The following is a 144,179-nucleotide window of genomic DNA, read 5'->3' on the forward strand; positions in this document are numbered from 1 at the left end:
GGAGGACTTCAGGCAAGATAAGAGTCAAGGAAAGGTTAACAAAAAGTTGCAATTTACCTGGTTTGGTTTTTTTTTTCTTTTCTTTTCTTTCAGAATGCAATGTTTCAGGAATTTTTCTTGCAATCTTAAAATCACTAATTGCCAAACTTCTTAATCATTGTTTTCAAAATATAGAGAATCTAAGATGTTATTTTAATTTTAATTAGCTAATTTTTTTGTGCCCAAGCTTGATCAGAGCTGAAGTCCACAGAAAAGAGTTAGGCTTTTTAGGAAAATTTCCCAGCATTCTAACTACTAATTTCTTCTTGCTGGTTGCATTTTAAATCTTTCCAGGTAACAAAATCTAGCTCATAGAACAAAAATGATACAGACATTCTGCACAGAGATGTAGACACAGACAAAATGACAAGAAAAAGAACTGTCCCATCTTTGCCAAAAGTCATAAAATTTTGCCAAAAGCTATCCTATAGCTGGTGTCTCAGAGAAGGTAAAAGGGCAACAAGGTTAATTTTGCTGAAAATTCCAAGAATTTCCCAATCTTTGCCTCTCTAGTTGTTGAGGTCTGGAACTGAATGTTGAGGTGTAGACCACATGTGTTGAGGTCTACATTTGGGATACCTAAATGAAATTAGGGTTTAGTTAGGTCTAGTGGCGGGTTTGGGGTACAGGGAGTCAAGCAAAGCTCCCCTGCAACCCCCTTGGATTCGGCGCAAGCATACGGCGGTATATGAGGTCTAGTAGCGTCGCAGATTCCCAATAAAAGCATTTATTGGCTCAGAGAACTAGATTAATAAAAGAGGTTTATTACTGAGTTTAGAAGTAGGAGATAGGTGAAGGTAGAGATAAGGAGGGCACTGGACAGAGGGTCCAGTGGACAGAGGGTCCTCACATGGCGACCATGTTTGGAATCTCTGCAAAGAGGGGTTCCCAGTGTGGTCCTTTTAAGTCAGAGACTTAGCTCGAGGGGCTTTGGGGTGTAGCCCCAGAGTTGGCTCAGATCCAGGTGGGGCTGGGACAGGTCCAGACCTTCTATTGGAATTCAAAGGGACCAGGATTTGTGAGTCAAAGGGTAATTTACATTAGCTAGGGGAGTTGGGAATCAAAGATTGGAATCTTTCCCCGCATCATAGTCAAGGGAAACTTGCTGAGCATGTAGCTCATGACTACACGGGTAAGCCTTCTCCCAATGGCTTGAGTATCCCACTATAGAATTGTAAGAGAAAAAATTGGGGGCCTTACCTTGACAAGGAGGGAATCAAGACAGGAGAAACCAGATTCTCCCTGTACCAGGCCATCAAATATTGAGGTTGGGAAGGGGACCCTAAAAGTTTGTGGTCACAGATCAACATCACAAGGTGTCTTAAAAGAATTTGCAAACTTGAATCTTATTTCCTGGTCAAGGACCAAAATATGTTGTAATTGTAATGCCCTTTACAAGTGGACTAAATTCCAAGATTATTCAGCAGAGAAACAGAAGCAAGGAGACACATTTAAACAGCTAATGACATGCTAATTCTATGGCCCAGAGGAGTAGTCTCTGGAATTTGGTTCTCAATGACCAGGTTATCAATTAGCAATGAATTGAGGAGTAGTCTATTCAGAATTAGGTTGTCAGAACAATAACATTCCTAGGTTGGGTGTGGGGGAGGACAAAGCCAGAGGACTTTGGAATCAGAAGCCCTAAAATCACCACTATATTTCTCTTGAAGCTATACTCCTTCATTGCCACTAATGTATCTTCACAATTTCTGTAAGATTGTGTTAAATACTAAAGATTCTCTTCAGTTCTAATCATTCAATATGTAATGCCTGAGAAACTGAGGCAAGATAAAGATTAGAGAATTTTTAATATTTTATTTGAAAGGGAGAGATTTACTGGGACCAAATGGATCCATGGTTTGGTCCCAAGGCTGAATGAGACTATAGTCTCCAAGAATCCAGCATCCAGCCAGCATCCAGCAGCCAATGTGAGTTCTCCATAACATATTTATACACAGTAGCTAAACAAAGGGAGGGGGTGGAGTCCAGCTCTGGTGATTGGGAATCTCTAGGCTGGAAACATCAATTTGGTTCTGACAGGTTGGGGAATAGGACTATAAATTCTAACAAACTGGGAGTTAAGAAAATGTCTGACTAGAGACAGAATGTCTGGATTCCCCCTTTTTGAGTTTACACATTAACAATTTATAACCTCTGAGTTATACCAGTCTTAATGCACCGGAGTGGGGTGGGGTGGGCTTGCAAGTAAGGAGACTGAGGCAGCACAATTAAGGAAACTGAGGCATGATCAATTAGGGAAACCGAGGCAGAATAATTAGGGAAACTGAGTCAGAACAATTAGAAGAGAACTGTGGCACAACAAACATGGGTTGTAATTATTGGCTTTCGAAGGAGCTGAAGTTTGGTTGCCTGTAAAGACCAACCATAATAAATAAATTCAAGATAAGGTCTTGATAAGTAATGACAATCTTTCCAAAGGTAGTTGATTCTGACTGAGGATGGAATCAATAGTCCATGATAAAACTATACAAGATGTTATTGGTAAGACATTCAGGATAATGTAGCAAAACAAATATTCATAAAATACCAACTAAGAAAAAATCAATCTCTTTTTGACTACATACTCTTGGATCCAATAATATTGGTCTTGTTGTTTCTTAAACAAGACACTTCATCACAAGACTCTGGATATTTTCTCTGACTATTTTCCCTACCAAAAATGTTCTTCCTTATCTCTGCTTCTTAGCTTCCTTCAAGTCCCAGATAAATCCTGTCTTCTATAGAAAGGTTTCCCCAATGCCTCTTAATTCTTTTTTTAAAAATTATTATTATTATAACTTTTTATTGACAGAACTTCATGGGTAATTTTTTTACATTATCCCTTGCACTCACTTCTGTTCCAACTTTTCCCTTCCCTCCCTCCACCCCCTCCCCTAAATGGCAGGTAGTCTTATACATTTTAAATATATTCTAGTATATGCTAGATACAATATATGTGTACAAAACCGTACAGTTCTCTTGTTGACAAGAAGAATTAATGCCTCTTAATTCTAATGACTTCTCTCTGTTGAGTATATCTTGTGTATAACTTTTTTGTGCATAAATATCTGTTATTTCCTCTCATTAGATTGTGAGTTCCTAGAATACCAATATACTTTGCCCTTCTTTGTATCTCCAGGGTTTAGAACAGTGTCTGGCAAATAATAAATTCTTAATAAGTCTTGTTCATGAACTTCCTTTTTCTTTCTGTAGTACAGGTATTTGAGTACCACATACTTACTCATTTGGAAAGCATTTGCCAGCTAATGAAGGAATTAAAAGAATAGAAGAGTTCTTATTTCAATGATATCAGTCAATAATGCTAATTTAGATTCTACTTGCTACTTGTATGACCTTCAGCAAATTTCTTAATCTCTCTGGGCCTCAACTTCTTCATCTGTAAAAACAAAGGCCCACATTTGATTATCTACACTTGCACTTCTAACATTCTATTATCCTATGTATGGCTTCCTTGCCTAAGGATCCATGGGTCATTACTAAACAAAGGCTTCATTTTCAGTTCCTAATGTTATCTCAAGTAAGCATACTTAACAAATAGTTCTCTTGCTTCTTTTTTATAAGTCCAGGCTCTCTTATCTGTTATTATTCCAATGTTGGCAACATATTGGCAGGTATAGGGGAATTCACAGTTCTTGAAATAAAGATGAAATAGCATGAACTCTTATGACATATGGAAAGCAGAAGGCTAGCTGTAGGAAGAAAGACCAGTGGCAGAGGAGTGTAGGATAACAACAAGTTTCATTGATTCTGCCTCCAGCATATCTCCTGACTCACCACTACCATCCTAGAACAAGCCTTTATCATCTCTGATCTAAGTTACTATTGTAAAATCTTCCTAACTAGTCTCCCCATTGCTGGGTTCTTTCTTCTCTAATCCATCCTTCATATTACCTTTGAACTTAATCTTTAAATCCAGATCTGTTCAAGCCACTTCCTTCCTCAGGAAACTTTAGTGGCTCTCTAGTGTTTTTAGAATAAAATCCAAACTCTTCTAATATTTAAGGCTCTTTATAATCTAGCTTTAATCTATTTTCCATATTTATTTTATATTTCTCTCCCTCATCAATCAATCAGTAAGTCAATATTTATTAAGTATCTTCTATCTAAGTACCTTCAATATTTATTAAATACCAGGTACTGGATTAGGCATTGAGTATACAAAGAATGAAAAAGCTTCTTTCTAGAAACTAGTAAAACTAGAATTCTTGCTGTTTTCCATACTTGGCATTCCCTCTCCCACTATCAGATCTTCATACAGACTGTATCTCCCATGCCTTTCCTGAAGTGCTCTCCTCTTTGGGATCCTTAACTCTCTTCAAGGAATAGCCCAGATCTTATCTACTATTAGCATTTATATATCATTTTAAGATTTACAAAACACTTTTAAAATATTATATTATTTTCTCTTCATAACAAACCTTGGAGACAGAGGCTATTATTATCCCCATTTTATAGATAAGGAAACTAAAAATAGTGACTGACCCAGGAGGCTAGATTTGCAACCAGGTCTTCCTAACTCTAGATTTAGCACTATTTCCATTGTGCCATCTAACTTCCTCACAAGTCTTTTTTTTTAATTCTAGGGGAATCAAATTGTTAGCATTCCTTCCTCCTTCCCTTCCAAATTGTTTTGTATTTATTTACTAAATATTTCATATCTACTAGTGTGTGTGTTATATTCCCCTACGAATGTATGCTTTTTTTTTTTTTTTTTTTTTTTTTTTTTTTTTTTTTTTTTTTTTTGCTGAGACAACTGAGGTTAAATGACTTGCCCAGGGTCACACAGCTAGGAAGTGTTAAGTGTCTGAAATTGAATTTGAACTCAGGTCCTCCTGACTTCAGGGCCGGTCCTCTATCCACTGTGCCACCTAGCTGCCCATAGTCTAAGCTTTTTCATGTCAAGAATGCTTTTGTATCCCTAACACCTAACCTTAAAAATTATAGATAATAAATGCTTATGGAGTTCAATTTATTTGAAACTTTTGACTAGTTTGTTGGATGGACACCTTCTTTGTTGAATCGTATTAGAATATTGCCAACAAACTCCAAATCTAAGGCAGGGCAAAGGAAGCAAAGTGTGCTGTGGTCTCCAACTGGCTAAGAGGGAAACCTGATCTGAGGCCAGATGTTTGCTGTAAACTGTTTCCCCTTTCCAATCCCCACCCTCACCCCCCAGATTGTTCTACTGACCTTGAAAACAGCTTTCCATTTTGATTCAATCTCTTGTCCTTGATAACACAGTCTACCTGTCCCATTCAACTTCCTTTGTTAAAAAATGTAGAAAGATAATTAATACAACTGGGTAACAATTGGTAGGGGAAAAAAAAACAATCTTGACAGGCTACAAGATTAGAATCAATTTTAAGAGAAAGTTTTATAGGGATAAATGTAAAGTCTTAATTCTTGGCTTCAAAAATCAACTTCACATTTCAGGGGGTCATTGTCAGGTGACAGTTTAGAAAAAACCTCGGGAATTTAGTGGATTGCAAGATCAATATGATTCAACTGTGTGATTTCAAAGCCAAAAAAGCTAATGGGATCTGAAATACTGAATGAATAAATGAAAAGCATTTATTGAGTACTTTACAAATACAAATGGATACAAATACAAAAAGTATGACAGTCCTGGTCCTTTTCTGAAGAAGCATACACTATAATAAGGGAAAATAAAACTTATAGAAGAGTAGGTGTCCAGGAAAGGGAATTTTGATTTTTTTTTGTACAGATAAGGATAGTGAGTAGATTCTCAAGGCAATCAACTGATCTATCCTTTCCAGAAGCAATTTTCTCAAAACAAAAGGTAGAAGGAGGGGCAGGAAATAAGGGTGATATATACTCAGGGACAGGTAGATGGCGAGATGCTTTGAGTGGATAGAATATGAAGGTAAATTTATATCTACAAAATGGCAGAATAGTGGTTCAAGTTCTGGATGGCACAGTTTTAAGAATTATGTATACACTACACCCAGCGAAAGAACTCTGGGAGATGACTAAGAACCATTACATTGGATCCCCAATCCCTATATTTTTTCTCACCTGCATTTTTTGATTTCCTTCACAGGCTAATTTTACAATATTTCAGAGTCCGATTCTTTTTGTACAGCAAAATAACGGTTTGGACAGGTATACTTATTTTGTATTTAATTTATACTTTAATATATTTAACATGTATTGGTCATCCTGCCATCTAGGGGAGGGAGTGGAGGGAAGGAGGGGAAAAATTGGAACAAAAGGTTGGCAATTGTTAATGCTGTAAAATTACCCATACATATAACTTGTAAATAAAAAGCTATTAAAAATTTAAAAAGTAAAATAATTAGAATCCCCCAAAAATATTAGGATTATGTATACAGATTCTCCCAGTTGTTAGTGCCTCCTCCCAAAATACCTTGTATGTGTCCTGTATTTGTTTATCTTGAACATGCTATATTCCTCAAATAAATTAATAATAGCTAGTATTTATGTTGAACTTTAAGATTTGCAAAGGTTAAGGACATTTGGGAAGCCATTTATTAAGTGTCTACTATTTAACAGGCACTGTGCTAAGTGCTTTAAAAATATGATCTCTTTTGATCTTCACAACAACCCTGAGAGGTAGGTGCTATTATTATTCCCATTTTACAGTTGAGAACAATGAGGTAGGTAGAGATTAAATGAACAGGATCGCATAGCTAGTAAGTGTCTGATGGAGAACTTAAGCTTACCTGACTCTAGATCTTGACTGACTTTTTTGAAGAAAGATACTGTTTCATTGTCTTATTTCTATCTTCAGCCCCTCAAACAATGCTTGGGCAGAGTAAGAGCTTAATAAGTTTGTTGATTGATGGGAAAGGGGAAGGAAAAGGAAGATTGGGAGGAGAGCATCTTCTGGAGTAATTGTTTTAGAAGAGTCTTTGGGGATTCCATATTATCATCATAGCCATCTTCTCTCTCCGGTTGCATCTCCTTTGGTCCATTGCTCAGACTTCAATGAAAGAAAAGATCAAGGAGGAAAGAAGTAGGATATTCATTCTGATTGAAATATAATAGATTGGAGTCAGGGCTAAGCTCCTTACTATACTCCTATGGGCAAATCACTTCATTTCCCTGAGGCTCAATTTCCTCATATGTAAGATGGGAATAATAATTCTTCTGCTACCTGACCCATATATTCCCCTCTTCCCTCTCTAGGATTCTTATCCTAACTGTACACAGTTGATTTGCTCTGCAAATTTGTATTGATTGTCCTTTCTTAGTTTCTTTGTGTATAAAACAGAGCTACTAGATAGCTGGTGACATAGTGGCTGAAACAATAGATTTAGAGTCAGGAAGACCGGAGTTCAAATCCAAGCCTCAGATACATACTAGCTGTGTGACCTGGGTCAAACCACTGAACTTCTGTTTGCTTCAGTTTCCAAGAATAGAATGGGACTAAGAATAGTCCCAGGATTGTTATTTGGAGTAAATAAGATAATGATTGTAAGTGCCTGTCACATAATAAGCACTTAATAAGTAAGCGTCTCCCAATCTTCTTCTCCTCCACCCCCATTACTCATTCACCTCACGTTGTGAAGAATGATTCATAAAAACAATTGTAAAGAATTCTGTTAATGACACATGAGGAGCACTAAAGAAAAGCAATATCTTTATAATGAATGCTCCTAAGTCAATAAACATTTATTAACTGCCTATTATAGGATACAAAAATTATATACACCAATGAACAAATAGGGTACCTAGATTTTGTAAGTCTATAAGACCCTTAATTGAATTGTGGATGTCTAATGAATCCACAGTTTGTGACCTGAGGACCTCAAGTCATAGAAGACCCTAAAACACTTATACAAAGCACTATCTGAGCACCCAGACCTTATATATGGCTCGCCAGGACTAATTTTTTTCTGTTTTTTTTTTTAACCTAAAAGAACATTCTTAGGTACTGAATCAAATCACAAATGGCCAAAAGGAAACTCATGCAGGGGATAGGGATGAAGCAAGTGAGCTGGAAGATATCTTTTCCCTGACTAACCTGCTCATCCTTTACTGAAGGATTCTTATTATTGAAGTGAAAAGCAATCAAACTCTTCCTCCCATTCTTTGCCTCTCTTCCCTACTCTAAAACCCATAGTGGGCTTCAGATAAATAGAATAGTTGCTTGCTGGGTGATCATGGACAAATCACTTAATTTTCCTAGCTGCAGTTTCTTATTTCATAAAATGGGGATACTGTTGCCATTTCTTTCACAGTGTTGTAGTCAGAATTAAGCAGCAAAATTCATGTGAAAATAAGATATTGCACCTAAGTCTATTTCTTCATCTGCAAAATGGGAATAGTTTGAAGTTATATAAATAGGAGTTATTATTTTCAAAGTATAAAGTGCTTTACAAATACAAGTTTTTTTTTTTAATCTTGTCTTAAACAACAGTAATACTTGCATTTTGCCCTAAATCATTTAACTACTTCATTATTTCAACATGTTGTTATATTGCCGAGGAGAGCCCCAAAACACACACACACACACACACACACACACACACACACACACACACACTCTCTCTCTCTCTCTCAGTTTGGGGGGGGAACGCTAAACTCTCCTCTGAAAGACCTGCCCCAGGGAATCAAGATTAAGTGCTTTCATTCTATTATCTGGGTGGGACTAGTTGAATCCAGGACCACTCCTAACCCTATTCTGATTCCAGCTCAAACTACTCTCCGCCCCAGTCCACCCAAATCTTCTCATCCTAAACTACATTTGTCCTCTCACAAACTCTTTATGAAAGATCTACTCAATTGACTAGAGACTTCCCACTATGACTTTCAGCATCAAATGTATACCAGTAAAGATACATGTGTACCTGTTATCTCCCCCATCTCACTAAATAACCACCTACTTTCTTTTCTTGTTATATATCTCTTACATGATTTCTTTTATGTCACATCCTTTGTGTAAGCCATTGATGTTATAACAGATGGCAGTCTATCCCATCATAGACTGCCCGTTATTCTTTGGATCATCAATTAATTTGATTCTTTGGAGAGTATGGTGTCCATGATTTGTAGCTATACAGGGTACTTGAGAAAAAAATGTTAGTGCTAAAAAGATGGAAAGTTGGTTTGTCAACATACCTGCAATTTCCAAAATATTTCCATGTGTCTCCTAAAGAATTTCCATGTTGAAACACCTGTCGCCAAAAAGTTATGACATTAACTCTACCCCTTACATCGGTCTGAAGCAACAGGTCAGCATTCTCTCCACCATTGGGAGTCATGTCTCCTTCAGTGTACACACAGTCATGTGAATGGGAATGCCTTTCTTTCCATCCCTCAGCTTGGGTGGGAACAAGATTACATATATGAATCTGAATTATTATTAATGCCTATGTTTATTTTTTTTCTCTTTTAAAACTAGAAATCTAGTACTACAATGCCTTATTTCAAGCTGCCCATAGCATCTAGTATTATACTTTGAACTTTAGAGCTACTTAATACTATTTGCTCAATGAAATAAACTTGGAAATAACAGTGCCTTATAGAATACTATAATACAACAAACATATAATACCTTATAAAATAAAAAATGAGACACAAACACTGAGTAATAAATCATTTCTGTAAAATAAACCAGCAGATTTAATTTAATTCTGTGTAGTTGAGGGATGTAATGATTAAGGAAACAGAATTCTTCACAGTAATTTGGAAGAAATATGGGCATGCAAATTGCCTTATTTCATTTTATGACGGCAATGGCCATTGTTTATGCTACTTCTGACAGTAGAATGACTCAGAACATTTAACTTTGAACAGAGCAGTCCAGCTGGTTTCCCTACTTTTCTTTAGTAATCTGTCAGGTAAATGCTGGATTTCATATCATACACAGGTATTTCATTGTTCTTTTTTCATGTTTTTAATTCTGTTTTTAAAAACGATTCTTACTGTAAGGAAACATACAAATGTCATACCTCTTAAAGATCACACTTCAGTGACTTTCAAAGATATGGTGATTATTAGTGGGAGGAAGTGTACCATTTCAAGAATCAAACCCACAATGAAAAAGGATTAGTTAAACCAAAGCAAAACGTTAAAATAAATAAGAAGAGTTGTCAAGCTACTGTTACAAAATATTCTAATGAATCTTCAGAAAATAAGAAAATATTTCTAGAGGGATTTGGGTAGCAGGAAGGTTTTATTTACTATTTACTGTAAATAAATTTTATTGATGAAACATGCTTTTTCATTTAACACTCTACAAACCATTATCAGAAGTCCAAGTGAGCCTGAAAACTTCCATTCTCTACCCCCAAAATAATTTGGATATATATATTTTTTAACTTTCTCCAAGTCTTGTCTCAATTGAGGTAATAATAAACTGTGATAAATATACTAAAATTGTTCTGGAATGAAAATCCAGAATGGAAATGGTATACTGCTATATCATCTTTTGCCAGGTCGCACATCAAGAAAGATGTGTTAAAAAAGAGTTGTTCTTATCCAAGAAATCAAGATAAAGTTTAGAAACTAGCTTGATTTAAAAATCTATAGTGAATTTTTGTCATATATAATCAAAGCTATAAGCTAGAGTGGCTCCAAGGATAGTATTGGACTTTGTAGCCCAGAAGACTAATTAAAATTCCACCTCAGCTACTGAGTCATACTGGGTGTCACTTTATTTCCTATTTTCATGAATTTCCTTATCGGTAAAATGGCATCTACATCTCAAGTGTGTTGTGAGGATAAAGTAAGATATTTGTGAAGTACTTTGCAAGCCTTTCTCTCTTGGAAGGACATTCTATTCTACTATCATAGATAATGATACATATTTATATATTAGTAACATGTAACACAGTAACATAGATGTCACATATATATTATTATTAAAGATACATTTGAACGTTCTGGTCATGTATACTTATTGTGTATCTAATTTATATTTTAATATATTTAACATCTACTGGTCATCCTGCCATCTAGGGGAGGAGTGGGGGGGTAAGAGGTGAAAAATTGGAACAAGAGGTTTGGCAATTGTTAATGCTGTAAAGTTACCCATGTATATATCCTGTAAATAAAAGGCTATTAAATTAAAAAAAAAAAAAAAGATATATTTGGAAAAAACTCTTGTCAAAGGTGCACTTAATTTACATGATAAAAACATGGTTTCGAGAAAAATTAAAAATTGGTCCAGATCTCCTAAATCCAAAACTCAAATTTAGCAGCAAAAGGCTACCCTGCATATCGGATTTTGGGTTTTTTTTAAAGATGCAAAGTGTATTGTATATGCAAATTAATTTAAATATTTCACTCAAGCCTAGTTAACCCGTCCACCCCAGAGTGCCGAGAAAGCAGGCGCCACGAGGCCCCGCCCATTTCTGACAGCGTATGCGTCTTTCAGCGGCGCGTGCGTACAGGCGGCGGCGGCGGCGGAGGAGGAGGAGCCGGAGCCAGAGCCGGAGCGGGAGTCTCGCCCTGGTTGGCCGCCGGAGCCCAAACGTTCTGCGGTTATTACGTCGCTTTTGTGCTCCGCCCCCTACTTGGCCTTCCTTCTCTTTGCTCCGTCTGCTTCGCGGCCCGCTCCCGGCTCCGGACCCCGCCCTCCCGGCTTTTCTCCTGAAAGCCTCTTCCCCGCCCCCAGCCCAGTGCTGCTCAGCTGGGGCGGTGACGCGGCCGCCTCCGCCACCTTCCATTCTCTGAATCCTGCGACTAGTTCCCTTTCCCCTCCCCCTCACGCTCTTGCCCCTCCCCCTCCTCCCCGCAGCTCCTGCCTGCGCCAGGCGGACGGACAAGGGCACTCGAAACCTGGGCTGCGGACCCCGCGGAGGTGGCGGCGGGCGGACGGGCAGGCAGGCGGGCAGCCTGGACCAGCCGACATCTGGCCCGAGGGCGCCGCGCCTGCTCTTTGCTTCGTTGCTCCAGGGTGAGTTGTCTCTGCCGGGAAGGGAAATCCGAGATGACGGGGACCGGGGGGAGGGGAGCTTTGTGTCCCTTAACCGCCCCAGGAGCAGCCGGAGGCGGCTTCGTCTCCTCCTCGCCTTCCTTGCTTGTCAGGGGGGTAGTCTCCTGGGCTGCTGCCTGCACGGCCGAGGAAGGCCTGTCCCCCGGGCGCCGGATGCATAGTTCCCCCGAGAAAGGGAGGCAGGTGGGTGGGAGAACTTGGTTCTGGGCTCCTCCTCGGGCTCTGTCTCAGCTGTCACTAGGTGGGATGGGTGGGGGGACGCGCAGCCCGAGGCTGCGGAGCTGCGGGGCCGGGAGCTTCGGAATGGACTCGGAGACGCGGTTCTCTCGGAGGGAGCAGGAGAGCCGGGGCATAGGAGGAAGAGGCGTCCGGGGCAAAATGTCACACACACACACACACACACACACACACACACACACACACACACAGATGTGAGCAAGACCTGGGAACCAAAGCACTGTACAAAACCGAGGACTACAACGCTGGAGGGGGGAGACAAAAAAGAGTTCTGAAATCAAGCTTCTATTAAGCGTCTGTTGTGTGCCAGGTTCCAGCTCCGGAGATAGCGAGAAAGGCACAACAAAATACCAAAAAGCGGTTCTATTACAGATCTCGCTATCTAATATAGAGTCTGAGGTTTGAACTAAACTAGCCATTCGGGCTTCTCAGACTCCTCCAAGTCGAATGCGAGAAACCGAAAGCTGCTGCTTGCTTTCTGTGTAAGAAGTTGTTGGAGAAGCCTTTTCGTCTCCTTTAGCACCACGCTTACCTATTCCCCCCATCTCCGTTGACCTGATTAATGCGTTTTAGATCCTGCTTCAGTTTTAGTCTATGGTTGCAAGCAGTTTGATTTAACTGTACAGAGGATTTCCTGAGGAAGCCTTGTAATGGTAGGAGGAAACTGTCAATATCTCACTTATGTTTCAGTCTTGCAAACTTTTTTATTATCTTAGTGTCTCGATAAAATCACTTCCTGTTTTTTGAGACTCTGAAGGGGGGGGGGGAAACATAATCTTGTTTTTTTTGGAATTCGAGATATGAATGGGTACAGTTGGACTATCCTTCACAGGGTGGCTGCCATGTCTGAAACAGGAAGAAAAACTTGTGAAGAGAGGAATATCAAGTGGAAATATGTTACGGAATTAGAAGTTGGGGACAAGATTAATAGAAAGTGCAAGGATTTCAGGGAAGCCGGTTTAAAGGTCCTTTTGGAAAATTTGATGTGATTTTGTTTAGTCTTGAGCTATATCTGAGTTTAAGAACCAATGCCTAAGGTTAAAAGCCTTTGGTTCTTCTACTTGAGGGTAATTGTCTTTATACATTTAATAATCCTTTATTTTCCCTTCTCTGCATATTCGGATCCAAAAAGATTTTAAAGTACCCTGAGACTTTTAGGACACCTTGTATATGTGTATATGGAAAACTTCCATCTAATACATAATGCATAAATGCTCATCTATCTGTTCTAGAAATTCCATTTCCCACCACAGGCCACGGTCTGGTTGAGAAAATTTCAAATGAACTTTTGGATCTCTGTTATAGAGTTCCAAAGTGTTGCAGAACTGAAGAATTACTTTTATCACTCAAGTAAAAGAGGCTTTAGGTCTAACATGAAGCTTTTTCAGATTTCCTAGTTCCTCCTCTTGTATCCTCTTATATATCTTTAGTATGTTTCTTTATGTGTACTTTGCATTTTGTCTCACCATATACAATGTAAATTTCTTGATGATGGGGAACTCTTTCACTTCTGTGTATGTCCCAGTGTTCAGCCTATTAATAAGGACTTGATAAGTGTTTGATAGGAATTGAAAAAATTGCCCCCTAGCACCATCTGCAACTTTTTAGTAATACTTCTGATACTTTGCTTTGCTGCTTGCAATTAGGCAGAGAACTCAATAAACAGCTTTCAAGTGACTCATAAAAACAAATAATCCTTAAACAATTTATCTAGTTTGTAAGTTTTCATATTGGGCACAATTGTTCAAAAAAGCCCAGTTACCATCTGGACTTCACAGTTGAGGTCTTGGCTTCTCAGTGCCTTATTTGGAGTTGATGAATAGTGAGAAAGAGCTGGATGGAATGAAGTTCATATTGAGGAGAAAAGGAGGAATAAAATTATTCAGCATGCAGGCCAACCATACTAAAGTTTTAATGCCTTCTTTCTATTTCCTGGTGGCTTCTTAGGCTAATACATTTTCTGGCAGAAATATCTCCCTTTTATAGCAGTTTTTAGGGCTTCTTGTGATGCCCCCTAGCACCATCTGCAACTTTTTAGTAATACTTCTGATACTTTGCTTTGCTGCTTGCAATTAGGCAGAGAACTCAATAAACAGCTTTCAAGTGACTCATAAAAACAAATAATCCTTAAACAATTTATCTAGTTTGTAAGTTTTCATATTGGGCACAATTGTTCAAAAAAGCCCAGTTACCATCTGGACTTCACAGTTGAGGTCTTGGCTTCTCAGTGCCTTATTTGGAGTTGATGAATAGTGAGAAAGAGCTGGATGGAATGAAGTTCATATTGAGGAGAAAAGGAGGAATAAAATTATTCAGCATGCAGGCCAACCATACTAAAGTTTTAATGCCTTCTTTCTATTTCCTGGTGGCTTCTTAGGCTAATACATTTTCTGGCAGAAATATCTCCCTTTTATAGCAGTTTTTAGGGCTTCTTGTGATGCACAGCTTTTTTTTTTGGAGTTCAGGATGATGTTTCTAGGAAAGAATTTCATTCAGGGTTCCTTAGAGTTAAGGATAATCTTTTCTGGTTCTAGGTGCCTTGTCATTCTACCTGTCTTTCACATTCACTCTCTCAAGAAAACAAAATAAAACACTTTTTGGCTGCTTCCTTGAAACTTCTTCCCTTCTCCTGGCCACTTGCTTCTCAGGACTATAAGACTATCTGGTCCATCAATCTGCAGATCACATCTTCTTGTCAACTCACAGAAGAACATTGTTTTCTTTAAATACTGTTCACATGTTAGTTTCCTCATTCTGGTGACAGAATTGGAAAAGAAGGAAGGTAGTCTCAGAAACTAAATTACTTGGGGCAATGAAGAAGGCCCAAAGAAAGACAGTTTCATTTTCCTCTCCAGTTCTTCCACAAGCACAGGAGAATCCACTGAACAGCTGCTGACTGGATAGTCATACCTCACTTGTAGCCTTAAATATCTGCAGGTTTATTAGTATCCAGTGAAATCATTTTCCTTGGCTTATTTGCATTTTTTTTTTTTTTTTTGAGATTCTCATTAGCCCCAGACTTGCAATTAGTTTTTTTTTTTTTTAACTATTATTACTAAAGCTTTTTATTTACAAAACATATGCTTGGTTAATTTTTCAACATTGACTCTTGGCAAAACTTTCTGTTCCAAATTTTTCCCTTCCCTACCCCCTCCCCTAGATGGCAGGTAGTCTAATACATGTTAAATATGTTAAAATATATGTTTTTAATCTTTTTTGGGGGGGGAACTGGGGCATTTGGGGTTAAGTGACTTGCCCAAGGTCACACAGTTAGGAAGTGTTAAGTGTCTGAGACCATATTTGAACTTAGGTCTTCCTGGCTTCAAGGCTGGTGCTCTATTCACTGTGCCACCTAGCTGCCTCTAAAATGTATGTTAAATCCAACATATGTATACATATTCATACAGTTATCTTACTGCACAAGAAAAATTGGATTTAGAAAGAAAAAAAACTTGAGCAGAAAAACAAAATGCAAGTAAACATCAACAGAAAGCATGAAAATGCTGTGTTGGGGTCCACACTCAATTCCCATAGGCCTCTCTCTGTGTGTATATGGCTTTTTTCATCATTGAACAATTGGAACTGGTTTGAATCCTCTCATTGTGGAAGAGAGCCATGTCCATCAGACTTGATTATCGTATAGTCTTATTGTTGCCATGTATAATGATCTCCTGGTTCTGCTCATTTCACTTAGCATCAGTTCATGTAAGTCTCTCCAGGCCTTTCTGAAATCATCTTGTTGGTTGTTTCTTACAGAACAATAATATTCCATAACATTCATATACCATAATTTATCAGCTATTCTCCAATTGATGGGCATCCATTCAGTTTCCAGCTTCTACCCAACTACAAAAAGGGCTGCCACGAACATTGTTTGCAATTAGATTTTAAGATTTTTATTATTTTTATTGTCAAAGGAAATTGTTTATTAGTAATAGTGATATTAGTATTGGATGTATCTTTCTGCTGGTATAGCTATAATTTTAATTATTGAACAGCATAGTATAAACAGAGAGGCAACTTAGAAAAAGAAAAGCAGTGCCTTGGATGCAGGAGGCTGGGGAGAGAGATGGTATGGCATCCTGCCTTATGACCTCAAGTGAATCATTTGCTCTTACAGTGTTCTAGGCAGTTCCCTAAGATTCTTAATTTCAGAAGAGTTGCTGATATAAATTGATAGATAATTTCCATATTTAAATATATCCACTCAAGGCATCACAGATTTGGACCCACTTCACGGGTCCAAAAAAAAAAAAAAAGATCATGCAGTGTTCTATCATTAGGAAGTAGGTAATAGAGAGGTGATGTTAGGGAAGAAAAAATTGTTCTTTTTTACTTTGAAAGGCCTTGTCAATATTAGTCTGATAATCTACACATTTTAGTACTATTTATAGGAACCAAAGTTCATTCACTCACAGTCAGGATGAAGACAGATATATACATAATAGTGGGAAATCTTTTTCTGCTAGTGTCCCATGGGATGTTGGCCAGTAAGTTCACTCTGTTCCACTTCAGTAGTGGTCCTGAGCATGATTCTAGCATCAAATGGAGAGGGTGGGGGAGGAGAGGTTGCTACTCTATGACATTTGTTGTACTTCATTGAGTTTGTGGTGACCCACCAGCTTATTTCATATAGATCTCAAAGCTTTTGCTTCCAGAAATTAAGACTCCCATTACTACCACTCTGGCCATGGTTCAAGCCAGCAATCCATTGTTTCACTAGTTGGTTTCTGACTCATCCAGCATCTGTGTGTATGGCATGCATATGTGGGATGGGGAGGGTGGGGATGGAGGAGTGTGTAAACTATAATTTTAATCTGAAAAATTTGAGGATTCAGAGAAAATAGTATCATTTGAAAATCTTGGGTTTTAGGAAACTTGGTACCATCACATATCTTCATTATAATTAATTCTGTTTTGTTTTTCCTTCCTAATTTGATAGAACTGCAAATTTATTTTTCCTAAGAGTTAAAAGTCTATATAGTTTAGTAGCCCTTACTGGGAGAGGATGGAATGTGTCTTAAAATCACCAAGCCATTGGTAGCTCTGTCACCAAAACTAGACTTTGCTCTACTTGAATCGCTGTTGTAATACATGCCATATTGGGTACAAGGCTGCAGCATATGAGCTAGAGAAAGGTTTATTTCAGCTTCAAGGAAGTACTGCAAGAATAGCTAGAACTGTCAGATCTGACATTTGGAAGCTACCTATTATCTGCTGTTTTGTTATAATAGGTTTTCCTCCATCCTTCAAAGAACACAAACTAAATATGAAAGTATCAGACAGTAGTCAGCCAAGATCTCATTCTACATTCAGTAAATGGGATGGTACTGAACAAAATTTTCTCAGACAGAAACAGATATATCCTATGTTGTTAGATACTAAAATCCTTCAGCAATAGAATTTTAAACTCTTTTCATTTTGTAATTTGGGCAGAACTTTGTTATTTGATGTGTGAGATGGGTAATCACCTTGCAGCTTGTGAGGTACGTAATAGGCTCTCAATATGTTTGCAGTCGTCAAAAATGCTGATTGGCAACCCCTACAGTAAAAGAGGATCTGCTGTGGTACAAAAATGAGTCAAGAATTTTTTCCCCTATCATCCAGCTCATGAAAACTGGACCTAAGAGTCTTAGGTCAAAAAAAGCGTGTTTTTACTACTGTGAATTTATCAAATTCAACTTATTTATCTAGTCGGTGGCAGATGAAGGACCCAGATATCTCCTGACTCCTATGTAATCTAGTATGTTTCCTTTCCATCTTATATATCTTGTCATTACTATACCTCTGTCTAAGTACTGTTACCTGATTTTTTGTTAAATATTTAACATGGAAACTCAAATATGAATATTAATAATGTCATTTATAAAGAAACATTTAGCATGAATTAAAGCCTACTTAATAAAAAACTCCCTATGTTCAGGAGAGTAAATTAAACTTTACAATCTCTTGAAGAATTTTCTTTATAAAAGTCAGTGGATGTGTTTTGTGCTTAGTTATATTAGAGTGTTCTTCTACCAGATGGAACTCAAAATGAGGGATTAAGTCAAAGTTTCACCAGTTCTGAATTGGGAATATTAATTTGTACCCTTAAAAGCCCTTATAAAAAAGTAACTGGCTAACATATGCCACATATTACAGGTGAAGCCTCCTTTAACCCTAGTTTACAAAGGTTATTTTAACCATCTAAAATAGCAGATGATGATATATTACTCATCTTAGTTCCTATGATGACTCTATCTTTGAGAGATTTGTTCCCATCTGGGAGATTAGAGGCCTCACTCTGCCACCAACTCATTTATGACTTTGAGTAAATTAATAAACTCCTCTGGGCTTCATTTTCTTTACCTATAAAATAAAAGTTCTGGCTTAGATGATCTCTAAAATACTTTCCAACTCTAATATTCTATTCTAAATAACTGCGGCACTGAACAGTGAGCATTTTTTCACTATTCCTCTCTATTTATCTTTGATATAATTTGAACTCATATCCACAGCATGGCCATTGACAGCAAATAGTAATTCTTTCCTTTTCTGGAATATAGATTATATTTATATATAAATACATAGAATATATTTATTTAGGTATAACTTAGGTATAATAGGTATATATTAGGCATAATATATTTAGGTATAATATATATTTATAGGTATATTTAATGGCTCTGAGAATGAAATACAGTGTTTTTCTATGCTGTCGTTTAGAGAGCATACCCCTTGACTGAGCAAATTAGACTGGCAACTTTAAATTACTTTTCATGTTCTATATCCTGCAGTTTGTTCCCATCAATTCTTATGGGAAGTCCTTCTAGTTACTGAGGCAAAGAGGAGGAAAATTATGATAATCCTCATTTCTGAGTTATGTTGCTTGCTATTTGGGAGTTTAAGAGGATCTGAGTTAGAATCATCAAATCATCAGTTGAGTTTTAAAACATGTTGTCCAACCCACTCGTTTTTATGAGGAGAAGAAATTCCACCTTCAAATCCCACCAATCCCTCAAATCTAGGAGCAAAGCAAAAAGTCTTATCTGTTCATTTGGTGCTATGGCTCATAGCCTAAAAAAATCTAAGTATTCAGAAAGATATAACTTACTACTGTATTTGAAGAATCTTTTCTTTCTCTCTCTGGTATATAGCATTGTTTCTAATTACATGTAAAGATAGTTTAAAACATTCTTTTTTTTTTTTTTTAATAAGATTGAGTTTCAAGTTTTTTTCTTCTCCCTCTCATCACCCCTCTCCAAGATTGTAAGCTGATATAGGTTATGTATGTGTGGTCATGTAAACATATTTCCACATTAGTCATGTTGTAAAACAAGAACCAGAATAAAAGAGAAAAGCCACATAATCAAAAATGTGAAAATAGCATACTTTAATCTGCATTTAAACTCCATAGTTCTTTCTCTGAATGTAGATCTTGTTTTACTTTCAAACAAGATAGAAGACAGAATTTACTACCGGAGTCTTGACATTTGATGTGTCATATAGAATCATAGACTATTAGCATAGAAAGTAATCTTAGAAATCACATATTCCCCCCATTTTTAACTTTCCGAAAGCATTAATGAGAGATAGCACTGTATAATGATTGTAGAGATGAACTTGGATACTGAAAGACCTGGGTTCCAAGTCCACATAAATTGTACTATCCATTAGTAAATCATTTGATCTCTCTGTGTGTTCCAGGCAATTCTCTAAAACTGTAAATTAACATAACTCTTCTAACATGCTCTCTACTACCTTTTCCAGCCTTCTCATAAAGTACTTCCTTCTTTATATTCTGATCCGTTGATACTGGCTTTCTTGCTCTTTGAACACCTCACTCTGTCTTTTCACTAGCTAGATCCTCTTTGCTGGAATCTCTTTTTTCATCCTCTTCCTTGCTTCTCAGTTTCCTTCAGATCTCAATCAACTGAGAGCTGTCTTCATCAGTGTTAATGCCTTTCCTCTGAGATTACTTCCATTTTTCATTTGTTTGCATGTACATTTTAATGAATGGACTGTTCACCTAATTCTATATCTCCAGCACTTAGCATAGTGTCAGGCACAGAGTATATGCTTAATAAATAATTGTTGACTGAATGAAATATGCTTTGGTGAAGAGAATTTCCATGAGTAAATTCCCTTTACTGAATAAACCACAGTCTTAGATGCCTTCTTAATGTCTTTCAACCCCTCAAATTCCTCTGATGCTAATAGTAATTAGCATTAGTAATACTTAATAGATGCTAACAAATTTTTGTTCTCAAGGTCACACACTTAGTGACAGAAGCTAAGTCTTAACGATTCCTAATTCACTAGACCACGGTGCCTTTGTAAGAATTTTACTGTTGGAAAATATGATTATACCAAAACAAAGACTTCATATTCTGCTCTACATGTCAATGTGGATGCCAAAAGTGAAAGTACAAAATGAGCCATACTAAAAGAACAGGTAGGTCTTCAGGAAGCAAACCTCCGAAGAATTGATTTTTGTTTAGGTTGAGTCATTTTTGTGTTGTTTTCTTTCTTACTATATATATATGAGATGCTTCTGAGTTAAGGTCCCTATAGTACATGATTTACTTCCATCCTTAATCTGTTGCTGTGCTACCAATAAATTTAATCATTAGTGCTTTATGGAAGGCTTTATAGGTGTGTGTGTGTGACATTTCAAGGCATAGGAATTGAATCCTCTTATTTTTATTCTTATTCTATTTTTATAGAATTTTATAGATTTCATATTTATAGAATTTTATAGATATTTTTATAGATTTCAAATTTCAAAGGTTTATTTTGTATTTTGGAAAATATAGTTGCTAATAAGAAGGGTGATGAAGAACTTTATATGTATCTCTAACCAGACTCCAGGACATAGCTTTCATGTTCAATTGTTAAATATCTGTACACTATTTTTTAACCAGGGAGGAAGGAGGTGCAGATAAGTTAAATGAATTGTCCAAGATGATATAGAGACTGGGGTTGAACTCAGACCCTCTGATTCCCTGTCTTCACAAGCTAAGAGTTCACATTATATAATGTGGTATAATGAAAACAATCCTTAATTTGGAGGCAAAGAACCCAGATTTAAATTCAGACAGGACATTACATAAACATGTGACTGTCTCTCATTGGACCTAATTTTGCTCATCTGTAAACTGAACTAGATGACTTAAAAAATCCCTTCTAGTTCTGAATCAAGAAGAGAAAGGATAGTGGAAAAGACAAGAGAAGAAAGATGGACTAATTCAACAAATTCAACAAAATTGCAAATATCTGAGAACCCAAACCATAATTTCTTTTCAGGAGATGCTACTGTTTCAGTTGACATGTTATTGACATTTTTATAGTATTAATGTGTTACACATTGTCCATTCAGCTGCTAACAACATCTTTATGTTTTATCTGCATCAAGGGAGAAGCTCAGCTCCTTCAAGTTTGTTTTATACACTATTTTACATACGTGGAATCCTAAGACCAGGCAATCAGTATTTTGTAACAGTGATTTACCTATTCTCTCTCTCTCTCTCTCTCTTTTGCTGAGACAATTGGGGTTAAGTGACTTGCCCAGGGTCACACAACTAGGAAGTGTTAAGATCAGGGTCTAAGATCAGATTTGAACTCAGGTCCTCCTGACTTCAGGGCTGGTGCTCTATCCACTATACCAGCTAACTGCCCCTACCCATTCTCTTTTTCTCACTTTTAAGTCCCCCTTCAAAAATCATAGTCTTTGAGAGAATATAATCCTGTTGGGCTGTGATGCCACAAAGTATTGGGAAATGTATACCTTAAGGATAAATAATCCATGAGGAAAATGAGAAGAGTAGGAATAGAGAAATAATATAAGAATATGGCTTTAAATCTCTACTTCCCAATGGCAAATCAACACTTTTTGTCACTGTAACTTTGACCCATAAAAGCTCATTTTATATTTTGAAAAATATGGTTATAGTTTAGTTATTTTTTCCTGACTCTGTATCTCCAAGAGGATTGGAAAAACAGTCCTGGTTTGTGTGATGGTTGTTGTAGTGAAATAATACTCTAAAAATTTAGCTAGCCGTTACCAGGTAGGGAAAATATGAAATATGAAAATTGTCCTAAGGCATCTCTCTTGCTCTTGCTGTGAGCAAGTGGAATAAATGATCTGAAAAGAATTAGAAAAATCTTTTTAATCTTTTTAATCTCACTCTGAAGATGGACAAATTAGTAATGTTACCTGCCCCTGATATGTCCTTTTATGATAAATGCTTTAAAAACAGTTTTTCTATTTTGGATGCCTGGGATTTGGATGCCTTGGATCCAAGATTGAAAGAATCCCCCTTTCCAAGCTCCAATTTTGGAAGACATGTGGATTTTATTATCCTGTCTCTGAAATTAATGTAGCATTGTCTCTGCCAGTCATCTGACACTTGTTCTATTCTACTTGGTTTTGTCAATTATCTGCTTATGTATATGCATATGTTTAGTTATGATGGAATTGCTGTGGCCATATATTTTCAGCTAGATTGTTACTTATGTGCCCTGGTTTCCCTTTCCTTCAGCCTAGTTCCATCCATATAGTTGGCACTTAATTAATGTTATTAATAAATCTCTTAATATTGATGTTTGGGAATGAACCTGGCATGGCATGTTTATGGGAATAAAAAAGGCCTTGTTGGAATACAGCATTTCTGTTGGACAAGTAATGGGAAGTGAAATTGGATAAGCAAAGCCAAACCATATTGCAAAAAATCTTAAGTGGTAGGCTGACATTTAAACTTTATTTTTAAGACATTGGGAAGTCAAGGGAGATTGAGTATGGGAAGTTGTTGGAATTTTTACAAAGTGTTAAGACATTGGAGTTGATTTAATCTTAGAATTATTTTGGGCCAGAACTTGAACTAGGTACTAAGTACAACTGATAGAAACAATGCTTGTTTTCACACCTTTAGAGAGCTCATAAGTATCTAAGTACTCAATGGAGTTCTCACATGTAGGGCTTAGTCCGAATTCACACCTCCCTTGAAGTTCTTAGAGCCAGAGAGCACTCTGGAAGATAACCCAGAATCCCTCTCCCTCAAGAAGGTGGAGTTAACCTTTGGGAGATCACGTAAATATAGGGAGCTTTTGAAGCTTGAACTTACTTCTTCTGGTGGAACTGACTGGAAGTACAGAGAGATTCATTGCATCTTCCAACTTGGTGCTGGCTGGAGGCTGAAGAAAGCAGAGGCAGAAGCCAAGGACAAAGCTGCAAGATCTCTTAGAGCCAGGCAGAGAGATAGGCCTCAACTAACTGGGCTAATTTGGAGGGAGAAATAAACGTTTGCATTTTTACCAGCTGGCTGCGATTTTGGAGTAATTATTTATTACTGAAACTAAGGCTGCCTCCAGAAAACCTCCACAGGAAGTGACATAGTAAAATTTGTTTTTGCAGTTTTTAGATTAGACTGGAGGGAAATGAAACTAATTAGTCCTGGAATGAAATTGGTATTATGATTATTGGCTTAGATTTCACAGTCAATATGTCTAAATTTGTAGAAAGGAAGTGCCTTAGACAGATCAAAAGTATATAATCCTGTTATATATATGTAATCCAGTATATAATCTGACTAATGTCAGAGAGACAGATTTAACTCAGTTCTGTAAATACTTATTAAGCTCTAATTCTGTTATGCTAGTAAAATAGAAAGATTAGCATAGGTTTGAGAATAACACTGGTGGATATGCCCAGGTAGTGTCTCTGTATTTTTAGTATTTTGTGTATCATTTTAAATGTAAAATATACTTCTTTTTAAGACATCAAGGTAATTTCTTTAGTAAAATAATAAATAATAAATGTTCTTCTTAAAGAAAAATAGAAAATAAGTAGGGAGAAATGGCATACTGATGGGTACCAAAACTATACCTAACTACAAAAACTATTCTCCCAACATTAAAATTACATTCTCTCTTTGTCAGTTTCCCTTGCAAGGTGAAGACCTTGTTCAGTGTGATCATGACAGGAGGATGTGGACAGTATTGTTAAGTTCTCTTCCCTTTTCCTCTTCCCCCCCCCCCCCCTTCTCTTTTCTCTCTCCTCTCCCACTCCCCACCCTTGCCTCCATGCTTTTCTTTTGCAGGAAAGCACTATGAATACAGGTGAATGAAGGATTAATTTTTCATTTGGATTTAGTTTTTGTTTTATGTGTATATTACTGTTCATTTTTCCAGATTTCATTACAATAACAAGTCACAGAACTTGTGATAGGCTTATTTAAAACCAATAGCTTATTTATATTTATTATATCATTGCTTCAGAGTTAATCTTGTCAAATTTGTTGGAATTAATGTCAAATTAATTGGAATCAGAAACAGAGGAGACAATCTACCTTTTTCAATCTCAGCCATATGTTGTCTCCTCTACCTCTATTTGACCAAATCCCACAATACCATTGGCAATGGGTCTCTCAGGATTTATTTGTGAATAGCACAATGGCTTCTTCCTTTAAGTGTTCTTAGTATCTGTCAGACATATCTTCTAGATGATTTTAAAAGTTACCAAAAAAACCTTTTAAACATTTAAAGAACCACCTCAGTGAGAACTTGAGACTCAGAGTGGATCAGAGTACTTTGGGGTCATTCTTTTGTGATATAGGTACATATATCCTTTAGCACCATTGTGCTGGATACCCATGTATTCAATGTATCATTTGATACATTGAATTTTCAATTAAAAGCCTTTCAATTAAAAGTTTCTGTTAAAACTGGTTTTCTGGATTTATTTTTGGCTTAAATTATAGAAATATAAATTATGTTTAAATTATAGGAAAGAAGATCATGGAAATATTTTTCTGAAAAAAAGTGAAAAAATAGGAAAGAATAGTGGATTGGACATCTTGGTACCCGAGCACTGCCACTAATAAGTCTTTTCCTGTTTATTTCATTTGCAAAATGAAATAAATGAAATTAATGAATAGCAATAGTGAATCTAATACTCTAAATCTAATCTAATCTAAAATAATCTAAGCTAAGCTAAACTAAGCTAAATCTAATCTAATCTAAGCAATAAAGAATCTAATACTCTAAAAGAATCATAAATCATTAAAATTCAGTCTACAGTGCGGGACAATGAAGTCCCTTCATTGTATTAAACTTTCTAGGAAGTGCTATATAGCACTTGTTAGCAAGTTATTATAGCAAGGTTGTTTGACTTCTAAGGTAATATATCAGCTTAAATTAAAAGTGCTAACTTTGAGAATCTGGGGGGTAGAATAATTAAATATTCCATTAAATTATTAAAGCAATTAAAATAAAGTTAAAATTCTTGGTTTATTTAAGACCTAATCAACTTTTCAGAAGAGAGAAGGCCTTGAGTATTTCTTTTTCTGGAAAAGTAACTTTGACCATTTTTGTGTTTTTTAAAATAGATATTACTGAGTGGAACCCATTTTCTGTTTCTTATCAGCTTAGAACCAGATGGTGTTTCTGGTAAAACTAGCTAACACATGTTCATACAAAATTAATTTTGTATGAGCAAAATTTTGGGTTTTAATTGAATTTAATTGAAGTTTTCAACTGAGGTCAGTGGACACTTCATGCCTGTTAGAGTCTCGGGTCTCTCTTTATATAATTTCCTCTATTGCAGATGTCTTTCAGACATCTTGAATTAGATATTTCTCAGTCTCAAACTCAGTGTATCCAACATCATCTTCAGATCCTTATCACATCTTGCCTTGACTCTTTAAAAATATATGTGTGTATGTGAGGTGTGTATAAAAATACACAATATGTGTATTTTTACAATACAATATGTGTGTATGTGAGGTGTTATATATATTGCCAAGAAAACTGCAGATGAAATTATGAAATCATGACTGAACAACATTTATTTATACGTATTATATGTACTATTTTTACCTTTTGTTGTATCTACAGTGTTCAGCACATCATAAATGATGAATAAATTTTTTCAGCATGCCTACTGAGAAAAGTAGAAGAGGAAGAGAAAAGTATTTGATACAAATTATTATGACAGTAATTCCATTTTCAAAAAGCGAAGAGACTTTGGGCTTATTTTTGGGTCCCATTTCCTTAAAAGATGTTCTAAAAGTTCATCTAAAAGATGTTCCTAAAAGTTCCTTAACTCTTCCCCATATTTAGCTTGTAACAAATACTACCCAGCAGGAAGCCTTTTAATCTACAGGTAATTTTAGATTGACCTTCACTTTATTGGAAGGAGAAGTTGCCTTCCATTAGAATAAACTATTGAACTCTCTTTAAAATACTGCAAATTCAAATTCCCTCTTTGACAAAGAGGGACTGTTATATTGTATATATTGTATTATATTGTATATATTGAAGCCTGCTGCTTCAGAGGTTGTGCTAGGACATTTCACTGTGACCTTTGATTGCTTCCACAATCCCATTTGCAATTTCCTTAATTTAAATACACCTTTTCTAGAAAGGGTAGGCATTCAGCATTAGTTTGTAGCCAAGGATAAAGGTTCAGTTAGAGTCAGGATAATGAAATTAACCTGTCCTTCACTTTTTTAGGTGTTCACTTTTAGGTGTCCTGAAATCCTAATTGATTTTGCCCCACCTAATTGTGGGATTATTTTAAAGCCTAACAAATCGAGCTGTTGATTCTGTGATTCCCTTAGGTAGTGATAGGGAGCAAATGGAGGAAGATTTTAACTTGCTTGTCAAAAAGTTGGAATAGTGCGTGACATTTTCTGTTGTTTGCTATATTAAAAAACCATAAATAAAATAATAATAATAAAAACATAATAAAAATGGGGTGAGGTGTCCCCATCTAATAACACTGACATGCTACCATATGTTCTGTAAGAACATATGTCTTACTTGTAATAAAATGAAATTCACATCCAGGGGAAACAGATGTTTTCACATTTTCATTGTGGTTTACATTTTTGTAGCACTTTAAAGTTTATGTGGCACTTTCCTCACCTATCTCTCTCTAGTAGATATGATATTATGCCCTATTTACGTGTAGATATGAAAAGCTTTAAGGAGGTTAGTGTGAAAGAAAAAAATTTCATTCCACATTTTAGAAAAATATGCAGAGACAATTTATTAATTATAATTGTAAACGTTCTGTTTTTAGAAAGGGAAAAATTACAAAGGGACAGAATATATAGATATAAGTCATTTCTCCCTATAATTTGAGGCCAGAGACAAAATTTATAGTTTAGGTTTAATGGTTTAGGTTCAGCAAACAGAAAATTAATCATAACTTTTGGTGAATCATGATTTACTAAAATCATTCTTTAATTACTCTCTCCAAGAATAATTCTTTAAGCCTAGTCAAAAGATAATTCTTCTTTTAAAAAGATGTCTTCTTTTAAATTCTGAACAAAACATATAAAAAGATAAAAAGATAAAAGAAAAAAAGATAGTGAATATGAAGTTGAATCTTCATTTGATACAACTTTACTTTTTAAAAAGAATGTAAAATGTATTCGACATTACTACGTTTATATATGCTTCCTTCTGAACCTTTGTTCCCTTCAAAGTTTTTTAAAAAATGTCACTGCCCTTCCTTTTTTTGTTTCACTATTGCTAACTTAGCCCAATAGCTTCAATTAAAAGTTGAAAGAAGCCTTAAGTAAGCATCATTAAGCAAAAAAGAATCTTTATAGTGGCATGAATGTCATTTGGTACACCTTGTTTCCTTTGCCTCTCAGGATATGGTTACTAACATTCTTCATTTATCTTCCGGAGACATAAATGACAAAGAAAAAATGACTTAAAGAAAAAATGTTCTGAATTCTTATGTCGTTGCCTTGAATAAATTGTTTTCCACTTTCGTTAAAATTAGTTTGAACTATTGAGGAGTCTCTGAAATAATTGCTTTTATCATCTTACAAATGGTACGTTTTATTCACATGTCATATTTTGTTCAGCTCTTTAACCCTTCTTGTTCAGATAAAGAACATGCATGTTCTCCTTCCCCTTCTTCCTGCATTTTTCCTGTCTTTTTCCTTCAGGGAATGAAAAAACATTTTAGTTATGAAAAACGGCTAAATTCTGCTTCCTTCTTCCGCCTTTCGTCACGAATGTACTTTTATTTTCTCTTTTCTCTGCTCAGAATGGAACCAATTCACTTTTTCTCTTTTTATTCCCTCACTACTCTTTAAAGACAGTGTGATTCTGAAGGTTACAATATTAGCACTACATCATTATATTCTTATTATATTCTTTGGAGTTGTTGTATGTTTGTATTTCAGAGTTCCTGTTTAACTTTAACTTTGAACTTTTCATGATGACTTTCATGATGACAAGTCTGATTTAAGGCTTTGTGTCAAGACCATGGTCCAAGACCATGAATTCATGGAATTTTGGGTTTGATTTCACTCTGCGTCACTTAGGTTTCTGTACTGACATCTAAACTCCCTAAGGAAGTTGGACTCTTGGATTTTTGAAGTTCAGAGCACTTTTTCGGGCTTTCTATGGGATCTTTTTATTGAATGCTAGGCACCCCAGGCCCCTAGATGCCTGTCTGCCCCTTCCAAAATCACTCATTATTGACACAACCTCTCTCATATTCAGAATACTCATACTCAGGCCTTGTTTGCCTTTTAAGGTGTCGGCTTTGCTGGTTGCTAGCTTCTTTCATTAACTTATATATAACACTTTCTGCACTTCTGGAATAGAAGTAATCACTACTGTAGCTTTTCAGCAAATTTCTTAATAGCTTAATTTTTTTTAAAAAAAGAGATATGTGTGTATATATATATATACATATATACACATATCTCTTTTATATATATATATATTTTTATATATATGTATATATATACATATATATTTGTATATATATATAAATCTAAGACATTGAACATACAGCCTTTCAATTCATTAATATTGCATTTATTTGCATTTCTAACCAAAGACCTAGGATTATTTGATAAAGAAGGATCAGAATTAGATTAGTAATAGTGACCAGTAGGACCCAAGAATTCAGAGGGCAGTGACAGACTAGATTATATTGGTCTGAGAATATTGTTGTGAGATCTACTTGTTCTTTCAGCTAAACAAACCCAAGTTCTCAAAACTATACACAAGGACTGATGTTTCAGTAAATACCAGAATTCATATCCAAACATAAATACTCTTAAAAGTGGCAATGTTCAGAGGTTTCAGACTTATTCAGTGATGTAAAAGCATTTTTGGAACTAACTTCAGAACCAGTTGTTTGTTTTATTGTTTAAGATATATTTTTGTTGTTGTTGTTTTTCCCCAGGATCAACAAAATTTCCCCGATATGTCTCCTCGGTTTCATCCATTTTATTCAACTTGACTCCAGGTGATTTTTTTGGCTCTGTCATAAATCCATCAATGTGGGAAGCATTATACATAATATACATTATACATAAGCACATATATAACACAGTAATGTAACAAATAACATGAATAAAACATGAAGAATTTACACATGTCCATAAGTCCTAGAAATAGTCCAGTGTTCATGTGCCAGGAATCCAATAATTCCTGTAAGCTTTGATGTAAACAATTTTTTCATAACATGAATCAACATACAGATATGCTTTTGTAAACTTTAAAAACCTCCAGAAAAAGCAAAGTTTTGAGCATTATTATTTATTATTTACAAATATAAAATATTTATTAAAATATATAAATATTTATTAAAAATTTTATTATTTATAAATATAAAAGATTTTGAAAGAGAAAACACTCATTTGGATATACATGTATGGTAAATAATTAGTGTAATTAATATGTAATCACATCACATGTTTTTTGGGGAAACTGAAAATTTTGGGATCCCCAGGTGTAAGTGAGGCAGAAAATGAGAAGAAAAAGGCTAACAGCCTCTTCTCTTCTCTTATACCCGATTCAGTTCAAGAAAAATAGACCTCAAGAAGCAGAATTCTTAGGCTTACTCTCTTCAGCTTCCCTATAGTGATTCATATTCATATATACAAATGCTTTGCAAATCCTAAAGTGACATTGAGGACAAATAGGACATGATGACTGCAAAGCTAGTCAATGTTGCCCTTTTCTCTTGCAAGAAAGTGAGGATTTCGGGAAATCATAACTACAGCAATATGGAAATAGCTTGGAAGTGGGTGTGGGAGAGAGAGGAAAGAGCTTCTAAAGCTACCAGAAATCTTGAGGGCAAAAAAGTAGGGAAAATGGAAGCCAAAACCTAGACACTTGCAAGAAATCCTAATTGAAAACTACCCAGATCTATTAGAACCCATGGACAAAATATTTCTTGACCACCTCATCATTTGAAAGACAGCCCAAAGTTAAAATTCCCAGGAATTTTAGCCAAAATATAGCCAAAATTCTGAACTTCCCAAATCCAAAAAGGAGAGAAGAAAAAAAGGAAAAAAAAAACTTACAGCCAAGAAAAACTTAGCTTGAAAAGGGGATAGAAGGGATAGAAGCTCTTTAGTGAATAGAGGACTTTAATAGAGCTTAGTAGATGCTTTAGAATACAGACAGAATTCAAGAGAAACCTAGAAAAGTAAATATATTTGAGCAATTGAATTGTTTATATTTTTAAATTTTTATAGTGGGATGAGGCAAATGTCGCTTCAGAGTCCTGTGTTTCAGTCATAGAGGGAGGTAAAGACAAACAGGATTTGGAGGATAATTGTATTATTTTTATGGCCTTAAGATACAGAAGAAAAAGGGAAAGAAGAGAAAATACTTTAGGGATATACTTTACTTTATACTTTACTATTATACTTTAGTATAATACTTTCATAATACTGGTGCTCAAGAACAAGATGGGCAAATAAGATAGAAAGAGTTAGGGTACCTCATTATCTGAACCCATATATAGAGAGTTTGGGGGGTGTGTGTGTAGAGGGAGAAGCAAAGTAACAATTTGAACCCAGGTCTTATCTGATCACAAGTAAATAAAAATGTTATCTGCTACAAAGGTAGCACACAGTGTAGCCAAAAGCAGTTGAAAAAAAACTACAATATTATTGAGAAAACAACAATATTATCTAAATTTTATTGCATTTTTATTTACTGTGTTATCTATTTCTCAGTTCTAGTTTTCTAAATCAATACGTGGCTACTAATTAGTGGCTATTTGAGTTTGATAGATTACTGCATTCTCAAATTACTGTATGATTTAAATTTAAAATGGAAAAACAAATCACTGGAGTTGAAGGAGATATTTGGTCATCTCAGATATGGTGACAAAGTTTGTAATGAGGAAACTGTTGAGATGCCAGAATTCTGTCCATTTACACTCCTGTGTAAAATTGGGACACAGCAGCACTCCTGTGCTGTTGGGAGCAGTAACTTGTCATATATAGTCTAGGATAGCTTTTTTATTTTTGTTTTTTTTCTTGAAACATAAGGAAGCTGTCCTTGACACCTTGGTTTAAGGGCAAAGGCCAGAATTGTTGACTTGACTATATATATCTGTCTCTTCTCTTCCAAAAACTTTGGAGTTCTTAAAAACTATTAAACTAAAAAACTCTTCCCTCCAAACCAATCCTGTCTGTATTAGTTTTGTTTGTTTTTTTTTCAACCCAATACAATCAAAATTATCTATTTGGTGTTCAGTAATGAGTTCCAGTCATTTTTTGATCACAAACTCCCTCCCTCTCCACAGATTTGAGAGGTAAACTATCCTGCGTTCTTTTAATTTCCTTATAGTATCATTCTTTATGTCTAAATCATGAAACCATTTTGACCTTATCTTGGTATATGGTGTTAAGTGTGGGTCAGTACTTAGTTTTAGCCATATTAGTTAACAATTTTCCCAGCAGTTTTTGTCAAATAATGAGTTCTTCTCCCCAAAGCTGGGGTCTTTGGAATTGTCAAACACTAGATTGCTTCAGTCATCGACTATTTCTGTGCCTTTGCCCATAACTGGTCTCCATAGTTGTGATGCTCAAATGCTTTTGTGTTTGTATTTCTATGTTACCTCAGTGCCTAACGTATAGCAGGCCCTTCATAAATGCTTTGTGATTGCTTACTAACTGGTTGGGGATAGTTGTGTTTTGGGGAGGGGAGATGGAAAGGAGGAACTGTTTTGGCATTTCTAATATTTAAGTCAACAAACATTTGTTAAATACTTTCCTTGTTTTAGAAACTCTGCTTAAGCCTAGGAATAATGATACAAACAAAATTAAAAAAAAAAAAAAAAATAGTCCCTGCCTTCAAGGAACTTACATCCTAAAGTGAGAAGAAGGAAGCTGAAGGGGAGGCAGGGTGACATTGTGGAGAAATCCAGAGAGTCAGGAGTGAGCTGGGAGAGCAGTGAAAGAGTGAACATAGCTAGCTTGATCATCTCCTTAAAATAAAGCTTCTGGAAATATTTTATTTCTCTTCTATAGAAAATAGTGTTGTGAAGACTAATGATACCTTTTTTCAACACTTCACACTCCTGATAGTGAAAGGGGCAAGCTATGAATCTCAAGTAGTGCTCACAATTAAGGGATAGAGTCTGTTATGAGTATGGTCCACTATTATCTAATATCAACTGAGCTGTACACATACCTAAATGATTCTCTATCCCACTGAGCACAGCAGCCTTTTCAAATTTTTTTCTTACTTTCTACTTCCCTTGGAGTACTTTGCTTCAAACTTAATTGAAAAAATTAAAGCCATTCTTTTTATTTCCTAACATCATTCACCTCATCTCCTGTACCATCGAATCTATCTTATCCCATCTTTTCTAGTATATTGCCCCGCTTTCATTCCCCTCCCTACTTATCTTTCCTTGTTTACTGGTTTTCTCTGTTATATATAAACAATTTAAGTCTTTCTCCATCCTTTAAAAAAAAAAAAAAAAAAGTCCTCACTGAAGTCCTTATTATGATCCAGACATTGTACTAAATGTTAGGAATAAAAATACAAGAAGAAAGGTAGTCCCTGTTCTCAATGACTTACATTCTGAAAGGGAAACTAAAGAAATGGAGGGAGGGATATGAAGATACTTGGATAGGGATATTGTAGAGAGTCCAGAAAGTGCAGCCTGGAAAAGCATAAGGACATAGTGTTGGTCAGGAAAGGGACCCCAAAAAGTTAGGGTCACAGATCAGTGTCAGGTTTCTCAAAAGAATTTACAGGCTTAAACCTTTTCCAAGTCACGGGGCAAAGTTTATTGTAATTGTAACGCCATTGAAGCAGACTAAATTCCAAGAAAATTTAGCAAAGAAACAAAAGGAGACACATGTATCTAGTACATAACATTTTATGGCCGAGAGGTAGGACCAAAGATTGGTCTCTGGAATTTGGTTTTCACTGATCAACAGATTATCTCTTGGTCAGCAATGTACTGTGGAGTGGTCTATTCACTATCCTGAGGCCAAAAAACTTTAGAATAGATTGGGTGTGAGAGTTCCCAGGCAAACTCTAAAGCCAGAGGACTTAAAATCACTGATTTATTGTTAAAACAGAAGCCCCATGAAGTCAGGGGACCTCAAAATTATTGTTGTCTGCCCTAGAAGATATATTACATCAATTGTAGCCAATTAGAGAAAATGAGAGAGTCCACAAGGGCAGAGGATTCTTCAGTGTGAGAGGTTTAAGGATTACGAGAACTTCTAGAGTGAACAATTACTATGGCATAGTAGAGAAAGATCGTGAGAATCAATACTTCCTGCAGAGAAATGAAGACTTCCAGTCCCAGAGAATCAAAATCATTATATTGGAGTTAAGTTACAGTGTATCTGACTGGCTTGGTCAGACTGATCTGAGCTTGGAATGTTCAACTTTTCCATCTTAGTGTCCCTTATGCATCTCAAACTTAACATGTCCAAAATAGAACTCATTACCATTAAATTTGGCTCTTTTGAACTTTGCCAATACTGTCAAGGGCATTCCTATCCTTCCAATTAATGAAGTACCAGGTTCTTGGAGAATGGTATGGAATGAAAAAAAATTCAGAAAAGGCATTAGAAGCCTCCGCGCCCCGCCCCCCCCCTTTATTTTTTTATCAAAGGCACACAGACTAATCAAAATGATCTGTGAGTGCAGGGTGGCATTTAAAGGTCACAGAGAAAGAGGAAATAAGGACAGGTATAGAGAGTTATAGAGGGTCCTAGTTGAGAATGAACTTGTATGTACATTATATCTATGTCAACAATTGAATGCTGCTAACATAGGAGGTAAGATATGCTAATATAGCATAATGAGTATGCTCTAGGGATAGAAGGGTTCCTTATTTGTAGAATCTATTGATTTGATGGCTTGAACAAGCGTTAGTCATGGGACAAGATAACAATCCCAACAATATGGTCTTCCTTTGTATGTGATAAGGTTGACAGTGGTTAGAGTTCACACCACTCCTGAGAACTCTTTATCATCCAGGCTGTCAACTTTAGTGTCATTCTCAACTCTTTAAATATAAGGTTTTATGGTTAGGATTGGGAGGCATTTATATCCTAAATTTTATCTAATTAATTGCTAAATCTTGGCATTTCTGTCTAGACCATATTGTTGGGACTGTTATCTTGTCCTGATGGGGTGAGGAGAGGCATGGGGTTAATTGGGAGAGGCACCCAACATGCTGATGATTCCCAAGAGAGAAGGGAGAAGTGGTTGAGCAGAAGAATTATAAACTGAGTCAGGACAATTTAGGGAAACTGAGTCAGGACAATAAAAGAGAACTGTGGCATAACAGTCTTTCTCTTTATCTGAATCATGATGATTAGGAGGGAGGGGTGATGTTAATGGATTGAGCAAAACAATTAGGAACTGGGGTAGAACAATTCAGGGAAACTTAGGACAATAAAAGGGAACTGTGGCACAGTAGTTTAATAATGGCAGCTTATAGCAATAACTAATATTTACATATATACTTTTTTTTGTTTTACAAAGTGCTTTGTCATTTGATTTTCACAATACTGTCAAACAGGTGGTGGGATTCCCATTTATGAATGAGGAAAATCAACTAGAATGAGAATCACAGAACTGATATTTGAGAAAACACTTTATCTTATGTCTTCCTCATTCCATAATCAAAACTATGGCTCACACACTGCTTAGGTGCCTACCTTTTTTTTTTTTTGGAGGTATTATTGGGAGAGTGGAGTAAATAAAGGCAAACTATTAGAAATTTTAATAGACTGTTTTTTAACGTCTATATCTCCTCCTCTCTTCCCTAAGGCTAAGCTATAAATGCTGATCAATTTTAGCTCTATGATAGTGATAGTGTTTAATAAGACCAAAGATTTGAGCACCAGATAATGTTATCTAGGAGAGAAATTTCAAGTTCCAAATGATGCGTTTAGGTTTTTCACCAATTGTGAAGTGGGTTGGGGTCCCTTTAAGAAACTGTATTTCCTATTGATCTGTGATTCCTTTCAGATTCCCAGCCCCTCCTGGCTGAGGCATATCCTCTCCAGACTTCCAGTAGGAGATCTGGGCTTGTCCCAGCCCACACCAAGACACCCAATATAATAAGCTTCCATCAACTAAAGTCTTTGCAGATGGATCTTAGCAGCTCTCTTTACTGCCAGGACCTTCTGTTCACTGAGAACTGTGTTCTCAGTGCAAACCTCCATTTTCCATAGATCTGCCACTATAGAAGTCAGTCTCTTGGTAAACTGATTTCTACTTGGATTTTGCAACTAACATTTGGGAATGAGTGAATTCTTTCACTCTTTAAAATCTATGGCCGATTTAAAGGGGACTCTTAATCTTATAGCCACTAACCTCCAGACCACCAGGAATCTAGACCACTATAATAGCATCAATTATAGGCACCAAATGTTAGGGTTTGGTTATACAAAAAATTCATAATGGTCATTCTCTTTGGCAAAAAGTAGATTTGTTTAAGAGAAGAGGTTATAGACAAAATGAAGTGATATGTAATAAATATCAGGAGTGGTAAATATGAAATAGAATTTGGAGAGCATATAGTTAGCAAGGAAGGGGCTTTTAACAATTAATGAGGGAAAGGAAGGACAATTGGAACAATGTTGAAGCCATATTCGCACTCAACTAACACTAAGCAATTCCTAGGCCTAATCAATGGTCTGGTAAATACAATATCAATCTTACCTGTTTTGAGGTCCTCAGAAGTCCTCTGGCTGCTATCTCATAGGGACACAGTTTGAGCACAACAGAGCACCTGAGAGTTTTGGTAGACAGGCTTAGACTTTATTCACGTGGTTTATACCTCACCTCATTCTATAACCTCCTGCACTCTTAGTATTTCTCCCCAAGCCAAGCTCCAGATGGAAAAAGAAGTGGACTCCTTCCTGCTCCGAGCTTATATGAGATTTATGAGGTCACAGGCACAAGCCAATCGATGATAATTACATCCCGATCTCAGAGTGAGATTTTATGATTCCCGCTGTGGCTGGAGGTCCCACCCACAAAGGAAGTCCCTAAGTACTCAACTCTAATCACATGGGGAACTTAAATCTCAATTGCGCTTGCCTGTCTAATGGATCCTTACAGAACTCAGTTAACCAGGAGAAGGAACACTCCATGAGCTGACAGGCTAAATCTAGAAAGGAGTTTAGTACCCTAAAACATGATGGGGGATGAGATGAGAGATATCCTATGGCATGGGAGAAGGAGAAAGGGAAAGACACTGAGGCAGAGTGCCTTGGAGTTCAGCCAAGAATGAGTGAGCCATGTATAGATTTATAGGAGAAATTTAACTCCAGGGGTTTGATGTAACATGAATTTGGGACCAGATATAGTAAAGTGAGGCTGCTCACAACCTCCATAAAGAGTGGGATTATGAGGCTAAATTGTTCCTTATCTGTGGCCTTCCCTGCCTGCCACATCAAGTAATTTCATCAGTACTCTAGTATTGATGCAACTCTGCAACTGCGCCGAGTTACGTGGGACCTCATCATCAAGGAGTTCACAATCTAATAAGTTCCACATTTAAACAGTTTATTGCACTTATTTAGATAATCTTAGAAAGTACTAAAATTAAGGAAGATTGGGAAAGGTAGAATTTTGGCTGAACCTTAAAAAAACCAAGAAACCCAAGGGTTCAGAGGAAATAGACATTCTTCCCTCTAGAAAATAGCGGAGGAGGGAGAGGGTGTGTCTGATAACACTCTTCCTTGCTTAGCACTAAAGGGCAGTCACAATTTATAAAGCAGGCATCAAGTCCTAAAATTCAGCAAGAAGCTTTTAGAACTCAACTTGCTGTGGAGATTGTTTCTCCTAGTGTAATGCCAGAGAAACTAAGCAAGACATTAGAGACTAATTCAGTAGTTTATTAAATGGAGAGAGATGCTGGGACCAGATGGATCTTGGTCCAGGGCTGGCCGAGACTATAATCTCAAAGAATTCATCCCCGAAGTACTCGGAGGGCAAGCCTTTTTTGGGATAAGAAGAACAATGACACAATGGGGGAGGTCCCTGGGTGGGGATAACCTAGAGCCCCTAGGATGACACAGTGGAGGGAGGTTACTGATATTCTAATGACATCTAAAATGGATAAACCTTTATCCTGTCAGACATTAAGAAGGAATGTCTATAACCTAAAGATATAAAACCTTTATCTGATCAACCATTTAAGAGGGAATGATTATAACCTGGGCTTTGGGGGCAGAGCAACTGAGGTAGACCTTTATCTCATCAAACATTAAGAGTGAAAGGTTATAACCTGAGGCAGAATAACTAACTAGGACAATTGGAGAAACTGGGTCACCACATTAAAAGGGAACTCTGGTACAACACTTGAAGATCAGGTTGATGCAGTTAGTGGCAGTGCAGAGAGTTGTGAGAACGCCTCTTTGGTTGGTGCAGAGGTTCAACGTGAATTCACGAACCAGAAAAGTTAGCAAAAAGAAAGTTTATTGTTTGTGTATCTAAGTTATATTTTAATATATTTAACATCTACTGGTCATCCTGCCATTTAGGGGAGGGGGTGGAGGGGTAAGAGGTGAAAAATTGGAACAAGAGGTTTTGGCAATTGTTAATGCTGTAAAGTTACCCATGTATATATCCTGTAAATAAAAGGCTATTAAATTAAAAAAAAAAAAAAAAGTTTATTGTTGGATGAGAAGTCAGTTTTTGCTTAGGAGGCTGACTTCCTCAGTGGCAAGGTCCTGACAAAGAAGTCCTGGCAGAAAGATAAGCAAGAGATGTAGAGAAATCCTGGCAGAGAGATAAAGTGGGGTTAATGGTGAGAAGATAATGTCTTCTTAGTGGGCTATTTTCTTTTATATCTGTAATAATAATCTTCAAGTACTCACAGTGCCTCAGACATTTCTGCAATAGGATCAGGCCTATGATTTCATCAGTCTAAAAGAAACTTCACTGCAGATGAGGAACTGCAACTCTATAATTTAAAGTTTTAGTGAGAGGTTAAAGTGACTTGTCCAGGGTCAGAGAGCTAATATATGGACCCAGGTCTGATGCCAAGAACAGCTCTCTGTGCTGAAAGTTTGCCATGTACATAGAGGACACTTAATATGTGAATTCATAGGAGCTCAGGATATAATCTAGAATTGAAAAGGACCCTTATATTTATAGATGAAAGAATTGGGGTCCCAAGTTATTCAATGACTTGCCCAAAATCAAAAAGGGAGTATGTAGGAGAGCTTAATTTATAACTTTAAATATAGGGCTCTTTACATATAAGACATGTCAGATTTTTAGCTGACTTTTGTCTCCATAAGCTGGGTGGTCCTGAGATGGGTTCCATCACCTAATCTCTCTTCTTTTGATCAAGGCAAAACAATAAAGTTGAGTGGGATCTGAAACCAGATTGTGCTGGTTTCAGATCCCAATCATCAAACTGAACCATTCTAACTTCCAGTCTACTTGCCCCATATTATCTCTAAAGATAACCACCAGTATACAGTTCTTAAAATCTCAGACCTGAATGTCAGACACAACTATCCCATCCCAGTTTCCCTAGGCTCCATGACCAAGAAGCACAACTCCAAGTCTTGACTATATGCCTCAAAGATTCAGCACAGCTAGGATCCCAGCCCTATTAAAACTGACCTTGATGGGAGAACCCTGAAACTCCTTAATTTTTGGGGTGAGCCCTGAAACTCTCCTGCCAGGGACCACCTTGGGGCAGTTAAGTGATTTCATTAAGATTGAGTTCAGGACCACTCCTACTTAGCCCAAACTTTAGTGGTTTCATTTAGCTGGAGATCTGGACCAGATATCTCTATTGAGCTGAAAATTGTCTCAGGACCACTCCCAGTAAGTAGTCTCATTCAACTCCAAATCTAGGCCTGGGGGGCAGTGACAACATTGCCTTCAATTGAAGCTTCAGTTCCAGATTTCCTATTTAAAGGGCAATTTGGGGGCTCATTTCTTGGCAGAGGCCTAAAGTAGGAATCATGCTATTGCAGAAATGTCTGAGGCATTGTGAGTACTTGAGGATTATTATTACAGATATAAAAGAAAATAGGGGCAAAATGAATGTCCTGTTGGTCAGAAGTTATTGAATGATTAAGTGTTGGAGTAGTAATTAGAAAGAGCAGCACACCTTAATGCCTACCTTGTTTTCTTACTCTGATTAAAAATTAACCTGGAGAAAGAGAATTCCATTTGACCATTGGTTTGTATTTTTCTCCTCAAGTCATAATCTTATGACACAGTTTGAGTGGACTTTATACACAAAGGTGTATCATGCCCACTCCTTTGAGTGGTGGTTAAACATATGAAATGACTTTTGGATTTTAGGATTATACATAGATTTAGAGCTGGAAAGAGACCTAAATATGGTGTTATCTAATTCTCTTATTTTATAGATGCAGAAACTGATTTTCCTGAGGTCACAAATAATCCACGAGCTTTGCATTTAGTAGGTTCTTAAATCCTCACCAAATTAACAAATGATCTATGCCTCAGTAATCATACTGTCTGCATGAGGAGATATATGTTAGAGGTAGTTCCTTAATGAGTACCATGCATACTTGGATATATTTTTTTGTTGTTTTTTTTTTAATTTTCAAAACATGCATAGGTAGTTTTCAACATTCACCCTTGCAAAACCTTGTGTTCCAAATTTTTTTCTCCCTTCCTTGGACAGCAAGTAATCCAGTATATGTTAAACATGTGAAATTCTTCTATACATATTTCCACATTCTGCACAAAAAAAATCAGATCACAAAGGAGAAAAAAATGAGAAGGGAAGCAAAAAGTAAGCAAACAACAACAAAAAAGATGAAAATACTATGTTGTGATTCACACTCGTTCCCCACAATCCTCTCTCTGATGGGTGCAGATGACTCCATCACAAGACTATTGGAACTGGCCTGAATCAGCTCACTGCTAAAAAGAATCACATTCATCAGAATTGAGCACTGCATAATCTTGTTGCTGTGTACAATGTTCTCTTGGTTCTACTCACTTCAGTTCATATGAGTCTCTCCTTTCTGAAATCATCTTGCTGGTTAATTCTTATAGAACAATAATATTCCATAACATTCATATATCATAACTTACTCGGCTGTTCTCCAACTGATGGGTATCCACTTAGTTTTTAGTTCCTTGACATTACAAACCTTTTTGCACATGTGGGTCCTTTCCCCATTTTTATGATCTCTTTGAAATACAGGCCCAGTAAAGATACTGCTAGATCAAAGGTTATGCAGGGTTTGCTAGTCCTTTGGCCATAATCCATATTGCTTTCCACATTGGTTGAATCACAACAACTTTGATATATCTATGAAGGATATTTCACTTCCTTGGGCTGAATATTATATTCTCTTTTAAATTGCATTTTAAAGAGGTAAATATCAAATGGACATTTCCATTATACAAAGTAGAACAGAAAAGGATTATATGTGAAACTCTGGATCTCTAAATATCTATAATTTCATCATATGACTATTAAAGTTATCTGAAATTTTTTTTTTTTTTTTTTTTTTTTTTTTTTTTGGTGTGTGTGTGTGTGTACATTTTCTTCTTGGATATCCATCCATGGATGGGATATAGAGTATATATAAAGGTGAACTCACATCAATTTACCATATTCTCTCTGGTAATGTTCTTAAATCTATATTTTTAATTGATGTATTTTTTTTAAATGTCACCATCATTTCTCCTAGTATACTCTCTTCTTCTGGAGAACTATATAACATAGTATAAGAGGTATTTTTAAATACAAAATAAAAAGGGGGTGGGAAGAAAATAAAGAAAAACTTATTAATATATTGAAAAGTCTGAAAATATATACATTGTAACTACACATGAACCTCACACCTCTGCAGAATAGTAAGTTGAAGTGGGGGTAGGAGGTCACTTCTTAATGCTCCTCTCCCTCTTTCTCTCTCTGCCATGCTTGCCTTATGGTCATTTTTAGAAAAGTTATCTTCTCTCTTTCTATCCCAACAAGTTTTAGCTAAAAGTAGGGAAGTTTTGAATTTTGTTGTCTTAATTTTGTTTTAAATTGTCTAGGTTCCCAGTCACAGGTTGAATATCTAAAAACCAAGATATATAAAAATGGCACCAAGCTGAACAAAATTCAGGAAGTGAAAATTCAGAAAATGAAATGAAAATTCAGAAAGATAGTAAAAAATATAGATTAGCTTGCTATTTTTGACCTAAAAGATAATATTTTTCCCACACAGCTATGGAATGCCTTCAAATTAAAATCTATATCCTAGAATGAGAAATTATGTTGTTGGATTTTTTTTTTTTTTTTTTTTTTTTTTAGGTTTAGGTTGTCCCTTAGCACAAACTCTTCACTGTTCTCCCTTCTGTCCATTTTACTTTTGATGCATTATACTTCCCTATAATCCCCTGCAGTGCTGGGCACATAAAAGGCACTCCATAAATGTTTTGATTAAATTTTAATACCTCCTCAATAAAAAAGAAAAAGTGTCCCTGAGAACAGAGTAAACAAAGTGATTCTTCCTTTAGGGAACACTAAGGTATTTTTTAAGCCAAAGCAGTGTTGTTTTCTAAACTTTATTCAGAAACTATTTATCATTATCTCGGCATCCAACCTTGTTTCTGCTAGTGAGAGAGATATTTATAAGACTTGTTCCAGGGACAACCAAGACAATTAACTGCCAGTACTGTCCTAGGTTTTGGAGATACAAAGAAGATGTAAAATAATCCCTATCCTGAAGGAACCCACATTTTACATGATGAATCTTCATGTAGAAGGTGGGACTTGAGCTCAATCTTTTTTTTTTTTTTTTTTAATTTTCTCCAATTGTTTTTGAATTCTTCAATCATGTCCAAGTCTTCATGATCCTATAGATTGCATGGTCCATGAGGTTTTCATGGCAAAGATACAGAAGTAGCTTGCTGTAGAGGGCAGGAACTCTGAAAAGATATATTTAAGGCTCAATATGATTGATTTAATCCTACAACAAGATGTTAACTCAGTGGAATTGAGATAATGATTCTCTCGTTTACATATACTTAGTATAGTTCTACAAGTTGACACCTATTCTTAAAGATTGACACCTATGATGATGTACCTATAATACAGTATATAAGTGCTAAGAGATCTAGGAGAGACAGATTCTGAGATAGAGAAGACAGAGGGAAGACAGAGCACTGGAGCTCAGAAGCTCAGACGCTCAGACTCAAAGACAATGTCCCTTGTGGTGGCTGTCCTGTTTCCTTCACTTCTCCACTAAGACCAAGGCCCATCTGAAGGACCCCCAGAAAGCTAGCTCAGCTCCAGGAGAAGGAGACAGATTGTGAAGGTGATAATAAAGACTTTGGACTTGTATGGTGATTATTCTGCTGAAACCAAGGCCCATTCAGAGGACCTACAGAGAGCTAACCAGAACATTACAGCTTGCCATTTTCTTTTCCAGTAGATTAAGGCAAACAGGTTAAGTGACTAGCCCAGGATTATACAGCTAGTATGTGTCTAAGGCTAAATTTGAATTCAGGTTTTCTAATTCCAAATCTAGCCTTTATTTATTGATTCATCTAGCTGCCGTTTTCTAAATTATGTGTAAACTAAAAGTTTTAACATTTGTTTTTAAATTTTTGAATTCCAGATCCTCTCTCTTCTTCCTTCCCCTCCTCCTCCTTGAGCAGCTAGCAATTTAATATAAATTATACTTTTGCAATCATGCAAAACATTTCCATATTAGTCATGCTGCAAAAGAAAACACAGATCAAGAAAAAAAAAATTAAAAATTCTGGTTCAATCTGTATTCAGATTCCATAAATTCTCTGTGGAGAAATAGAATTTTTCATCATGAGTCCTTCAGAATTATCTCAAATTTTTGTATTGCTGAGAATAGCTATAGCTATGTTATTCACAGTTGATCATCTTAAAATATTGTTATTGTGTATGGTTTTCTACTTTTTTCATTTTGCATCAGTTTATGTAAGTAATTCCAGGTTTTTCTGAAAGCATCCTGTTCATCATTTCTTATAGCAAAATTATAGTCCATTATAATCATATGTCACAACTTAAGTTGTTGAATTTGGTCTTGAAGAAGAGTATGGATCTTGAAAGATGGAAAGAGAAGGAATATATTCCAAGAAGGAGAAATACAAATGTAGGAAAGGAAGAAGTGTGTGATAAGGCTGAAAAGGGAAGTTGGAGAAAGGTTTATAAAGATCTTTAAAAGCTAGGAATCTATAGTTTTTCCTAAAGGTGATTAGGGTTTTGAATGGGGAGAGAAGTGGCCAGACTTTCACTTTTGATACATACCTTTGGTGAGTGTAACAAAAGATGGATTCAAGTATCTCCTTGATACAAGGAAAATTGGAAAAAATCTTGGAGATTATCTGTTGGAATCCTTACAAACTGTTAAGTCATTAGAATTGATAGACAATAATTATCTAATTTAGCATGGTTCAGTATGATTGATCTGATCCTACAAGCAGATGTTATGGACCAGAACTTGAAACAAGGTGATAACTCAGTGGAATTGATAGAAGCAATGCCTGTTGCGTTGGGCTTGCATCCTACATAATTTATGATACTCTGAAAGCCACAAGTTTTGTCCAGGTTCTAAACATGTTCTAGCTATGGATTTCCAATCATTCGGGTTTAAGATTTCATAAGACAAATTATCTAGTAACATCTTAATATAAGATGATGTAGCCCCATAAAGAGTGCAACCCTTTTTCAAATCTTTAATTTTTTCCAAATTAAAATTCCCTTTTTGACCTGAAGAGTCAAGCTCTTCGATCACAGGGTATGCATTTTTTGCCGTAATTAATGCCTTTTCTTTTCCCTTATTCTAACACGTATAAAATTTCTTAAAGCCAGTTATATTAAATTATATGTATTAAGTATATCTTTGGAAATTGAGTCAGGTCCATTTTTATTGTAGAATTGACAAAGATCCTCTCCTACTAATTTCCACTCCTAGATCCAATTCTTTTTCCATAGAGAAACAAGGACATATGTGCTTTACAGTTGCTAAAAGTTCAGTGATCTGCAAAATTATAATCAAACCTTGGCTTTTCATAAACAATGAAATGACAATGCTCTCTAAACATTTTCCTTGAACAGAAACAGAAGGCTGTTTTCTAAACATCAGTCCCATTTTAGCTGAAATTCTACTTTAACTCTTTTAACAAAATTTCTTTGTTGTACTCGCTCTAATTTCTGGGTTGAGGAGACTTTTCCACTGTATCAGGATCAGAGGCTTTTCCACCGAGATCAGAGTCCTATCAGTCCCACATTCAGGGCCCCAAAATTTGATGTTCTCTTCTTTAAAATATAATGGTTCTTTCTGGGAGCAGGTTTCTTGGGGAGGTTTTCTGAAGGCAGCCTTAGTTTCAGTTCAGAGTAATAATCACTCCAAATACAGCTAGTTGAAACCAAATATTTATTTCTTATCTCTTTCCTTGGGCCCGGTTAGCTTTCTTAGAGGCCTATTTCTCTGCTTGGTTCCAAGAGCTCTTGCAGCTTGTTCTTTGCCTCTGCTTTCTTCAGCCTCCAGCCAGCACAAAGGTGGAAGATGGAATGAATCTGACTTCACCTCGGAGAGTGGAATTGTGGGCTTCTGTATCTCTCAGAGTGCTCTTTGACCCTGAGAGCTTCTTGCTTATATGCTATTCACTGTGTACACACCAATCATTATATCACTGGGAAACCATTATTTGTTGTATGATTAAATCAATGCTAAACTAGATTTAAACATTGTCTCCTCAATTCCACTTAGTACTTGTTTCAAGTTCTGGCCCATAACATCTGCTTGTAGGATCAGATCAATCATACTGAACCATGCGAAATTAGATAATTATTGTCTATCAATTCTAATGACTTAACAGTTTGTAAGGATTCCAATATCATTTTATCAACACATTTGCAATTATGGGTGTGCCACAAGAAATAAAAACAGATAATGGACCTGCATATACTTCTAGACATTTTGAACACGTGCACAGTATAAGATTTTATATACCACTGGCATACCCTTTAATCCTCAAGGTCAGGCAATCATGGAAAGAAGAAACAGAGACATTAACACACTCCTCCAAAAACAAAAGAAACGGGGAGCCATGGGAAACCCTAGAGAACTTTTAAATTTAGTTCTCTATACCATTAATTTTTAAATTTTTGATAAAGATGCACTGGCTCCAGCAGACAGGTTTTATAACCCACCAGAAGGGCAGTGTCCAGTGCGAGCAGCTCTACTATCTTTAGATAATCTCCAGGTAATGTGGAGAGATCCAGAAAGTGATGAATGGAAGGGACCAGATAGGTTAACTCTAGTCCTTTGCCAGACAATAGCTGCAGACACTCCTAGGGAAATAATTGCAACATAGAACTTGAGTTTTAAAGGCAATGAAAATATATAAGAAATGCACAGGGAGCTCTTTACCCTACTATGGTATTGTGGACAAGATCAATGAAGCACTTTGTAGCATATCAGCTGCTCTATAAACTTTACTTCTCATAGAAATGTTGCATATCTCCTTTTAATTTTTTTTTTCCTTTGCCCCATCACAATAGTATGATTCTGAAAATGTCCAGGATCCCAAACTGAAGGCTTAGAGGAGTTATAATTTCACCAAGGTCACATAGATAAATACAATATTCAAATCTTTTAAAATTCAGTGTTCTTCCTACTCTACAGAGCCACAGATATCCTACTCACTTTACATGTGAGGAAACCACAACCCTGAAAGGTGTGATTTATTTTAGACCATTTAGATTTGGGGTTGGAACACATCTTTTAATCTGAATTTGGGATTCTTTTCTGCATTTCTGTAGCTAATGTTTCAAAAGTCTGGGTAATATTTTTAATTTTTTAAAAAATATTTTTAATAGACAAATTTCATTCAACCACTTAATGGTTCTTTTTTCTCCCTGTTGTTTTTTTTTTTTTTTCTTTTTTCTTTTCACTACCCCTTAATTTCCTTTCATTCTCTCCAGAGCTTCCCCAGTTTATGGGTGAGGGAGAGAGGAAAAGGTAATGACTATGGATAAACCCAAATAAATATACATGTGAGTTTTTTGTTGTTATATAGGTGCTATTTTTGGAAAGCATTTGAGGAATACTCCATAGGGAGGGTCTTATTCAAGTGCGCTGATAGATTAGGAAAGTGAGGCCTCTAAAAGTCATTTCGCTCAGATGTAAAGACACTAGAGTGGGATTTCCTGAATATGGTAGTTACATTTCTCAAACAAAGAAAATAAATCTGTTCTTCCTTCTTCCAGTCATATTGTTAACATTTCAGGAAAAATACTTTTTAAGCATTCCTATTGTCTGGGTTATGCATGTAATAACAATAATATTTATAATAATGCTTGAAGATTTACAAAGTGCATTATGTAGATTTTTATTTGAGTTTCTTTTTTTATAATTCTACAAGTCAGCACAAAATGCCCACCAATTCACTTGGAAGGTTGTTAGTGTAGTTCTTTGGACACCTAGAGGCCACTTCTGGGAAGTTCAAAAAAAGTTAGTCCAGAGTGTTCATCATACACCACCTTAGTTATTGTGACGTTGACATCCTTAGTTATGACTTTGATAAGTTTGATAATACTTGTCAGAAAATACCCATTTTTCTGAATGAGGAAACTTTAAGCCCTGAGATGCTAAGTGTTTTGCCCATGGCTAGTAATGACAAGTAGGACTGGAACCTAGATCTTCCATTCTCTAACATATCATCTTCACTTTGCCAAGGTTGTCCTCAGAGATTTCCTATTTTAAGAGGTCAAGTGATTCGTTCAAATACACATAGCCAGAATTAGCGGCAGAGTCCGTATTAGAGCCAGAAAGAATCACGACATGTAGGTGAAGGCTTTGTGAAGTTTAAAGCTCTTGTTCAATTGTATTCTATTTTGTGACTTTATGGACCATAGTGTACCAGGCTCTTCTATCCTCCACTATATCCCAAAGTTTATATAAGCTTATTTTCATTGCTTCCATGACACTCTCTATTCATTTCATCATGTGCCATCTTTTCCTTTTATCTTCAATCTTTTCCAACATCGGGATCTTTTTCAGTGCGTCCCATCTTCTCCTTATGTAGCCAAGTTATTTAGGCTTCAGTTTCTAAGAGACTCTCAAAAGTCTTCTCCAGCAACACAATTCAAAAGTGCTGGTTCTGTAGCACTCAGCTTTTCTTTTAATTCTATTCACACAGCCATACGTTGTCACTGGAAATACTGTAGTTTTGATTATATGGACCTTTGTCAGCAAGGTGATGTCTCAAAACCATTAAAGCTTAAATAGCTACTAAGCTTTTTAAAAACTCAAAATCTTAAAATTGCACGAAGACTTTTGAGATCCCCTATATATAGTTACTACATCCTCACTTGAATATATTTATTTGTATCCCTGCCTTACAGGCCTTGGCATTGAGGGAACCTTCTTCCCTATTCAAAAGAAAAGAAGTAATATGATTACCCTCTGTTCAGTTACAATACTAACTCACAACTGAAGCAAAACTTTAGTTCTAATCTGCCTATAACCTATACCCCCTATAGTGTCTGAGGGCATCCATTTGGGAAATATTTAATGGTGAATAAATCTTTGCCTTGTGGAGAAAATGAGATTCTTGTAGTTGGTTTTAGAAAACTATAGCCCTGAAGACTTCCAAAGCACAATGCTGAAGTTCTAATTATGAGTTACTTTGAGACTGATACTGTCCTTTACCTTAAAGCAAAACTTTGGCTAATCTGGAAGTTAAAAAAACAGAAACATAAAAAAATAGCAGGTTAACCTTAACTTCATAACAACAATAGGCATATCTTCATATGGTCTTTTGCAGTTTACAAGGGTCTTTTCTCAATAGCCTTGGTGATTAAGGAAGGGAGGGAGGAGAAAATATAAATCATAGATTTAGATCTGGAGGAGACCTGATAGATAATCTAGTCCAACCTCTCCTTCCCTCATATAAAAAGTGTTGTTATTATCAATTTGACAAACATGAACATATTTTGTCCTTAGACAAAACAGAAAAAAAGGAATACATGTTTATGCATATATTATATATACATATACATATATATGACAACATGAATCTTTTTATGTACATGGGTCTTTATATTGTATCTTGATTATTAAAGTATATATTAAATTTAAAATGATAGATCCAACACTACCAGGCTTGCCTTTCTTTATGCTATTGGGAACTTCCCTTTGCTTTCTTCTATGCATTTCTTAAATATATTGATATTTTTTTTCTAATTTTTTTGGTATTATTATTACTGTGCCCCTATCCCCTCTTTTCCTCCTAAAAAACCCTCCAAATATAGTCATATGTATTGGCTATTTAAAAAAAATGTGTATTTCATTCTGCAACTTTAGTTCATCTATCAAGAGGTAGAAAGCATGATCAGTTATCAGTTTTCTATAGTTATAATTGGTTTTTCATTGATTATATATCTTTCTTAGTTATTTTCTTCTACAGTGTTGTATTTATAAACTTTTCTGGTTTTTACTTCACTCTGAATAAGTTCCTACAAATCTTCCCAGGTTTGTTAGAATCTATCTCTTTTGTTATTTCTTAGAGTTCGGTAATTTTCTATTACATTCATATGCTACAAATTATTTCCCAATTGATGGGTACCCATTTTATTTCTAGTTCTTTGATACAGCAAAAAATGCTTCTATGAATATTTTTGTGATATGGATTCTTTCCCTTTTTCTATAGGGCACAAGCCTAGTAGGAGTATCATTGTGTCAAAGGGTATACATTCATTTTAGTGACTTCTTTGTGTGCAGTTCCAGAAAGATTGACTCCACAAATAAGGCACTGTCTTCCAACAATTGTCATTTTTCTTTAACCTAATGGATGTGAGACGAAACCTCAAAGCTGTTTTAATTTTAATTTTTCTTATTATTAGTGATTTGGAGCATTTTTGTTAATTTGTTAATAGTTTGCCTTCTTTTAAAAAACACACGTCTGTTCAAATGGCTTTTGTTCTTATCAATTTTCTTTTCAATGTATCAGTTTTCTCTATCTTGCATATCAGATCTTTATCCAAGAGAAATATGCTGCAGAGATTTCTCTTTCCTCTCTCTCTCTCCCCTCAGCTGTTTTCCTTCTAATTCTTTAACTACATTGACTTGTTTGTGAAAATCCTTTTCAATTTTATATAGTTGATATCTCATCTGATTTTCCTTATTCCTTTTTTGGTCAACAAAACTTCCTTTATACGTAGTTGCAAAAGATGTTTAATCCTTTTTCTCTTCCTCTAATTTGTTCCTAGGGCCTTTAAAAGCTAGATCTTTTAGCTATTTGAAGTGGATTGTAGTATATGATATCAGGTATTGGTCTAAGCCTAATTTCTTCAGCAGTTTTTATTGAGTAGGGAGCACTTATGAAATGGTTAGAATTCTTGGGTTTATTGATTGAACACTGCTATATGTCCTGTTTCTTCTGGGATTTCTTTGCCTAATCTGTTCCAGTGATCTCTGTTTTGTTTTGTTTTAAGAAGTACCAAATAGTTATGATTGGTTTTGATGCTTATTGCTTTTAGTATAACTTAAGATCTGATACTGCTATATATCAGTTTCAAATCAGGTCTGATTTAGTATTCCCAGCACAGTATCTAGTCTTTGTATTTCAGTGACTGGCTGTGTTGGGAGCCCATAGAACTGGGTTTGAATTAAAAGAGGAAATATATACGTCCTGTATGAGGACTTTACTATTGTAAATTGTCTGAATCATATAATTTTTTTACATTATATACTTGAGTAAACAAAAACATAATATTTGACCTCAGTTTCCTTATTTGTAAAATGAGGGTTAGAGATTAGACCAAATGGCTCCTTAGATCTTTGCTAACTCTAAAGCTATGATTCTCAACAGAAAAGCTGCACAACACACTTATTGATTTGCTAGACCCTAGAGTCCTCTTGAGCACTAAATTTAGTTTTGGACTGTTTCCCTATATGAGTAAACCCCCCAGATTTCTAAAAGTTGTTTTAAATTCTGTTTAAAAAGCACTGAATTAATAAAAAATAAAAATTGCTAATGGGATTCTATTAAGGTTTTTTGAAAAAGGGAGCTTTGGAGGGTATTTGGGATAAGAAGATAACAGTGGAGAATTTACCTCCACCCACCCACCCCCACACTCACAGAAGGGCACCCATTCACTATCTTTTCACCTTCTTTTTGTGTAATAACTTCCTCTGTTTGTGAGCACCATGACTATTTTGCTCAAAGTGAATTGCTGGGTTGTTGTTTTTTAGAAAGGTGTCTCAAAACGTGATTGGCTATAATATCCTGGGTTGCAGGTGTGTGTGATGAACTCGTTCATTGTTTCATTTTTGAAATTCACAGATGCAGTCAGAACTGTGAGTGATTAGGCTTGTTCAAGCATCTCAGGGATACATTTCTTTTCAAGACAGTATTTCTAGAGTTGCTTTTATTCCCATTAAATTTGTTCCTATTTTCTTCCCTAAGTCGAACTCATACAGTGTGCATGTGACAAAGGAAAAACTTGACTCACTGATTCAGACATCAGTCTTCTTGTCGTCAGCTGCTTCTTCCCTTCTTCGCCCAGAGCCTCCATGACTTGTGGGGCAAAATTGGATCTTTTCTTAAAGCTCAACTCTGCTTGAGAGATTTCAAGGTGAGATAATTCCTGCCTCCCTATCCTCTTTCAAAAATCTGTCTATGTGTGCTGGAGGCTTTTTGCTGCCATCCTCTCAAGCCAAAGAGAAGCTAGATATTACTTTCCTCAACTGAAAGGAGTGAATCTAGTTGGTAGGATTCCTTCATTAATCAAGTTAATAAAGAGCTTCTCTTTGGTCCTTTCCTGAAGTTTTTTATGCATTTTTTTGTAGGTGGATTTGTACCTGGCTGGCAGGTTTATTTCCCCTTTTTCTTTCAAACTTGGACGGATAAAAGATGTGCTATGGCAGGATAACACCAAAGAGCAGCTCAGCCTCACCATTTACCTCCTTAGGACATGGATTGTTTCTTCCATTCATAATTATTAGCACTTTCTTTGGAAATGGAATTGCTTCAGGTAAGTACCTCTCTTTTGATTGTTTCCTGTATCCTGAGAAGATATAATGTCAAAATATTAGATGGTTGCAGATGAGTAGAAGACTCATCACCCCCTAAGAACAATAGATTATCAGAGCGTGTTCTTTTTACAGTGTCCTGGGAATATGGTTTTTGGAAGGTCTTTTTTTTTTTTTTTTTTTTTTTTTTTTTTTTTTTTTTATCATAACATGGCATTTTAGATTTAGGTTTGGAAAAGATTTTAAAGGTTTTTTAGTCAGCCCCCTTGTCATGGCAAAGAGGAAGTTTCTCAGTGATTCTCAAATCATGTTGTCCAGGTGTCCCCAAGATCTTTTTAGGCATTTGACTTTTGAGATCAAAGCTATTTTCATAACAATACTAAAATATTTAAATTTCTAACATAGTAAATCTCACTAGATATATAACCTATATCAACAGAAACTCTTTAGAGAATCAAAAGCTTCCTGAGACCAAAATGTTTGAGAACTATCCATTCTTGTCCTTTGACCATGAATGTGTAAGCAGAGAAGATTAATAGAAAGCCAGACTGTATGGGAAATTGAAGGAATCCTGATATTGTCCCTCCTCCTTGTCTCCCTTACTGTTGGATATGCTGCAACTCATGCCTTTTTCTTGTTTTCCCTCACTTTCTACCTTAATAGACAGTTCTTGTCTCAGATTTGCTATTAATTATCTCTGTGACTTTGGACAAATATCTTTATTGCTTTGAGCTTCAGTTTCTTAAATTATAAAGTTAAAAATTTGTATTGAATAATTTAAGTATGAACCATTCTGATATGCCCAGGGACACAAACAGAAAAGGCTAGACAGTCCCTGCTTTCAAGGTTCTCATACTCTAATTGGAAGAGACAGTACATAAAAGACTTAACTGTAGGATTTATGGGAAAGCCCAGAGGTCCTAACGGTACTTAGGCCTTGTGGCCCTGAGGTTCTTAGATGATGTCAGCAGGTAAGATTGCCAGGGATTTTAGAAACTAGAAATGGGGCAGAATAATGAAAGTATGAGTGAGGAATATAGATCTCAGACAACAATTTTTGAGTATCAGGCACCTATACACACGCATTTTCTTATGAGTGAAATAAAAGTTCTTTCCATATATGAAAAAAAAGATGTGCTTATTGAGAATAAGTAGAGGAGGAGAAGGCCCAGTGCCTTCTCATTGGGCTCATTTGGGCTGCTTAATAATGTCCTGGAACATCTCTTATCCCACGTTCACATCACACATCGTCAGATTTTAGTCCAGAGTTGTCAGAGAGTTCTTGCCTCTCAGCATTTCTTCCTTCATTGGCCAACATTTGTCTCGCCTCTCTGAGCCACCTATTTTCTCCATATTTGTATGTGATCCAAATATGAAGAATACCTAATATATTTGTTTCTAGAAGAGTTGACTACACTGTGTTCCATGTTTCTGTGATACTATGGAATATTTTAGGGTGTGGAAGGAAATTTGACCTTACTAACCTTATGAAAAGCAAATTATTTGGTAAACAAAGCACAGAATCTTCATAAGGAGTGGAACAGTGTTTTGGAAACATATTTCAATACAAAAATTTTTAATTTTGGATCTAAAATTAGTGCTACAGTTTAGAACTAGTCCTCTGAGTTTTAAGATTTATGAAATCCTAAATTTTTAGAACTTGAAGGCCTAGCAGTCATGTAGTCAAACCTTATTTTACAGATAAGAAAACTAAAACTCAAAGGGTTGTTGGAATCTTTACAAAGTGTTAAACCATTGGAGTTGATTTCACCCAGGTAAATGCTTTCAGTCAGAATTAGAACTCGGATACCCCTCCCAGCTGCCGGATAGATATCTCCAAAGCTTAGATCTGACTGTCACTCTCCTGCCCAGGAATTTTCAGTGCCTACCTCCCACTTTCCTCTTGCCTATAGGATAAAATAATCTTCCTGTTTGGTAAATCCCTTCATTATCTGGCTCCAGGCAGATACCTTTCTAGGCTCATTATGCACTTCTGTCCCTCACACACTCTGCTCTGGCTAAACTATATTCTCTCTGTCTCACTTTTGAGCTTTTACAGATTATCTTCTATATGTGGAATGTGCTTTTTGTGACTTTTGCCCCTTAGGATCTTTAAAGTGCAGTCTCTTTCTAGAAGCTTTTACTCTAGTTGTTAGTACCTTATTTCCAATCGTTGTGTTTATTTTTTATATATATCCCATATTTACTTATCTGTAAATATCTATTCTCCCTACCCAATAGAATGTAAGATTCTTGAGGACAAAGATTTGGGTTACTTGTTTACTTGCATCTCTCTCACCTAACCCAGTACCTGACATATAGTAGGCACATAATAGATGCTTGTTGATTGATTGAATTTTCCCTCTAGACCAAATTGCCTTTTTTTGTTGTTGTTCAAAATAAGTTTTATTGCTCGTTTTAATCATCTCATTTCCAGATATACTAATATAACCAGGTAACCTTTCCCATGTAACAAAGAAAAATAATTGCTCAAAATCAACCAACGGTGAATGATCTCATCTGACAGTGTATGCAGCATTCAGCATCCTTAATCCCCACTTCTCTGCCACTTCTCTCCTGAGCCAAGATGGCCTTTATTATTCAGTGCCTGGCTTAATTTTGGGTTTTTTTTGGTTATTGTAGTTTTAATCAGAAGTTCTCTATATCAGTGAAATCGCAAGCGTAGTAAAATAAGCTTAAATCATTGCCGTACTCTTTTTTTTTTCTAACCACAGTATGGGAGACTTGTCTGGGCATGTTATCAGCATTACTGAGCATTACCAGCACTGGGCAGTCTTCTCCCTCTGCTCAACTGCCAGGCTTTGGCTGTGACTCATCTCATCTTTGCCCTGGCTATCCCTTCCAGTCTTGACTTCACCCCACCCTTTTCTCACTGTTCACAGCTTCTTTACTTTCTTCCTAAAGTCTGAAAGACTCAGAGCTCTAAACCAATGAGGAAGGGAGGGAGACTGAGAAGGGGGAGATGAGGGGAGAGAAAAAAGAAAAACTTCAAATTTTACCTTCCTCAGTTCTTAGCTTACCTCCATTCCCCACCTCCCCTCTCCCCTTTTCCCTTTCTCTTTCCTCTCTGTCTTCATTCTCTGTTTCTCTCTGTGTCTCTCATCCTCTTTTTATCTCTCCCACCTTCTCTCTCTTCCCTCCCTCCCCATTTCCCTCTCTCCTCCCTGTCCTTCCCATAATACAAATATAAGCACATACACACACAGAGATAGATATCTAGACAATATGGTAGAACAGAATGTCTGTGAATCGAGGAATTTCACTGCTTCTCAGAACCATTGTTTTGCAGCCAGTCTTCTTTCCCTTATCCAACACCCAACATCTTATACACCCAGAAGGAGATTATTCTAGGGGACAGGAGAGAATTAATTCCTTAGCCTAAATCTAGGAGAGACACCTGTAATGACATGTCTTCCATGAGGGTCATGGCCAAGAGTTTCAGAGAAACTGAGATCCAGATGTGCAAATTTTTTTTTAATACTTTTTTTATTTACAAGTTATATGCATGAGCAATTTTACAGCATTAACAATTGCCAAACCTTTTGTTCCAATTTTTCCTCTCCTTCCCCTCATCTCCTCCCTCAGATGGCAGGTTGACCAATACATGTTAAATATGTTAAAGTATAAATTAAATACAATATAAATATACATGTCCAAAGAGTTATTTTGCTGTACAAAGAGAATCAGACTTTGAAATAGTATACTATTAGCCTGTGAAGGAAATAAAAAATGCAGGCGGACAAAAATATAGGAATTGGGAATTCTGTGTAATGGTTCATAGTCATCTCCCAGAGTTCTTTCCCTGGGTGTAGCTGTTTCAATTCATTACTGCTCCATTGGAACTGATTTAGTTCATCTCATTGTTGAAGAGAGCCACATCCATCAGAATTGATCATCATATAGTATTGTTGTTGAAGTATATAATGATCTTCTGGTCCTGCTCATTTCACTCAGCATTAGTTCATGTAAGTCTCTCCAGGCCTGTCTGAAATCATCTTTTGGTCATTTCTTACAGAACAATAATATTCCATAATGTTCATATACCACAATTTATTCAGCCATTCTCCAGTTGATGGGCATCCACTCAGTTTCCAATTTCTGGCCGCTACAAAGCGGGCTGCCACAAACATTCATGCACATAGGACCCTTTCCTTTCTTTAAAATCTCTTTGGGATATAAGCCCAGTAGAAACATTGCTGGATCAAAGGGTATCAGATGTGCAAACTTTTGAGAAAAAATAATTTCATTAGAAAAAGTCCTTTTTTTCTCCACCTTACTTTCCTTTTCCTTTCATAATTCCCATTCCTGTAATGTTATAGTTTAAAAATTGGAGTGCCCTGTCTTAGTTTCAATACCTAGTCTAAAATATAAACAGTGCATTTACTTGCTTACACATGTTTCATATATGTACAAAGCATGCTTCTACATAGTTAAGCAGGTATTTAGTTATGATGGCTCCATGAAAGAATGTTCTTCAGGAACACACACTTTAGCAATTACTATACTTACAAATTGGACACCTAAAGATTGGAATGGATAAGCTACATTAGAAGAGGATAGGATTGTTGTCTCTCAAGTTACAGAAATATTTTAATTTTACCATCTTCTCTTTATATAAGGCTATCTTTCCTGGGCATTAGAATTATATTAATTGAAATATTAGATATTAGTATTATTGTTTAGCTAATTACTGAGCAGACCTTTTAGCAGACATAGATAAGAATATTAAGAAAACTTGGTCTTTGAAATGATGGAAAGCTAGAAAATATTTGTTTTATTTCTTAAGTTTTACCAAATGACCTGGAACAGCGATATCAAATTGACTCAGGACTGCTTCAGCCCATAAAACTCTGGATTAAAATGTAATTGGAAATGTTGAACAAAATAATAAAAGTATAATACAACCTAGATAACATTATTTTGTGGTTTTCTAAGTCAGTATGGGGCTGGAGAGATCCATTTCTACGTGAATTTGAAACCACTAGAAGATCATATATGCTATGTTTAAAAAAAAAAGTCAAAACCCTACATTTTTCCCTCTTTTCCAGAGCTGGACCTTTATAATAGGATATTCCACGTACTCTGTCTTAGTTGATATTTTAGTTGGTATTGCTGGAGAGTTTTTTGTTCTTTATAAAATTATTTTTATAGAGGAAAACCTGCTGGGTAGAGAAAGATGGAAAGAGATATTTTTAAATGAAGTCTATATAAAAACAAAAGATAGCAACAAGATTTACTCTCTTATAACCAAGGTGAGCAGTGACAATTCCCATATCCCCAATTTCTTCTTCCGTCTCTCCAACCAACTGTTCAATGTTGAAAGGACTTTGTGTGACTAAGACTGATCCTTTGCTTCTATGTATTGTTGTCTATAAAATGGAAATAACAATCCCTAGGTTCTTTAAAACTGATATTATGATTAACCAACTAATAAAAATTGGTGGAAGATATCTGTTAACTAGAAAGACTATATAAATCTTAAACAGCAGCAGCATTGGCAGTATTTTAAAAAGTTGATGTTAACTATCAATTTACTGATGCTGGATGGTATACATTATATAGCTTTCCTTACAGGACTAATTGTATTTTTTGTTGTTGTTGTTCAACACTTTCAATATATTTTTGGCTGAGTTTAAGCTTAATATAACCCATGGAGGTGATTTATTCTTTTCTTGCATTCCATTTATTTCATAGACTGCAACCAGAAGTAATCCACTTTTGGATATATATATTTTTAGATTCAATCCAATATTTTGTATTTTGTGCTAGAATTTACTTATGCTTGATGAAATGATAACCTATTCCAAAAGTTTTCTTTTCCACTGTGGGTTTTTTTTTTAATAGCTTTTTATTTACAAGACATATGCATGGATAATTTTTCAGCATTGACCCTTGCAAAACCTTCTGTTCAACTTTTCCCCTCTTTCCCCTCACCCCTTCCCCTAAATGGCAGGTATACCAATACATTTTAAATATGTTAAAAAATATGTTAAATGCAATATATTTATACAGTTATCTTGCTTCACAAGAAAAATAGGATTTAGAAATAAGGTAAAAATAACCTGAGAAGGAAAACAAAAATGCAAGCAAATAATAACAGAAAGAGTGGAAATTCTATGTTGTTGTCCACATTCATTTCCCATAGTTTTTTTTTTTTTGCTGGGTATAGCTAGTTCACTTCATTACTGCTCTATTAGAACTGATTTGGTTCATTTCATTGTGTTGAAGAGGACCATGTCCATCAGAATTGATCAAGTTTGATCACTTTTTGAGCATAGTTCCAAGTTGCTCTCCAGAATGGTTGGATGTATTCACAATTCCACCAACAGTGTATCAGTGTCCCAGTTTTCCCACATCCCCTCCAACATTCAGCCAATATCATCCTAGCCAATCTGAGAGGTGTGTAGTAGTATCACATGAGTGGTCTTAATTTTCATTTCTCTGATCAATAATGATTTGGAGCATCTTTTCATATGGCTAGAAATAATTTCAATTTCTTCATCTGAAAATTGTCTGTTCATATCCTTTGACCATTTATCAATTGGAGGATGGCTTGATTTCTTAGAAATTTAGAGTCAGTTCTCTATATATTTTGGAAATAAGGCCCTTATCAAAACCTTTGACTGTAAAAGTGTTTTCCCAGTTTATTGCTTCCCTTCTAATCTTGTCTGCAGTAGTTTTGTTTGTACAAAACCTTTTTAACTTGATGTAATCAAAATTTTCTATTTTATGAGCAATAATGATCTCTAGTTCGTCTTTGGTCACAAATTCCTTCCTCCTCCACAGGTCTGAAAGGTAAACTGTCCTATGCTCTTTTAGTTTATTTGTAGTCTCATTCTTTATGCCTGGTTCATGAACCCATTTTGACCTTATCTTGGTGTATGATGTTAAGTGTGGGTCAGTGCCTAGTTTCTGCCATACTAATTTCCAATTTCCCAGCAGTTTTTGTCAAACAGTCAAAAAGCTGGTGTCTTTGGGTTTATCAAATACTAGGTTATCATAATTATTAACTATTTTGTCCTGTGAACCTAATCTATTCAGTGGAATAGCCAGTAGTGTTTCTTAGCCAATACCAAATTGTTTTGGTGACTGTTGCTTTATAATATAGTTTTAGATCTGGTACAGCTAGACTACCTTCATTTGATTTTTTTTTTTTTCATTAGTTCCAGATGAATTTTGTTGTTATTTTTTCTACGTCATTAAAATAGTTTTTTGGGAGTTTGATTGGTATAGCACTAAATAAATAGATTAGTTTAAGTAGTATTGTCATCTTTATTATATTTGCTCGGCCTATCCAAGAGCACTTAATATTTTTCCAATTAGTTAGATTTGTCTTTATTTGTGTGGAAAGTGTTTTGTAGTTTTGCTCATATAGTTCCTGACTTTCCCTTGGCAGATAGATTCCTAAATATTTTATACTATTGGCAGTTATTTTAAATGGAATTTCTCTTTGTATCTCTAGCTGTTGGATTTTGTTAGTCATATATAAGAATGCTGATAATTTATGTGGATTTATTTTGTATCCTGCAACTTTACTAAAGTTGTGGATTATTTCTGATAACTTTTTAATAGAATCTCTGGGATTCTCTAAGTATACCATCATTTCACTTGCAAATTGTGATAATTTGGTTTCCTCATTACCTCCTCTAATTCCTTTAATCTCTTTCTCAGCTCTTTTTGCTGAAGCTAGCATTTCTAATACAATATTGAATAGTAATGGTGATAGTGGGCAACCTTGTTTCTCTCCTGATCTTATTGGGAATGGTTCCAGTTTATCCCCATTACATATGGTGCTTAATGAGGTTTTAAATAGATGCTACTGACTGTTTTAAGGAAAAGCTCATTTATTTCTATAATCTCTGGTGTTTTTAATAGGAATAGATGTTGGATTTTATCAAATGCTTTTTCTGCATCTATTGAGGTGATCATATGGTTTTTGTTAATTTGATTATTGATATAGTCAATTATGCTAATAGTTTTCCTAATATTGACCCAGCCCTGCATTCCTGGTATAAATCCTACTTAGTCATAATATATTATCCTGGTGATAACTTGCTATAATATCTTTTCTAATATTTTATTTAAGATTTTTACATCAATATTCATTAGGGAGATGGGTCTATAATTTTCTTTCTCTGTTTTCATCCTGCTTGGTTTAGGTATCAGTGCCATGTCTGTGTCATAAAAGGAATTTGGTAGGAGTCCTTCGTTTTTTATTTTTTTCAAATAGTTTATATAACATTGGAGTTAATTTTTCTTTAAATGTTTGGTAGAATTCACATGTAAATCCATCTGGTCCTTGGGATTTTTTCTTAGAGAGTTGATTAATAGCTTGTTCTATTTCCTTTTCTAAAATGGGACTATTTAAGCAATTTACTTTCTCTGTTAATCTGGACAGCCTATATTTTTGAAGGTAGTCATCCATTTAACTTTCAGTTTTATTAATTTCTCCTTTTAATTTTAGAATTTTAGAATTTAGAAGTTTAGTATTTGATTGGGTGTTTTTAATTTGCTCTTTTTTCTAGCTTTTTTAGTTGCAAGCCCAATTCATTGATCTTCTCTTTCTCTGTTTTATGCAATAATGCATAAATGCCTCTAGAGATATAAAATTTTCCCTTATTACCACCTTGGCTGCATACCACAAATTTTGGTATGTTGTCTCATTGTTATCATTCTCTTGGATGAAATTATTGTGTCTATGATTTGCTGTTTCACTCATTCATTCTTTAGGATGAGATTATTTAATTTCCAACTACTTTTTGGTCTATTTTCCTCTGGCCTTTTGTTGAATGAAGCTTTTATTGCATCATGATCTGAAAAGAATGCAATTACTATTTCTGCCTTTCTGCATTTACTTTTGAGATCTTTATGTCCTAATTATATGGTCATTTTTTTGTATAGTTTCCATGAACTGCTAAGAAAAAAGTGTACTTCTTTCTGTCTCCATTTGGTTTTCTCCAAAGATCTATTATACCTAACTTTTCTAATTATTTACTTCTTTAATGTCTTTCTTATTTGTTTTGTGGTGTGATTTATCTAATTCTGAGAGTGCAAGGTTGAGATCTCCTTCTATTATAATTTTGCTGTCCATTTCTTCTTGCAGCTCTCTTAACTTCTCCTTTAGGAATTTAGATGCTATACCACTTGGTGCATATATGTTTATTATTGATATTGCTTCATTGTCTATAGTACTCTTTAGCAAGATATAGTTTCCTTCCTTATCACTTTTAATTAGATCAATTTTTGCTTTTACTTGGTCTGAGATAAGGATGACTACCCCTGTTTTTTTTTTTTTTTTTTTACTTCACCTGAAGCATAATAAATTCTGCTCCAGCCCTTTACCTTTATTCTGTATGCCTCACCCTGCTTTAAATGTGTTTACTGTAAATAATATATTGTAGGATTCTGGCTTTGATCCAGTCTGCCATCTGCCTCCGCTTTATAGAAGAGTTCATCCCATTCATATGTATGGTTAAAACTACTAATTCTATATTTCCTGCCATCTTATTATCACCAGATTATACTTTTCTCATTCTTTTCCCCCTTACTCCCCCTCCCCAGTATTAAATTTATGAGCACTACTTGTCTTGAAGTGGAAAAGCACCCCAAATGGGATCTTGAGAAACCTAATCTTGAATCTTTGTAGTTAGAAGTTTATTACTAGTTCTTCACTCCCAAATGCAGATGGTATTTGTACACCCCAAGATGTGCTGTTGGGACAAACGTGAGACCTTGACGACCTGATAAGCTTAAAGAAATACAGCTTATTGCTGCCTAGGAATGGCACCCTTAGAGTAATAACTTTTTGCCTCCTGTTTAGAATAGAAATTTCTTTATTATGACAAATGTATCAAGAAACATTTTGATGTCTCTCTCTTCTTTCTATAAATATATGGCCCTGAGGCCATAATGAGTAACACTCATTACTGACCCCTCCAGTCTTGGTGGGATCCATCCTGGCTAGTAATAAACGCTCTTAAAACTTCATTATTTTGGCTGCCCTGTTTTCTCTGACCTCATGCAGCTCTTCTTCTTTACAATCCCTCCCCACCCCCCCACCCCTTTCTTATACCTTTCCATTACTATTTCTGTATTCCCTCCTCCTTTCCTTTTCCCTTTTTCTCTCCCACTTTTCAATGAGGTGATGGGAGATTTCTCTATAAACCAAATATGTCTAATATTTTCTCTTTGAACCAAATCTGCAAATAAAATTCACACAATGTTCCTCCCCCTCCCTTAATTCCCTCAGATATGATAGATTTCCTTTGCCTCTTTGTGAGATGTAATTTCCCTTTTTTTCTCTCCACTTTTCCCTTTTTCTGATACAATTCCCTTTCCACTTCTAATTCTTTTTAAAAAAATATTATAATTGTAAAATCAAATTATACATGAACTCTTTGTGTATGCACATAACAGAAATACAGTTTTCAAGAGTTCTTTTTATCTTTTTATGTCTTGAGTCCTATATTTGGAGGTCACATTTTTTGTTTAGCTCTGGTTTTTTCATTAGAAATAAATGGAATTCACGTGTTTCATTAAATGTCCATCTTCTTTCCTGGAAGAAAATGCTCAGCTTAGCTGGGTAATTTATTCTTGGCTGCATTCCAAGTTCCTTTGCCTTTCAGAATATCAGATTCCAGGCCCTTTGATCCTTTAAGGTGGAAGCTGCTAGATCCTGAGTGATTCTTATCTCCTCAGTATTTGAATTGTTTTTTTTTTTTTTTTTTTCCTGGCTGTATGTAATATTTTTTCCTTAGTTTGATAGTTCTGAAATTTAACCACAATATTCCTTGGAATTTTTATTTTGGGGTCTCTTTCAGATTATGTTTGATGAATTCTTTTAATGGTCATTTTGCCTTCTGATTCTATTTAGGCAGTTCTCTTTGATGCTTTCCTGAAAAATAGTGTCTACGCTCTTTTTTTCATCATGATTTTCAGGGAGCCCAATAATCCCTAGATTATCTCTCCTAGATCTATTTTCCAGGTCTGTTAAAAGGTTTTTTAACCTGGTCCTGGCTGAGGACCAAGTTTCCAGGTCCAGGTTTTTTTTCAAGTAGATATTTAACATTTTTTCCTTTTTTTTTTTTTTTTTTTTTTTGTTTTTTGTTTTTTGTTTTTTGTTTTGCTTGACTGATTCTTGCTGTCTCATTTTTATTTGTTCAGTTCTGATTTTTAATGAGTTATTTCTACATTTACTTTTTTTTTTAACCTCTTTTTGTATATGTCCAATTGAGTTTTTAAATTAGTTGTTTAGTTCTATGGAATTTTTTTTTTCATTTCACAATTTTTTTTTAACTGAATTATTTTCTTTTTCCAATTCACAAATCCTGCTTTCCTGGGAATTCTTTATCTTTTCCAGTTTATAAATTCTGTTTCCCTGGGAGTTCTTTACCTTTTCCATTTCACATTTCAGGGAGTTATTTTCTTTTTCAAATCTTTCTTTTAATGAGTAATATGCCTTTTTTATACTCTCTTACAGAACTTCCCTTTCCTTTCCCCATTTTTCTTCTGGCTCTCTTTTAAGATCTTTTTAAAATTTCTTTTAGGAGAGCTTTGTGTAGTGGGGATCCCTTTGGGATTTTGTCTGGAGACTATCTGCTATTAATCTCCTCAGGGTTGGAAATCTGTTCTCTTTCAGTATAGAGGCTACCTATAGTTAGATGTCGCTTTGCTTTTTTACTCAATTTAAAAAAAAAACAAACTCTTGGGGTCTGCCTTTAGGGCAAGGAGGTTCCAAGCTTTCTCTACAGAACAGGGACAGGCAGTGGCTGTCCTGCAAACAGGCTTCGAAGAGTGATTGCCCTGTGCAGAGTGGCTGAGCTGTGATCATGCTGAGTCACTCCCAGTGCTGGTTGGGTATGGCCAGGTCTTTTGAAACTGGCATTTTGGGGTATACTCTATCTTTTGCATTTGTGTAACCTCTCTGCTGATCTATTGCTTTGCAATCAAAGCAGAGTAACGAACACTGTGGTAGAGACCTCCCCACAAATTTTTCACTACTCCCTTCTCTTTCCCCCGCCCAGATACTGCAACCCACCCCCAGTCCCCTCAGTATGTGCTGGCCTCTGTGTTTTGCCTCCCTGCCTGCACTGACCTCTTCCCGCTGATCAAGACAGACCTTTTCTGGTGATCTTCCAAATTATCTTCTGCTGGTAATTTGTATTCCCAATATTCGTGGATTCTTCTAGTCAAGCACTATTTCAGAGGCTGAATTTTGTAATCAATAGTGAGGGTAGTAGGGGAGCTCAGAATGAACCGTGTGTCCTCTCTGCCATCTTGTATATTTTTTAAAAGCTAAAAAATGAAGATACAAATCATCTTTTATAGGGGAGATCAAACTTTATTCTTTGATTTTGAGTTTGGGCTCAAGTTTAATGCTTAAAGATCTACTTAGCCATTGACAAAGGCTATTTGTTTAAACCATGATACTAAGTGATGCTACTGTTATTAGTAGACTGTGCCCTATGGTATCATATAAAACAAATTTAGACACTGTCATAGCTGTTTGACTTACTGATTCCCATAAATTCATTTCCACCCCCATCCTTGTCCTTTCATTTTTTCAGAAGTAATTTTCTTGGGGAGAATAACAAACTGAATTTTATTCTTGGCCATTTGGGAGGCACAGTGATTCAGTAAGGGAGAACTTTGGACCATGAACTAAAATACCTTGTTTCTGGTCCCAGATTTATTATTAACTAGTTAGGTACCGTTCCACAACTCACTTCAGCTCTCTTGACTTTCCTTTCCTCTGTTAAAATTAGGGGATTAGACCAGGCGATCTCTAAGGTTTTTCCAGCTCTTACGTGCTGTGAACTTGAGAATCCTCTCAAGTTGTATGAAAGGGTATTAAAAAAAATTAAATCATGTGAGCATTTTAAATATAACACACAAAACAGACACACATATTGTTTTACCTACTAACATGGGTTAGACTGTTTGAGTTTGCTTGATTTGGGTTTACAAGTTCTCTTGTAGAATATTGTTGGTTAAAGAATCTCAGCTGATCCTACCACGTCCCACCAGGATGCAGAGACAATATTGAAGGTTGTGGGAAGGTCTTATCTCCCATTCCCTAAGTTTCCATTAGAGATCACAGACCATCCTTTTAGGAGATTATTCTGAGGAAGCAAGTAAAATCTTTTAAAATTATTGTCCCAAGGAGGAAGAGAGTTGGGTGGGGTGGTTGTGGTATTCATTGGTTTTTAGTTTTTGGTTTTTGGTTTTTTGGATGGTTGTTGTTTTTTAAGGCAAGTTAAGTGACTTGCCCAGGGTCATGCAGCTAGTTAGTGTCTGAGAGTGGATCAGAACTCAGATTCTCCTAAGTCCAGGGCTGGTGTTCTATCCAGTGGGCCATCTAGCTGCCCCTATTTTTTTTTTTTAAGCATTTCTTTTATAGTTGCCAAGTTTCCTTCTCCCAGTGTCCCTTTATTATTTTTAGTCTCCCCTTCAGTGATCTCTTATGGTTGTTTACTTCCTAGTGTTAGTTGAAAAGGTTTATCTGGGCAATTCTATTTTTGGAAAGACAATAGAGCCTGTAGCAGATTAGTAGATTGTTTGCTAAATGAGAGTGTAGTTCCCACAACATCCCATGAACATCTTCCTGTCAGCTGCAAACATTGTTGACATGAGTGATGTAATCTCTTTGTGGCATAATTACCTGTGTCTATAAAAAGACTGAGGACTTGGATGAGAGTTTGGATGGATCATTATTGAGCTTTTGGTATCTAGACATCAGGATAAAACAGTGAGAAACTACTTTGCTGTAAACTAGTGAATTCTCTTCCTCCTCCTCTCAGCCTCAGGTCTTCCCTACCTTCAAGTTCCATCTAAAATTATCAAGGAAACTTTCTGCATTCTCTCTTAATTTTAATGTTTTTTCTTAGTTTTATTATCTTCAATTTATCCTGTATCTATCCTAGTTTCACATAATTGTTTGCATATTGTCTCCTCCATTAGACAGAGCTCTTTAAACAAGTGTCTTTTTTTTCTTTTTTCTTTTTTTGGTCATCCTCAGTGCTTAGCATAGTGCCTGGCACACGTGGGTGCTTGTTTGTACTTTGTTCTTGGTTAGAGCATTGGTCTTGGAGTCATGAGGACTTGAGTTCAAATGTAGCCTCAGACATTTACCAGTTTCGTGTCCCTAGCCAATTCACTTAACTCCAACTGCCTCACCCCCCCACCTGCGCCCTCCAACAAATAAATAAATAATTTGTTCTTAAAGATAACCACAATGCGCATATGAATTGGATTTGAATGAGAGAAAGCTGTGCAAGGTCACCAGCCTCATTTTCTCCTCTAGTCATCTGAGATCAGTGGCCAGATATAAATTAGGACTACTGGATAGTCCTGGATGCAGTGGGAGCATAAGGTACTTAACAAATGTTTATTGATTATCACATAGAATTATCTCTGTCTTCAAATTTTCTAACAAAGAAAAGCTAAAACCTGTATCACACATCTTCTCTACCAGATTACATAATTAAACATACATTTTGCCTCCTTAGAAATTAATCCACTAAATCTGGTATGATTTATCCCTTGCAGATTTTGTAAGGTCAGCATGCTCTGGGTGTTGTTCTTTATTCTATGGTCCCTCTCTCTCCTCCTTTTTTACAGGTGGAGGAACTAGCATCTAACCCCAGGATGTAAGTCTGCAAATAAATAAATACTCAAGGATTAGCAGTTTCACCATAATATCCCCCAACCACTTATTTTAACTAGTTGTCGGTAACATTAGACTACAGTCAATCCTCTCCCTGGAGTAATATTATTGGTAAACATGGTCTCATCAATGCAGGTACTCCCTCCGGTGGATGCATAAATTTTGATCTATCCATGCCTGCTTGATCTATACAACTCTTGTCTCTGTCCTCCCGTGAGTTGGCCATTCTGGTCTCCTCTGGGTGCTGGGAGTTTTCTTTGCATTCTCTTGATGTTACATGGCACTGGTAGTGGAGCACACAAGCAGGCCATCCATTAATTACACCTTTTTCTGGTCATATAATTGGGATTCCTCGGAGGATCACAGATTTACTTTCTAATATTCCCTATCAACTTTTTGTGGGAACCAACACTGAAAGGTTTCTCTAGGTTTCTCTGCTTCCTGGAGTAATACGAACTTGGTTTTCCCAATCTAATTGTTTTATATCAAGCTCAGATGGAAGAGTTAATGGTTGCCAGAAATCATGATAAAGAGCTGCAGGCTGACACTAATCAATGATAGTATGGATCAGGGGTCCTCAAACTACGGCCCGCAGGCCAGATGTGGCAGCTGAGGATGATTATCCCCCTCACCCAGGGCTATGAAGTTTATTTATTTAAAATTTATTAAAAACAAAGTTTTTGTTTTTACTATAGTCCAGCCCTCCAACACTCTGAGGGACAGTGAACTGGCCCCCTATTTAAAAAATTTGAGGACCCCTGGTGTGGATGGTCAAAAGAGAACGAGTGTGTGAGACGTGAAAGCTCAGATCTAATCCTGACTTTATATCCCTTACCTTTTCATTTTGAATTTTATTAAACACACATTTGGTTTGTTGTTATTGTTGCACAGTCATTTCAATTGTGTCTAGCTGTTCCAAGATCCCATTTGAGATTTTCTTGGTAAAGACTTTGAAGTAGTTTGCCCTTTCCTTCTTCAATTCATTTTACAGATGAAGAAATTGAGGCAAACAGGGTTAAGTGATTTGCCCTGGATCACACTATAAGTTTCTGAGGCCAAATTTGATCTCACGCCTTCCTGACTTCAGAACTTTCATTCTATCCACAGTGCCATCTAGCTGCTTTATCTATCAGAATAGCAATGATGATGTTTTTTAGTTCTCAAAATTCCTTGGTCAAATTAGAAACACAATTAGAGAGAACTAAAGAGATCATTTAAATCAAATTTAGATTAAGAAAGTTGAGGACCAGAGAGATAAATGTCATACAACAAACAAGTGACAGAGCTAGGACTTTAAGCCCGGTTTTCCACATAATAGGTCAGTTATCTTCCAGGATGCAAGAACAACAACAAATAAAATGGTGGAGAAAAAAGGGGGTGATGAAAATCTGTCTTATTTACCTTCACTGCTTAGAGCATAGGCATTCAATAAACATTTGTGGGATTTATTGATTGTATTGAAGAGACACTTATTCAATTCTATTCAAATTTTAGTTCAAGCTGGCCATCCCCCATCTAGAGCAGGCCTTGGTTTGTAGCCAAGGCTTCTATTATAAAAAGAGCCAATTTAAACTCTATTCTTGCAGAGGACCTAATATGTCATCCCTGACATAGCAGTAAGTCTCTGCCCACCAAAATGATATTTTCTTTCAGCGTTACCCTCTCTTTATCCTCACTTATTTCTCTAATGAGACTTTATACCTTTCTGTTATATCTTTCTGATTTCTCTGCTAGAAATTCTCTATCTCTTTGCCAGGATTCCTCTACTATTTTATTCCTCTGTTGGGACCTTGCCACTAAGGAATTCAGCCTTTCTATTCATGCATAGCAAAGGCTGACTTCCCAAAGCCAATAATAAACTTCTTTTTATCAGTCTAGTTTTTTGTATTCATAAATTCCTTTAAGAAGGACCTCTGTGCCGCTAGAAAGGGGGTTCCCACAGCTCCCTATCTTGGGCCAATCCTAAAGGTGATTTAGGGGAGCCAAACTTCTTCATTTGGTTCCCTAAATCCCAAACCTGCCACTAAAGTCATCATTTAACTCCCTGACCACCAAGAACCCTAATCTCATCATTTTGGTTCCCTATATTCAACTGAATCTATATTTTTCCTTTCATTTTTTGAAACCCCTGATACCTTATACAAAGGGTGGTCTGGGCATATGGCTATCAGCACTTTATGTGGAGAAAGGGATTTAAGTTCTTGTTACTGGTTTAAATTTGTATCATATAAAATTTAATTGTCTGGGGTGGCAAAAGGCAGAAGAAATTTGGTAAAAGATAAGAGATGAAGTTTCAGTCATCATCTAAAAACTCCCATAAGCATTTATTGAGCAGCTATTCTATGAAGTGCACTCTTTCTAAGCATTCTGAGGGATGCAAAAATACAAAGAAAACTTGGTATCCTGAGCATGTCAACATCTCCTATTTCTCCACCTGAAAACTTATTAACAGACTAGAAAGCTCTCTGAAGCCAGTTAGTCAGCTACCATTTATCAAGTATTTACTTCGTGCTCAGCATACATAACACACAATGCTATGGACTGGGAATATAAATAAAAGTAGAGAAGCAACTACTGCCCTCAAGGAGCTTATATTCTAATTGGGGGAAAACACATAAAAGGAAGCTGAAGTGGGAAGTGGGGAGGGGGTAATTTAGGTAGCAGCATGGTAGAGATTGTCTGGAGTGTTGCCAGAGGATGAATGATACCTGGCTGATCTGGATACTTTCCTTAAATGAAGCTTCTGGTAGGATTCCAGAGGGAAGGTACTTCCAGTGTGTGAATTCCAGAGCTGGGGTGAAGCATGGCTGAAGACATCTGGATTGCATCCTAGAGAGAAATAATAAAATTGCAAGGAAGGTTGCTGGGGCCTTTAATTGTTACTGGAGATTGTGAAACTTAAGTTTTAAAAGCAAACAATAAAGATCTGCAATGAATGCACAGGGAATTTTTTTTACATCTGTAGGGGAACTTCACCAGTGAAGCACCTGGAAGTAGGATATCAACTGCTCTATTAACTTGCACACATTGTATCTCTCATTTTTTTCTTTACTAAGCAAGACCAGAATGTGCATTGTTACCAGCATGAAAGTGAAAGTGAGGTTACTAATAAAATCAAGGCAATGCTTGAAGTAGTGAAAGAAGAGTGACTGTACTTTACATTCTCCCCACTCCTTTTTTTTTTTAATCTTTTAGTTTTGTTGTAGCATTAAAAACAATTTTTTTAAAGTTAAAAAATCAATAGATTCATTTGTCCCTTTTTTCCTGTGAGGCTCTTTTTTTGTATTTGTTGTGAAATTACTTCCTTTTTTAATTGACTTTAGGATATTCCCGAATCATGATTCTAAATGGGATGTTAAGTGCTGGGTATTTAGAATACCATCAAGAAAAGAGGTACTGGAAAAAAAAAATAATTAAATAGAAAAATAAAAATAATTGGGAAAAAAAAGAGCTGTTCTTCCCATTTTGTTTTTCCACACCTGACTATTCAGTTCTTTCTTCCTGCTATTAAAAATATTCCCTATTAAGTAATTTCTAATTCATTATTAATATTGATGCAAATTTAGCTGTAGGAATCATCCTATTATAGATGTTATCTTCAGATTAACATTTCTTATCTTCAAGAGAAGTGTCTGGTTCATTGTACCAGTGATAAGACTTAGGTTAATAAGACCCAAATCTGAGTGTTATTACTGTCTTTTCCATTAGTGAAAGAATGTTAGGCTAGAAAGGACCTTAGGAAATCATCTGATGGCAAATCCTTAATTTAACAGATGTTAAATCATCACTTCCAAAATCAGAGAGCAAGTAAGTAGCAAAGAATGATCTTTAAATCTCTAGTTGTAAATCCTGTGAGCTCTAAGAAATATGGGCAAAGTTTGCCAAAGTGGTATAATTTCAAGTCAAGGAAAGGTCCCTGCCCCTAACTTATAGATGCCTGAAATTTAGCAATTAGAAATTCACTCTTTTGTTCCATTTATAATGCAGATATTTTTTAAGAGAAGTCATATCCATTTATACCTTACAGTAAATTAATATTTTTGCTACTTTGTCTAGTCAGTTTGAGTTTTGTTAAGGGCATCATAGAGAATGTTTAAGAAGTGGAGAGAGAGTTTGAATCTACATTAGTGTTGAGGGATAGAGGCCAAAAGGTGGGAATGGGGTGAGATTGCCAAAGACAGAATTTACCTACTTCACAGTTTTATTTAGGGGTGTGCCCTATTTATTGAGTTTAAAGCAGTAGTACCAAGTAGTCTCGCACAGAGCCTTCCTCTCAGAAAACATTGTTTTCTGTATAAGATTCTGCCATTTTGAAAAGTTTGCAGAGAAGCATCCAAGGTTTGCGTGTATTACTTTAAAGTCCATCCTCCTTTCTAATCACTTGCTAGATTGTTATTATTTACAACTGTTGAGTTACTTTATAAAGTTCCTGTTGTTTTCTCTTGTGTGGACATTTCCTTCATGTATCCCTAAAAAAGGTTAACATTAATTATTACCAATTCACTTACCCATTCATCTCCGCAAAGATCAGTGGATGCTTCAGACTGGGACTCTTGTGAATTTGTACAGGGTTAGGAATCCTCTGTCCCTCGAGGGATCCAAATTTTGGATTGTTCCAACCACAGTACTCTATAGAGGCATAAGAATTGAAACTGATGATGTGTGTGAATGAATGAGATCCCTTCTGCTTGGAGACTCAGGTTTGGAAGTGAAAGAATTCACTAACCCCAAGGTCTGTGGCAAAAATGAGGAGGTTTTATTTTTCATTAAGAGGCTTTCCCTTAGTGGGCTATTTTCTTAATGAAGAAAATTTTGCAAAGAATGACTGGCAAAGACCCACTTTTATGAGCAAATCTGGAGTAGTTTGAATTGATAATCAGACCAGGATTTCTCACTTGAATGAAAATTGAAGGTTTTAGAATTTCCTGAATAAGAATGTGACTTCCCAAGAGATCAATGGGAATTGATTCTCTCTAGACTCCTTGGAGCCTGGGAAGCCCTGATTTCTCTTCTTTTTCAGATCAAAGGGGGCATGGTTTCAGTGATTATTTTACACAATTTTTCAGTGATTGTTTTACACAATTTTTACAGAGTTCATTCAAGACAAGACCAATCTGGAAGACTCCAGCTCTATAACCACTTTCCCTTTTAGTACTATTTATTTCTAATAAGGCCAAGGATCTGCCTTTCAGAAGTCTCATTCCCTCTCTAATCAACAAACTTTTCTTCATCACACCAGGAATAGTATTTTTTTTAAACTTCTCTTTTGTATTTATTATGTATTAGCTTGTATTTTAGCCATTTGTGTATATCACTTGTGCTCCTAGTGGAGTGTAAACACTACCTTTGTTATCTCACCCAGACTTAGCACAAAGTCTGTATTTAAGAATTATTTGTAGAAATTGAAGGTTAAATCTCTTCTCATATTGTGTTATCTCTGTTGCCTAGTCAGTATCAGTGATTCCAAATTAATATTTATCAGGATTTCTAATTGTAAATAATTTTGAATTAAAAGTCCAGCAAAGCCTTCCTTGTCAAAAATAAGGTGACTATACTGTATGATGATCAATTCTGATGGACATGGCTCTCTTCAACAATGAGATGAACCAAATCAGTTCCATTTGTTCAATAATGAATAGAACCAGCTACACCCAGCGGAAGAACTCTGGGAAATGAGTGTGAACCACAACATAGTATTTCAATCCCTCTGTTTTTGTCCGCCTTTTTTTTGATTTCCTTCACAGATTAATTGTACATTATTTCAAAGTCCGATTCTTCTTATGCAGCAAAATAACTATATGGATATATATATATACATATATTGTATTTAACATATACTTTAACATATTTAACATGTATTGGTCTACCTGCCATCTGGGGGAGTGGGTGGGGGAGGAAGGAGGGGAAAAATTGGAACAAAAAGTTTTGTAATTGTCAATGCTGAAAAATTACCCATGCATATATCTTGTAAATAAAAAGCTATTTTAAAAAAATAAGATGACAACAGATGGGGTGGGGAATTTGAAGTAGTGATTTTTTCTGAGCTCTCCAGAAACTATTTAAGTGGATTCCATAGGACCTATTGTGGTAGAAAAATAATGTTCTTTTTTTTTTTTTTTTTTTTTAAATCACTTTTTTAAAGCAACTAGGTAGCACAGTGGATATAATGAGGTTTAGGTTTTGTGGTTCCGAGAACCAAAATATTATAAGGTCTAGATTTAGGATTATCAGGGAACCAAATGATGAGATAAAGATTCAGGGAACCAAAATGAGATTAGGGTTTCTGGTGGTCAGGGAGTTAAATAAGGTCTAGTGGCAGGTTTGGGGTTCAGGAAACCAAATGGAGAGGTTGGGCTCCCCTCACACCTCCTTGGGATTCGGCGCATGAGTAAGGAGTTTTAGGAACCCCCCCTTCTAGTGGCACAGAGATTGTTTGTTAAAGGAATTTACAAACACGAAAAAACTAGACTGATAAAAAGAGGTTTATTATTGGCATTGAGAAGTCAGCCTTTACTATGCAAGAATAGAAAGGCTGAATTCCTCAGTGGAGGAGTTCTGGCAGAGAAGTAAAGTTTAGAGAAATCCCAACAAAGAGGCATAGTCTCATTAGGGAAATAAGTGAGGATAAAGAGAGGGTAGCACTGAAAGAGAATATTCCAGTGGGCAGAGATTTCCTTGGCATAGCATGGCATGTTAGGACCTCTGCAAAGAGAAGGTTTAAGATTGGCTCTTTTAGGAACTTTGGCTACAAGAAAGCCCTGTTCCATGGGGGCTAAGCTAGTGGGTGGAGTTCTAAGTTGGCTCTTTTTATCTACAAGCTGGATTTCAGCTTGAGCTGGAGTTGAGAAAATCTTAAAATTCAATAGGGTTGGAATTCTCCAGTTTAGGCCTGAACCAACCCTACCTAGATAACAGAATGAAGCTGTTTATATTGTTTCCCTCAGGCGAGGTCCTACAGATGTAGGGTCCAAGGAGAATCTCTCCTTCAGGGAGTTTTAGAGAGTTTCAGGGTCCCTTCTTCAGACAGAGCATTGGAGCTGGAATTAAAAAGACCTGATTTCAAATTCCACTACATGCGTACTCTAGCTATATGACCCTGAACAAGTCACTTAATCTCTGCCTCAGTTTTTTCATCTGTAAAATGGGAATAATTAAGATACCTGTCTCTCAGGGTTGTTGTGGGCATCAAATGAAATATTTTATAAAGCATTTTTTAAAATCTTAAAGCACTATATAATGCTAACTTATTATTGCTATGATTATTAGTTCTTCACCCTTGATATTGTATGCTCAGCATGCTCCCCAATTTGTTTTTTCAGGAAACTCAGGATTTTAAATAACCATTATATACCAAGGCTTATCCCTAAAGTTCTTGTCTGTTACTTCATACAGCTTCTTAAAAGTTATGCCTCGGGGCAGCTAAGTGGCGGTGGATAGAGCACCAGCCCTGAAGTCAGGAGGATCTGAGTTCAAATGTGATCTCAGACACTTAACACACTAGGTGTGTGACCCTGGGCAAGTCACTTAACCCCAATTGCCTCAGCAAAAAAAAAAAAAAAAAAAATACTGCTACTTCTACTAATAAAGCTATGTCTCCTCTGACCAATACTAACAATCAGAGTGTGTATTACCAATGGACTTTCTTTTCAGTCATCTAGTAACCAGCCTAGATAGCCAACTAAGTTAGCTAAGTCTAAGCTAATTAAGTTCAGAGAGGCTCACCAAGGGGTGAATCTCAGGATCATAATTCCTCTTCCTCTACCTCTATGCCATTCAGCAGAGGGGAGGAGAGCTACACCAAAGGAATCATTGATCCTAAGATATAATCTGATATAAAGTTTTTTCTCTTCTTCTGATCAGAATCTTAAATTCCCATTTCATATGGACTTTCAAGTCTTGTTGAAGCAGCTTTCCCAATGCCATTCAGCTCTTTCAGGGAATTGCCCACCAGTTGCTGTGAATCCTGTGATTAGAGGTACATCAGAAGTCTTAGTTGGGGGAGGAGAGAGATAGAAGAGAAGTGACAAAAGACCCTATTTAAGCCATCTGTGTAAAGGCACACTGCCTGAGCTTCTGTCAACTGGACTCTGCCACTTGTCTTTTTGGCTATGTGGTAGTAATGACATTAGCATTTCAAAAAGGGGATTACCCAGAAACCCTCCCATTCCCCCTTCCTTCCCCTCTGGAGTTGTGTCTAGGCTGTACAGAATGGCTTCACTGTTCTGGGGGAGTTGTTCATTAAACCAAATTTGACATCCTGTTTTGAGCCTCTACTTCATGGTCTGAAGCTGCCTGTGTTTGTGTTGGCAGGTTTAAGAACTTCTGGCTTGGATAGAACTATCACCCACTAAGCAAGTAGAAACCCTTGCCCTGTTTTCTTTAACATCGAAGTAGTTAGCTTTTATGAGAATTTTTCAGGCTTCTGTTAATTCATGCTTAGTTCCTCTCATTTGATAAAGGTGGCTTCTTAGAGATGCATTCCAAGGTGTTTCAGCTGAGAAAGATTCAAATGCGTTTTTTACTGTCTTATTTTTTATTTTTAACTTTTAAAATGCCTTATTGAATCTTTTTTTTTTTTTTTTTTTTTAATTATCACTGCCTATGGCCAAGGAGAAGCTGATCCTTCTAATGTGTAGTTAAGCAAAACAAATCAATATATTGGCTATATCTAAGAATTTGTCAGATTCTGGACCTCTAACTTAAGGGTATTTAACTTTTTTTGTTTCGTAGACCTTTGGCTATCTGGTGAAACATGAATTCCTTCACAAAGCATGTATTTTATTTAATGTGTTTTATTTTGATAATATGCATAAGATTACAAAGGAGGTCAGTTTTATTGAAATAGTTATCAAAACATTAAAAAAAAAAAAAAAAGTCCTCAGATCCCAGTTACCAAAAGATACAAGGTAAAAGATATGCTTCTTTTCATTGCCAAAGTCTTACCACTTTCTGCTTTGGCCCCTATTTAACCCTTTCCAGTTATACTGCCCCCTCTGCTTCTAGTACCAACTTTCCCTCTTTTTCCCACTTCCCACAAAACTCATGAAATCTGGAAATGGAATACAGATGAAAGTTAGGCAAATGAACTTTTTTTTTTTTTAATTTCAAGAAGAGCTCTATGTGTAAAGCTTTTCCATCCAAATAGGTAGACTAGAGAAAGATTTATGTACTTGAGAGTGGAATAAATGGCCTGGGGAATGGTGACTGGTGGGTGTAGTCTATGAAGAAGAATTTCATGGATTCATAGTCCTTAGTACTTGAAGGTACTTTAGATATACTCTCTCTAGTCCAACCCCCCTCATTTTTATCAGGCATTCAAAGCTTAATGAGTAGCACAATTAGTATTTGAACCTCTGACATAAAATTCAAGAGCTTTTGCTATTATTTCACAATCAAGCAGAATCTTTGATTTTATGAAGCTTCTCTGAATCATTGATATCTTAATATGTAGCATTTACAAGTGTCTCTGACATTGTATTTGTAGCAATTAGGACCATTTTGTTAATTTATCAGAATACTCCTATCATAGGGAAATAAGACATCAGAATATTCAGCTTTAATACCACTTATCCAGACACACAGGTAATTAATGGCAAAACATTTGTCTGAGTATTCAGTTTTTTGCTAGATATTCTGGTATCTTCCATGTCTATCCAAGCCGTTGTGACTCCATGTTAAGTGGAGACTGATATGATCCCAGCAGACACAAGTTTAGAATTGGAAATCTTATCTATATAAGGTTTATCTATATAAATCTAGTTATTATCATTATTATTATTACTATATAACTTTCATTTACAGATTAGGAAACTGAGGTCAAAAGATAAAAGGACTTATCCCAAATCACACAAATATGTAGCAAAATAAATACAAAAAAGTAATTGAGATTTAAGCTTCCCAAAATAAAAAAAAGAAAGCGGATGAAGACATAACTTTTCCAGGCTCTTTAGTAACTGTAGGGTCTAAGTCCAGGTCTTCTCTTCAGATGTTTTATTTTGTAAATTTTGTAATATTAGATTATCATTCTTGAGACAGACAGGACAGAAAGTGAAACAAGGTTTCAAACTCTGACTGCTGTTCCAGCGGTCCTGTAAAGGGTGGCAGTGGAGACACCACTGCTGTCTCTTAAATCTCTGCTTTTTTTTTTTTTTTTTTTTTTGCTGCCCTGTTTTCACAAACTGGATTCCTTGCCAGAACTGAAAAAGCATGAACACATTAAATACTTTCTACCATGTCCTGGCAGGAAAAGCTGCTCTTCTGTTTGTTTTCCAGAAGGCCTTATTTTATTTGGGGAATTTTTTTTTCTTTTCTTTTGGGAAGTAGCTTTGTCATTTCTCGAAAATTTACAAAGAACATTGCTAAACATTATTCCTCTGACAGGTTTTAGACTCTGAAGAGGAAATTGTGAAATCTATTGTCTACTGGGTGTGTGTGTGTGTGTGTGTGTGTGTGTGTGTGTGTGTGTGTGTGTAGGGGGAGGGAAGTGTGTATGTGAGAGAGAAGGGGGCAAGGGGTGGGGGGAGAGGAAGGCAGGCAGGCAGAAGCAGATATTCTGCCCTATTCCTACATAAAAGGTGGCAGGCATAGTTCATAAATGGGATAATGGAAATAAGAATGTTTTTCTTTCTTTTTTTAAAATTTATCTTTTTTCCTCCAAGCACATGTAAAGACAATTTTTAACATTCTTTCAATATAAAATTCTGAGTTTCAAATTTTCTCTCTCCTAATTTCACCCCTAAAGATGGTAATCAATTTTAGGTAGTTGAACCCAATTCTTCATGATTTCATGACTTTATATTCTTTCTGTTTTGTTTTTTTTTTATTAAAGCTTTTTATTTTTCAAAATATATGCTAGATAATTCTGCAACATTAGCCCTTGCAAAACCTTATGTTCCAGTTTTTCCCTCCCTCCCCTAGATGGCAAGTAGTCCAATATATGTTAAACATGGTAGAAATATATGTTAAATCTAATATGCATACATATTTATACAATTATCTTGCTGTACAAGAAAAATCAAATTAAACCAAAAAAAGAAAATGATGAAGAAAACAAAATGCAAGCAAACAACAACAAAGAGAGTGAGAATGCTATGTTGTGATTCACACTCAGTTGTTCACAGTCCTCTCTCTGGATATAGATGGCTCTCTTCACCACTGAAGAAGTAGAACTGTTTGAATCATCTCATTGTTGAAGAGAGCTATGTAGATCAGAATTGATCGTCCTATAATCTTGCTATTTCCATGCACAGTGATCTCCTGGTTCTGCTCATTTCAGTTAACATCAGTTCGTGCAAGTCTCTCCAGGTCTCTCTGAAATCAGCCTGGAAACAAGAATTTCTTTTCTTTTTTAATATATATTTTTTTATTGTAGCTTTTTATTTACAAGATGTACGCATGGGTAATTTTCAGCATTGACAATTGCAAAACCTTTTGCTCCAATTTTTCCCCTCCTTCCCTTTCCTCCCTCCCCCAGATAGCAGGTTGACCAATACATGTTAAATAGTTAAAAGTATAAGTTAAATACAATATATGTATACATGTCCATACAGTTATTTTGCTTTACAAAAAGAACCAGACTTTGAAATGGTGTACAATTAACCTGTGAAGGAAATAAAAAATGCAGGCGGACAAAAATAGAGGGATTGGGAATTCTATGTAGTGGTTCATAGTCATCTCCCAGAGTTCTTTCCCTGGGTGTAGCTGGTTCAATTCATTATTGCTCTATTGGAACTGACTTAGTTCATCTCATTGTTGAAGAGGGCCAAGTCCATCAAAATTGATCATTGTATAATATTGTTGTTGCCATGTACGATGATCTCCTGGTTCTGCTCATTTCACTCAGCATCAGTTCGTGTAAGTCTCTCCAGACCTTTCTGAAATCATCCTGCTGGTCATTTCTTACAGAACAATAATATTCCATAATGTTCATGTACCACAATTTATTCAGCCATTCTCCAATTGATGGGCATCCACTCAGTTTCCAGTTTCTGGCCTCTACAAAGAGACTTGCCACAAACATTCTTGCATATACAGGTACCTTTCCCTTCTTTAAGATTTCTTTGGGATATAAGCCCAATAGAAACACTGCTGGATCAAAGGGTATGCACAGTTTGATAACTTTTTGAGCAAAGTTCCAAATCGCTCTCCAGAATGGCTGGATGTATTCACAATTCCACCAACAATGTATCAGTGTCCAGAAACAAGAATTTTTTAAAGGCATCAAAAAGAACTAGAGTTGAGTTTAGGTAGAGGCCTAACTTTGTTTTTCTTTCTCTTTAAAAAAAAAAAGTAAACTCTCACTTAGAGCTGAAACGGACATTGAGACCAACTCCCTCTCTCCTACCCTCCTTTTAGAGATAAAGAAACTAAAGTCCAATTTTTACATAATTTGCCCCAATTCACAGATAGTAAATAAAAGATCTGGAATCAGAATCAAGATCCTCTGACTTCAAATCCAATTTTGTACATGCCTTCTTGCCTCATGGGAATTAAAGAAAAAAATAGAAGATAGGGACCTGTCTACTCTCCAGGAGCTAACACTATTTGTAGGGAAGATAAGACTAATCGAAGGCTATATACATCAAACAACATGATGTATAATGAATGGCATCTAGTGATATTTCCTCTAGCATCTCACTTTCACTGTCCATAATTAAATTAATCACCTTCCTCTTGTGAAACCTATTTGAGTTGAAATAGGGTTGTGAAGCTCTTATGAAGCCTTTTTGGATTCAGTGACTAATATCTTAATCACTCAAGGCTTTAAATTGTTCCTTTTCCTTGTTTGCACATCGAATCATTTGTCAAATCCTATATTCCCCATTTATTCTCTTTTACATTCCAAATGCAATGATTCCAGTTTTGGATTTCACTTTTGTGGATCAAAGCATGGTATTTTCACCTTTTGTTTGTTTCTTTCTTGTGGTTTTTTTCTCTTTTAGTTTGATTTTTCTTGCACAATATAGCAAATATCTAACTTTTTTTGTTTTGTTTTGTTTTGTTTTTAAGGAGAAAATTCCTTTGTTTGAGCCACTGGTTTCAGGAACAATCATTTTGTTATTCCTTCCTTCCTCTCCCCACTTTCTAGTCCCAGGAGTGCTATGTGAGGTAAAGAGTCATCTTTGCTTAAGGAACCCTCACACAAGGAGTTAAGCAACCCAGAATAGAGCTCACTGAGTGTAGCAACTGGGACAATAAGAAGAGCATCAGCAATTGAACAGATGAATTTAAGAAATGAGTATTCTTTAGTGGCTTTTTCAAAGCAAGGTTTCTGTCAGTAATACTTTAGCATGTAACTTGTTCAACTTTACTGAAAGTTGGTGTTAACATAATTGAAAGTGATGCTGCACAATGTTGTAAGGCCCATTAAAAGATCCCAACAACTTGTATTGCATCAAAATCTTAAGGGAGGGACTTAAGGAGTGAGAAAGAATTTCCCCTGGTGAGCCAAGCAAATCCAGTACAGAATTGGGCAGCAGAGTTCAAGTATCATAGTCATTTTAAGACCAGGTAGTCCAAAGATTAGAGCAACAGTTCAGGAATATCAATCAATTAGGATTCTAAATTAGGCTCTTGTTCTGGCAGATTTCACCAGACTGCCAAAACAGGCTCCATGATTGGTTCATAGGAGGATTGGTATTAGGGAACCTAGGTGCTGAATAAGAATAAACTTAAGTTAAAAAGAACAAAAGAAAAGTTGTTTAAATTTTTTGCCAGGGAGAATATAGCATAAGGAAGCATCCATATGGGAAAATAGCTTGAAATAGACCCTGAAGATTAAAAAGAACATAGCATGGGTTTTATAACAGGTAGTAGACCCAGTCATGGACTTAAAGGTGATAAAATTTATTAGTATCATTACCTACTTTCCACTATAACAATTGATTAAAAATAATTCAGTAGTTCCATGCTTGTTGAAAGTAACCTTTTTTTGAGTCCCATCTCTTTGTCTTAAGCTCATGGTTCTCCTAGGATTGTGATTATTCATTAAATTATGGAGCACAAAGTGAAACTTATGGAATCTCTAAAAGCAAACTGGAGCAAGTAAGTGATCACATCAGAAAATTCCTCAATTTTAAAAATAAAATTTTATTGATATCATTTGTTTTAATACCATATGCATTTCTACTGTATCTATCCACATCTCCCTTTTAGAGAACCATTTCTTACAACAAAGAATTAAAAAGATGAATAACAAAAGGTCAACAAAACTAATTATATTCTATTTAAATAATTGTTTTTTCTAATTATATTGTGTATTATATTCCAGATTCACTTCATTTTGCATCAGTTCATACATGTCTTCCCATACTTTCCTACATTCATTATAATCATTGATTTTCAGTTCAGTAATATTCTATTACATTCGTGTACCAAAATCTGTTTAACCATTTCCCAATGAGAGACATCTATTATGTTTTCAATTCTTTCCTACTACAGAAAGTATTACTATAAATATTTTATTGTAGATGAGATATTTATAAAACTTAAAAGTGATATGTAAATGCTAGGTAGATGTTAAATGGGTACTTCCACTAACAGGGTGAAAAATATGGTCATTTACCATTATTTCAAATTATTTTTCTGAATGATTGAATCAGTTTAGAGCTCCACTAGTAATATATTAATCTACTTGTTTTTCTACAACCCCACCAACATTGACTATTCCCATCTTTTGTCTTCTTTACCACTTTCTGGATGTGAGATTAACTCTAAGGATTTTTTTGATTTGCATTTCATTTTCTCGTATGGTTGTTAGCTTGCAGCTCTTTTTTGAGAACTATTTGTACATATTCCTTGACCTGATAGGAATTCATTAGAAAATCATTTTCAATCATTTAACAACCCTACTTTGTACCATGCTGTGCTAGTTGATGGGGATACAGAAACAAAAACTGTGGTGTTCTTTTCTTTTCTAGAATATGATTATTTTCTGGGAGCAGGTTTCTTGGGAAGGTTTTGTGGAGGCAGCCTTAGTTTCAGTTCCAAGTAATAATCACCTCAAATGCAGCCAGGTGTTAAAAGTTTAAACCCTTCCTTGTCTCCTTCAAAAGAGCCCAGTTAGTTTTCTTAGAGGCCTATTTCCTTCCTTGGTTCTAAGAGCTCTGCCAGCTTCAGCCTCCAGTTCTCTCTGAATCTTGGTTCTGCTCTTCTCAACTGACTCCAGGAGCTCCCTATATATTGTCTCTTAAAGGTGTGAACCCAAAAGTTGACTCCTTCTCTGAGAGAGTGGGATTGTGGGTTTCTGACTTGTGAATTTTCCCGAACTTGTGAACTCTAATGTGTGAGCTAATGTGTGAACTCTCAAAGGTGTAAACTTAAGCATTGTTTCTATCAATTCCAGTGAGTTATCACCTTGTTTCAAGTTCTGGCCCACAACAAAAAACAATTTCCATTCTTTTAATGCAAAAAAGCATATATACATATATAATATATTTTGAAAACATTAATGTTGATTTTCCCCTCTCAGCAAAATGATTTCCATATACTCATGCACAATTGAATTTGAAGTCAGAGGACCTGGGTTTGAATTCTGGATCTCTTTCTTACTGTCTCTGTAATGTTGGGCAAATCAGTTAACCTCCCTAAACTCAGTTTCCTCATTGTAAAATAAGGAAGAGAAACTAGATGATCACTCTTATTTCCTCTAGTTCTGAATCTATGATCCTCTGAAGTTCCCTTTCTTTAAAAAAAAAAAAAAAAAAAAAAAAATTGAATAGGTTCAAAATGACTTTCAACTAAAAAATGAGAAGATGAACTTAAGCAAAAAGTTTAGGTAGTACACACCTAGCATTCCTCTTTAGTGAACAAGTGTAATTTTGGAAAGTCAACTTTTTAATAAAATTGTGTCACTGGGAAAAATTATTGTTTTCTTTCTCTAGTCAAACAGTTTAAGGTTCTATATACTTTACCTTGATGAGAACCAGGCAAAAAGTACCCACCTCCAATGTGCTGTGATCGTTTGTTCTCATTTCACCAAGATCTAAAGGAATGGGTCCTTCTCTTTGAGTTTCTCATGTTAGCTAGCATGTACTTTGGCTAAACTTATTAGGCAATTATTTTTGATTCCCTGATTTCCTGGCTGAAAAGTTCCAAAAGGATATTTATTCAGCCCAGTGTAGAAAACAGCTTTTCTTTGGGGGAGTAGCCCTGATGATTTCCATCCCATTCTCTGCTGAGCAGAGGGTCATTGAATCAGTCTTACCCAGCATGTGCTGCCTACAGAGTGGATGAAAAATAAAACCTCCCAAACTGGCTTAGAAGGCCATTAGAAGGGAAAAACAAAGAAAGAGTTCTTTTTCTTCTGCCATCATTGTACTCTTACATGTTGGAACTGGTTTGGGGCCTAAGAAAGAAGAGAGGAATCATTCCTATCCTTTCATGTGCAAATATGTGCACTTAGTCTAGTGCCTGAAATAAACTGCTTTTATTTCAGATTAGTACTCAAGGTGCTGGCACTTTCCCCTTCTGTTGAAAGCAGTGACTGACAGTGCATTGTGGTACTCCAGGTGTTCCATTCCTGATAAATTGTGCTGTTTTTACTGATATTATCAGTTGATTCCTGTTGAACTTGCCTCATCCATGTAACACTTAACAGAATAACCTTTATGTGGGGCCTGTTTCTAAATGCAGTCAGTCTTGCATAGAATTTTGCAGTTACGTTCTAATACCATATGAGGCAATGGGAACCTCTTGAGTAAAAGGATAACAATAATACCAATAACATATTTTTTTCCTACTGATTTAAATTTCAAATAGCTTTTTAAAAACAATCCTGTGTAAATAATAAAAATATTTTTCCATTTTACACATGAGGAATTTAAGTTCCAGAGAAGTTTGTTGATGTAAGAAGTAAAAGTTGGGGACCATATGTGAACCTGGGCCTCCAATTCCAAGTTCTTATTTTGCTTTTCTTTGATAGGATATTAAAGAATTAAATCATTTTCTTGGGCTTATGAGAATATTATTCCATATTCACTTTCATTGGTTTCCTATATTTTTTCTTGGATTAAGTACAGGATTTAAGTGACAGGTTGTATTTTTTAAATACAAATGCAGATTTTCCTTTGAAGATGGTGATGTGAAAGGTCATAGAACTGCACAAAAAAACAGTAGAAAGTTTTAGGAGGGTTGTACCAGGAGATAGATTCTAGTATATATGAAAACAGAAGGAAGTGGTAAGAAAAGCTGCATTCGGAAAGCCAGTATGAGCTTCTAAAAATAATCTAAGAGCCAGCTAGAACTCTGAACAGAGGAGATGCAAACTACCATGAAGGTAGTTGATCCTTCAGTTGATCCCCTAAGTTGGGATTCAGTGTTGAACAAAATAAAACACTTAAAGATCTGACATATGACCAAAAGAGATTGATTTAGCCACAGTAAAAGAATATTTAACAAGGATACTGCACTGATTCAGCTGAGTGCTGCTCATCTGCTTTTGTTGTCCAGTTGATCAGTCAGGTATTAAGGCCCACTTAGAATTTATTATGACTATTTTAACTCAAATAACCAGTAAGTTGTGTTCAGTAGACTGAATCTTAGTCTCCTGCTCTAGTTAAAATTTATAAACAGTTCAGTATTTTTTTTAAGGAAAAGGTACTGTAGCTATGAGACTTTAGGATATTGCTTCTACCACAGGTTCCAGAAACTGGATCCCATCTCTGACCTGTCAGAATAGAAGCAGAGTACAGAACTAGCCCTCATAGGCCATTTAGTAGAGAAACAAATTCTATTACTGTTCTGTAAGAAATGACCAACAGGATGATTTCAGAAAGGCCTGGAGAGACTTACACGAACTGATGCTGAGTGAAATGAGCAGGACCAGGAGATCATTATATACTTCAACAACAATACTAGATGATGACCAGTTCTGATGGATCAGGCCATCCTCAGCAACGAGATCAACCAAATCATTTCTAATGGAGCAGTAATGAACTGAACTAGCTATGCCCAGAAAAATAACTCTGGGAGATGACTAAAAACCATTACATTAAATTCCCAATCCCTATATTTATGCACACATGCATTTTTGATTTCCTTCACAAGCTAATTGTACAATAATTCAGAGTCGGATTCTTTTTGTACAGCAAAATAATGTTTTGGTCATGTATACTTATTGTGTATCTAAGTTATATTTTAATATATTTAACATCTACTGGTCATCCTGCCATCTAGGGGAGGGGGTGTGGGGGGGGTAAGAGGTGAAAAATTGGAACAAGAGGTTTGGCAATTGTTAATGCTGTAAAGTTACATGTATATATCCTGTAAATAAAAGGCTATTAAATAAAAAAAAAAAAAAAAAAAAGAGAGAGAGAGAGAAACAAATTCTAACTATATACCCCTGAGAGCAAAAGACAGAGCTAGATCAACAACCCTGAGTACCAGTACCAGGGACCTATGCAGAAGGCTGTGAATTTGAGCCAACAATTCGGAGAATGAATTTGCTACTGTACTGAGGAAGGCCATTAAACTGAGCATATAATTTGACTCAGGAATACTGCTACTGGATTCCCTACCCTAAAGAAATCAAAGAAAAAGAGAAAGAGAAAAGATCTCAATAGTAATCAAAAATTGTCATAGTAGCATTTTTTGTTGTAATAGGGAACTGAATACAGTTCATCAATTAGGGGAAAGATTAAATCAATTACAGTATATGAATGTAATTAGAACAGGTACACTGTAATAAATGGTAAAAGGAAATAGAGAAATCTGGGAGCACTTGAAACAAGCACAGCTAGGGCAATTACTTATACAGTGAATATGACTGTAGAGGAAAATAGCTGTGAAAGACTTAAGAACTGTGATAATTGTGGTAATTGGTCACAAGTCCAGGAAACTGATAATCATGTTTACCACCTCTTGGGAGTAGCTAGGTTTCGGAACAGTAGATAGTCAGGTCTTGGGCTTGGAGTCGAGAAGATTCATTTTCTGGAGTTCAAATTCTGCCTCAGACATTTACTGGCTGTGAGACACTGACCAAGTCATTTAATCCTGTTTGCTTTAGTCTCTTCATTTATAAAATGATCTGGAAAAGGAAATGCTAAACCACCCTATTATCTTTACCAAGAAAAGCTTAAATAGAGTCATAAACAGTAAGAAATGACTAAAAAATGACTAAATTAAACCACTTTTTGGCAGAAAAATGATGCACTAGAGATGCAGAATAAGATGTGTATGTGGTGTAACTAATGTGTAAATTTAGTTTGCATGAAGGAAAGGCTTTTACTTTTTTTTTATTTAGAGGCTAGAGTTGAGAAGGTAATGAGATAATGGTGATGGCAGTACAAAAAAAGGAAAGAAGAGAAGGTCAGTGAATCATTAAATAAAATAAAAAGAGAGCAGAAGGAAATTCGGAAGGATACAAACAAGCAGAGCAATGTTGGAACTTTGTTGTTATCCTTTTTTTTGAAGAAAATCACAAACTTGTGCTGAATAGGTCCTCTACAAATTTATGTTATATAAGATCAACTGAGTTTTCATTATGACAAGACATCCCATTTATACTTCCCTAACAAATTTGCCATCCTACTCACCACAGTGGCTTTTTACAAACCTTTATATCCCTCATCTAACTTCTCATATCTTCCTTTCCCACTCTCTACTCAACTAAAGACCTTGCCAGATTTTTCAATGAAAAAAGTGAAACTAAGAACTCTCTTTTCTCATTTCCTTTTGCCCATGTGCCATCTGCCACCATCTCTTCCTTCACTCCGGTGTCACAAGAAGAGGTAGCCCCTTTTCTTTGCCAAAGTCAACCCCTCCACTGTTGGAGTCCAGCTCCAGTAAATACAGAGAGTGTAAATGAATAATTGAGGCCAGGCAGAAGATATGCTTTGCACTCTCTATTAATTTGAGCTCCAGGATTTATATACTCTTTAAACTAGTGTCACATTAACAACAATAGCTACTTCCAGGTGACACTATATAGCTTTCAGGGTTAATGCATAGATCATACTTTGACATTTCAATTCACCTTAACTAGCAATAACAAGATATCTATTGTAACAGGGTCATCAGTAAGAGAAATTATCAATGACAAAGGCATTTGTCAAAACAGATTTGCAAATAACAAAAATTATCAATAGCAAACGTATTTGTCATATGTAAATAACATAGTTGTGATGACTTATTTCTGTCACTTTCATTCTCCATCAAGATTATTCTAAATTTATCCTGAATATGTCGTTCAAAAATTGTTTTAAGGGAGACAGTGAGCCAATGCCTCGAATTGTTCAGCCCTTATATTAGTTACAGACCCAAGAAATTTTATCTGTAATAGCAAATTCTACTAATCACAGCTTAAGGCTAGATAAATTTTTAAAAGTAACTTAGACACATAGGAGATTATTTAACTTTTTATATGTTTAAACTCATCCTAGTGCAAAGGATTTATCATTATATGAACTTATAGATTTTTAATAGATACTTTCTTATTATATATATGTATTGCTCTAACTCCTAAACAGGCTCATTTCTCAGGGCTGATGACTTTGCTTACTCTGAAGGTTTCAGGAAACCTGCCAAGCTTACAAATTAAGGGGAGCTGACAGAAGCCCCAGGGAAAAGTCTGAGCTTGTTGTTGCCCACCCCAATCCTTCTTAGTGTTTTTATGGGCTGTGTTGTTTGGTTACCTTCATACTTGAAGTCAAACTGAAGGTTTTCACCTCCTCCTTCTTGTTCCATATACAGTAATTATTAGATTTAGGTTTAACATAATGACAATAGCTCCAAATAGCATAGTTAACAATTTTAGATTATGTATATTTTCTTCCTCTCCCCAGTCAGGGAAGGAAGGAAGGAGAAAAGGAAAGAGATTCTATGCAGTATCTTCCTAGGCCTGGTAAGGACTTAATTAAGTTGAATTTTGCTTAATTTAATTTACACACATCCCAAAATTATTTATCTCAATATTGGCATTGTATGTTGGTCACATCTAAAAACTCATGTGAACTTATAAAATATAAAGCAATTTTATTCAATAAAGCAGTTAGCATTCATATAGCATTTGTTTTATGTTAAACACTTTTGCAATCATGTGACCTTCACAACAACAATCATTATTAGTTATCTTTACAAATCAGAAAACTGGGCAGAGATAAAATAATTTGTCATAAATTACATTGCTAATACATTTCTGTAACTGAAAAAGACCATGGTGAGTTTACCAAAAACAGAGGTAGAGTGGCTTTCTTACCTCACACTGCCATACTGGGGTGCTGCCAGGAGCCAGCAGTTGCTGGACAGAATTTGATGAAGGCTGGAGTAACTGGTGCCAGGATTTCCCTTTGATGGCAGTTTCAGGTGCCAGGGCTCAGGGAATGCTGGCCATGGAACCTGACCTCCACTCTATCCCCATTCCCCCAAGCTGAATTGGGGAGACGTTTGGGCAAGGTTATGTGGGGTCCCACAATTGTTGTTGCTTCCTCTACAGTATTTTAACATTCTCTTTTCTTAATCTGATCTAAGATGAGAGAAGTTATCAGAGAGATTTGAACTGTAATGATCTTGTTAGGAATTCATATACATTCAGGACTCCAGGGAGTGTAGCAGAGAAGGATACTCCAGACGATAAAAGTCAAAAAGGGGTTAGCAAAAAGTTATTTTCCTAGTTGTTTTGACTATTTTCCAAATTCCTTAATCAATTTTTCTCAAAACTTTGAGAATCTGCTGTCATTTTCTCAGTTTATAATTTTGATTACTAACTTATTTTCTGCAGCCCCAAGTTTGTCCAGAACTGGGATCCACAGGAAAAAGTTAGTTTATTTCCTTTTTTTAAAATGGGAATTAAAGATGTTAAGAAATCTTTCCAGGTAACAAAATCTAGCTCACTGAACAAATATGACACAGCCACAAACACAGACAAAAATTACATGGAAGAAATGTTCCAGGTTTGTCAAAGGTCATAAACTTAAAAAATAAAGACTGTTCAGTTATTAACATTATGCAAACATAAATCATTCTTTTAAACAGTAGAAATAATTAATATTAAAGGAATCTCATTTAACCAGCAGGATGTCCAGGGCTGGTACTTTTTTTGTGTTGTTATGAGTTAACCACATAAACAGCATATTTGCTATCTGAAAAAATATTAAGAAGTTTTTGAACATATATAGTACGGTAATAATTGCATATAACTTATTCTTCTGTGTATATCCAAACAGGGTGTTAGAAATATATTTAGTAGTAGGTGGGATATATGGAGATATATATAAGATATATATCACATATATATATATATATATATATATATATATATATGATGGAGATTGTGTGTGTATATATATATATATAAGCTAATTGTTTATTAATAGCATCTGTAAATACCATCTATTGCTTGCAGCAATAGATCCTCAGACTTCTTTTTGAATTAAGGTTAGAATATCCTTTTAAAATTTTGAATAATTTTGTCAATTTAATGTATTCCCAAATTCAAATATAGTTTAATCCAATTAGTCCAATTAGTATGTTTCAACAATTTTTGATAATCATTTAAAGTAACTAAATTATTCCTTCTAATTTCTATTTTAAAAGTGACCTAGAATCTGCAATAGATTGCATCCATAATGCCTCTTTTCCTGTACCTCCATAATCTATCTTCACTACTTTTTAAAAATTTAACTTAATTTTATACTTTTCCTATTTTTTGGTAAAGTATTATTAATAACTGTGCGGCGAGGAGTGGCATTGCAAAGAATACATATTTTTCCAAAAAATCAGAATCTGATACTCCAGGCATAACCTTAAATCCTAGCAGTGCCTGTGAACTGCATCCTAAAACGAGACCTAGCATACCAGAAGGAAGAGTACCTGAGTGGGTCTCCAGTGGGGAGAGAACATATTCCCATATTGTCAATAATGGGGTATGACAAAGAGGTGGACAAACAGCACTTCCAGGGGTAATTTGCATTAAATCTTGTACTGTCAATAAGTTGGATTTAAGGTATTGTTTGCAGGCAGCTTGAGGGGGGAATAAGGGAAAGTGAAGGTCCCTTTTAATAGTTTCTGGAAATCAACCTATCATTCTGAGAGAGATATTCAGAAGCCCAATCTTTGCCCTTCCTGAATTTTGTACTTAAAGTCAAAGGTTTATCTGATGAATCGCAGTGAAGTGCAACCTTTTGAATAATACAGTTTTTTCTTATATGAGCCAACTGTCCACAGTTATACCATCTACAAGAATTTGAAAATGTTTTAAATCATAAATTTTCCTGACTTAGTGCAGCAGCCATTATTGCTGCTTGAAAACTAGAAGTCCCAATATTTTGACACCTTTGAATCATTTCTACTAAAGATATTTTTGATTTCCCCCCAGCTAATGTTTTCTTACAATTGGCATTAGGATTTTCAAAGGCAAGTTGTTTCAATAAAATTTAAGCTGCCTCCCCATGCTGATTGAAGGCTGGATTGCCATCATTAAGCAATTGACAAAGTCAGCAAGTCTTATTAGATCCTTGCTACTTGATTGATTTTCCCTTATTCCGATTCAATATCAACTGGACAAGGATCAGTCTTATAAATTTTCATATATATATATATATATATACTCCATGTACATTTTCTTATTTGAGTATCCCAACAATCTACTGCTACACGTATCAATATTCCCATTTCACAGATGAGGTTAAATAGCTTGTCTTTCTATTGTCATACAGCTAGTTAGTGTAGTAGGAAACATTCAGACCCCAGTCTGATGCCAATTGGGTCCAGCACCATCTATTATGCCGTTATGTTCTTTGAGTACTTTATGTGGTGACTGCCACTTCATTGCACTTTTTCTGCATATTATTCATGTTTATGTTCATTTCTCTGTTCCCTTCCTTTACCCTCATAGAGTATACTTAACTCAGTGTTTTAAGCCATCAGCTGGACTTGTAAAAAGCCACGTTGCCTTGAAAGCCTCTGTTTGAGGTAGGTAGACAGATTAAAAAATGTATTTTAAACTTTCAACTAGGCTTCATCAGAAACCTGAGGTTATCTAGAGAGTATATAACTGGTAGAGTCTGGATTTTGTGTGCATTGTACAGGATGGAGCAGGATGGGCTGGAGAGGGAAAAACTGAAAGCAAGGAGAATGATGCAGTAGTCCAGAGAGGAGATGGTGAAGACCTCAACTAAGGTAGTGACTGAGTGAGCAGAAAGGATATCTTTAATATAAACAACACAATTAAATTCACTTAAGGAAATGAGAAAAATATCTTTAACTGTGAAAATGCTACTGAACTTTTGCTATGCTTGGTTGGCCCCAGTTTGTAGATGATAGGCACACAGTCTTTTTTGCTTTTCCAATCTGTTAATTAAGAGAATCTAACTGGCACCAGCTGGGCAAGGCTGGCTTTGTGGAAGATTGCAATTAGATGCTTCATTTTCTATTTTCTTTTCCCCTTTCAACTTTGAAATGATAATGAGTAGGGGTTTTTACTCTATTTAGCATAGTTTGATGTACCTAATTATGTAATCATATAGTTATACTCATCTATGTGTATACACACAGCATAGCCTTTTATGTTTTATGAATGTCAACTCCTTTTATAGTCCATAGCAGTTCTAGCCTCCTTTTTACTCTGTAATTTAATTAGACTGTATTGGATTAAAGTGTAAGGTAGAAAGGAGGAGGAAGCAACAGATAATTGCTTAAGATAACAGATAATAACAAAAGATATTTTGTGCTCTTTTATTTATGCCACCATTTTTTGCTTCCTTCCTCTCTTCACTTGCTCCCCCAAAGGCATATTTTGCCAATAATCTTCCAAAGTCAGAATAAACTAAATAAAATTGTGTTTCATTATATTGTACTTTTCTGTTAATTTAAAACTCTAATTACAGATTTCCTAAAAATGCTTTTAACATTTTTCCCTTTACCCCAGGTTCTAGGAAAGCAGTGAAATTGGGATTCAATGTGCATGCACAATAGTAGCCATTATTTTTCTGATGTTTACCTCCTGCAGTGAGCTTCTTTAACCCCAGCTGCTGGAACTGGGACCTGGTAGCAGCTGCATTCTAGGATTCAAACCTCTGAGGGATAGGGCCATCTGCTTCCTTGTATGAGAAGAAACTTGAAAAAGAATATCAAAGAAGGTTACAGAAATTTATTTTCTTCCCTTTTTTTTTTTTTCCTATTCTTTTCAGCCTGGTTTACCTGAGTGGCTTAAAACTTGGTGAAAAAGAGACGGAACTTGATAGTTTCTCCTCAGCACTCCTTCCCTCCCCAAATCAGAAACACAATAAAAGCATCTCCTGTATATTCCATCTCTGATGAAAAGAATTTTAGGGAGTACTTGTGGCTTTGTTGGTATTGTTAGCTTCCATAAAACTGATATCAACACAACTGGATTTTGTTTTTAAATGCTTCTTTCTAGTGAAGGCTATTTGAACTTATATCTTTTATTCTTTACTAAAGTTAGGATGCTGAGCAAGCCCTCTGCAGTATAGGGACAGTATTCTTTCCCTGCTTCCATGCTATATTATGTGTCTGGGCTTCTGTGGAATAGCAACAGATTTTTGCTATGTAAGAGGATATAAACAAACAAACAAAAAATAACGGCTAGATTCAGGGCTTGTGTTTGAGAATAACTGAAGGCCTGAATAAAAGGAAGTCATTTTGGCCTCTGCAGAACAAATGAAAACATTAAACGGGACTTTATCCTATATTCCCTTCTATCTGCTGATGTCTTAGTAGTCTTAAACTTTGATAGTCTCTGTTTTGATGTTGATATATATATGCATACACATATAATTGGGGGGGGCTGGCCACATACTAGTTAGTGAATAAAAATTATATATGTAGTCTATGAATTCAAAGGGCAGACAAGATACAGATAACGGTAAGAGGAATTTACGGTCTCTTAGATTATGCCATAAATTTAGGAGGGTTTTTTGAAGTTTCAAGTAACTTAAGCAAGGTTTCCTTAGAAAAAAGAAGGCTCAGAAAGGGTTCAGGACAGAGATATCAAATATGAAACCCTCTACTCTCTTGCCTAAACCAGATTAAAGTAACAAAATAAATAAAAATTCAGTTATGGTTTTCTAAGTCAGTATTTGATACACAGGGATTTTATATGTTTAGTGGCTTCTGTTTCTTTTTGATTTCACACCACTAGTTTAGAGGAAGAAAGATGAAAGTTTGTGTCACAAAATGGTTAAAAACATATTTGGTGTATTGTACTGTTCTTTCAAAAATAGAGTAATTGGGACAGATTTCAAAAGATGAAAGAAAGAAAAAACTATACTTAAACACATTTGGGAACAAATTATAATGGTATACAGTGATTGATGTGACTGATATAGGCACCAGATGATGGTGTGCACCAAATATTGGGGTTCAATCATGTGAATAATTCACAGTTGGCCATTCTCCTTTTCCAAGCTATTGACTCTCTCATGCATACCTTTCATTTCTTTCCTCATTTTTTCTTCTCCCTCTCTTATTTGCCTTTTAAAGTCTTTTATGAGCACTTCTATGAAGCCTCTTTGGGCTTGAGCCCAATTCATATTATTCTTTGAGATTTCTTCTGTGCACATTCTGTTCTCATCTGAATTTGTGTTTTGATCTGCCCTATCTATCATCATTGTAGCTTTCTATGGTCAACATTCTTTTCTGGGTTTTGCTCATTTTCTTTCCTTTTCTTTTGTTATTTCCTCTTTTTTTTACTTTTATGATCAAATTCTGCTCCTGGGGTAAAGTAGGCCCTGTCTCAGGCTTCCTGGGCAGCTCTGAGCCTTGGCTTTGAGCACAGGGGTCCCTCGTGTTTGCAGAAAGTGGCTTTGCCTGCTCTTTTCAGGAAATAGTCTGGTTTCCCAGAGTTTGCTTTCTGGAAAATGCCCCACTGATTTGCTCCTCTATTGAGCTAGAACTGATGGTCTTAGTTGCTGATTTGCTGTGATTAAGACCCTCTCACCAGCTTTCCCAAAATGTATCTTAGCTGGCCTGAACACCCTTTTCATCCCAATAAGACAGACTGGAAAAACTACAAGAAAGATCAGTCTTGAGCTGGAAAGTGGTTTCATTCCATCAGACTGTTCAGAGGCTTGGTTTCATGTGGTTTTTGAGGGAAACTGGGAGAGCTCAAGTAGCTTCATTCTTCCATCTTGGTTTCACCCCCGGAAGCAGATTTACAATGGCTATTCTCTTTGGCAAAAGGCAGATTTATTTAGGGAAGAAGTTACAGAAAAAATGATGCAATACAATAGATACCAAAAATGGTAAATATGAAATAGAGTAGGAGAGTATAGAAAGGGATTTTAATAATTAATGATGAAAAAGGCAAGTTCTATAGTGGGACTTGCCATTTACCAGGAGAAAGGAAATATACCCCACAAGGTTGGGGAATGCTCTTAGCTGGCAGGCTAAATCCTAAAAGAGTCTTAGCCCCTCATAAAAGTTAATTAGCTATAAGAAGGAAAAGTAGGATCAGAAGAGATACCACAAGACATGTCGAAGACCATATGGCATGAGAGAGAGAAGTAAAGGAAAAGATACCATGAGGTGTCATGGCAGACTGACTCAAAAGAAGGCAGTGAATATAGCATAACCATAAGTAGATTTTATAGTCTACTATAATCTCAGGGATATGACTGGGATTTCTGACAGGACATGGCAAGATGAAGCTGCCCAAGATCCCTACAGAGGTTGGGTTTCAGGGGTTTGACATAGCTTAGATTTCAGACTGGACAACTTTTCCAGAAGATAGAACCATGGAGATAAACTAATCAGTGCCTTCTTCCTGCCTGCCTCGGGGATCAGTTCTTCAGTTTCTCTCTGCCCAACACAACCACCATCAGAACATCATCAATGATTATTTTATATTTTCAGAATAGACTTATTTTGATAGCTTTCAGTATCCTGGGCAATTTACAGAAGAGTGACTTTTTGATTTGTGTTCGTCCTCATAGCTACTAAAGTGATTCTCCTTAAGCATAGCTCTAACCATATCACTTCCCTATGCCATAAATTACAGTGGCTCTCTATTGCCTCTAGGTTAAAGTACTAACTCTTCTGTTTAGCCTTTAAAGCCTTCACAATCTGATCCCAACCTCTCTTTCCTTCTTCTTGTGTATTGAAGTTCATTTGTTTTTCATCTGTGTCTAACTCTTTGTGGCCTCATTTGGGTTTTCTTGGCAAAAATACTAGAGTAGTTTGCCATTTCTTTTCTCCAGTTCACTTTACATATGAGGAAATAAGGCAATCTAGTAAATGTATGAGGTAGTATTTCAACTCACAAAGATGAGTTTTCCTGACTCTAGACTCAGTGTTCCATCCATTATGTCACTTAGCTAAATTTTATCTCTCCCTCATGTGCACAATGATCCAGACCAGCTGGCCTCTTCTCTCTGTTTCTCGCTCAAGATATTAGTTAGTGTCTTTGAACTAGCTAACTTCCATGTCTAAAAGGCACTTCTTTTCTCCATCATAAACTTCTTCAAAATGAAGCTCAAGCACCCATCTTTTTCATGAAGCTGTTCCTAATCCTTTAACTGACAGAGGAGGAATCCTCCTTCTGTAACGATAAATATGATAATATTTGGGGAACTACTTTGTTTTTGTTTTCACTTATTCATTTTATTTATTCTGTACTTATATATGTACTTGTCTCCCTATTAGAATGTAAGATTTTTGAGAGCAGAGATAGTTTTAGTCTTTATATTTGTTTTCCCAACATGTTTATCAATTGTATCACTTCCTTTGGTCATTAATGAAAGAAATGCTGGTGCCCTGTACATCAAATTCCTCTTGTACCTAATTTTACTAGCAACTCTTGTGTCTGTGGCACCAAGTCTACGCAAGGTACTGTTTAGGTACTAGGGATAGAGACAAAACAGGACCAGTACTGCTCTTAAGGAATTTACATTTTCACAGGAGGGGATACAGCAGAAACACAGCTAAGCACATGTGTTTGAGCACTGAACACTGACAACTAAGGGATTTAGGAGGATTTTGCAGAAGAGATGATACTTGAGCTAGAGAGTTGTATAGCATAGCAAATTGAAGAAGAAATTCTGTTATGAAAAATCTGCCAAGAAAAAGTCCTGGTCACAGTCCAAAAATATTTGCATTGGTGATTTCTTATCCCATCTACTTCCACTGGCCATAGAACAGCAAATGCAAAGCTAAAAGGCAACATTGTTGTTTTTCAAGATAAACCATGTATCTAGTTCTTAGTTAATATTAATCCCAAGAAGAGACAAGATTTCCAACCTTCTGTCAACTGTATCAACCAGCAAATAATGGCTTTCACAAAGCCGCTGGATATAGGGGGTTATCCAAGTTGCTGCAGGATGAGAGGTTATGTGTTGAGAGCATTGCTTACAATTAGAAATTGGAGGATAGATGAGACTTTGCCTTCCTTCTGCCTTTCTCCCACCTCCACCCCCACCTCCACCCCCACCACAACAATGACAGAGGGGTGGGGAAAGCTATCCCCAGATGGCATTCTGTTCCCTTAAGGCTTTTTGAGTCAGCCAGTGTGAAAATATCAGAAGCTGAAAGGGTGACAGGCCATATGGGCAACCAGCAACCAGCAAAAGCAAGAATATTCTACTATTAGGAAGGAGCAAAGAGACTGACTTCTTACAAATTTGAGGGGAATGGAAAGCAAGAGGCTGTAATAAATTATTCTTTTTCCAATCTCATCTCCACCACCACTTCCCTTTACCAAAGCATCCCCTTTCACTTCCTCTTTCTAATTTTTTCCCAGTAACAGAGTTATTTCAGGAGGGAAGATTTTTAGCTTATGTGCTCTTTGGATAGATTTTTAGATTTTACTGTAGATAATATGAGTCACTCTGACTGAGGAGGGAGATTATTGTTCTGTATAAGAATGGGCCCATTATGTGTCCCTATGTTATTGAAAATAGAGCAGAGCAAATTGAATATATTGAATGGAACACTCTGTAGTTCTTACATGGGAGTTTCTTAAAACCTAGAATTCTTAGAGTTTAAGTATTATTTTGCCTGAAAATTATGTCTTCCAACAAGAGGCAAACTTGCATACTAGTCAGAAATGTTGAACTTTGAATCAAGAAGATCTAGCTTCAGATGCTGTCTCTCACACTGGCTGGCTTTATGACCTTAACCAAGTCATTTAACTTTTAGATAGCTCAAGCAGCTGCCTTCCTAGAAATTATCTAGTCATGGCTTTTTGGACATTGATGAAGGGAGTTCCCACACCTTGATTTTTCCACGTTGACAGAATCGTTCACATATTCAAGTCATAATGTCATAAATTATATATTAAGCATATATATTACATATATCAATATAATAAATTATTGACTTTCTGATGTACAATAATTTATTATGCAAAATAATTTATCATTGGCTAGAACACATTTTGATATTCAGATTTAAATCTTCACAAATCAGAGAATCGGCATTGTTTTGTCAGTGAACCAGTTTTAATTTAGCCAGTTTGCTTCTTTTTAGTGGTTTTGGTGCTTGTGAAATCTAAATTCTTTGTTTTCATTGGGAATATGTTTAGTCTACTGATAGGAATTTTTTTAAACTTGTATTTTTACCTTAAAGTTCTTCCAGGCTATTTTAACAGCTATAAAAAGAGAAAACAGGGCACAGAAGAGACACAGAATATTTGTATCTATGCACAGTATTTGATTGTCCTGCCTATGTGACTATATATTTCCCCTTGTGACAAGACTTTTTATATTAGGAAGGTTTCATGGGATGAGGGTGTGAAAGAGATGAAATATTTAAGACTAAATCTCCTTGACATGATAGTTCTTTTCTCCTAAAAGGGATGCATAATCACTTTAAAAAGAATGACTGTTAACAATATAGGATCTAAACCTGAAAAGGAATTTAAGATGATATGCAATTCATTTAGTTCCCAGATCAAGAAATTGAGGCCTAAGAAGATTTAAATGCACATGGCCATACAGTTTAGATCTTCCTACAGTCACAATTCACATTTACTTGGGCTTTATCTAGTGACTTTTCTTATAGTTCTTTTAAGTAGAAGATGGAGGTATAAGAATGAAGTTGGCAGAAGAGGAAGAGCTCTGATTTATCCATCCCACAAAGGAGTTCTGAAACCAGAAAGCCAGTGTCTAATCAATAAAAGATTAAAGGGGAATTTAAGTGTTCAAATAGCACTATAAGGCCTCAGAGTAGTTTCTCCTTCCCCTTTGTCCATCCTGTGCACTGATACCATACCCCAGCTGAAGGAATTGACAGGCTGATTCTCCTCCCTGCCCCCATCATCTGGGAAGTTTTCGTGAGAAAATAGAAATCTAAGACTGGACAATGAGCTTCCTGTCAGACTGCTGGGAAGATTTATTTCATATGAGAAAGAGGTTACAAATGGCATGAGAAATTTTTTTCTTCTTCTCTTATATTCAGTTATATTTCAGATTTAGCTGCTTTTTTTCTACCTAAGGTGGAATATTAGGCAGGATTCTCCTATTTAGTGGATCTGAATTATATAAACTCTTAAAGTGTCTAACTCTAAGATTCTATAAGATTCTCTGATATTTGCTTGGCCAGCAAAAAGAAGAGGAGGGGGGGGGGGGGAAGGGGAGGGAAGGCTTGTAAACAAAAAAAGAGTTACTCCTTAACAAAATAAAATTTAAACACAGACATGTAAATGCATGAAGAGCCCTATATGCCTCCCTCTCTTCTCTAACCTAAAGCCAGTCTTCAGGGATTTACAGAAATGAGGATAATTGTATTGGCATAAATGTTTCTTTATCATATATCATTTCTCTCAGAAAAAAATAAAGGTGAGACAACACACTTTAAGAGATAGTACTGAAATGAATAGGAACACCACCTACCTAATCATATGCAACTTTGATTTATAGGATTCTAGACCCATTAGGGATTTTATAGATCATTCATCCAAGCTCCCTCATTTTATAGATAAGCGAACGGCAGCTCAGATCAAATATCCAGTCTAAGATCACACAGCCATCTAGTGGCAGGATTGGAGGCAGAATCAGAACTTACAGCACAGACTTTTTCCTTGTTGTAATGCGGAAAAAGAGAGAACACAAACACATGGATGTACCATTTTTGTGTCCTAAAGGACATTTCTGAAGTTAAGACCCAATGTCAGAAACATGCCTTTTTTCCTCCCCACCATTTGATACAGACTCCATAATCTGACTGACAACCACTCCTCTTCACATTCTCTTTGAGAATTGCTGCCCTTTGTAGTATCTGATTTTTACTTTTGTCATGGTAAAAACACATTAAAGAGAACACATAGTTACAAGGACAAGAGTTTTTAAAAGTTCTCCCCCTTCTTCTGAGCTAAACAGAATGAATCTACTCCCAACGTCCCTTTCACTTATTCCATAGTCATACCTTTGGGAAGGAAACTGTGGCAAAGTTCCGCATTTCAAATAAAATATGTGGCAGAACTTTTATGCCATAAGAGAAATAATTTTTTCCCCTTTTGATCACTCTCTATAACTGTCCTTGAAAACAGAAGAAAGTGACCTGTTTTCTCCAAAGTTAGCTTTATATAGATGGCAAAACATCTTGTTCTGTGGGTATGTAGAGCAACTTCTCTTTTCCTATACCTACCTTTGCAGAACTGACTAGGTTGGGATAAACTCAAATACCAAGGCTTGTTCAATTTATATAGTAATGGAGGCTAGATCTAAAACGGAGTCACTTGTTATAAAAGTGAGAAAATACAGGACCCTTTTTTCTCCACATTCTCCAACTCTTGTGCTTGTAAACACAATAAAAATGTAAACTGGAGAAAAAGAAATCTTTGCCTGGTTTTAAAGATGACAGCAAAAAGAAACAGAAATAATTGAAGCTACATAGTTAACATGGACATAAATTTTTCCAAGGAAGGTTCTAACTTTAAACTGGATCTCTTAAGTTTCTTAAACCAGATTCTGAACTAGTTTCTAAAACCTTATGAATTCCATATGTAGTATCCATTCAGGCCCTTTTCTTTATATTTTTCTGTTACTGTCTTCTCTTTAATTCTGGTAGCTCCTTTAAAGTCGAGAGAATAGATTAAATTACCAGAGAGTTTAAAAACTTAAAAATTTATCCTTGAAAACTCCTCATTTACAAAGCTGAATCCCAACTTAATTTAAATAGTCCCATCTTACATAATTTAATAGGAAAAATTGAAAATAAATACATTTGCTAGCTTCCACATATTCAAACAAATAAAACTCCATATTCAAAATTCTAGGCTTTTTTTTTCCTTTAGAAGCCTCTGTGGTAGTCAAAGAAAGATTACTCTTCCCTTTTCTCTCCCCCTTTTCCACATAAGAGTCAGTTTTATATTTAAGGCAAATATAAATAAATACTGATCATAGGGTTTAATTATGTCCACGGGTTTAAAAAATAGTTATGCACACTTTGGAGCACCAGTTAATCTTTACTTTTAATTTCTCTTAAATAGCATTTACAAAGCCTAAAAAAATAATTCTTTTATGGGCAACGCTTAATTTTATTCCATCACAATATAAGGGGAAAGGGGAGTGATTTATTTAGGGTTTCTCTTTTTCCCAGCTCACATGGGCCAATCATGTTGATATTTTAAAAAAAAATCTCTCCTAAAGTAGATGTCAGGTACCTATAAAACAAATTGAAGAGGCACAGAAAAAGAATGGATTAGTCAATAAACACTGAGTCTTATGAATGCTCTTTAAACTTTAAAGAAATATATATATATATATATATATATATATATATATATATTCCTAAAAATAGAAAATGCAAAGAATTCATTTAAACTCTTTCACAGTGGTTAAGTGAAGGTAATTAAATATACTCTCCTTTATTAGACCAAAGCAAAACAGAACTTAACACACCCTCAGAGCAGAGTTTCCACATTTAATAAAAAATTAGCTGATTCAATGAGAAACAGAATAACAGGAATAAAAGCTCTTACTGATTTGGGGTGGGGGGAAGCCTGAGAAACCCATTTCCTTGGTCAAATATGCTTCTTCTCTTCTTTGAACTCCCAGCCAGTGTACCAAATAAAAATGGGAGAGAGGATGGAAAGAATGAAGGGAGAGATGAAGGAAGAAAGCAAAGGAGAAAGGGAAAGAGAAAGAAAGAATACAGGGCTCAACCAGATAATTTAGAATAATAAATTAAAAAAGCTAGAAAAAGTTTATTCAGAGACATGTTGCTGTAGAAAGGACACCAAATAATAGCTAAGCATTAGTACCGTGCTTTAAGGTTTGCAAAGCTTTATTTTATTCTCCTAATCACCTAGGAAGTATGTGCTGCTATTATCATTTTAAAGAGGAGGAAATTTAGATACAGGGAAGTAAGTGATTTGCCCAGTGTCACATAACTAGTAAGTATCTTAGACAGAATTCAAATTTGGCTCTTCCTTGACTCTAAGTCCAGCACTTTATGCACTGTGCTATATCTGCTTGCCTAAGAGTAGTCTTCATGGACAGGTAGCAGGTACAGGACAGATTCCATAGAAGACTGCCAGTATTAGCAGACTTTTTATACCTTGAGGGAAACTATTGTTTTGAAAGCTGTTCATCAGTGTTCTTGCAGACAAGTCAAAGTAACCTGTTTTCTTTGTTTAGCTTTCTAAGTGGGGCAAAGTAACTTGTTTCTTCTGTAATTGTCCACAACATATTGTACTTCATGCTTAGCCTTACTGAGCAAAATAAGATAAACTGAAACATTGAAACTTGCACTGTCTTCACTGTAATGGAGGTTTCTGAAATGAAATATTTATGTCAAGGGCTAAAAAACATAGGGCCCCTCTCTTGGCTCTACACTTTTATTCATAAAGCTTATTAGCTTTACAGGTCTGTAATTCTGGTAGGGGATAAGATGCTTTATAAAGTTGGTGGTTCCCTGTGTGACTTAGGGTCTATTTGTACCTACTCCTTCTAGCCTACCCTCTGGATCATTCTTCTTCATCCTTTAAAAAATTTTTTTATTTCACTTCTAAAAACATCTCTTGTCTTTCACATTCCCTTTCTCTCTATATGTATACATAGTTGGCTTAAGATGCTGGATTTTGACACTGAGACAGAATTTGAAGTTCAGCATGTAAACAATGTTCTTCTGTTTATTTAAATAATAAATATACTAGTCAGATTTCAAATTCTGCTTATATAGTATCCGAAGAACAGCCAAGGTAGTTTGTCAATTTCATGACCTTTCAATCTCTAAAACTTACTAGTTGATCTCTGTGCAGAGGCATCAGAACTGAAAAACTTCCAGAGAAAGCCCTGGGATGGGGGAGAGGAGATGAGGAGATCAGAAGCTCACACTCAAGACCTTGGAAGTGATCTGGAAAACCACTGGTCAGCACAAATAAGCACATCTCAAGAACAGGACAATTGAGGCACAGGCACTAAAAAGCTTCTTCTTAGTATTCTGTCCTGAGCTGCCCACACACAAGGGGTTTTTGTGAATCATGAACCCTTTTGGAGTCTCATAAACCCTGTTATTCCTTTTTTTTTTAGAAATGATCTCTTTTGGTTTTTTGTTTTGTTTTGTTTTAATTTTTAAAGCTTTTTATTTTCAAAACATATGCATGAATAATTTGACAATATTGACTCTTGCATAGCTTTGTGTTTCAGATTTTCTCCTTCTTCCCCCTACCTCCTTCCCTAGATGGCAATCAATCTAATATATCTTTAACATGTTAAAATATAAATCCAATATGCATGAACATATTTATATAATTCTCTTGCTGCAAAAGAAAAATCAAATAAAAAAATGAGTAAGAAAACAAAATGCAAGAGAACAACAACAAAAAGAATGAGAATATTATGTTGTGATTCACATTCATTTTCCACAGCCCCCTCTCTGGATGTAGATGGCTCTCTTCATCACAAGATCATTGCAACTGGCATCAGTAATCTCGTTGGGAAAAGTCACCCTCGTCAGAATTAATCATTGTGTAATACTGATATTGCCATGTACAATGATCTTCTGGTTCTGCTCATTTCTCTTAACATCAGTTCATGTAAGTCTCTCCAGGTCTCTCTGAAATCATCCTTCTGGGATCAGATAAAGGCCTCATTTCTAAAATATATAGAGAATTGACTCAAATTTATAATAGTTCAAGTCATTCTCCAATTGATAAATGGTCAATTTTCAGATGAAGAAACTGAAATTATTTGTAGCCACGTGAAAAGGTGCTCCAAATCACTGTTGATCAGAGAAATGCAAACACCTATCAGATTGGCTAAGATGCCAGGAAAAGATAATGAGGAATGTTGGAGGAGATGTGGGAAAACTGGGACACTGATACATTATTGGTGAAACAGTGAACGGATCCAACCATTCTGGAAAACAGTTTGGAACTATGCTCAAAAAGTTATCAAACTGTATATCCCCTTTGATCCAGCAGTATCATTACTGAGCTTATATTCCAAAGAGATCCTAAAGGAGGGAAAAGAACCCATATGTGCAAAAATGGCACATTTGTTTGTGCAGCTCTCTTTGCAGTGGCAAGAAACTAAAAACTGAGTGGATGCCCATCAGTTGGAGAATGGTTGAATAAATTATGGTATATGAATGCTATGGGATACTATTGTTCTGTAAGAAATGACCAGCAGGATGTTTTTAGAGAAGCCTGGAGAGACCTACATGAACTGATGATAAGTGAAATGAGCAGAACCAGGAGATCATTATACATGTCAACAATAAGACTATACAACGATCAATTCTGATGGAAGTGGCTCTCTTCAATATTGAGATGATTCAAACCAGTTCCACTTGTGCAGTGATGAAGAGAGCCATCTATACCCAGAGAGAAAACCGTGGGAACACAACATAGCATTCTCACTTTCTCTGATGTTATTTGCTTGCATTGTGCTTTCTTTTTCTTCCTTCTTGATCTGATTTTTCTTGCACAACAAGATATTTGTATAAATATGTATACATATATTGGATCTAATGTATTTCAACATATTTAACATGTATTGGACTAGGGGAGGGGGTGGGGGGAAAGAGGGAAAAATTTGCAACAAAAGATTATGCAAGAGTCAATGTTGGAAAAATTACCCATGCATATGCTTTGTAAATAAAAAACTTCATAGTTACATTTTTAAAAAAACCAAACAAATAAATAATAAAAAATTTTGAGTAGTAGGAAAAAAATCATCTTTCTGATTATTTTTTATAGAACAATAATATTCCATAACATTCATATACCATAACTTATTCAGCTATTCTCCAACTGATGGATCACTCTGTTTCCAGAGAAATATCTTTTTGAATGATTAAAATATAATACATAGAATTTTAAAGGAAACCAATTACATCAAAATAGAATGATCACACAATTCATCTGGAAGAACGAAAGGTCAAGAATATAAAGGGATTTAATGGGGGGACAAGGGGGAAGGTACAAAGGAAGGTGACCCAACCACACCAGACCTAAAACTGTATTAAAAATCATTTGGAACTGGCTAAGAAATAGGGTAGAATAGGTTAGGTACACAAGACACAAGTCAAAGACTATAGTAATATGTTGTCTGATAAACTCCAGCTTTTGGGGTAAGAAGTCACTATCTGACAAAAATTGCTGACACAACTGAAAAATAGTATAGCAGAAACTAAGCATAGACCAACATATCACACTATATACCAAGATAAAACTCAAAATGGGTTCATGATATAGATATAAAGGATAATACTAGAAGCAAAACCTCTTAGATCTTTGCAGAATTTTTGACCAAACAAGAAAGAGAACATTAGGAAATCAAAATGGATAATTTTGATTACATTAAATTAAAAGGTTTTTGCATAAACAAAACCAATGCAACCAAGATTAGGGGCGAAGCAGAAAGCTGGGAAACGATTTTCACAGCCACTGTTCTAATGAAGGCCTCATTTCTAAACTATATAGAGAAGTAACCCAAATTTATAAGAATACAAATCATTCCCTAATTGATAAATGGTCAGAGGATACGAACAATTTTCAGATAAAAGAAATTAAAGCCATTTGTAGTTATATAAAAAATACTCTAAATCACTATTGATTGGAGAAATGCAAATTAAAACAACTCTGAGGTGCCACTTCACACCTATCAGATTGGCTAAGAAACAGGAAAAGGTAATGATAAATGGCTTTTTTTTCTTTTGCTGAAGCATATACATGAACTGATATTGAGTGAGCAGAACCAGGAAAACATTGTATACAGTTAACAATGTTGTTAACAAGATACTAAGATGATTAATTAAACAATTTCAACAGACTTGGGACGCAAAATGCCATCTACATTCAGAGAAAGAACTGTGGAAACTTCTATAGAGAATTCTGATCTAAGCATACTATTTTCACTTTGTTGTTATTTTTTCTTTCTCATGGTTTTTCCCTTATGTTCTGATTTTTCTTTCACAATATAACTAATATAGAAATATATTGAAAATGATTGCACATGTACAACCTATATCAGATTACTTGCTATCTTGGAGAGCAAGTAATTTTTAATTTATAAAAGAAGCGGGGGATTTGGAACTCAAATTTTTTTAAAAATAAATATTGAAAACTATTGTTATCAAAATATTTTTAAAAGAAGTTCATGGACTACAGGATAAGGACCCTGCCATAGAGGGTCCTGAAGATCTAGCATTCTGAGATTTCAGAGATCCAGGGTAAAACTACCACTTGGAGGTGGAGAACCGACCCAGGTGATCCACATTAAGGCTAAAAAGGTGAACATCCCACCCAAAAAGCTCAGCAGATGATGACAACTTGCAGGGGTCCAGCCTCTGCAGGGAGTCCAGGGAGCTGAACAGGAGGAATAGGGTCAGTGTCAAAGGAAGACAGGAGTCATGGGGTAGTTTGAGTGAGGAACTGATGGAAGTGATGCTCCCACCTCTCTCAGGCTCCTTCAGGCCTTATTTTTATACTGTATCATGATTATAGACTTTTCTTTAGGTCAACATAGTCTTCAGACATGTGTCTGACATTTTGACCTTTATATGTTATTACATTTGACATTTAACATTTGAGTAAGTTTTTCATGGTTAAGTGTTAATTATTGATTACATTATGCGAAGCCAGTAATGAAAGGTAAATGTTATACAAGGTTAAGTGTTAGTGAATTTTGTTAGTTTACTTATGTCTTCTTTGTCAATTCGATGGATTGTTTGATTCCTCTATTTCCCTATTAGAACCGTGTACCATAGGCATTTAGGGCAATTCCTAGTTATACTTTAACCATCTTTTGGTTCCTAGACACACTGATCTGTTCTGAGTCTAAGTTGGTAAACACCATTATTTCCTGGGTCTTTGGATTCTCTTCCATAGTGACAATGCTTTCTATAGTGTTCTCTCCTTTATCATTTGTCTCAGTGAGAGATTGGTTTTATTAGGACAGAATATGCATGTGGAATCATTTCTAGTTAACTTAACCAAATTTCCCTTGTCACCAGATTTTTTTAGATAATGTTTTAGTACTATAACCAAGCCAATTATAAATAATATAGGAAATAGTAGTCCACTAATGAGAATCATAGAAGGAAATGTTGTTCCTGCATAAGTGCTGTGTACATTTGATCTCAGTGCTGGGCTTTGCCAATCAGCTTAGAGATTGCGGCTCCCAGCAACAACTAAACTTGATGCAATGTCCCAATTCAGGAACTAATTCCTGCTGGAGAAATAAGTAAACAAAAATGTGTAGACTAGTATAAGAAATTTATAATAAATTCAGAGATACCCAGCTAGCTAATAAGAGGGAATGCTTACATAATAACTATAGAGACTTAAAAGGGGAAAAGTGGGTTTTCCACAAAAATTACTTGAATGCCTAGAAGAAATGAAGCAACAGATTTTTTAAAAATGAAATAAAAGTTCTTGAGGAGAAAATTGGAAGAAATAAAATAGCTTAGAGAAGCAAGTAATAGACCTACTCGGGTAATAAAAACTGAATGGGCCAAATGGAAATCAATGATAGAGCAGGAAATATTAGAATAAAGTTAAAAGAGTGAAAAATGGAAGAAAAAATAAAAAATCTGTTTCCAAAAATAACTAACATGGAAAGCAAGTCAAGGAGAGAATCCTTGAACTCCCTGAAAATTATTATTTTTTCTAAGCCTGGATACTTTAAGAAATCTTTTTTTTTTTAAAGTGAGCTATTAAAACATTTTTTTTAAATGAACAAAAGGAAGTTCAAAGAGAAACGCACATAAGTAATGAAGGTAGTTTTGAGAATAACATGAATTATTTTCTCTTAAAAGCAACAGTATAAAATGTAAATTCCCTGTTTCATATAATTCTCCTTTTGTGTTTTGCAGTGTACATAGGCTCATTTTTGAAGCATTTAAGTTCAGATTATTATTTTTTGAAGGCAGTATGTAAATGTAGTTTTTTTTGTTTGTTTGTTTTTTTTACCACGATTACCTTAGGCTCATAGATTTAGAACTACAAAGTATCTCAGAAGTCATTTAGTCCAACTTCATTTTATAAATGAGGAATTGAAGGTGGTACAGTAGATAGAGACTGGACATGCAGTCAGGAAGAACTGAGTTCAAATACAGCCTTAAGAGACTTACTATGTGGCCTTAGACAAGTCTCTTACTTGTCTTTCTGCCTCAGTTTCCTTGGCTACAAGATGATGACAATAGTACTTTCCGTCCAGTGTTGTGACAACCAAATGAGATCATGTTTGTAAGGTACAGTGCCTAGCACATCGTAAGACTTTAATAAATGCTTGTTTCCTTCCCTTTCCCTTCAGTTCTTTTCCTTTCCTGAATCCTGGCCCAACCAAGGTTGCTTGGATAGTAAATAACAGAGCTAGCATTCATACCAAAGGCCCTCCAAATCCAGGGCATTATACTTCTCTCTAGTTCTGGAGTCATTGTTGTAAACAACAGTTCTGTTATATCATCCTGTAGATGCAGAAGACTGAGGAGATTTGGCTATCCTGAAATTGTCTCTACTACTAAGTTACACAAAAGCTTGTTTTTGGCTAATGAAGGGCCCCAGTTATTGGGGTTCTATATAAAGAATGGTGTGACCAGATGTAAATATAGGTTTGTGTAAAAGCAGTCCAGAATTTTAGTCTACATTCTGTCATTGAAAAAGCCATGTGAACTCAGGCAAATTATGTGAAATCAAAGATACCTACAGGCCATAGTAACAATGAGAATGGTCATCTGCTTCATTTATTTTATCCCTGCCCCTAAACTAGATGCAAGTAGTTGTGCATGACTGAGGACAAAAATGGAAAATCAGAAAGGAGAGATAAATTCATTTCTCCCAGGCTTTAGGATCTTTTTCCCCTCCCCCACTCCCTTTCACTTACGCAGCATGACAGTCGGACATGTTCATTGTCTTACTCTGTTGACAGACCAGGCATGAAACAACCTCTGTCATCCTGGCATTGTCAGGTACACAATCTGATGGATAGATTAAGTCTGGAAATGGTGACTTCTTATACCTGTTGGGCTGATTCATTACTCTTGGTTTTTGATGTTCCCTTATCCTACCCACTCCAAACAGCCACTTAGAAGATAATAGCTCAGAGTCTCTATCAGAAATGATTGAATTCCACTGGGACTCCAAGGCCTTGACTCAGTATCAGTAGTTAGGAGCAATGATAGATTTTTTATTTTGCCCCTGGTGTGTCCTAAAGTAATATGGCTTTTTAAATTGCCCATATTTCCTGCTTTGGACTGGTGACAGCTTCTGGAATTCCAAGCCTAAGATCGCCTAATTTGTTTTCCTTTTTCTAACCTTGTTAAGCTTGATGTTCTTGTCATGCTGGTTTTGCTTTACTGAATTAAAGAGTGCTCTTTGTCAGGTATTCATATTCTGTGGAATAACTGGAACCTAGATGATAGAACTTCAAAAAAATCAAAGAGTAAATTCAATTGTGACTTATTTCCTTTCAGAATATAACAACAGAAATGACACTATATACTATATATTCTCAATCCTTTCTTCCTAATTCCTACCTATTTTTCAAAAGCTATTTCTTTATTTCCCTGCTTACCCAAGCCCAGAATGACCTCTTCCTTTTCTGAACTATCTGGTGACTTTTAGGATCATGGAATTGAGAGCTAGAAGGTTCTTAGAGATCATCTAGTTTAAACATCCTCCTTGTCCTATTTATATACCTATTATATACCTTGCCACCTTTATATACCTATTATTCATTTGATGTTACCATATGTGCCTTCTTTTTTGTTTTATTTTCTTATGTAATCATGACTATTCCCATCACTAGACCATAAATTCTTTGAAGATAAGGGGACTTTATATCTTCACCTTTCTACATAACAATGATTACATCTGTTATTTAGTCTAAAGAGGTTCAATAACTTGTTTAATAGTAGAGCATACATACACACCAGTCTGTGCTCCAAATGCAACAGCACTCTTCTACTGTATGCTGCCATCTGTGTCTCTGAATGTGTGTGCATATATGTGGTTATGTATACGAGGGAAGCTATCACAGCCACAACAAAGATCGATTACCTAAAGAGAGAATGATAAAACCATGAAGTGACAGATGCCTTTTTTTAGGCAAATGATACCTGTGATATTCAGAAAAACAAGAGCTTGAGGGGGAGAAGCTCAGCTGAACTGGAAATAATTCTCTTGAAAAATACTTGGTCTTGAAGACATTTGTAAGCCTTACAAAATAGGAGTGTATGAATTCCTAGCTGGAACCCTGCCACCTGAGGGAGGGGGGCAGGGAGGATTAGGGGGAATAGGAAACACAGGGGAGGAAGCTTCTTTCTCCTTTCCCTTCTCTGAGAGGACATGCATTAAAGTGCTTGCACCATGAATTGTGCATCTGTTCATCTATTTTAGAAGGTTGCTAGAGTTCTCTCATATCTTCCCTCCCTTTTCAACTGCCAGTTAGTTGTTCAGTATGTCTTGTTGCTTCTTTCATTGGCTCAGGTTCCCACACTCTACTAATAACAGGTCTGTTTTCAGATAAGGAAGCACTAAACAATCTTAAAGGTTAATGCAGCCACTAAGCTATTGGCTCAAAGGTAAAAGAAACCAGAACTTCAAAAATAAAAATAGTTTAAACCCTCTAAAGCACAAATCTAGGTCTGTTTTGACCTTCAAAATTTAGTTCATTTTGATTAGACTATGAAACTCCTTAATAAGTGACAAGGTGATAGGGAAGGTGACAAGGAATAGAATTAATATCTTCCCTCTATATTAACTTATATCTGGCTTTATGTTATGTCCAAATCAAGATAGTAGTGAGATATGTTTTAATAATATGTATTATAGTTGTTCTTTCATTACTTGATTTTATGAACTCAATGCAAGATGGGAGAAAGTAGGGGTAAAAGTACAGGGAACTAAACTTCTCCAGTTATCAGGCTATTTCTCTTTTTAACTTTGGCATCTTTATTCTTACAGCAGTCACCAAAATCTTAGGCCTTAGTTCCTAAGGCGTTCTCTACTTCTTGGAGATCAGGATATTAGTCTTCTTGCTGTATTGTTTAGCTGAAATTTTCCAGGAAAATTCCTTGACTTATATGCTTCTTCTGGATTTTTTTCTTCCTTTTTAGTGTGTCCTCGACCACCAGCACCAGAAAATGGTGGCTTCATCTGCCACCCAACCCCCTGTAAAGATCCCTTGGCAGCAGGCAGTGTCATTGAGTATCTATGTGATGAAGGCTACATGCTGAAAGGAGATTACAAATACTTGACATGTAAAGATGGGGAATGGAACCCAGCTATGGAGATCAGCTGCCATCACAGCCAAGGTCAGCCCAGCCCAGATATGACAGAAAAACTCCAATTCTCTTTTTTGAAGTGGGAAGTCATGTTTAGTTATTCCACTACTCCTCTTGGCATGCTGAGGATTGGCCTAAGTATAATCTATACATAGGCTATCTGTACCTATAGATCTCAGTCCTAGGATACTATTATCCTCCTTCTCCTTGTAAACTCTACCTTTCTGAAAGACATCTGTGACTAGTACACATGCCACTGCATGTAATTGAAGTGTGACCTTCAAGATGCTTGTTGATCATTTGCCAAGATATTTCCGTGATCTAGAGACTCTTGATTCTCAAAGTCTTTTGTTTTCTTAGCCAACTGCTGGTGACCTTTGAGCCTCATCTGCTGGACACAGTGATTATTGTTCTCTACTTCTTTCCCTACCCCATCCTCTCAGTGGAAATTGAGTTTTTTTTTTTTTATGTGAATAACACTTTAACTGGAGAGATCTCTCTCCCCTTGTGTTTCACATAACAGGAAAACACATGAAGCCTGTAAGAAAACATGTATCATACAGCTCTCTTTGTGCTTCATGTATGGATTTCTAATCCCAAACCATGTTTAACCCATGAAACCTTAGGGAAAACTCTGAGGAGTAAAGAAAAGTGAGTGTTTATTACAGAAGCTAGGGAACATTGGGTCATTCCCAATTGGTCACAAGCTGTTGTTACTAAGTAGGAAAAGTTCAAAATTAGTTTTAAAATTTCCTACTGCTATCAAAGAGGGAGGTAATTTAAATAGATCTGCTGACCTAACTGTAGTAGAATAGGGAGTATTTAGGTATATAGGAAGCCAAAAGTGAAGATAATTGGATATTTAGGAATCAAGATGAGGAAAGTTTGCAGTGAATTTTGAGGGGTGGAACTGCACAGCCTGACAATCTCTCTCAGAGCTTGACATATATTATTGGTGACAAATTTTACATTTGGGCTGATAGGCTGGACTTTGTGGGTATGTACTGCTACTGATGTGTACTTGTTTCTGCAGACAAAGACCTTCACACAACGATTGGTGTGCCCACCCTGTCAATAGTGGCCTCCACCGCAAGTTCAGTAGCACTCATTCTTCTTCTAGTTGTGCTCTTTGTTCTGCTGCAGCCAAAATTGAAGTCCTTCCATCATAGCAGGTGAGCTGCATGGCTGGGACAGAAGGTGGGGATGGGGAAATTGGTAGGTGTCTCAGAAAAAATTGACAGTTGGAATTCATAAATGCAACTTTAGAAAAGCCCTAACCTCACACAAGCTTATTTTTCCTTTCCATTTTCAAAAGTTCAAGAGGGCAATATTCATTACTCAAAATGACTGCTCAAGTCCGATTGATTTTGAGGCCCCACTGAGTTAGAGGCATAGGAAGAGAAGCTGTTTTTCCTGTCTGTCCTTGTCACAGTGCCTCTCTCCCGATATGTTTAGGTGCCAGTATTTCAGACTGTCAGGGTTTCCCCTTGAGGGGGCATTGGTCAGCTCTGTCTCAAAATTGCCTTGTAATTCGCCCAGATCAGACTATGCTAGGAGACAGGACCAAGAAGCACAAAATGAAAGTCTCTGCCTTCCAGGAGGATTCTGAAACTCACTCACTTAATGGTGATTTCTCATGGCAGAATCTACCTGTGGCTACAGAGCTTTTTCTGATCTGACAAGATGTTTAAGAAGCTTCTCAGTCTAAAGCAAAGTAAACTAGTCCCTTCACACACTTCTTTCATTACTCAGTTCAACTTCTCTCATTCTTTTCCTCAGTCAGTAATTCACCATCTGGTATGAAATAAGAGAATAACCCAACATTCATTCAGCTTCAAGATAAGAGTAAATTTCACCTTTGTGTATCTAGGTGAGATTGTTTTTGAGATTGAATTTCTGTTGTTTAAAAGAAAAAGTTGATGACCATATCAATAAGTGTAAAACAAGCTTCTAAGGAAGGTTGGGGGTAAGGGGAAGTAGGGAGACATGGCAATTAGGGTTAAGCTATTTTCCAGGGTCACACAGCTAATAAGCATCAAGTGTCTGAGTCTGGATTTGAATTTATATCCCCGATTCCAGGGTCGGTGCACTTTGTCACCTCACTGCCTAGAATTGTGCCATTTTTAAAATACTTTATTATTTTTCCAATTATATGTAAAGATAGATTTCAATATTCATTTTGGTAAGATTTTGAATTCCAATTTTTTTTCCTCTCTTACCTTCCCCCTTCCCAAGACATGAAGTAATCTGATCTAGATTATACATAGACAATCATTTTCAACATATTTCCATGTGAGTCATGTTAGAAAAGAAAAATCAAAGCAAAGGGTAAAAAAACACAAGGGGAAAAAAAGCTGAAAATAGTATATGCTTTGATCCTCATTCAGTTTGCATAGTTCTCTCTCTGGTTATGAATGACTTTTTCTATCCAAAGTCCATTGGAATTGTGTTGGATCACTGCATTGCTAACAAGAGCCAAGTATGTCGTAGTTGATCATCACCGCAGAAACAATTTCCAAATATTTAAATATACATAGGGGCTAGAGACTGGACCTGTAACTTCTTTAGAATAGAAAATTACCTGGAGGGGAACTCCTACCACCAGTATAGGTTGATATCTTCCCCTCAACCCAAAGGGTTGCTTAGAGAAAACACTAAAAAATTGAGTGATTTTCTTTCTTAAGGTCACACAGCCAATATGTCAGAGGGAGCATCTAAACTCAGTACATGCTGGTTTCAAGGTTGGCTCTCTCCAATAAAGTAGATAATCCAAATTATGTTGACTAGCTAGTACTTTGACTAAATGAATAACTATGTACTTGAAAATAAAACCAGTTCTACATTCAAACTTTCTCCCAGTTAATCATAATTAGTGCTTTTGCTTGTAATTAACATAAAATCTAGTGCAAGAAATGAGCCATCTTTTAATGAAAGACATTTCGTGCTTACGTAGATTGTGCTGTGCTTTCTGTGCCCCCTTTTATAACAATTCCCCTTTCTTTCAAAGATTGCTAAATATTTTACAGATGCCATGTCATTAATATTCACAGCTTTCCTTGTGATGAGGGAGGATGGCAGGAAGGATTATATTTACTGATGGGTAAAGTGAGAGAACTGAGAGCTGACACCAAATGTCAGAGGTATAATCATGGGAAGAGCTAAAGTTTCTTGACTCCCAGACCAGCGCACCCAATTTACTAGACTCCGTCCCATCCCTCCCTCTCTTGTCTGGCTTTGGCAAGTAGATGGCACAGTTTTCTTGCAGCTTTTAAATTTATAAATGAATAGATGATAAAGTACTCAAATCTAACTATTGTTGCTTTCCCTCCTCCCTTTTCTATCCTGAATTGCAGGCGTGACCAAGGAGTATCTGGTGACCAGATCTCCATCATGGTGGATGGCGTTCAGGTAGCCTTACCGTCATATGAAGAAGCAGTGTATGGCAGCTCTGGGAATTCTGTGCTGCCTTCTAATTCCCGAATACAAATTGTTCTGTCTGAAGGGGCTGATCCAAGCAGTGCAAGGGAGGTGCAGCAGCAAGACCAAGGAGGCCACATCTGCTCTTCCTCAGGGGCAGAGGATGATTCCCCGGGACACTCTGGCCTGGGTGATGTCCTAAGTGCTCAGCGCTCAGAGACTGTAATGGTGCACCAGGCTACCACTTCTTCCTGGGTGGCCGGCACAGGAAACGGCCATCCTGCACACAAAGATGCCCCAGACTCAGAAAACAGTGATATACAAAGCCTTTTATCTCTCACTTCTGAGGAATATACAGATGGTAGGTGGTCTAACTGATCAGGACTTTCACTGTAGAATCAACAAAAAAATTCTTGTTTTCCTTCAGTTTCTCCAGTGCCATAATAGATTCAACTTATTTTTATTTTGTACTTTGACATAAAGAAAAAAAGATAGCTGGGAAGAGAGAGATTCTCAGCTCTAAACTTAAAAATGCTAGGAGTCAAGAATTGTGAAGTTATTTGTGAAATATTCCAAAGGTACAGCTCAGTTCTAGCCAGTCCCTACTAATTGGATAGAAAGGTAGTAAAAGCCGTTAAAAAAAAATTGCCCTGTATTTTAAACATGAATTTCCAAGCTCTCTTTATAAATAGAACAGCTTCCATATGTGGAAAGAGGCAGGTAGCAGTGGCTTAAGTTATTTTTGTTACAGCTACTATTTGGAGTTTTTTTGGTTGCTGTTTTTTAAGACATGGATTGCTTTTCCCAGAAAGTGAAATCAGATTCTCACACCTACTCTCTGAAACCAAATTGCATAAATTACAAATTACATCTTGAGAGTTGTCTGGTTATGAAATATGGCATGTGTCTTCAACTTCTATAGTCTTATTATCACTCTACTGCATGGAGCACTGAAGTAGTTCTGGTTGACCCTTTTTTCATCTCCCCTCGTGTCTGTGTCCAAGTCATTCAGGAATTTAATTCAACAAATTTTTTATGTGCCACATAAAACTAAAAGAAATATAAAATATGGCCTCTGTCCCTGAGCTCACAGTAGTTGTGAAAACAGAGGAAACAGTTATTATAAGGTGGGATATGAATAAGTGCCCCAAGTGCTGAGTCCTAAGAAAGAAGCAGCTCAGTGGTCTACATGGACTGTGAAAGTACAGCCTTGGAAGCTGAATGTTGGGAAATAGTCTGGCTTTTTGATGAGGGAAACTGCAGGAACGAAATTCTAGACTTAGGAAGGAGATTGGCATGTTCCCAGAGCAGTAAGGAGAGATGAAGGGCAATATCAAGAGAATATGAGAGATTAGGGAAGAGGGTGGCAGACTACATTCTACATTCTGTAGAATGTTGGACATTGGACTTTGTCTTGTGGACAATGGGGAAAATGTGAGATTATCCTCAGCTGTACCTTTCCATACCTTCTCTGGTTCCCTAGAAGTATAAGTAAGAGGATTGCTTGGGTATTTTATTTTTGTGACTTAATTAAGCTTTTAGACAGAAGACTATATATGGAGAGCTCTGTAATCTTGACAGTGGATTGAAGCAAAGAGTGTTAACCATTTTTTTCTTGCATCTCTTTTAGATATTCCATTGTTGAAAGAAGCATGAAGTTTGCTGCTGCTGTCTTCATGTGGCCTCCTTCCCTCTTATATTGTTCCTGTCTGCTCCCTCTTCATTTCCCCTTGGGTTCTGAGCACTCTGTGCAGCCTCCATCCTTCATTTTACACCCGTCTGCCCTGGTGATTAGAGCAGCTCCCCAAGGTCTCTCCTGGCCAAACATCCAAAGGAAACCTTGTTGGGCAGCCAACAGGGCTGGTCCCATACTTGGCCTCTCCTGCCTCTCTTTGTCTGAAACTTATTTGAGTGAGCTGAGATTGGGCCCTTCCTTTCTCCCCCACAACCTCCATGGGCCTCTTCAGCCCTCCCCTCAGCCAGCTGTTTAGCATCGGCCCCCACAGGCCATAGCGCGGCTGTCTTTACTTGTGCCTTCCCCCAGCCCCCCAGGCCGTTGGCTCAACACTGGCCTGAGTGGTTGCGCTGTTGCTGCTGCTATTGCTGCACAGGATGCAAAAGGTCTTTGGGGTCAGTGCCCCCCTCCATTACTGTTGGCAGCAGTAAGCCCAAGGTTGAGAGTATGCTGGTGAGGAAAGGCTTCAGGGTAGAGGCAGCTATTATGGGGGGATTGGAGATGAAGAAGAGGTGTATTAACCCCCCCAGTGGCTGCCTTATGAAGAGTAGCTGTATACTTGGATAACATATTTGTGACTTCTTTAACTATTTAATAGAGGGATTATTGAGAATCATGCCAGTTTTCAGCAATTCTGTGTTGATCAGTCCAGGGGCCAGGAATATTGACCCCTCTTTAATTGACATTTTTAGGGGCATACATGGGAAAGAGCTAAAAGGGGAGGACATGGACACAGCAACTCTTATCTTTCTAATATGCAAGACCCCACTTACTGGTCCTGGCTTTCTCAGCCATGACTTTTATCTCTCCCCCATTCCCTAGAGTCTAAAGGAAAGCAACATGTGGCCTCCTGGGTTCATTTTCCTTTTCCCAGGCCCCTGTGGCAGAGTTCCATCATCTATAGAAAGGAAGAGAAGTCAGAAACCATCTAGTATCCATCATCATTCCCTCCCCTGCACATGCTGTTTTCCCAGGCTTGCAACTAGCATTTTGGGCAAGTTGCATCTTTCTGGGTATGTGGTGATATTATGGAGCTGGAGGAACTCGTGTGCCCTCCCCTCTCCCAGACACAGTGCCTTGGGTGTGGCTGTAGGCAGCCTGAACCCTGGGTCCTGAGCATTCCTGTCAACACAGTCACGTGCCTTAGTAACTGTCCCCAAGAAGCACCCTGCTACTTAGTGCTGCTGCTTTTCCCACTTGACCCTTTCCTCTCCTTCCCCCACCCTCCTCTCTTTCCCCTTTGTCACAGCGGACAAATGACTTTCTTGTCTTCCTTGGAGCTCAGGAAGAAGGGCTAAGAAAGAGCCTGAGCTACCACCCTCACTCCAGTAGCCAGACTGCCTTGTTGTGGGTGAATACTCTGCTACTGAGGCAATTAGGTTGAGGGAGAGGGTGAGAAGGGTACTCTAGAAAAGCCATGTGTGTTTGGGGTGCAGATACCATTCTCCAGAGCCATTGGTTTCCTAGAGGAAAGACCAGAGTCCAGGCATTTAGACTGTTTATAGCTTGCATGACCTCCCATAGACAGCTTCCATGATGCTGTGCTTCCAAGCAATTTAATGACACACTTCATTTGATCATTGTGAGACCTCAGAAAGACATTGGATAAAAGGTTGATACCTTGGGAATAATCTAGAAGCGCTGGGCAAAAGACTTGGAAGATAACCATCTTTTATTATTCTCCCCTAGATTACTTGTCAAGATGATAGTAATAACTTCCAACTATTATGTAACCTGCTCAGCAAAGCCTTTGGGGACTACCTCTAGCTGTCTTAGACAATGGGAATAACCACAAAGAACAACTAGAAAGAGAAGCTTCTATCAACCATCAGTATGGCTGCCTCTCCCCTTAAACAACCTTACACATGCTTATATGCTGCACTTTATTGCATTGTCATCCCCTTGTTTAAGCAACAAGAAGCAGTTTTGTTTCCTCATAGAGTTAATAGTAGCTGACATTTATATGACGCTTTAAGGTTTGCAAAGCGCTTTGTAAGTGAAGTGCCTGTATTGCCCCATTTACTTTCTTCTCCTTTGTCCCCCACCACCATACCCACGTAACTTTTACCCAAAGCCATGTGAGTTGCTGGAAAATTGGGGAGAGGCCCTGTAAGGAGAGTCCCATACCAGGCACTGCTGCTTCAAAGATGAAATTAAAGCCAGGAGAAGGCTTCCTGCCATGAAGTAGAATGGATATCAAGTGAACCCCTGTCTCCACAGTCACTTTTATTATCTAGAATTGCAGACAGCTTCTGGTTCCCGGGAAGAAGGGAAGGAGAGTCCTTCATGATCACTGCTGAGTGGTCACAAGTAGAGTGAGCCCAAATCCTTCCTTTCAGTCTTCCTAAAATGATGAAAAATAAAAACAGTTGAGGGAGAAATAATCCTGCCTTCCTGCCAAGCCTTCAGCTTGTTTGAATATCTGCATGTACCTCTGGCTCAGGATGCCAGAAATAAAGAAAAGTTTTTGTCTTGTTTTTTCGTTAGAGTGATCTTCTCAGAGAACACAATCCAGGACCCTGTCTTACCACAGATCATTTGGACTTTTTGCTGGCCCTTTAAAAAAGGAAAAGAGAAGCTTCCCCATTTCTGGATCTTCTTTCCACTGGTCTTGCTTAGACACACTAGCCTACCCAGGCATTTGACTGCCTGCCCAGACATGTTGCCACGTTAGGAGGAAAAAGGAAAAAATGATGAGGAAAATAAATGCAGGAGTCCTTTCCCCCCATCTGCTTTGGATACCAGAATATAAAATAACGGCAGGGTTGTTGAGAACTCTGTATTGGATTAAATTAGATGACTTTTGTTAAACAGCCCATTTTGTACTGCTGGAGTTGGGGTTACATGTTAGCTGCTAATAACCAGAACAACTTCAAATAGAGTAATTCCCTCCCTCCCCCAAAACAATTTTTTAATGAATCCTTAGGAAAACACCCTGCATTTACCTCCTCAGTACTGTTTCTAGGGCTCAGAGGCTTTACTTTGACAACTGCAAAGGGATTCAGGGAGTTTCACAGCTGCTTTGAGGTGGGTCCTGGCTCAGAGACAAAGACATGCTTTATTGGATAGAGCAACTAGGCTGATTGTTGGTGGTCCCTAGGAAAAAAGTGTACCTAAGGGAGCTTCTTTGGATGGGAATGAGACAAACTACGTGGCAAAACACAAACCACCGTAGGTGAACTAAGCAAAAAGCATTTGTCAGCTTTTTAGGTTTTAGGAAGATAATGAACAGCGCCAAAGGACTAAGTTTTTGAATTTTCCTTTTTTTTTTTTTTTTTTGCACAGAAATATTCTGTCTGCCTCAGTGCAAGTTTATATCCTGTTGACTTGCACCATCATAATTACTTCAAAGAGAACCAGTGTACAGTGAAAACTTTTAAAGTAATACCTGTTCTTTGCAATGCCTTAGTTTAATATTTTGCCATCTCTGCAGTTTGTTTACTTTTCCACCTTCCATTGCACCTGGTGTAAACTTGACCACTTTGGTTCTGTGCTGTCCATTCTCCTTAGTTCTGAATTGAGATTCCAGCATTGCCCAGGAAAACTTCTAATTGTACTGCCTACTAAGTAGATTTTATTAGATATAGCATCTCACTGTACATTCTATAAATCTAATGTTTAAAAACAAAATCTAAATATCCTTTCCTGCTTTCATACTTTCAATTTACCTGTCTCCTTCCTACTAATGAGAAGCTACCTAGCAAGACAAAGGTATAGTTTTCCTGCTTTCATTCCCAGAAACATGAGAGTAGTGATGCAGTCATCCTTTTCCTGTATCCTAGCTTAATTTTCAAGTTCTTTGCTTGCATACCTCTGCTTCCTCCATTTTTACGGGAGCATGTGAGCACAGAGAATGGAATTTGCCATAAATATGGCTTGGCTTGGCTTGGCTTGGCTTAAAAAAAGAAAAATACAGGCTCTATAGTTAGGTTCCGACCCCGATGTGGGTCGGAGATGGCAAAACTGCCTTTCCCACAGGGACCATTTGGCTTCTTTTCATTGCCTATTGGCTGGAAAGGAATCAAATCACTTTTTTGGGGGGGTGGGAAGAGCTTTAGACAAGAGTTTTGGTTGAGCACTGTATCTGATAGTTTCCATGAAAAGAAGGAAAGAATAGATTGGACTTCACTGGGGGAACAATATGTGTTTTATTTTCAGCTTAAACTTGAAGTTTTCAAATGAAAGGCCCAAAGCCTCACTGAGTCCTCTGCCAAACAGAGGAAGGGAATCAAGGAGGGACAGTGTGGGAGCTAAGTTGTCAGACTACCACTGAGAGAAAAAATTGGTAGGCAAGCCAGGAAGAGTTTGGTGGCCTTCCATGAATTTCTTCAGTTCTTATCCAAATTGCACCACTATGGAATCCTTTGCAGAATGGTACTCATTTATAATATGGGACTTTTAAGACAATAGATATATAATTGATGTGCAGGATATCAATCTTTTTTTTGCTTTATTTTATAAACACATGTATCCTGTACATTGCAGTGGGTGTGAAGATAGTATTTTAATATTTGTACAAAGTTTAATTTAATTTTAATTGTTCTATGTATATAACTGCATTTCTAAATAATAATAATAAAAGCAAGTTATTTTAAAATGAACAAGCAGCATGTATGGTCTTTCCAGAAATTTTTTGCTAAGTTTGATATGCAATTCATGGATAATAAGCTAGAGTAAAGATGATTTTAGCTAAGTATTTACAGGATTGTCAGAGCTATCCATCCAATTTACTTTATACTACCTATACAGAGCACTACTGAGTGCTGGAAGATCAAACACAATCCCTGTGATCACAGAGCTTATATTTTGTCAGGAGAATAGACAGAATTGACACTATACATGGGAAGCAAAAGGTAAACCCTGAGCTACTTGTGGTGCTACAGTGGTAAGATTGGGGAATTAGGGCAAGCTTCCTGAAAGAGGGGTTACTTGAGTTTTGTAATGCTTTGAAATTCAACAGACCAAGGAAGTGGACAGGCAAGGCATTTCTAGCAAAGATTGTAAAGGAGCCACAAATGTGTGAGGCAGGATGGACAGACAGTGGACACTATCATGCATTGTGGGATAATCAGACTGAGGAGTACAGTGTAGGGCCTTGAAATAATTAAACTGAATGGCTTACCGAGGTCATAAATTTGATCTTGACTTTATTGGCCTCTTGGTAAACAAACAGCTGAAGGAATCAGCCACAGGTTACAATCAGAAGGTAATGTGAAGGAGAACTTAGAGATGCTTAATAAGGGGACCATGGTGGAAATGCAGATTTCCCCCCACCTTTTTAACTGAAATTCAGCATTTCTTTCCATTATGAATATGGGCATATGACATTCTTGGAATGGAGTTCCTCACACAAAAACATTGGACTCCTGCATTAATTCATTGTTGAGGTTTTTTCTAGTTGCTCTGATGTTCCAGCATTTATAACAGAAGTTGCACAGGTGTCACTGGGAAAATTCACATACACCCCTGCCTAACCAGCTCTACATTTCTCCACCCCCATCATCTTGAGGGCTATGGTAGGTGGCCCTCAGAGACAAGGTGACTAGGAGCCCCATCTCCCCCCTTATTCATTTTAGTATGGACACAAATGACAGAGGATTAGTAGGTCTGGATGAGTTTTGATCTACACTGAAACTATCATTACATGATAATTCCACTAAAACTCACTCTTGGATTTCCCTATTATTGTTCAAGGGCATCATTTTTCTCTCACCCAAGTTCACAGCCTTGGTATTCAACTGATCACTCTCCTGTATATCTAGTTTGTCAATGAAACTTGTCTTTAAATCCCCAAAAGTTCTGCATTCACCCCCTTCTCTCCAAATCATATAACCACTACTCTAATTCAGGTCCTCATTCCCTCTTGCCGGGGCTATTGCAATTGCCTCCTAACTGGTCACCCTCATGCAAATCTTTTGCCATGCTTTAGGAAACTGCCAAAATGATTTTTCTAAAGCACATCTGACTTTGTTACTTCTCTATTCAACAAATTCCATCTTTGCATAACCCCTTTAAAATTTGTTTTTGTGTATGTTTTATAATATGTGTACACTCAAAGCTTTTCTGATAAGGATCTAAAATATTCAGACATCATTATGATATTGTATTACACTCCCATTTCTATTTTAGAACTTTTGGATCACATTTTACTTATGTGGATTCAGAAGTTCTTAACTTTATGAGTATCATGGACATCTTTGGTAATATGAAGCCTACATATCTCTTCTCAGAGCAATGTTTCTAAATACACAAAGTACAAAATATAAGATTACAAAGGAAACCAATTATATTGAAGTATAGTTATAAAAATTTTTTTTAATTAGAGAGAAGAGATGTGAGGATATTCTGATGCACCCCTTTGCGGAGGTGGGAAGTCCAAGGTGTTTTTCCATTTTTTCAATGTATTGATTAATTATACAGATTTTTTTCTCTTTTTTTTTTCTTTAAAAAGTACAAATTGCTATGGAATGATTTTTTTTTTTGGTTAGGCAATTGGGGTTAAGTGACTTGCCCAGGGTCACACAGCTAGTAAGTGTTAAGTGTCTGAGATAAGATTTGAACTCAGGTCCTCCTGGCTTCAGGGCTGGTCCTCTATTCAGTGTACCAACTAGCTGCCCCTTATGGGATGATTCTTGGGGAAGGAGAGGAGAATATTGGGGGAAACTACTATGTAAAAAAGAGAGACATCAGCAAAATATTAAAAAAAAAAAAATTTCAAGGACCCCAGGTTAAGAAGTCCATATCAGGAGCTCCCTTTGTTAATACCTATTAGCAAATGCTCTACAATTTCTAGTATCAGAAAGTTCACCTGGGACACTGAGAGAATTGGATTAGTGACTTACCCAGTTTACAGAGTGGTTATCTCTGATTCATGATGTTAAAAGCAAGCATTTTATCCTTTATTCTATACAGTCACTCAAACTAGAAGGATATGGAGGATTGATGAGGTATATGGAGTTCTAAGAAGATTATTACTAATAACAGATTTGCATAATGTTTTATAAATCTCATTTTATTCTCAAAACAGCTTTCAGAAGTAGGTACTATTAATATCTCCCCTGTTTTATCAATAAGGAAACTGAGACAGACAGTAGTTAAATGACTTGTCCAGCATCACAAAATGAAGTAAGTACTGAGGCTTGATACTCATAATTCTTTATCTCATAAATCCTTTCATTTCCTGTAACTTTGTTTTCAATTCAATTTGTGGCATTCCCTTGCATTTTTGACTGCCCTTTTTCCTTCTCTTCATTTTTTCCTCTCTTTTTTTCCATACCTCCTCCTTATAAAATCCCCATCTCCCAATTCTCCCCCACACTCACACCTTCTTTTGCTTTCACTTCTAATTTCTCTGAAAAATCCCCAGGCAAGAGTTTAGTCCCCTTCTGGGAAAACACCTGCTCTAATCTTCAATATTCTTGTCTGTTCTTGTTGATCTTGTAGAGTTCAAGTCTGGGTGGGCCCAAATTCCTTGGAAGGCTTAGGGAGGAATGATAAGACATAGCTAACCTGTATTCTTTAATACCTCTTTAGGCTCTAGTGTTTGGCTCCAGTCAAAGTTTGGAATCAAAGTAAACCAGGACAAACCTGTCCTCATACCAGTTCCCTCACCCAAGGCTTATGTTATTTTTATCCACTACAGGTTTCAGTGTGGAGAGAAAAGAGGCTAGGGAAATTTTTCTATCATATTGAACCATAGTACCAATAGGAAGATGCTAAGGAGCAGGGCAGTAAATTCAAGGCAGACGCCTGCTTACCAGCAACTCTGCCCTCTACCTCCACTCTATTCTAAAAAAGTTCAGCTGCTCTCTATGCTATTCGGACAAGTGTCAGAATGTTTTCTGGATTGATTTTCCCAGAATTCCTCCAATCAGCATGCTTGAAAAACCATGACTTAACCATCTTAGACCTATGGTTAATCCAAACTTCAGGCAGAAAAGAGTTGGTGCAAACCTGGAAAGACTTAAAACATGAACTGATGCTGAGTGAAGTGAGCAGAACCAGAACATTGTGCACAGTAACAGCAACATTGTGGGATGATCAACTATGATTGACTTAGTTCTCAGAAATATTGCTGAAGCAGAAGACACTCCAGTAAGATTAGGGTTCTCTGATCAGTATTTGGAGAAAGAATTCACACAATTTATCTCTTAGTTAAGGGGCAAAGATTTATTATGTTATTTGACAGCAGGCTAATTTCATAGAAATTTAGCAAAGAGAATCAAGGAGATAATTTTACAGGAAAGAGAAACAAAGATTAGGTTGACATAATATTATGGCTTAGATGCACAATCGAGGAATGATAGGGATGAGTTCTACAGTTTACAGACCAACAGATTGGCCAACATTGTTTATGGTACTTTCAAGGTTGGATAGCCTGAGAGTTTCTTAGAAATTGAAAATTTCTCACACTTTATCAATATAATTATCTAAGACAATTCCAAAACACTTGTGATGGAAAATGCTGTCTATCCAGAGAAAGAACTATGAGATCTGCTCTCATATGACAACTCTGTGAACTGCCTCTTTTCCTGTTCCCAGAATTCTGTTTCATCAGCTAAATCCACAGAACTGCGGTTTGTTCTCTTTCCCCCTTTCCTCTTCCTCTTGAAAACACAAAATAAAGTATTTTAAATTGTTCTTAGCATTTAAAAATTAAAAAAACAGTATTATCCAAAATTTACTATTTCATAACATGCCACTAGACCTCTTAAAATAGGCCTAAGATCAAAACAGCACCCCTCAAAACTCATATAAAACTATTTACTCAAAGATTATTTCCTCAATACTACAATAAGCCAGCTCAGGGCATGTCCCAATCTCATGGAGTGTTTCCTTTCTCTTACCTAATTATGGGTCCCTCTAGTGAACTTGCCATTTCCATCATTGTTAAAACTGCTTTCTTACTAACTATATGCTCTCCTACTCTGTAGAGAGCCAGAACTCTGGAGAAATATACTTGAAACAAGGTGTTAACTCAGTGGAATTGATGATACAATGGTTATCTAGTTTACACATACTTAGTACTTAGCATGGTGATGTAATACTTCTCTAGTTCACACATATTCAGTATGCTGTAATGATGTAATTATAATAGGATAACTGGGCACAGGAAGTCAGGAGTCAGACTGACAGACTGGCAGACTGCTGAGGGAGACTGGGTCAGACCATGATAGACACAGACTGTGTAAGAGACTTTATTGTTTTTATTGACTTTGGACACTATTCTTGTCCATTCTCATGATGTCTATCCTGCTGCAACCAAGGCTCTTCCGGAGGACCTCCACAAAGCTAGCCCAAACATTACACTACTCTATTTCTTATTTCCCATTCCTGATGTCTATTGTATCCCTTCATTTTGTCTGTAACTTCTTCTTCTAAATAAACCTACCTCTTGCCAAAGAGAATGACCATTGTGAATTCTTCACATAACTGAACGTCAACATTTGATGCTTCTCCTAAAGCACATCATCGGGTGCCATATCATTTACTACATCATCCACATGTATGACATTTTAACTTGTCACTTCATCTCTCTGGGTCTTATTTATTTTGTTTGCCCGAGCTGTTGGATTTAATTGCCTGTGCCACTAAATTTCCTTGGCAAAAAAACAAACAAACAAAACAAACAAAAAAAACCAGATGTAATTTCCCCAGTTTTGTGCCAGCCAGCACCCTATCCTGAGTGCTTGTGTAGCTTCAGTATAGCATGTATTCAGTCAGTACAGTGCCTCCAGAAAGGAAAGTTTCACAACATGGAAATGTCCTAAGCAAACTGATGTGGGAAACTTAAACTTTCAGTCCCAAGGTAGCAGAGCTAGAGGTATGGCTGGCTTCAAATTTCATCATTCAGTTGAAATTGCTTTCTAAACATACTGATGATCTGATTGCCAAATTCAATGGCCTTTTCTCAAACCTCATCATTTTTTACCTCTCTTCAGCCTTTGATACAATCAACCTCTCCTCTTGGACACTCTATATATACTCAGGTTTTTATAACACTTTCTCATGGCTCTCCTACCATTCCTCAATTTACTTTGCTGAATCTTCTTTCTTGTCATTCACACTTAATCTTCCGTATCTCCTAAAGCTCTGCCCTAGGCCCTCTTTTTTCTTCTCCCTCTAAAAAGCCTCATATGGTGATCTCATTAGTTCCTTGGATTCAATTGTCATCTCATGTAGATGATTCTCAAATCCTTATGTTTAGCTCTAGTCTCTCTTTTGACTTTCAGTTCCACATCACCAATTGCCTTTTGAACATCTCCAGCTGGATTCCTATAGACATTTCAAAATCAACTGTCTTAAACAGATCTCAGCTTCTTTCCTCTAAAATGCTTCCCCTCTCATGAACTTCCCTATTTCTGTTGAGAGAGGCACACAGGTTTACTACTTTGGTGTCATCCTGAACTTTCTTTCTGTTAGTCACCTGGTGTGTCTAATCTATTGCCAAATCTTGTTTATATCTTCACAATATCTTCGCTGCATGTCACCTTCTCCCCACTCATTCAGCCACTCCACTTCATTCTCCATTTAGCCGCCACGGTGATTTTCCTAAAGCACAGGTGTCATCCCTCTGGTCAGAAAACTCCAGATTCTCCCTATTACTCCAGCCTCAAAAAGAAGGTCCCCTGTGGTATTTAATGCCATTCACCATCTGGATTCTTCCTGCCTTTCCAGTCTTATTGTTTACTCCCCTCCATGATGTCTACAGTCATGGTCTACTTGCTGTTTTTTGTACATACTCTTTCACTCTGTGCCTTCATGTTGACCATCCATCCTCCATGCTAGGAATGCTCTTTCTCCTCACCTTCACCTCCTAGTTTTCCAGATCTTTTTCAATACAGCTCAAATCACACTTCTTCCAAGAGGTTATTTCCCAACCCCCTCCCCCCAGTTGCTAATGCCATTCCTTCTTATATAACCTTTGATCCACTATCTTGTATATAATTATTTACATGTTGTATCCTCCATTAGAATAGGAGCTCTCTGGGGCAGCTAGGTAGTGCAGTAGATAGAGCACCAGCCCTGAAGTCAGGAGAACCTGAGTTCAAATCTGTTCTCAGACACTTAACACTTCTTAGCTGTGTGACCTTGGGTAAGTCACTTAACCCCAATGGTCTCAGGAAAAAAAAAATGTGAGCTCCAAAGGGCATTTTTTTTTTTTTTTTTGCCTTTCTTTGTATCACTCAGCACAAGTACCTGGCACAAAATAGATATTTAGTAAATGTTTGTTGACAATGTTCCTTGGAGAGCTATGTGTCAAGTGGTATAAAAACCAGATCTTACTGACAGCACCAATATTGGTTAAACAAAGGAAATACCACTAGTGATGTTTCCAGCCACAACTTAACATAATAAATGGTGGCTGGAATTAAGTGTCAGGGACAAATACAAAGGAATATAATTCTGCTACAAGTCTAAAAATGCTTAATCACAACCAGAGTTCTAACTGTTCTTGTATCCTTTGTTTTCAAAGAGAACCAATGACATCATGGATATTTTGACTTTCGAGAGAATTGGATTTAAGTGAGGCAGAGTTGTCTCTGTCCTCCATAGTCACTGAAATCCAGTGGCAAGATGACTAGTGATGACTAGGAGGACTAGTGATTGTCCCCAGAATGCAGTTGAAGACTTTGGTGTCTTTGATATCTGACCAAGTTCTAAGCACTTGATAGCATCTGCTTCAACTGCCTTCTCATGGCTATTGAAACATATTGTTCTCATCCACCCATTCCACAGGAATAAATCTTCCCATGCTTGGGGCAGTCATCACCAATGGATTTGAAGTCTGTTGGTTACCCTCAACCTGGTTTAACCTGCCTACCAAGATGGTTTACTTTGGAGTGGCCACTACACATGACTACAGTTTCTTGGAACCGTATGTGAGTTAGGTGGTAGGTGAACATCAAAGATGGTTGAACAGCCCTGAAAAGGTCTTGCAAGCCATCACACCAGAAGTACTAGTCCTCCTTGAACACCCTATATCCCAGAGCTTGTAAATAAGGTAGGATAAATAGCACTGACCCAGGACACACTTCTTCTTTCTAGTGGACACACTTCCTTCTCCTCTGTGTAAGAGAAGAGAAGGGAACTCTAAGTCTCTAGCTAAGTCCCTAGCACCATGGACTGCGGGTGAAAAAGGGTGCCTGCCCTTTTTCAGAATCTCCTGAAGAGACAATACTTACCCAGAGTGGATGTAGTCTTGGGCAGAAAGGCAGCACATCTCTTGGGCAGATCAGAGATGAACAACATGCACTATTCTCCAATGATAAGTAATTTATCAACACAGCATCCAAAAGTTGGTTAGGAACCTCAGAAGACACCAAGTACAAGCTTTACTTGACTAAAGAGTCTCTCTAAAACATTCCCAGCAAATGTTTATTCACCCTCTATTTGAAGATCTCTAATGAAAGGGAACTCACCTTCAAAGGCAGCATATTCCACTTTAGGGCAGTTTTAATTCTTCCCTGATAGAGTTTTCCCTGATATCAAGTCTAAATTTCCCTTTCTGTAACTACTATCCATTGCTCCTAGTTCTGGCCAAGTATCACACAACTGTAATCTACAGGCCCCCAGACACTTGGAAACCCTCTTCTACTTTTCTAGACTGCTTCACCTGATCATGTATAGTATGATCGATGCATCATTCAATTCTCCTCAACAGCCTCCTGTCTACTTTCACATTTCTTTGGGGTTGTTAAGGCCAGTCTCATACTATCTGTTCTCATGTACTGTATAAGAGTGGAACTATTGATCTTTTCTTTGAAATTTTATTTATGTCCAATAAGTCACATGATCATAGAAAAGTCAATTTTCTGTGCTATCTTAATATAGAGGATCAGAATGAGCTAGAAAATTTCAAGGAAGTAGGGGAATAGAGCAGATCCCATGAGTTTCTACTAATTCTCCAATAATTTAAAGATTAATTTCATATTATCTTTGGAGCAATATTGAACCCAATTCATGGAGAGCTATATGTCTTGTTCAACAGTCTGAAGAAAGTCTGATGTAAATCCACTAGATAGGAACATTTGTACAAGTATATGAGGAAGATTTCCCTCATTATTTAATTTTTCTAGGATCATATATTTTGTGCTGAAAAGAATCCCTGTTAAGTGACTTGTCCAAGGTCACATAAGTAACCTTGTATCAGAAATGGGACCTAAATATTTCAACTCCAGAGTGACTAGCAGAAAACAGGACAAGAGCTGGGTAGGAATTGCCCTGATAAACCATTGTCTCAATTTCGCTTGCCCAGTGCATATCTAGCCCACACCAAGGCTATCACACTTTTATTAACTCATTACAAAATCTTGTTAGCTTTTTTTGTTTCCATGTCACACTATTGACTTATAATGGGCTTATATTCCACTAAAACTCCCAGATCTCCTTTTTTTTTTTTTTTTTGAGGGGGGAGTTTCCAACCTGTTCTGGGGAAGTTTTCTAAAACCAATTTCCCACATTAAGAATTTTTTAAAACCAATTAGAAGAATTATACTTATTCTTAGTTTCTTCATAATAGACTTGCATCTATCATGTTGACAGCTAAGTGGATCTGTGGAAAAAGAACAGGACCTAAAGTTGGAAATATATGAGTTCAAATCCAGTCTCCAACATTTATTAGTTATGTGACCCTGAATAAGTTATTTATCCTCTATCTGCATTGGTTTCCTCAATGTAAAACAGGGATAATAATAGCATCTATTTCCCAGGATTGTTGTGAAGATAAAATGAGATATTTGTAAAGTATTTTGTAAACAATGAAATACTGTGTAAGTGCTAGCTATGAATATTATGTGAATTAAACCTCTTAGCTTCTGTCCTCTGCAAATTTAGCCACCATACCCTCATCAAAGTTATTGATCTGAAGAAAATGCTTGGGCCCTCCATTAAAGTAACAAAGAAGGTTGATACTGACTTCATCATTCTATTAAGGAAGCTTCCCTTAATTGTCTCAGAGCAAACATTGCTCTGGTTAGAAGTGTGAGGTCCAACATCTCCCAAGTCCTGTTTCAATACATCCTTCCAAATACAAGCTCCAATGAATGACACTTTGATTGCCAAGCTGTTTTAAAACTTGCCAGATACTCCAATCAGCTGAAAAAAAAGAATACAGCAGAAAAGTTGCCCTGTGACAACCCTGGGAAGCAAGTGAGAGAGCAAAAGAAAAAAGCCAAGGCAGAAAAAGAGGCTTGGGAAGATGTCATTTCCTTCTGGAACAGAAGATACACAAAAGATCCCCCCCACCCCCACCCACTGATGATAATTAAGACTTGCTTTTCAGCTTTTGCTTCTATTCCTCTTAGATGCAAAATTTAGGAATGGATGCTAGAACTTTTTTTGGAGATTCCATTTGCCACTCCTTACAAACCAAGATTGAGCGGCATTGGTAGTGTAATAATGTAACTAGGAGTAATGAATGCTAAAAGCCTGGAAGCACAGAGATCTAGTGACACCTAGTGTTAGACAAGGGGACAGCATGCCTAGATTGGAGTGTAGGAGATGGAATGCCACTAGACTAGCTTGCAGGGAAACTAGTAACAGTTGGCTAGACTAACTAAAATTAAGTTTGTGCACAGGAAACGGGAATTATTATTCATCTCTCTTTTAGAAAGTCACTTGATTTAGGTGAAAGATAAAGCTGGAACAAGACAAATTCTTTAAGAGAATGCCTAGGATGACTCCACAAGTTTAGCAGCCTTCAATATTAGAAGTGAAATTTTTTATTGGTATCTTTAGTTCTTATAATACTTGATTTACCCCATGCCCATCTGTGCAACAATCACACATACATTCCTCTATAGACAAATAGCACCTTCTTCAAAATGTGATTAGCTGACAGGAATCATTTAGAGAATGTCCACAAATGTTCCACAGACTCTCCAGGGTACTTCCATTCCATATTATTTATAGAATTGCATCCAGCAAGCAAGCTAATGGGGTTCTGTTTTTGTGTCAGACACTATCTTTGAAGACAGTGTTGAAGAAGTGAGCTAGATGACAAAACAGGCAAAGCAGCAAAGGTACCCTGAATAGCAATATTCCTCCTTAATCCTCCATAATTTAACAATAAATACTTCTTAATTTTTAAAAAGCTATGTTATGAGAGAGGTTTAAATACCAATTTGTGTTCCAAAGATATGGATATTTTAGTGCATTTGCTAAATTAGTATAATTTAATAGTAATTTATAGGCTAGGAATCAGGAGGACCTGAATTCAAATCCAATACTAAATACAAATAGATACTAACTATATGACTGGGAAGTCGCTTAAACCATTTTGCCTCAGTTTCCTCATCTGTAGAATGAACTGAAGAAGGAAATGGCAAATCACTCTAGTAGTTTTGCAAAGAAATCCACAAAAGAGGTTCCAAAAGAGGTCACAAAGAGTTGGACACTACTGAAAAATAACTAAATGAGTGGTTTCTAAAAATTTACTATTACAGTAGGTTGTCTTCAGAGAGGTATGGACTCCAAAACAAAAATGATCATGCCATTGTTTCCTGTTCAGATCACATAGGGAGAAGTGTTCATTTTTGAGTATCACATCTTAGAAAATAAAAAAGCCAAAGCATGTCCAAAAGAAATTAATATGGGGAGAAGATGGGAGAATTTAGTATTATGAGACCACATATTTAGACCTGGAAGAGAACAGGAGGTTTTGTGGACTAGTTTAAGAATCTGGATGTGTTTAAAGAAAAAATTTAGTAAGGCCATGATCATTATCTATCTTCAAGAATTTGTGGAAACTGAGTGGATACTCATCAGCTGAAGAATGGCTAAATAAGTTATGGTATGTGAATATTACGAAATATTATTGTTCTATAAAAAATGATCAGCAGGATGATTTCAGGGAGGCCTAGAGAGACTTACAGGAATTGATGCTAAGTGAAATGAGCAGAACCAGGAGATCGATGTACATGGCAATAACAATATATGACAATCAATTCTCTTAGATGTGACTTTTTCTAACAATGAGATGATTGAAGCTAGTTTCAATGATCTTGTAATGAAGAGAGCCAGCTTGTATTGAAGAGAGAGGACTGTGGGAACTAAATGTGGAATTCTTTTTGTTGTTTGCTTCCATTCTGTTTTCTTACTCATTTTCTTTCTTTTTGATCTGATCTTTCTTATATAGCAAGATAATTATATAAATATATTTACATATATTGGATTTAACATATATTTTAACATGTATAATATATATTGGATTGCTTGCCATATGGGAAGGGGGTGGGAAGAAGGAGGGGAAAATTTGGAACACATGACTATGCAAGGGTCAATGTTGAAAAATTATCTGTGCATATGTTTTGAAAATAAAAAGCATTAATTAAAAAAGGGGGGCAGAGCCAAGATGGCAGAGAAGGCACACGTGACTTTCTAAGCTCCTCTCATGCCCTCATAACCAACTATTAAATTCAACCTCAAAACCTAACAAGAACTGGCTATAACCACACAAAACCAGAAGTGACAGCACAGACCATAACACAGCCCTGCAGCCACATCCTGCAGTATGGGGCTTTTTGGGGGGTGGTACAAATCTGCATGGCAGGGGGGCACAGCCCGGGGCAGCCTCTAATCTGCACAGTGGAGGGCTCAGCCTGGTGCAATAGAACTTTTGCAGTTGACTGTGCTTCCCTGGGCAGGGACACTTCCAGTCCCTGTGGGACTATTCACTGGTGAGCTGCTAATACCCACACCTCCACAGCACTTTGGCCTGGGGTAGTGACACTTTCACTGCCCAGTTTCTAGCCCCTGGGCAGTCCTTAACTCACACAGTGGGGTTCTTTGCAGGACACTTCCACAACTCCAAAGTACAGGCCTAAGTTACTTTCAGGGGGAACTCTCTTTCCCAGAGCACTCTGGTAGCTCCCTGCTCTTTGTAGTCAATTGGCAGGACAGCTACCTGTCTATACACTTATCCTTGCTCTGCAGAGGAAGCTGGTAACCTCCTGGCCCAGAAAGCAGACCCTACAGGCTTTAAAAAAATGAGTAAAAAAATCAAAAGGACAATCGATAGCTTCTATACAGAAAGAGAGCAGGTTTTCAACCCCGAGGAGACAAATAGCAGACAGTCTCCAGACAATTGTTGGTCCCCAACACAAAAGGTTCTCCTAGAAGAGACTATTAAAAACCTTAAAAGAGAACTAGAAGAAAAATGGGAAAAGGAAAGAGAAGCTATGCAAGAGAGCAACAACTTCCTGAAATGTGAATTGGAAAAGGTAAAAAACTCCGAAGAAGTACAGGGAAACAGAATTTGTGAATTGGAAAAGGTAAAGAATTCCCAAGAAAGTAGGATTTGTGAACTGGAAAAAGAAAATAACTCACTAAAAAAAAAAATTAGTGAAATGGAAAAAAATTCCATAGAGCAAAACAACTCATTTAAAAACTCAATTGGACATATAGAAAAAGAAGTAAAAAAAGCTAATGAAGAAAATAACTCACTAAAAATCAGAACTGAACAAATAGAAATGACTAATTCATTGAGACCTCAAGAATCAGTCAAGCAAAACCAAAAAATGAAAGATTAGAAAAAATGTCAAATATTTACATGGAAAAACAACAGATCTGGAAAATAGATCTAGGAGAGATAATCTGAGGATCATTGGACCTCGCGAAAATTATGATGAAAAAAAAGAACCCAGATACTATTTTATAGGAAATCATCAAAGAGAACTGCCTGGAAGTAATAGAACCAGAAGGCAAAATAGGCATTGAAAGAATTCATCGAACACCTTCTGGAAAAGACCCTAAAATAAAAACTCCAAGGAATATTGTGGCCAAATTTCAGAATTTTCAGACTAAAGAAAAAATATTATAAGCAGCCAGCAAAAAACAATTCAAATACTGAGGTGCCACAATAAGGATCACTCAAGATCTGGCTGCCTCAACATTAAAGGATCAAAGGGCCTAGAATCTGATATTCTGAAAGGCAAAAGAACTTGGAATGCAACCAAGAATAAACTACCTAGCTAAACTGAACATTTTTTTCCACAGAAAAAGATGGACATTTAATGAAACAGAGGAATTCCATTTGTTCTAAGGAAAAAACCAGATCTAAACAAAAAAATTGATCTCCAACTATCAGACTCAAGAGAAGCAGAAAAAGGCAAAAGGAATTCTTGAGAACTGTATTTCTGTTGTGGATATACATAAAAACCACATGTATAATTTGATTTTACTAATATAACATAAAAAAGGGAAGTAGTCAGAAAAAGGGAAAAGGGAAGATAAAAAGAGGGAAACTACATCCCATGATGACACAAAGGAAACCTATCATATCTGAGGGAACTTAGAGACGGGGAGGAACATTGTGTGAATCTTACTCTCATCAGAGTTGGCTCAAAGAGAAAATAATTGACATTTATTTTTACAGAGAATCTTCCCTCACCTCATTAAAAAGTGGGAGAGGAAAAGGAAAAAAAAAGAATAATAAGGGAAGGGTATAAGAAAGGGCCAAGGGATTCAAAGGGAGGAAGGAAGGATCCTAAAGAGGGAGAGCTGTGTGATGCAAGTGGGGCCCATAAGTTTAATACTAGGGAAGGGGGTAAGGAGGGACAAGAAAAAGAAAAACACAATCTGGGGATATTATGATGGCAGGAAATACAGAATTAGTAATTTTAACTGTAAATGTGAATGGGATGAACTCTTCCATAAATCAGAGGTGGATAGCAGACTGGATCAAAAGTCAGAAAAAACCCTACAATATGTTGTTTACAAACACATTTAAAACAGAGAGATACATGTAGAGTAAAGGTAAAAGGCTGGAGCAGACTCTATTATGCTTAAGGTGAAGTAAAAAAAGTAGGGGTAGCCATCCTTATCTCAGATCAAGCAAAAGCAAAAAAATGATCTAATTAAAAGACATAAGGAAGGTCTTGCTAAAGGGTACTATAGACAATGAAGCAATATCGAAATTAAACATATATGCCCCAAGTGGTATAGCATCTAACTTCCTAAAGGAGAAGTTAAGAGAGTTGCAAGAAGAAATAAACAGCAAAACTATAATAGTGGGAGATCTCAATCTTGCACTCTCAGAATTAGATAAATCAAACCACAAAACAAATAAGAAAGAAATTAAAGAGGTAAAAAGAATATTGGAAAAATTAGTTATGATAGATTTTTGGAGAAAACTGAATGGTGACAGAAAGGAGTATATTTTCTTCTTAGAAGTTCATGGAACCTACACAAAAATTGACCATATATATATTAGGACATAAAGACCTCAAAATAAAATGCAGGAAGGCAGAAATAGTAAATGCTTTCTTCTTAGATCACAATGCAATAAAAATTACATTGACTGGGGTCGGAGAGGAATACTCTGGGAGGAAGCCCACAAGCCCTATCTTCGAGGCAAGAGAGATTCATTGCATTTTCCAACTTGGTGCTGGTTGGAGGCTGAAGAAAGCAGAGGCAGAAGCCAAGGACAAAGCTGCAAGAGCTCTTGGAACCAAGCAGAGAGATAGGCCTGAGCTAGCCGGGCTATACTGAAGAACACAATAAAAGATCTGAACTTTTATCAGCTGGCTGCGATTTTGGAGTAATTATTTACTTGTAACTGAAACTAAGGCTGCTTCCTGAAAACCTCCCTGAGAAACCTGCTTTCTACCAGAGAGAACTATTTTTATTATTTTAAAGAAGAGAAAAACACCAACATTTTACAAAAAGTTTACATTTAACAAAAAGTTAGGGATAAATAGACCAAAAAGTAATTGGAAACTAAATAATCTCATCTTAAAGAATGATTGGGTGAAACAGCAAATTATAGACAAATTATAATCATTTCGCTCAAGATAATGACAATGATGAGACATCATACCAAAATGTATGGGATGCAGCCAAAGCAGTAATAAGGGGAAATTTTATATCCTTAGAGGCTTACTTGAATAAAATAGAGAAAGAGAAGATCAATGAATTGGGCTTGAAACTTAAAGGGCTAGAAAAAGAACAAATTAAAACCCCCCAATCAATTACTAAACTTGAAATTCTAAAATTAAAAGGAGAAATGAATAATATTGAAAGTAAAAAAAAATATTGAACTAATAAATAAAACTAAGAGTTGGTTTTATGAAAAAAACCAATAAAATTGATAAACCTTTGGTAAATCTGATTAGAAAAAGGAGAGAGGAAAATCAAATTAGTAGTCTTAAAAATGAAAAGGGAGAACTTTCCATCAATGAGGAGGAAATTAAAGAAATAATAAGGAGTTACTTTGCCCAACTTTATGCCAATAAATTTGATAACCTAAGTGAAATGGATGACTACCTCCAAAAATATAGGCTTCCCAGATTAACAGAGGAGGAAGTAAATTGCTTAAATCGTCCCATTTCAGAAAAAGAAATAGAACAAGCTATTAATCAACTCCCTAAAAAAAAAAATCCCCAGGACCAGATGGATTTACATGTGAATTCTACCAAACGTTTAAAAAACAATTAGCCCCAATGCTATATAAACTATTTGAAAAAATAGGGAATGAAGGGAATACCAAATTCCTTTTATGACAAAGACATAGATACCTAAACCAGGTAGACTGAAAACAGAGAAGGAAAATTATATACCAATCTCCATAATGAATATTGATGCTAAAATCTTAAATAAGATATTATCAGAAATACTACAGAAAATCATTTCCAGCATAATACATCATGATCAAGTAGGATTTATACCAGGAATGCAGGGGTAGTTCAATATTAGGAAAACAATCAGTATAATTGGCCATATTAATAACCAAATTAACAAAAACCATATGATCATCTCAATAGATGCAAAAAAAGCATTTGATAAAATCCAACATCCATTTCTATTAAAAACACATGAGAGCATAGGAATAAATGGACTTTTCCTTAAAATAATCAGTAGCCTCTATTTAAAACCATCAGTACGCCTCAGATGCAAAGGGAAAAAACTGGAACCTTTCCCAGTAAGATCAGGAGTGAAACAAGGTTGCCCACTATCACCATTATTATTTAATATTGTATTAGAAATGCTAGCCTCAGCAATAAGGGTTGAGAAAGAGATTAAAGGAATTAGAGTAGGAAATAAGAAAACCAAACTATCACTCTTTGCAGATGATATGATGGTATACTTAGAGAAACCCCAGAGATTCTACAAAAAAGCTATTAGAAATAATTCACAACTTTAGCAAAGTTGCAGGATACAAAATAAATCCCCATAAATCCTCAGCATTTCTATACATCACCAACAAAATCCAGCAGCAAGAGATACAAAGAGAAATCCCATTCAAAATAACCATCGATAGCATAAAATATTTGGGAATCTATCTACCAAAGGAAAGTCAGGAATTATATGAGCAAAATTACACAAAACTTTCCACACAAATGAAGTCAGATTTAAATAATTGGAAAAATATTAAGTGCTCTTGGATAGGCCAAGCGATTATAATAAAGATGACAATACTCCCTAAACTAATCTATTTATTTAGTGCTATACCAATCAGACTCCCAAGAAAATATTTTAATGATCTAGAAAAAATAACAACAAAATTCATATGGAAGAACAAAAGGTCGAGAATCTCAAGGGAATTAATGAGAAAACAAAATCAAATGAAGGTGGCCTAGCTGTACCTGATCTAAAATTATATTATAAAGCAGCAGCCACCAAAACCATTTGGTATTGGCTAAGAAATAGGTTAGTTGATCAGTGGAATAGGTTAAATACATAAGACAAAATAGTTAATAACTATAGCAATCTAGTGTTTGACAAATCCAAACTTTTGCCCAAAAAGTTATCAAACTGTGCATACCCTTTGATCCAGCAATGCTACTATTGGACTTATATCCCAAAGAAACACTAAAGAAGGGAAAGGGACCTGTATGTGCCAAAATGTTTGTGGCAGTCCTTTTTGTGGTGGCTAGAAACTGGAAAATGAATGGATGCCCATTAATTGGAGAATGGTTGGGTAAATTGTGGTATATGAAAGTAATGGAATATTATTGTTCTGTAAGAAATGACCAGCAGGATGAATACAGAGAGGTTTGGAGAGACTTAACATGAACTGATGCTAAATGAAAGGAGCAGAACCAGGAGATCATTATATACTTCAACAACAATACTGTATGAGGATGTATTCTGATGGAAGTGGATTTCTTCGACAAAGAGAAGATCTAACTCAGTTTCAATTGATCAATGATGGACAGAAGCAGCTACACCAAAGAAAGAACATTGGGAAATGAATGTAAACTGTGTGCATTTTTGTTTTGTTTTTTTCCGGGTTATTTTTACCTTCTAAATCCAATTCTTCCTATGCAACAAGAGAACTGTTTGGTTCTGCACACATATATTGTATCTAGGAAATACTGTGACATATTTAACATGTATAGGACTGCTTGCCATCTGGGAGAGGAGGTGGAGGGAGGGAGGGGAAAAGTCAGAACAGAAGTGAGTGCAAGGGATAATGTTGTAAAAAATTACCCAGGCATGGGTTCTGTCAATAAAAAGTTATAATTATTTAAAAAAAAAAAGAAAAGAAATAATCCATACTTTTACCAAAGTTGCAGGATACAAAATAAACCCACATAAGTCATCAGCATTCTTATATATCACTAACAAAATCCAACAGCAAGAGACACAAAGAGACATTCCATTTGAAGTAACTACTGATAGTATAAAATATTTAGGAATCTATCTGCCGAGGAAAAATCAGAAACTTTATGAGCAAAACTACAAAACACTTTCCACACAAATTAAGTCTGATCTAACCAACAGTAAAAATATTAAATGCTCTTCGATAGGGCAAGCAAATATAATAAAGATGACAATACTGCCTAAACTAATCTATGTATTTAGCACTATACCAATCAGGCTCCCAAAAAACTATTTTAATGACCTAAAAAAAAATAACAACAAAGTTCATATGGAAAAATAAAAGGTCAAGAATTTCAAGGGAATTAATGAAAAAAAAAATCAAATGAAGGTGGTCTAGCTGTACCAGATCTAAAATTATATTATAAAGCAGCAGTTACCAAAACCATTTGGTATTGGCTAAGAAATAGACTAGTTGATCAATGGAATAGGTTAGGTTCAAAGGACAAAACAGCCAATAACTTTAATAATCTAGTGTTTGACAAATCCAAAGACCCCAGTTTTTGGGATAAGAACTCACTATTTGACAAAAATTGCTGGGAAAATTGGAAATTAATATGGAAGAAACTAAGCATTGACCCACACTTAACACCGTACACCCAGATAAGGTCAAAATGGGTCCATGACCTTGGCATAAAGAATGAGATTATAATAAATTGGAAAAGCGTAGGATAGTTTACCTCTCAGACCTGTGGAAGAGGAAGGAATTTATGACTAAAGAAGAAGAACTAGAGATCATTATTGATCACAAAATAGAAAATTTTGATTATATCAAATTGAAAAGTTTTTGTACAAACAAAACTAATGCAGACAAGATTAGAAGGGAAGCAATAAACTGAGAAAACATTTTTACAATCAAAGGTTCTGATAAAGGCCTCATTTCCAAAATATATAGAGAATTGATTCTAATTTATAAGAGATCAAGCCATTCTGCAATTGATAAATGATTAAAGGATATGAACAGACAATTCTCAGATGATGAAATTGAAACTATCTCTACTCATATGAAAGGGTATTCCAAATCACTATTGATCAGAGAAATGCAAATTAAGACAATTTTGAGATACCACTACATACCTGTCAGATTGGCTAGAATGACAGAAAGATTAATGTGCAATGTTGGAGGGGATGTGGAAAAACAGGGACACTAATACATTGTTGGTGGAATTGTGAATACATCCAGCCATTCTGGAGAGAATTTGGAACTATTCTCAAAAAGTTATCAAATTGTGCATACCCTTTGATCCAGCAGTGTTTCTATTGGGCTTATATCCCAAAGAAATCTTAAAAGAGAGAAAGGGACTTGTATGTGCAAGAATGTTTGTGGCAGGTCTCTTTGTAGTGGCCAGAAACTGGAAACTGAGTGGATGCCCATCAATTGGAGAATGTCTGAATAAATTGTGGTATATGTATATTATGGAATATTATTGTTCTCTAAGAAATGACAAACAGGATGATTTCAGAAAGGCCTGGAGAGACTTACACAAACTGATGCTGAGTGAAATGAGCAGGATCAAAAGATCATTATATACTTCAACAACAATACTATATGATGACCAGTTCTGATGGACCTGGCCATCCTCAGCAACGAGATCAACCAAATCATTTCCAATGGAGCAGTAATGAACTGAACCAGCTACGCCCAGAGAAAGAACTCTGGGAGATGACTAAAAACCATTACATTGAATTCCCAATCCCTATATTTATGCACACCTGCATTTTTGATTTCCTTCACAGGCTAATTGTACAATAATTCAGAGTCTGATTCTTTTTGTACAGCAAAATAATGTTTTGGTCATGTATACTTATTGTGTATCTAAGTTATATTTTAATATATTTAACATCTACTGGTCATCCTGCCATTTAGGGGAGGGGGTGTGGGGGGTAAGAGGAAAAATTGGAACAAGAGGTTTGGCAATTATTAACGCTGTAAAGTTATCCATGCATATAACCTGTAAATAAAAGGCTATTAAATTAAAAAAAAAAAAAAAGAAAAAAGAAAAAAAAGAAATGACCAGCAGGATGATTTCAGAAAGGCCTGGAGAGACTTACATGAACTGATGCTGAGTGAAATGAGCAGGACCAGAAGATCATTATATACTTCAACACCAATACCATATGATGATCAATTCTGATAGATGTGGCCATTTCCAGCAATGAGATGAACTACATCAGTTCCAATAGAGTAGTAATGAATTGAATCAGCTACACCCAGCGAAAGAACTCTGGGAGATGACTATGAACCACTACGTAGAATTCCTAATCTCTATATTTTTATCCACATGCATTTTTGATTTCCTTCACAGGCTAATAGTACACTATTTCAAAGTCTGATTCTTTTTGTACAGCAAAATAACTGTTTGGACATGTATACTTATATTGTATTTAATTTATACTTTAATATATTTAACATGTATTGGTCAACCTGCCATCTGGGAGAAGGGATGGAGGGAAGAAGGGGAAAAATTGGAACAAAAGGTTTGGCAATTGTCAATGCTATAAAATTACTCATGTGTATAATTTATAAATAAAAAGCAAAACAAGTCTTAACAACTCCTTTTCTAAGGCATTGAGTACTTAGATACTTGAGCTTTCTAAAGGTGTGAACACAAGCATTGTTCAATCAGTTCCACTTAGTATCTTGTTTCAAGTTCTGGCCCAAAATCAGATCAAATCAACTCCAATGTCTTCACACTTTGTAAAAGATTCCAACAATCTATGACCTCCCATTTATTTACATCTTCCTTCCTGCTTCTGATTTCCTTTATTAAAAGAATGTAAAGATTGGTTTTACTCTGCTCCTTCAACAATATGTTCAGTTACTGTTGTGAACTAATTCATTCATTCCGGAGAACAATTTGGAACTATGTCCAAAGGGCTATCAAACTGTATCATATACCTTTTGATCCAGCAGGGTCAGTACTGGGTCTGTATCCCAAAGAGATCATAAAAGAGGGGAAAAAACACACATATGCAAAAAATATTTGTAGCAGCAATTTTTGTGGTAGCAAGGAACTAGAAATTGAGTAAATGCCCAACAAATGGGGAATGGCTGAATAAGTTATAGCATATGAATATATGCCATATCACTGTTCTATAAGAAATGATGAGCAAGCTGATTTCAGAAAAACCTGGAAAGACTTACATGAACTGATACTGAGTGAAATGAGCAGAACCAGGAAAACACTACACAATAACAATATCTTGATATTGTAAGGATCAATGATAGACTTTGTTTTCCTCAGCAATATGATGATCCAAAATAATTTCAATATCCTTGGATAGAAAATGCCATCTGCATCCAGAGAGAGAACTATAAAGACTGAATGTGAATTGAAGCACACCACTTTCTTTTTTTTTTTTTTTTTTTAATTAAAGCTTTTTAATTTCAAAACACATGCATGGATAATTTTTCAACACTGATTCTTGCATAGCCTTGTGTTCCAAATTTTCCCCTACTTCCCCCCATTCCCTCTCCTAGATGGCAAGTAATCCAATATATGTTAAATCCAATGTATGTAAATATATTTGTACAACATCTTGCTGCACAAGAAAGATAAGATCAAAAAAGAAAATGAATAAGAAAACAAAATGCAAATGAACAACAAAAAGAATGAGAATGTTATGATCCACACTCAGTTCCCACAGTCCTCTCTAGGTTTAGATGGCTCTCTTCATCAAAAGATCACTGAAACTGGCCTCCATCATCTCATTGTTGGAAAGAATCACGCCCATCAAAATTGATCATCATATAATATTGTTGTTGCCATGTATGATGATCTCCTGGTTCTGCTCATTTCACTTAGAATCAGTTCATGTAAGTCTCTCCAGGCCTCTCTAAAATCATCCTGCTGATTGTTTCTTATAGAACAGTAACAGTCCATCACATTCATATACACTATAACTTATTCAGCCATTCTCCAACTAATGGGCATCCACTCAGTTTCCAGTTTCTTGCACTAAAAAGAGGGCTGCCACAAACATTTTTGCACTTGTAGGTCCCTTTCCCTCCTTTAAGATCTCTTTGGGATACAAGTCCAATAGAAACACTGCTGAATCAAAGTTTTGATATCACAGTTTGATAATTTTTTGATCATAGTTCCAAGTTGCTCTCCAGAATGGCTGGATCCATTCACAATTCCACCAATGTATTAGTGTCTCAGTCTTCCCACATCCCCTCCAACATTCATCTTTATCTTTTCCTGTCATCTTAGCCAATATGACAGGTGTGTAGTGGTATCTCAGAGTTGTCTTAATTTGCATTTCTCTGATCAATAATGATTTAGAGCACCTTTTTATAGACTAGAAATGGTTTTAATTTCATCTGAAAATTGTCTGTTTATATCCTTTGACCACTTATCAATTGGAGAATGGCTTGAATTCTTATAAATTTGAATCAATTCCTATTTATCGATGAAAGTACAAGATCCATCAAAGCGGAAAAGGGGATGGATTTGTTTTTGGACGCACAAACTCAGGAGAATGTCTGGGCAGACTGCAGAGGCGGTTTGAGGAGTGACATAAGGAAAAACTTGGCTAACAAAAGCATCCTAAAAGGCAGTAATGGCGGAGGTAGTGGACGCCACTTGCCAGAGCGGGAGTAGGGGAGATTCCCAGCCTTCCACTTTCCACTTCTAAATTGTTTGAGCTCCCTTCCTTCTAAATTTCTCTACTTCTGCCTCGTTTTTTGAGATTTGAACTTCTCGGCACAACGAGGGTTGTTCCGCTTTTGCCTCTATCCTCAGGGCGAAAGCAGAATCCAGCGCAGCTTCAAGACTATAGAATTGAACAGCTACAAGAAAGGGACGGCAGAAGTTTCTCACTTCCCTAACCTTGTAGCTAACAGTCACAACCACACCCGCCAACGCCCGCCCTTCCACTTCCTCCCTTTTTCCCCCACGGAAGAGGGTCTTTTGGCCCCGCCCCTGAGCAGCTCCAGGTCTCTGAGACAGAGGAGGAGGAGCCTCCTACCTTTCCGCCAGTTTCTTAGCCTAAGAATGCCCAAGCCCGGTCACGTGCTTTCCCTGGGGCGGCACCGGAAGTGACGCCCCTAAGCACCTTCCATTTTGTGGAACGCCCGAGTTGTAAAGTGCGTCAGTTGCGGGAGGACTTTGTCTGAGGAAGTTCTTGTTCGCCGACCTTAGGTGATCTGGTGGACTTTCGAGGGCTCCGTTGTCTATCTCCGGCGGGTTTAACGCTGTATCGCCTGCCCGTTTAGATTGGTAAGCAACCGGCTTTTTGAGGAAAAATAATGCCTTTTAGAATTGTTGCTGCTCTGGTAGCTGTCTTCGCTTAGTCACAGTTAAGGAAAGATACGGGGGAGACTAGCCTGTGTATTTCTTGCGAGAAATAGTACATTCTCGCCCTTCGGGCCTGGAAAGGACCGAAGGATTGCCTCCCGGAAGTGTCTATCGAATATTTTCAGAGGGCTGAAGGGGTATTGGGAAAGTGTCCGTTATTTTTGTGTCTTTTCCCCCATTTTATCTTAACGCAGGAGTCTTAGTGTTAAGACCTAGGAGACAAACTTTTACGACCTTTAGTTCACTAGGCCGCTTGAACGTTAGGTGGGTCAGTTGGTAACGTTAATGGGGGAGGGGAGGGTGGAGTGAAATTTGCGCGCGCAACTCCGGTCCCATCTCCGCCCAGACGCCATTTTGTGGTTCTAAGGGATTTGTTTGCTTACTGCGCACGCGCTAGCATCGCGTGATTCGAGCCTTCCATTTGGCTGTGACGCTTTGGCAGCCGAAGAGCTCACGCGGCTGTTCGAGATTGGCCCCGAGAATGCGGAGGGGGTAGCCTGTGCTCCTCCTTCGCTTCTCGGTCTTTCCAACTGCGGCAGAGGGAAGGGAAGGGAAAGGGAGGTGCGCCTGCGCAATCAGAGACCTCAGTGGGCGTTGCGGCTGCTACTGCAGTGTCCAGGAGTGAAGAGTGACTGCGGTAGGGAGTCTAAATCCTTCCTAGGGGAGTTTTTTCCTTTTCTTATTTCTGGTAAACCATGATTAGCTTGTAGATTAGCGAAGACCCCGAGTAATCTTAGACATTTATACATTGGGTTAGGATGACGTTGCTTTTAATTTTATAACTAATGTATCATTTCTTCCTAAAAGGAATAGAAAGTGGGACACCATGAGTGGCTGTAGAGTATTCATCGGAAGACTAAATCCGGCGGCCCGCGAAAAAGATGTAGAAAGATTCTTTAAAGGATATGGACGGATAAGAGATATTGATCTGAAGAGAGGCTTTGGATTTGTGGTAGGTTATCTTGAGTAAAAACCTTTTCTAGTAAATTTAAAAAAAAAAAAAAACTGTTTTAATTCTAAATAACTTTGCTGAAGCCAGGCAAATTTAATGTCAAAAAAAAGTTAATACAGCCTTAAAAAATAATTTTTAAAAAATTGCAAACTTAAAGTTTATTAGAGTGCTGAATTACTATTGGCCTTGATGGATTATGTTAGATGGTATTCATGTTGATTTAATTCACTGACATTTAGGTAGTGTTGTAAAATTGCCTGGTACTTTACATGTTATCTTGATCATTTATCAGTGTTTAAATAGCTAAAATAATTGATTTCTTAGGAATTTGAAGACCCAAGAGATGCTGATGATGCTGTTTATGAACTTGATGGAAAG

At 36.5% G+C, this 144,179-nt stretch overlaps 2 protein-coding genes across 5 annotated transcripts in view; both read left to right on the forward strand.

Annotated features, from left to right (window-relative positions):
• Nucleotides 1-11,871: 11,871 nt before the first annotated feature.
• On the forward strand, nucleotides 11,872-118,966 carry SUSD6 (sushi domain containing 6). Of its 3 annotated transcripts, none has more exons than XM_031952811.1 (6): nucleotides 11,872-11,947; nucleotides 51,304-51,488; nucleotides 109,628-109,825; nucleotides 110,829-110,967; nucleotides 113,149-113,573; nucleotides 114,843-118,966. In XM_031952811.1, the coding sequence occupies exons 2-6, from the start codon at nucleotides 51,368-51,370 to the stop codon at nucleotides 114,866-114,868; spliced, it is 909 nt and encodes a 302-aa protein (XP_031808671.1). In that variant the 5' UTR covers nucleotides 11,872-11,947; nucleotides 51,304-51,367; the 3' UTR covers nucleotides 114,869-118,966. The 3 variants fall into 3 exon arrangements, with proteins under 3 accessions (XP_031808671.1, XP_031808670.1, XP_031808672.1); XM_031952810.1 differs by lacking the exon at nucleotides 11,872-11,947 and adding an exon at nucleotides 50,953-51,089; XM_031952812.1 differs by lacking the exons at nucleotides 11,872-11,947; nucleotides 51,304-51,488 and adding an exon at nucleotides 88,512-91,245.
• A 23,642-nt stretch (nucleotides 118,967-142,608) lies between these two features.
• SRSF5 (serine and arginine rich splicing factor 5) overlaps nucleotides 142,609-144,179 on the forward strand; it is a 4,952-nt gene continuing 3,381 nt past the window's right edge. The window contains exons 1-3 of one of the 2 annotated variants that reach the window (XM_012549144.3): nucleotides 142,609-142,771; nucleotides 143,657-143,801; nucleotides 144,126-144,179. The exon at nucleotides 144,126-144,179 is cut by the window's right edge and continues 17 nt beyond it. In XM_012549144.3, coding sequence (XP_012404598.1) covers nucleotides 143,676-143,801; nucleotides 144,126-144,179 — 180 coding nt within the window. In that variant the 5' untranslated portion in view covers nucleotides 142,609-142,771; nucleotides 143,657-143,675. The remainder of the gene's footprint in view (nucleotides 142,772-143,656; nucleotides 143,802-144,125) is intronic. The other variant, XM_003756382.3, reaches the window with a different exon arrangement.

This window comes from Sarcophilus harrisii, chromosome 2 (genome assembly GCF_902635505.1).
Source record: "Sarcophilus harrisii chromosome 2, mSarHar1.11, whole genome shotgun sequence".
In the NCBI taxonomy this organism is placed as follows: Eukaryota; Metazoa; Chordata; class Mammalia; order Dasyuromorphia; family Dasyuridae; genus Sarcophilus; species Sarcophilus harrisii.

Coding starts and splice junctions, on each gene's coding strand:
- SUSD6 (XM_031952811.1), top strand. CDS start 51,368: ATGTGCTATGGCAGGATAACACCAAAGAGCAGCTCAGCCTCACCATTT. Junction 51,489..109,627: donor TGGAAATGGAATTGCTTCAG/GTAAGTACCTCT, acceptor CTTCCTTTTTAG/TGTGTCCTCGACCACCAGCA. Junction 109,826..110,828: donor CAGCTGCCATCACAGCCAAG/GTCAGCCCAGCC, acceptor TTGTTTCTGCAG/ACAAAGACCTTCACACAACG.